We start from the raw sequence: 144179 nt of genomic DNA, 5'->3' as shown, positions 1-144179 counted from the left end.
AGATCTGACTCAGCTTCATGCAACAGAGCAAGGAATTGAATGGGATATATATTCCTCTTAATATGGAACAAAATCCATCTACAAAACATTTTATTCCTCAACTGCTTGGTTAGAATGTTATAAGTAAGATGTATTTTACTTTTTAATGCATGCTTTTGTTGTCCTCCTAGGTGTCTAATGGGAAGAAACTTAGGAAACATGATTAGGTTTTAATGTATATTCTTATTTAAAACACATTCAACTAATTAGTAAGACCTGGACCATCAATGGTCCTTGGTGACTAGTTTGAAGCTGTTGGCTTCCCTACCCATGAAAAAGCAACACACATTATAACAGATTTGTGTATTTCTTCAAGTCAAAAAACATTCTTTCCAATTCAATTATATTGTGAAGAGGTGGAATTAAGACGCGCACACTTGCTGAACACAACGTGGAAAACGCAGAAGACACCCTTTCTTTGATACTTTGTTGCAAACTAACGTAACAATTTATAAACAGCGCTGACATTCTAGTGCACAGAAAGTACGGGAATATTTCAAAGTTTAGGGGGAAAAAAACGATTTTCTGTAAGACTTGCATTTCTATTCTCTGTAAGACTTGCATGTCCTTCCAGGAGTTTAGTACTATGAAGTAGGGCAGAAATAAATGCTATTTTAACATCAGTCTATAAAGATGTTTAAATATTTTTTTTATTATTAATTTTTTTATAATTTTGATTATCTTTTTTTTTTATAATACTGCTGCAGTAATATAATAAAATAAGAAAAATTATAAAATAAATTATTAAAATAATTTCTGAAAAATAAACTGCTGTATTTTTCACAGCGTTCTTTTTATGCTAAATACATCTCTCAAAATCAACATTTTTCCAAATGTGGCAATGAAAAAACTTTTTTTACATAGCCCCCAATAGTTCAGAGTTATAATTCTTCTTATTATTTTTGTAGATATGCTCATGTGCCAATTAGCAGAAAAAGAAACAATTGTGAACTTAAGGCAGTAATATTATGGTATAAAGTGACAAAATACATACCAACAGTTGAGGTACTGGCAACGGTTTTCCCTCTTTGCTTAAAGATACGTAGGTGAAGAACGCACTGACAGCTCGGTATTTTTCCTGAATGTCCCCGACTAAACAATCAGCATCCACAAACACCTCAATCTCCATGGACTTATTGCTGGTGAACGTCATTCGGCCAGATATGGTGATAATACATCCTAGAAAATATAGGAGAAAATATTATTCCAGTATAAACTACCAAACACTAAAAATCGGTTGCCGCGTCTGCTTATTAATTTCTGTAATTGGATTGCTGAGCCAAAAAAAAAGATGATAAAAGTCATTATATGTGGAGTTATATTACTCTTGATAAATAAGCAATTGTAAAAATAGTTTAAAATTCCAATGTTATACCAAACGAGTCTTCATTAGCAATTTTTGTTCATTTTTCATTCACTCTTTACGGCCAAAAATCCCCCAAAATATTAAACAGCACATTAGGGCTCTCTATAGCTGGCAATTTTCTGCCCACCGGGCAAGCCTGGCCAGGTGGCTCGGTCATATAATTGCCCACAGAACATTTGGCCCACATACAATGTATACTATCTATATATTTATCTATAAGAACTGCACGGAAAGACCATCAAAGAACCACAGAAAGCTGGTAGTTCCAGGTAGATGGCAGCCGATCAATGACTGCTCAATGGGCTGGTTTAGGAGATCATACATATCTCTAGTAACTGCCCCATATACATTATAGAGAACTGTGCCTAGTCCTTAAAATGCAGAGTTCGGGATAGAGAACAGGTAAGCTGTGGAGGTAAGTAGTGTCGGGGCTGCCCTGGGTCGGACCTACGGCAACACCCAGTCAAAAGACACCAGTGGATCCAGTCACGATGTAAGCGCTGCCTGTAATTACCCCAGACATCCCAGCAACATATACATAACCAACCCTTCTCTTGCTTCATTGGCACTCAGAGAGATTAATTAATCTCCTTATTTTTGGTTTAAAGTATGATGTGCCAGCAACAATATTTACCACTAACCTATAGATCTATAGGAATGCGCTGATAAAAAGTTTTCATGTAAATTATGAAACAAAGTTTGGAACTGAGGAATAAAGGTAGCCTTTTCACAAAATGTGCAGGCTCTGGGGTATTCAGATGCTTTTTTCTTCCTAACACAAATTTTAAAACACATTTGCCTTTTTAAAAAAAAACAACAAAAAAACGTAATGTTCTGGGCTGAATTTGTATTTCTCCGTTCACTTCCAGATGCTCTTTTTGGTACATTGTTAGCCATGTGAAAAGCTTCTGTTCGCTGGCAGCTTGAAGTAGAGTATTAAAGATTTAAGCAGGAACCCTGTCTTCTTTGAAATGTCCTATATAGGTCCTTAAAATAACAACAAGTATACGTTAGACCTCCATAATTAAAGAGATAAGGGATTAAATGAGAAAGCCGAGGCATGTAAGGCACTAAAAACCTTACATTAAATTTTAAATGCATTAAGAGCTTCCCTGAATGCTCTACTGGAATTTTGTACTTGGATAGTTGAGTAGCACAGATGGCCTAAAATGTAATGGTGGGAGAACACAAGGAAATGATTAGATAAGATGTACTGACTTAAAGAGAGTTTTCTTTTAGCTGCCAGGAATCTCCAGGAATGGTTTCTGAAAGGTTTGTTTGGGGCTGAACACCAACCACCGTTTCCCTCATCCTGATGACAACCTTTAAAGTATCCTGCGGACCAAGTTTTAAGTATCACTGCTCTACACAAAGTCATTCTTCTTGGATGGAAGCCTACAATGAGCCAACAAAGAATTGTTGGATATCCAGGCCGTGTGGCAAACAATAGAATGGCTTAGTTCTAATCACTCAGCTGGACTTCATTAGCATTGCCATAAAGAATCAACTCCGTGTGGTGTTTGAGCCGGGAAAGTCAACCAAAAGAACACATCTGACAATAATGGTGGCATCCAGGCATTTAATGGCCAGACTATATATACCACATGCTGTTCTAGTATACAAAGAAATAGGGATTAACAATCATAGTTAGAAATTTGTTAAAATAATCTGGCTATTAGCTGTCTGAGAAAGCTTTAAAACCATGAAAGATGTAGGACAAAAGGAAATATATATATATATAAAATGGTTCACCATGGGACTTGTGGCCAATATAGAGGCGGAAGCCCCCAAAGTCCAAGGCTGGCAGTAAAAATGTGTGGGGCCAACTTTTAGCCATTTTAGCTAGAAAGTTATTTAGGATGACCCTTTAAAGTACTAAGTGATGTTCAAACGTTAAACCAACCTGCAAACTCCTATTGTTTTTTAAAAATGTATTAAGAAATAACATATTTCGTATCTCTACTGTAAAAATCTATAATGTGCCTTTTCTTGAAACTCACCAGCTTTTTCTAAATGATACTTTTCTAAACTGAGCACTTGGCTATCACAAGGCAATTTTAAAGTTCTTCCAGTTAGCAACTAAAGAAAGGAATACGAGTCATTTACTGCGCTTTAATAAAAAAGTTGTATTGCGTCACTAAATGGATTTTCCAGCAACTTCTCTAAAGCTGCTTTGGGATAATTACCAGTTGGAAGACGACTTGCGTATCTTAGCTCATCAGTGTGCCCACAGAGAACCCTCACGCAGTAAACAGGAGTAACCATATGCTGCATCCATTTTTCCATCTCGGAATTGTACTGGAAAATGTGCGTTCCGTTTATCAGTGGATTTCTTAGAGCGTGAGCGAGCCAAAAACGCAAGGAATGCACCAAAATATATAAATCGCTTAAGCAGATAGGATGCATTCCTATGGGAACAGCTGAACATGGAAAATATGAACATAAATAGAAGCAAACATTAGGACAAAAAATGAAACCCAACATATGTTACAAATACATTGCTGATTATAAAGTCACATGTGTATGCAGTATATAAACACGTCCTTGGAGAGAAACTCCGACCAATATAAAAATATTGCGCCGTTTTCTTTCTTAATATCATGTTTTAGCAGAGTTCTCGCTCTGTTATCTGAGCCCAATCTACTAGACAAACACCCCAACTCCTTTTCATACAGCCTGTGGGAAACAACAGAATGGTTCGGTCTTAATCACTAAGTAAAGTCTATAGAAGACAGGTCTTTGAGAATCAGGACTTCATTAGCATTGCCATAAAGCATCAGCTCAGTGTGGTGTTTAAGCAGGAAATGTCATCTAAAATATCACATGACTGACAACAATGGCCGCCTCCAGGTCTGCAGATAAAGGGAGTTTATTGGAACAAAATGAGAGAAAACCAGGTTTTGGTCAATGCCAACCGATGTCTACAATGTCCACAGCACCGGGTTTATTTCTTTCTGTAGGACTTACCCTTTAACCTTTTGACTGCCAGGGGGTATAAAGCAGCCAATTTCTTATTTCACGACAACAATAAAATTCCGCAAAAAGAATTCTACTTGATCCGTTTTTAGAGTATTGTATCCTCAACCAACCCTTTCTCAACAGAGGAAACAGAACTGTGGAAAATCGACTTAGCTATCATTGCATCCAAGACAAGGCAACAGAGTCATGTTTATTTTTAGACCGCACACTAATGGATAGTCTAAAAAAACAGATCCATTCACTTTGTGTTTGAAAAAGTTGTGTTTTTCAGGAAGAAGACATCCCAAAGTATTCGTGACGGCAACATTTCTGTCGCCTCTGTCCACGGACACTATGAAATGAGATGTTAGCAGTCAACATTTACTTTACTATGTAAATCATAAGCAGCCCACTTTTTTTTTTTTAGATATTTTTTTTGTGGATGTATTTTTTTTCGCTTTTAGTGGTTTTCTGCATAGCTAGAGGTTGTGTATAGTGATACAAAGTGCTAAAAGGTGTATAATTGGTACAAACATTCCATTGGTCACCGTGGTTACTGCATCAATTGTATTAATACCAACAGAATTGCTCTTTATATACAGTATCTATCACTACTGCAGAAAACATCAACTCTTTGTTTAAATTACTTTAAAATAATATTCAGCAGTTTGTCTTAAAAACCCCTTTTTTTATATAAATTATACATAAATATCATATCAAAAATTCAAAAGAAATGATATATATATATAAAAAATATAATTTATACAAATATCCTGCCGACTGCAGTTTAAATACCATATTTTTTTTTAAAGCGCACATTAGGTCTTAATATAATGATGCGCCAGGTTCATCTTTTCCTGTAACTTTTTAATTACAGGAGGAAAATAAATGTTATCCCTGCTTTGATTGCTAAATTAATCGCTACAACAAGTTTGCTTATTATCGTGATGCTCCTTCAATTACAGGGTTCTTTAAAAACACAATCATATTAATAACAAAATGTTCCATTACACAGTGGGAAGCAATTTTAGAACATTTCCATGAAGACCTATCGCCATGCATTACAGGGTAATATTTTACCTCTTTGAGCAGCTTCCAGGCTCTCTAATTACAGAGGATATTACGATCATTCTCCATTAAACTGGTGTGCGATAACGCGATGCTCGGAGTAGTAAATTACCTCGTTATTGCTTACACATACAACGCTACTGATTACATTCTAGGAAACATAAACCTCATGGGCGTAAGCAAATTTCCAAATATTCATATGCCTTACACTCACCTCTCAGGAGGGCCGGACTGGCACTTTAAGGCCAGTGGCCGCCTGATGACATAAGCATGGCCGTCGGCTGTATATGTGTGTTTTCATGCTCATATAGCATGGCGGTCAGGCATATACAAGCGCCGATACTATACTAGATCTGGTGAGAGCGTGGCTCTATCGACCAGCGGCCCACCAGTCCTATGCCCAGGGTGCCTAATGGCCATTCCGAGCCTGTCTCTCGGCACTGTACACTGACTTCATAAACCTTCTCCCATTATCATGCTATATTAAAGGTGCTGTTCCATTTTCTCTGCTGATTTTAATACTTTTAGAACTAAATACAACATTGGAAACACCGTCCTGCGTACTGCCGTATGCCCAACCCTTCTAGAAACAAATCATTCGTCTTCTAAGTATTTTGCCTCGTTCATGATTTTTCAGGCAGTGCTCAATTATCATGTGACACAAAGGTAGATGTTGACAGGCTGTTGCCATAGAATGGCAGATCTGCTACGATGTACTTGCTGTAAATGCTAGCGAGCTCAGTCCGTGAGTTCTCTAACTGGAAAGACCCCTTTAACTATACAACAATGATCATTAGAAATACTGGCTTCGTCCGATGTGTTGTATTTGTTGCCCATCTACATTGTGAAATAATTTGCTGATCTAGAAAACATTCCAAATAGCATTCCTTGGATTAACATTACATTTGCTCAACGTAGTTGTTTTACCCATCTATGACCGATGTGACCGCGGTGCCCAGGTAACCGGATGCATGTGTTTGTTTTAAAATGTCAGATTTCCGCTAATAAAACTCCAGAGGCGGCTTCCTCCTACGCCTTGGAGAAAGACTGTGAATATAAGAGTCTACGGCTTCATTAATATGTCACAGAAATACTGCGAATGCTGCTCCATTGGCCTTTATCGATGCTTGCTGCTAACCCGGTGAATGCCGAGGGATCACATCTCCGCGCTCCGCCAACGCGTTACTGTCACTGGCGTCAGTTTTACAGCAGCCATAAGAGACAAGTCGTTGCAACATGTGTCGTTTATGCCACTCTTTCTCCAAAACTTAATCAACTGCAGTGTCTTGGCGATACAGCGGCTAGTGAAGGGTTAAGACTTCACCATATACACTACCAATCAAAGGTTTGGGGTCTTTACTGTTTTCATGGAAACTAAAGACATTTCTAGCTGCAACATAATTGCAAAAGGGTTTTCTAACAATCAATTAGGCATTCAAACGTAAACAACATAGTATTGTCCAAAATGTCTTGGTATACTGAAGAGGACATTTTGGACAATGCTCTGCTTCCAACCTTGTGGGAACAGTTTGGGGGAGACGATTTTCTATTCCAGCATGACCCCCAGTGCACAAAGCAAGCTCCATAAAGACAAAGTTGGATGAACTTGACCGGCCGCACAAAGCCCTGGCCTCAACCCCATTGAACACCTTTGGGATGAACTGAAAGGAAGATTGTTAGGCAGGCCTTCTCATCTAACACCAGTGCCTGACCTCACAAACGCTCTACTGGATGAATGGGCAAAAATTCCCACAGAAACTCTCCAAAATCCTGTGGAAAGCCTTCCCAGAAGGGTGGAAGCCGTTATAGCTGCAAAGGGGGACCAACTTCATATTAATGTCTATGTATTTAGAATGTGATGCCATCAAGGTCCCCGTTGGTGTAACAGACAGGTGTCCCAATACTTTTGTCCATATGGTGTATTTTAATGGACAACATTTGCTTTTCTTTCAAAAACCAGGGCATTTCTAAGTGACCCCAAACTTTTGAATGGTAGTTTAAAACGTAGTTATATGTGTAGCAGGAAGCTAGGCACGAAAGACAAATCAAGTGTGAAATCACAAAGACAAAGGCATGACCCGAAGACACGAGCAGTGAGTGACAGGCGACACAAACATACAACTTGAAACACATACACAGATGTCAGTGTCAATGTAGCAATGTCTTAATAAAATTAAAGATTTAGACACAAAGTGTTCTTATTATCATAGTGACCATTGGAATGCCCCTTCTAATTGCACAATTCCATTGCTTGGCCTGGTGGTAACACCACCACCACCACAATCATGGCTTATCCATAAATCCTATTAATTTGCGCCTTTAATACCATTTGGCTCCCATTTACTGCAAATATTCCTTAACTAAATATAAAAGCAGCATCAAACCTTTCTGGATCTTGCGATGGAAGTTGATTGCGTCCACAGAAGCCGTAACAACGTTGGTCTTACAGTGGCGCACTGCCACGATGCCAGCCACCTCATCCATCAACTTCATGGTAACACCTGAAAGAGCAGAATGATGTTCCTGTTACATGTCCGATATAACGGCTATACCTTCCAACAAAGGAGGTCTAGTACTAGAGTGCTTCATAAAAGCTTCCTTCTGTTATAAGGAGTATAACCCGTGAGACGTCACACAGAAAGATCACAAATAACACACCATCAATCAATTAACTTTACAATATCAAGTAGAATACATTGTTTCCTATTTTAATGGAGTCTTCAGTTGAAGGTGATACCTTTGGGCAGACATAGAAAAAGATCTAACATTACAGATGCTTTCAATACCCCAGGGATCTCTTCTTCTCCATCTGAAGAAGAGACCCGGGATGTCCAGATATAAGTTAGCTTGCTGTATTGCTGTCGACTAAAGATGGCAGATGAGACCCATTCAGCCCCATCTAGTCTGCCCATGATGTTGAGACTCAAACCTCAAAGAGCCTTTGGTTTTGTCTTAGAGTAGAAGGATAGAATTTGACGGCAGATAAGAACCTTTCAGCTTCTTTGGCATTCTGGAAATTGTTCATGCAAAATCATCAATACAATGCTTCAATAGCACTTTTGCTCATTTTCCCCCTGTTTTTGTGTCTGCGATACCTTGGTGGATCCCCCTTGGTATTTATTATATCCAAGCGCAAGGCTCCTTGGGTCCGTATCGCTGTCTGCAAGCAGACGACACCAATGGCTCAGAGGAAGCTACTGTCTCAAGATGATAAGAGTATTTTAACAGCAACTTTGGATTTATTAAATGAAAATGTTGTTAATCTTTAAAAAGTTGCTCTTTGACCCAGCTGCGTACATTTCATATTTTTTATGTGGATAAAGATTTTTATGATAGAATAAAATCAAGAAGATAAAATTTCACAGCTGACACGAAATTGTCTTTCACAGTTGGACCTTAAGTTCAGTTTGTGTTAAGATGATAAAACCAGATGGAAAAAAGCCATAGAAACCTAATAATATCTACTTTATACAGATGGTACTTTTTTTTTTATGAAATCCCAAAAAATCTTTCCTCTGGGAAACAAGAAATACAATTTCTCCAAGCCGCTCGAATATTCTATCTGTTCATATTACAATATATTGTTTTATAACGACACTTATCCTCATAGCACAAGATTTACAGGATAATATTGACTCATTTCACAATATTCCAATATTCCAACTGCAACGTTTACCCATTCTCTAATATACGTTACATCTGTTACTCATGTGTTCTCAATTCATCATATTCTACTTATATTCCAATATTCTGTAGTCATAAGATAGCCAGTAATATACAATACTATTTTAACCCATACAGTATCTCCTCGTTTTACAATATATGTGTATGCATTTTCTTTTTCTAGGTTTGGGTGGAATTTCATGGAAATAAGGAAAAACATGCCGAGCGCCGGAATATGAGCCGCTGCACCTGGTGGAAATGTACTAAACAGTCCACCATAGTGTTAATGGGCCGGTTGGGGACATCGGTGACCGCCACTTTAACCGGACCTTGGAGAAGTGGCCACCACCTGGACCTGAGGCCCTTGGCCCGTACCTGGAAACCTCCAAGCTATGGCTACCCAAAGCCCTTCCTGCTCGGGACACTTGGCCTTGTGTGGGGTGGGGTTAGTTCCATGAGGGGGCAGGGCTAACCATGTATATTGGCGGGAATAGCCCCAAGCAAATCACCTTTGTAGGGGGCGAGTGGGAGGGGAAATGGGGCGGAGTCTGGAGAGCCGAAACCCCGCTCCCATGACCCGGAGATTTACCGCAGCGATCCGGAGAAGCGGTGAAAAAACCTGGAGAGCTCCCCGGTATGCCTAAGGCTAGTCTGGGTTAACATATAACAAGTGATTCTAGTGCAAAGTATGAAAAGTGGTCTCATCCCCATAGCAACCAATAAAATGGTCCAGCAAGAACATTCTGTAGGTTGCTATGGTGATAAGATCGCATTTTTAAACTCTTCACCAAAATATCTTTTTGCCATAGATAAACCCCATGAAACTATTTATTATTCCTGTTAAATCTTCATTATTTTCAATAATGTGTGCATATTAGGAAAAAAATAAAGTGTAATTTTTTTTTTTGCAACAAATATGTACAAAGACATCCGCGTTGCTCTCGTGACACGGTCAGTGACACCGCGCTCGGGGATTGTTTAATGTGACAAGCACAACCTGTCCGGACACGCTCGGGAGCTGTTGGAGCTGGGTGGCTGGAGACATCACTGCCATGGTAATATAATTCTACATCCAAGGCTGTCATCTTCATTTATATACTACTGTCCAAATGTTCGAGGTCACACAGAAATATATATATATATTATATATTTCAATACATAGATTATAAACATTTCAAAGTAAAAGTCCCAAGTTAAGGCCAGTCATTGATTTCCATGATGCCTCTGAGGGGCAAACTAGTTTTACATTCTCCCATCCACCACAGCAGCCTCTCTATCACACCCACTATAGAAGAAAGTGGTTACTTATTATTAAACGATTTAGGGCACAGCTTCACATCCATCCTAATGTTGCGCCATTCGTAAGTGTTAAACTTTTTCTACACCTTTTACGATGGCCTAGGTCTATAAATATTTGCCCGGCGAGCGCGGCGTGCTGTGTAAACTGAAGCCGGCCACACAGGATAATGAGCGGGTCCTGAGAGTAGAGACGGGTCCGGCGTGATTATAGGGTGTAGCTCTTGGAACCGAATGTCATGCGAGTAACGAAGAGTCTGTAATCTGGGAGTAAACAGATACAGATGGAGAACATCTGCCCAACACTGAGGTTCAGAAACAGGTTTTTATTATCGGAAAAAGTACCGATTACACATCCAGACGTCCAACGGCGCTCTCCACACAAACCTTTTCCCGGGAATCCTAAAGAGCCATAGTCCTTTTTTTTATCTATTAATGTGAAAAAAACAAACATTCCCTTACTATAGATGCTGTAAATAAAAATGACCTCACACGTGGTGTCTATGTCTACTGTATAAATATACATATATTAACTAAGATGCAAGAGATTAAATCAAATATGATTGTATATAATATTTCACGATGTCTCAAAATATTTGGAGTCAGATGGTTCTCATAGGACCGGTCAGAAATCATTTACATTAAGGAGGGAGACGTATGCGAAGAATAACGACTGATCCTGCTCTAGGGTTACTAAAAGGGCAGACAGAATGCTGAGAAAACATGTAATTCAGAATAGCGGCTTTTCTCCCTACTCTCCGAACAGAGACGGTGGGGGGGGGGGGTTGCATTCATTGATTTGTGAGAAGGGGAACGTTGCCTTCCTATTTTACCCGATCCGAGCAAAATAAAAAGAGGTATTTTTGTACAATCCAAACAAGCATCCCGTACAAAAGCTCCAACTCATCAGGCGATTAGAAAACGGCAGCTATTTACTGAATGTGTTGGTTTAGAATGATTCAATCTCACAAGTTTTTAGGGTTCCCCTGCTTGAAATCAGGTGACTCGTTTAGGGGTATATTTACGTTGAAGTTTTTATTTTTCTGTGACTGCTTTGAGATTCTATGTGAAGCACTGAGGATAGAAGTTATAAATATCTGTGATGAATCCCACCACCTGGGGTTAAGGGACTGGTGGTGGAGCGCGTCCTCAGTGCTCGTACAAACATGCGCAGTGATATGGACCTTCTTGCTGGGTTCATTTACTAAACCTGTGATGTTACATGGCTGTAAATCATGAAAATGTTGCTCAGATCCCGTAAAAACTCCAACCACTATGTTTATGAACTCCTTGTTTAAAACACATTTTAATATGATCCCGTGTCATTGTCTCATGTAGATCCTCCAACCAAAAGCTGTGTTCCTGGTTGTCTATAAATACATACAGATATAATATCTATATAGTTTAGCCTTATATGGACACATTGTTACCAAGTACACAAGCCATGTTAAGCCATAGTATTCAGCTCCCAAAGGATGCAGATAAAGCATCTGCCGTTCCCATGACATAAGAATCCGTGGACCACTGGAGAAGACATCAGTGGACTCCTGGTGTGGCCAGGAACATTGCGATTCCTGACTTCCAGAAAAATCAACAGACGAACATTTCCGAGCTTGTTATAGTCAAAGAAGTTTGTGAAGGATCCCAATTCCCTCAAGCCAACAGACATCAATATTACATGACATGATCTCCGGCATTTCCAGCGAAGAGTCTAATAATTCAATAAAGACTCAACTAACTGGAGGGCGAGAAATACATCGCCTGGCAATGTCCACAACAGCTATTTCAGTTTTTATTTAACAGCCAATTAAACTCAATCAAAAAAAGAAGAAGAAGAAGTTTGCATATGCAAGGGAATGTTTTTGCTGTTTAATTGGCATACGATGATTGATCTCCTATGTCTATGTTACATCGTTTTCTTAATGTATCTTAGTATGGACATCAGAATCCAGAGGTATCTTCATCTTTGACCGCAGGGTAATGGAATATCTTCATAGGCGTACAGAGGCCCTTTATCACTCCCATCACTCCTGTGTTCCAATGGCCCTTTATCACTCCCATCACTCCTGTGTTCCAATGGCCCTTTATCACTCCCATCACTCCTGTGTCACAATGGCCCTTTACCACTCCCATCACTCCTGTGTCCCAATGGCCCTTTACCACTCCCATCACTCCTGTGTCACAATGGCACGTTGTGTTTGCTGATCCAAGTTTAAATTTAAAAGGCTAATTGATGGTTAGAAAACCCTTTTGTTACTATGTTACAGCCAGAAATGTCCTTGTTTTCCAAGAAAACAGCTCAGTGACCCCAAAATTTGAACGATATTGTATTATATATATATATATATCTATACATATATATATGTTAACCGTTTGAGTACCTTATAGATGACCTACAGACAGGTTATATTGACATATAGACTGACCTGAAACTTGACAGTTCTCTAAAAATTAGATCCCTTGGGGGGATCATCCTGCTTAGGCAACATGGGTCAAGCTTCTGAAAGTCGCTTAAGTTCCCTTCGAGCGAACTTGGAAAAATATAAAGTGCCGCAGACGATGTTGATGCCGTATAAATACATCCATCACAGAGCAGTAATGGGTTCCTTGGAACCCACATAAAGTCAAATAATGATTTGGCTCTGGCATGCTGATAAAAAAGCCCAAGTCTGATAATTGGAAAAGTATGCCACAAGAGGACTGTAGCGGCCATGTAATTACTAACACATGCTTTAATGGGGCCCTCTCCGCCGTAGCAGGGGCCGGGTTCAAACGGAGCCGAAACTCCTGCAGCCCTTCGAAATGTTACAGAATGTATCCACAGCCAGGGACCTCTGGATTGTCTCTCCGCTAACGACATTTACATGTGCCAAGAGTAATTAATAATCATTTTAAGACTACGGTTAGCGGCGTCTCTCGTGGTCCCGTTTTCTGTGCCAATTAGCTTGTGAAGTCTGATGCTGGAACAAACTGGTTTAAGCAAAACCTCTACGCACATAATGCGATCAAATGATTTACATGGTATGAAAACACACACATTTTATTTTAAAGGTACAACTCTTTCTAGGCCAACATTTTAAAGCCGACGTGCGTATGATCATTTTAGTTTTTCTTATACTTTGCTGAGAGGATGGTGGATACGTGGATCAGCATCTCAGCAGAGGAAGGGATAGGCACATGACTATCCTGAATCTAAGATGAAACCGACGACTGATTAAGATCTGAGTCTTTACAGCAGGAAAGACAGCCAGATGATATGGGGCTGAAGGGGTCTGCTCTGGCGTCAACTTGGGCCCTGAAGAACGTTCAGTGTAGAAGGTTCTCCAGGTTCTTGTGTCCATCAGAGGACCATGGTGCTGGCATTGCATATAACAGCTTCTGTACTCAGTATTAACAATGTAGATGATGTGCATTAACATACTGCGGGTTTAGGTTTATTAAGTGCAATATAGGCAAATACTAGCCCTTTTTGTAACAAATGGCCATATTTCTAATCATCATAGAAGTTAACAAAACATTTTTACTGATTGCACAACACCAGGCACCAGAAAAGTTTTTTTGTTATAGAAACGGAGAATGCGTGTTTTGTTGATGTACTTAGGGGGTGGCAGAGGGGCAACATGGCTTTCTGGGGTCAATAAGAAAATCCACGACAATTCCACAACCAGATCAGAAACCTAAATTGCCCCAAATAAGGGTCTCATGACCAATACAAGCTGCCGTCATTTCTCATTACATCTAGATACAATGTATCAGCAACCCCCCTCCCCCAAAATTTCGAATGACTAGAGAGGGGAACGTTTGTTTAAGAGGACATGGTTAGGTACAAGACGTTTTATACGATTTTGTGACTTAATGATAGCTATTTATGTAACAGTGTAGGGGCATGTAGAAGAAGAAGCATTTTGTATTTAATCTCCAAGGTTTCATTTACAAAAATGTGGATTCAATGATGGAGATAAATCTATCTCAAGAAACTGAATAGCACTCATCCTCTAGATTGCAATAGAAAAAAACCCAGATATCGCCCATATGTAATCCAGATCTGTTTTAATGGACATAATTGGGGCTTCTAGGGCTGTGGAACCTCATGAGAACCTAATATCCAACGAGAGGGACACCAGATAATGAGAGGCTGGTTTCTAAACATGGACACTTGGAGCATACAAAAACAATAAAAGGTGGTTCATAGATATTGATTTCACATAATCATTTTATCCACATGATACTGTAATTCTCCAGAAGTCCAGAGAAATCAACAGCTGCCTCCGTCCCAAGTCTCTTCATTGACGTCATCAATTTCTATATTGTGTTCTTGGCAACTTCTTTAAAAAAAATAAATGTAAAAAAGTGATGGATGCTGCATGATGTCAAATGTGGCGGAAAGCATTCCACTGCAGCAGATGTATCTCATATGGTTTTGGTAATGGGACGCTGATTTTTTTTTTTTTTTTTTTTTTTAAGGTCAAATTTTGGCCAGCAATGGAAAATGTGATTCTTCTGATTAGTTAAACAGACTGTTATATTAATGCCAGCTCTCTCTTCTTAGCCAGCGCTAAAGTTATACAGATAACCTCAAAATATAGTATGTGTGAAGGCATTAGTTGTTAAGAAATGTGGAAAAAACCCTTTTCTCACTTAGATTAGTACAAAGTTTGTCCCCCTCTCTGAAGCCTCAGTACTTCCAGCTGTTATGGATATGCCTGGCTCTGGGCCTTTGGAGGAGAACTGAAATGACATATGAGATAAGAGCATACATGACTTCAGCACCGGAAATCGCCTGAGTATTTTTATCCAATGTTCCTGAGACACGTATAGATTCAGAGAGGAAACAGTTAACTCATTCTATGTTAGCCGCAGTCAGGGACTTATCCCCTAAATTAGAAATATATACGGCCAGGGGGTATAAAAGGCAGTTACGTCTGTAGAAAAGGTAGATGGACCTCAAGAAGAGAGCTGCAGGAAGAGCTCTGGAGGGGCAGATGCATTTCTCTGTTGGATGCATTTGCCCCCCAACAGCCCAGGTGTAATACTTTAAAGGTGAGGTTTGGGTGGGTTGGATGGGGAATGGCAAACAAGGTGGCAGAAACTAGTAGACCTAGTCTTCTGCCTCTTCGTTGCTTTATCGTAAATAACCAACCTGTACCGAAACCCCAAAAAATGCCACCCATCCCACCAAAACCCCACCGATATATTAAGCAGCAACACCGGATTCCAGGATATACATGTCATTGTTTAAGCCAGAATGATGCGTTTACCTCCATTTACCTCCAGGCTCCCTGTTTTCTGAAAAATATATACAGAGAACTAACTGTCAACACAGTTTTCTCCTCGATCGAGTAACAGTAGCTCAGCAGTGACAGTGTTCACAAACGACTTAATATTTCGCTAACATATCTTCTTTAGTATGTACTGGGTTTGTGCTCCCTGTATTTGCCCATAGTTTATGCCCAAATCAAAACTAATATATAGTATATTATATGGTATCTATTTTCTTATATGTAATATGTAAAAAAAAGGATATATAACTCTCAATTTCTAACTCTTATAACAATTGTTAATTGTTAGCCTTATTTGCATGTGCCTACCCAGAATCCCTTGTGGATGTGGCAGCACCATGAGATTTCTGAGGGAAAAACAGGCCTTCTGGTTTGTCTGGTGTCTGTAGATGAGTGTTTAATAATGCTTCTACTACCCCTAAATTTTAGTGGAAGGGTTTTCCATCACCTTTACCCACCATAACTTATGTAATGGTATAACTCTAATAACTAAAGAATACCTTGAGCCGCACAGTTAGTCACTGACTGACCTTCCATAACCTTTCCTGAACTCGTTTTTACCCTGGACTGTCTACATTAACTCAGAATTTTACTTTTCTTGTTGTTTTGGTGAACTTTTTGACCCGGCTAGTCTTGACCCTGCTCTCTGTTCCGATTCGACTTCGCGTTACCTCTCTGCGATTAACCCGGCTACGTATTGACCTCGCTTGCTGTTAGTGTTTTGGATTCAGTTGCTGATCCCGGTTCCTGACCTCCTTCGGGACACTTATAGAACAACGGGTACTGCTGGCACGGGCAGGCACTGAACCCCCTATCAAGGCCCGTGTAAACCAGGTGCCGTGATGTTGCTTCAGTATTAAATAGTAATAGTAATAACAAGCCAAAAATGGAAAAAAAAACACATTTTGAAAATGTACTATATTTAAACTCGTAAATCTATTCCGTTTTGAAAAGCGCCTTTTTTTAAAAAAAAAAATACTGTCTGGAGCTGTGTAATTAATGCGGAGGAACTGCCTGATAATGAAGGGTTACTATGGTAACCAGTTTTATTTGTGCTGCAGAGAGCGCACGGACTCCTCTGTTGTAGGTGCTCATGTAAAAAATAAAATGATGTCATTAATTCGGTTTCAATCCTATCGTTCGCTGTAGCTTAAAGAGCCGTATGTTTTTCGAGTAACATCATTCATGTTACATACCTACATTTAATAGTTTTTTAATATAATTACGACCTTCTTAAGTGTTTTTTTTTTAACATTATAATTTTATAAAATATTCAATTTGTTTAGGCTCTTCCTACTGTCTAATTTTGCCTTAGCATATTATATATATATATATATATATATATTTATTTATTTATTTATATATTATATTTTATTTATTTATTTTTTAAATTTGCCTGCATTTAAATATATTAAATATGCATTTTTAATATAGGTGACATTTTAAGAAGGTAACAAAGCCTGCTCAGTTTTCTATATAAAGAGCCTTGTACCTAGTTCCATCCAAAACCGGTGTATAAAGATATCTATATAATTTGGAACCCGAAGGTATAGAAGAACTTGGAAATTCTCCAACAGTAAATGATATGCCATAAGCTTACCATACCATCAGCCCGTTCAAGCAGAGAATGTCGTTCTGGTTTGACACCGCTAGCTTTATGTTAAAGGTCCCCCTATACACAGCTGCAAAGTGAGCTGGTTCTTTATAATAAACTATAAATAATCTATATTAAGTTACTCTATCAGGTCGAAAGGGAATTGAGTTTGTCCTATGGCAGTATCAGCGTCTAGCTTGTTGAGTCCCTCTGTGCATTGGCACATATTAAATAATTCAGTAAGTTATATCATATTAAGCCGACGACATAAAAAGAAGGGAGCGGACTAGAAGGTGGTGCAGATACAAAATAACACAAGAGCCCTTCGCTTTCAACACGGGTTGTCCGTATCTGGAATTTTTCCTTCAATTAGAGGAGGAGAGGGAAGCAGGAGAAAGCATGGAGAGAAGGGGATGCAACAGAGGAGTGGAAGAGATCACATGGGGTAGTGAAAAATGGACAATGAAACAAGAAGAATCAGACGGCTGTAAGATAGACTTATGTAACAATAAACCCAAAATACAGTGGAGAAATTAGCAAAAATCACCATTTTAGTTGGGAGGACAAAAAAAGCCGGTTTCACTCCAGTTATTAATAAGGAAAATAGAGGCTTTAATTTGTACACCGGCTTATCTCCACTTGTTAGCAGAAGAATACTAGAATGCCAATTCTATATCCGTTTTAGTAAACACCATAAAGAATTAGCTAAGCTTCCTTTCCTCATTAAAAAAAAAACACAAAGGTGTGAAAAATGTATTGTATTTTTTTCGATCGGTTGAAATAGTTCAGCAAGGTCTTGCAGATGGGTCACAATTTCTCAACCCTCCATTTCACCTTCATTTATTGAAAGATAATAGTTTTTATACAGAAATGAAACACTCTTTACATAAAAATATATATATATTTTTTTAACGTTCTCAGCCTTTCTTGGCCTTTTTGGGCATATTTGGCTCACAGATATTATTGTCAGGATCTTCCCAAGAATGGGTTGTTTTTCCCAATACATGGGATCGGCATACGGCTTCTGAATCTAAGACGAGGCCAACGACTGATTAAAGTTCGAGTCCTTACAGCAGGAGAAATGGGCGACTAGACGGGGGCCGAATAGGGCCGATCTGCCATCAATACAAAAAAAAGTAAACCAATATTTGATGGGGTAGGATGACCACAACCAGAAAGAATGAGGATTCATTTATACAACTTCTTCTTTGTCATCAAAGTCGAGAGGCTTATTAAAGTTGACCTTTTTCCAAGTCCAAATATTTCTACTTTTTCATTTAATGTTTAAATATTTCTTTATTTTTGAGAGTTGTTTCACCAGAAAATATCCGACTCCTTGCCATAGAACTCATGGCTCAAATAATATATTTTTTTTTGTTCTGCAAATCCATGTCAATATTTTGTCAACCATCCTGCTTTGAGGGTACAATGGACGCCATGTTACATTGAGAAATGGGCAATTACTTACCCCCGTGAACGTAGCCATGTAGGGTACAGTCCGACGGACCCACTAAATGAATCAGACTGGACTGGCTGTATCCAACGGTGTACTGTTCTGGAAGAAAAAAACAAATAAATAAATAGGCACATAATTACATTTTTATATCACAATTGCCTTGTGAGTCTGTTAATATTATATAAGCGAAATGTTTTATGTGTCAGCCCTTGTGTTTCTAAAATATTTCAATAAAAAAGGCAAGGTGAGACAACGTTTCTACATTTGTAACAACTTTAATATTAAAATCTAAGAGCAGTGTTTCACTGTGGCCACCTGTAGCCGCTATCCGGGTCATGAGCAGCCACCAGCGTGGGCAGTATATATTTCCGTCACCACAAGAAGAGGACCGTGACTGACCGCGTTGACGGCCACAGAAATAATCCTTCCAAAACAACTAATCTTCCAGTTAGTGGAAAAAGGCATGTCTGCTAGTATTTATAGGTGTGGACTAAAGTTGTCTAAGTTGGTAATGGAGGAACGTACATTAAACATGTTCCACAGTTAATCCACTCAACCAGTCTTTAGTTCAATGAGATAACTTTTGTTGGGCCAACAAGAGAAGTAACATTCCATGCTTGGCTGGACTACAGACTCCTTTTAAAATCAGACTTTACATTACATTGTTTCAGAAGCATCATCTTAGATCCTAGAACCAACAAAAACACAACGTGCAAGTGCTTTATATTTAATTTATATAACAGCCCCATCCAACGTTCGTATGGGGTGGCCCAGAAACTAATTACAAAGCCATCCACTGCTATTCGTGGCCTCGGACTTCCATCTGGACAGCTGTGACCGCGATGGGAAAAACAAGACGAAGGTTATACGTCTAAAAATAAATTGCGTGTAGGTCAGCAAAGGCCTATAAATAGCTGGGTTTTTAGGAGGAACGCAAAAGCATATCATTATGAAGGCTCAGTCCCAAAAGATTCATAATTGGATGGGAGAGGATATGCCACGATAAAGAGCGGGCTCAACTAATAAAAGTGTTTGTTTTCATTTGCTTCGTGCCAGGGATTTAGAAGCAATCTGCGTTATTCAATAACACAATTCCGAGATTGTTCCGAGCTATAAATAGACATTTCTCCTCCATCCGCCGGAACCCTCTGCCAGTACGTTCCCCTATATTTTAATTGTCTGCTTTGCATGATAAAGTCCTGTATCGGTGGGGTAAATAATAATTCTTCGGTGTAGAATAATTCAAGCTGCTACCCAGACAGCATCATCATGTTCTGTAAGCTTAACCTGAGTCGATTTCTGATGCACAGAGTGAACAATTTCTAAGATAATGAGAATGCAAAAAAACAGAATGTTGCAGAATCTAGAAATACCTTTTTTATTGGACTAACAGTATTTAAAATAATAGACGAGCTTTCGGGAGTCCTCCCTTTATCAAGTCAAAAGCATTTCTGACCAAGCAAGTGAAAAACACAGTTTAAAACTGACCAGTACATGTTCTGATACAGGGTTAAAACAGGGGTTAAAACAACACGGTAGAGAATTTGCAGACAAAAAACTAAGAGGGTCGTAAATAGTAAATAGTGGCATATACTGCACAGATAAGGCTAGGGGGGGAGCAGGGGTGAGCGTGTAGGAGAGAGAGAAGAAGAGAAAGGAAAAAAAACCCAAAAACACAGGTTATAGGAAGTGTTGATAGTGTGCTAAGAAGCTCAAATCCACATTAAGTCCTCTGTTTTTACAATCATAAAAATATATCATTTTTGAGCAAATTCGCAACATGAAACAGCTTTTTCTAAGAATACGATAAAACTCAAGTATTCCAGGCAGCATTCCTATTAATGCTCGGAATATGAAGCCTGTAGTATTCAGGGGTGATGTGCGTCTAAATGTAAAGAAAAGAAAAGTTGTGCTCAAAGGGCAAAGACCTCATCTGTCCTACAGTCTTGAAGAACTTGGGGCTTCTTGGCATCTCGTCATGACAGACTGCGGTCTGTTGATGGTAGGAGAAGCAGTATTTGGCTGGGGGGTAAATGGGGAATGTTTAAAAAAGGGATAAGTCTATCTAAAAATGAAGTGATTGTGGGTGGTCCAGATATCTCCACCTTTCTGTGGTCTCGCGACAGTTTCATGACGCTAGGACAAAGAATGGCGAGCCAGATGTTTCCCCAAAAATACTTTTGGGGGAGGAAGCAGAATTCCCATTGAGAAAGGCCTAGGGATTATGCGCTCAGCATTATACAGCATGACATATGTCCTATGTTTAGGGGACCCCAGGGAAGTATTTTGATTCAAGTGTTTTTGTCTACCTTGTGTGTCTAGGAAAACCTGCTAGAGAACGTATGCGTTCCCCGCTCGTTAAGACGCTCCCGCTCACTGATTGCAAACCTGGACTTAATTCCCATCATTCTCAACATGTCAAAACAGGGCTGAGGATGACTGATCCCAAGGCCAGCAGAAGTTAGACGAATACAGTCTCCTAGCCTAAAAACCGGTATATTCTTTATTACGTCATATGTTTTACCATATCATGTTCACCCTCTATGAAAGTGATGAAAAATGTACACAAGGCAAGAAGCCAGTATTAAAATCTCAAATTAATGATGATCCTTAGTGATTTTGTCCTTAATTTATTCATTATGGTTGATACCAGGTAAAGACAATCTGCAATAGTATGGTACTAAATTCACTAGATCCCCAGTTTACGCAACATAGATATCTAAAACGCAAGGGAAGAACGCTACATTAGACCTAGCGTTGAACTCAACGAGGTCTTATCTGGATGGCAAAACACTTCAAGTCCTGCCATGACTGGGTTCAATTTATTCTTGGATCTTCAACATGCAATTATATGTTGGCATTAAAATAAATGGTTTCAAGAATTTAGCACCACCAAGAAACCACATTAACTGATGCCAAAATACACTAATTTCTATCTACCTCGAAAGCATCGATACCAGGCACGTCAAGGTAAAGCGGGATTGTGCATGTTCAATTAAAAGCTAAACACTGCATTGAAGACTGTTGACTTAATTTAATTTTAAAAATAAAATAAAAAACGGTGTGAGTAGGTTTAAAAAGTGATTTATTTAATAACTACAGGATTTGGAGCCAACATGTAAACCGCATTGTTCAAAAAAAGTCCTGAAACATTTCATATTTGCCAGACCCCCCATCTCCTCTAAAAAAACATCTCACAGAATGGAACAAAAATCATCATAAAACTATAATTTAAAAATGGCAAAAAATGATAAATATTTAAATGTAATTTAAACACTAATAATTACTTACCTTTAGTTTGTCTGTCTGAAGCAATTATGGTATAAACAAGAAAGACAGAAATAATGAATTACTTTAACTTTCCAGGTTCAGTTTTATATTATATGGGGGGCAACGCTAAAATGTGGAATGAGAAATAAATAAATAATGCTATTTTCTAATGTAAGAAGGCTTTTTGGGGTTAAAGCTGAACCTTTAATTGAGAAATAAAGAACATTCTAAACAATGAAAGCATCAGAATTACAGTTTCATATTTTTCTCAGTCAAAGTAAGGGTTATTTCAGTTCTAAGAATTCAAAAATAAAGATATGGTTTCTGTATTTCCCAGTAGGGAAGTCCACGATGATGTCACAGACATCTGCGTATTGTCATGGGCTTAATTGTATTACAACTGCTCTCATGTATGTAATCATTCATTCATGAGGACAATCCTGCTCCTTCTGAAACTGCAGACAAAATAGAACTTAGAATGTCCAAAAGATTTGATATATTCAATATTTTTTAATCTTTTCACCAATAACATGAACTTGTCAGGTAAAGCAACGACCAAAATAACATAAGTTTTACATAAGTTCAAGTGGTACTTTTTTCTGTTGTGTTTACAATCTTAAAAGTATTTTGGCGGCTGTAGCTTTGACCTCCAGCCTGTGTCCTCGACCTTGAACCTTAGCCACCAGTCCTGACCTCTGCTACCACTTGACAACGTCTTTTTGCCCCTTCTCCTTGTACTACGCCTTTGGATTTATTGCCCCTGTGCACCCATCTATTGTTGTTTCCATCTCCAACTACTTGTAACAATGTGTTTGTTTTCACGCATGTGTGGCTACCTCTCCTGCTTCTGGACTCAATCACTTGCAATAAGAGACTCCGCCATTAAAGATAGAGGCTAATAATACGGCCCCTGAATCTAAGACGAGACCAACGACTGATTAAGGTTTGAGTCTTTATAGCAGGAGAAGGGGGCCGCGACTAAAAGGGGGCCGCGAACCAGGGTTTCTATATAACACTTGTTGGGAGGTCAGGGAGAAAGGATGAGTCTACATTGAAACCATTCCTACCTGTCCACCAGTTCGCCATTTAACCTAAAAAAAAACACCACTTAAAAAATGGATGGACGTAAACGTTGAGTAAGGTGGTTTGAGGAGCTTCAAGCTTTTGGCTTAGAGAGGATGGAGTAGAGAATCGCTTATCCGGCTGGGACACAAAGGAGTAAAACACTTGCGCTAAATGTTGCGTCACACAATTGTTGTATTATAACACTATTTTTTTTTTACAGTTGTTCTGTTATCAGGCATGGCCAGTAATTTATCATCCATTGAAGTAAACGTCCCTCCTGTACTATGTGGCAGACGCTGGCTGAGGGTGATAGAGTGCCTGTTTCTACATAAAGCCATTCCCGCGCTGTGTTTTCCTTTTTTCTGTGCTTTATTTTCACCCACACACACAGGCTGAAGCCCCACTTAGCTACCGTTGGGTTATAAATAGCTAGATTACAAGAGGTTTTAGCCAAGATGTCAAATGATTTGTTTAACGGGGGGGAGCGATTTGTCCGGAGGGAAATCAGAGAGCATCCTCTTTATGAAATGCGTCTTGTATGCAACCTAATAAGGGAGAATTTCTGTTTAACGCAAATCCCCATTATTAATTTTTTTTAAATAAGATGCTGATGAGGCTTGCAAAGAACCCCCCCCGGTAAACATATTGCAATCTCAATAGCTAAAAAATGTGTTGCCGTGGGTAACTACTATACTATAAAATTAATAATAGCATAAATAGGGTAAAAAAAAGAGATAGCTATAGTACCGCCGTCTCAGTAAAGTAAAACATCTGTAGTGGTTTAGAAAGTAAGGGTTCTGCACCACACTATAATGGGTTAAGTAAGTGGCAGTTTTCCAGTGCCAGAAAAACATGCTTTTTTACCCAAAAATATATGTGTGAAAGTTGGGTCCTTACATTTAAGACTATAGCAAATGTGTAATGGGTGTTGCTGTTATTTTACTGATTTAGAACACTTACGTATCTTAGTTGACTGAGGAAAAATGACAAAAAACACTAAAAATAATAAAACAATCACCACTACCAATAACAATAAGAATAAAGCCTGCTCTAGTTAAATGGAATCATTTAGAGCCCCCCCCCAAATACGCAACTATATTTTTGTTGCTGTCGAAAACAATAAATATAGCATGGAATGTTGAAAAATACATTAAATAATCCAAAATATGGGCAAAGAAAAAACAAAAAAACAATAATGCTATTGTGTGGTACCGTGCATCGCTTTTCTGCAAGAAAATATTTTAATGATGCATGGTTTAACACTATCAATGCCGGTCTGGTCCATTCCCGTCTCAGTACTTGCAAGGATGCGGTAGGAGCTTTCATATGACGGCGAGGAGACCAAAGGCGGCCGGCTTGCCCCTTGCGAAGTGTTGCTAGGCAACTACCGTATCCCTGGAACTCTGCTCCGCTCTCAAAGTTTAAAGCTAACTAAAATTAACAAGGGGGAAACAGGCGTCTCTTAAAATGAGAGCTTTCATTCAAAAGCCCTATCTTCATCCAGCCTCAAAAAAAACCGATTTCTTCCATTCTTAACCGCTTGCGTCGCTTGAGTCGGATGCGGTTATGTAACGGCTTCAGATAATACAGGAATGTACTGGCTTTGGGGGACTGAAAATCACAAAGAGGCGTCTGTGGGTTTTGGCCAAACACGACTCTCCAATTACAACTCAATTTATCCCCGCTCCATTCACAAATTCATCTTGGACATACCTTCAATTGCTTCCTATAGCTTGTCAACAACATATATATATATATATATATATATATATTCATATTAAAATAATTTAACAAATATTGAAAATATACTTTTCCATGTGTCTACTACACAATAAAAGAATACATATTAGTCTTCTTCCAAAAAGTAAAACAACGTAACTATTCTTTTACTTTTTGGGTACAGAAATCACAAGCATCAAAATAGAACAAATTCAATAATTCTGAACAACTTTGGGGCATTGTTACCAGGTCTGTTCTCATTCACAGCGGTTTAAGATAGAGTATGTATTTATAGATAGAAAATAACATTTATATATAATACAAATTTCTGGCTGTAACATAATTGCAAAAGGGTTTTCTGACAATCAATTAGCCATTTAAACTTAAACTTGGATCAGCGAACACAACGTGCCATTGTAAACCAGGAGTGATGGGAGTGATAAAAGGGCCATTGGAACACAGGAGTGATGGGAGTGATAAAGGGCCATTGGAACACAGGAGTGATGTGAATGATAAAGGGCCATTGGAACACAGGAGTGATGGGAGTGATAAAGGGCCATTGGAACACAAGAGTGATGGGAGTGATAAAGGGCCATTGGAACACAGGAGTGATGGGAGTGATAAAGGGCCATTGGAACACAGGAGTGATGGGAGTGATAAAGGGCCATTGGAACACAGGAGTGATGGGAGTGATAAATCAGGTCTCTATCAGCTGTATTTTTTTTTTATGTTTTTTATGTATTCAGATTAAAACCGACCTCCAATAAGGGCATAGCCTGGCCATTTACATTATTCTTACGATTCCATACCAGACTGTGGATCAAAAGAGGCCCTGGTACTTTTTTTGGTAATTTAATAGCTTACCTGGATTAATAACGGGTAGAATAACGTCTCCATTTCTTTGCTTAGTTTCAAAACGCTCTAGTTTTTGATTTTCGTATCTCTTCCTTCCTTCTTCTTCTAGTTCCTTCCTTTCATACTAAAAACGAATTGGAATGGAACATTTAAAAAAAAACACAATTAAAAATACAAGTACAATTAGGATGTAGTATGTGATCAATCCACTATTCTACCCCATAAAGGTTTATATATTTATATCACAGCAGATATAAAACTGGGGGTAATATTCTTGTGTGATGTCATAACCTCCTAACATACTGGGTGTTGACATATTGACACATCATACACTAGCGTCATTGCATGGCGGTGCCAATTCACACCGCAACAATACTGCCCAAAGCGGGTCGGCTGAACGTAAAGATGGGGCAGGGGCCAAGTAAACATTCTAGAACGAGAAACATCTCTTCATACGGTATATCCTTCACTCATCCCCGTACCAAACACATCAACAACAAAAAAAGGCAAGAAAATCCTAACGCTGACCAAGTTAAAGTTTTTAATTAATCCTTTAACGCCACGTTGCCTTGAGGAAATTGAAAGTTAATTTAGCGATAGTGGAAAGCAATATACAGATTTCCAGATTTATCGCAGGAAGCAAACATGGTGATAATTGACGCTAACTAACTGTACGCTCGAAAATGTATATTGTAATTTATAGAAATCCCCGGTGTTTAAGGCAGTGGAAACGCTTAATGCAATTTTCCACCGAAGCATATTTTACTGCTAAGCTAACAGGAGGACGTTGAACTGGAAATTAAAATTCAATCAGCCAGAAAAGAAGAAAAAAGGGGGGGTGGAAATGAATCTAAAATTTCTAGTATGAATTTTTTGCTTTGTTTGTTAGTTGTAAAGATTTCCTCCTAAAAACAGAGGTTTAACTTGTGTACCAAGCCTTAAGGTCAGTAACAGAAGCTAAATTTAACCCCTTAAGGGCAATGGCCGGTCCCTAAACCCATTGAAAACAATGCATTTTGAGCCCGTGCATGTACGGGCTTTGTCATTAAGGAGTTAATATTTCGCCTCAATTTCTAACACAACGTATTAGATTTGTATAATATTTAATATAGTCCATTTTGGTTTTTTTGTGTGTGTATTTTTTAACTATTTTCTGATTACTTGTTTTCCAGGAAAAAAATAAAAAAATACTGTTCATTTTATATGGCATTAAGGCTAAACATGTTAAGTAAAAAAAAAGGTATATTAGGAGTTTTATATAATCCACTAGTGGAGCAGTTGGCATAGCAACCAATGGAATGTTCCTCTTCTTTGCTTCATTTTTATCACTTAGCATCAGAATTGCTCTTTATACATAACCTGCCCTGTAGTGCCATTAGTGGTTTTTTTTCCTTCAAGTTTTTTATGAATCTGAAATAAAACCCTAAGTCTGCAAATTAAAAAAAAACAACAACATTTTGATTTGTATAAGTGAAATTAATGAATTCATTGTAATTTGTTTCTACTTGCACCCATATGTAACATAAAGAAAAACTGTCAATGCAATATCCGAGCCAATGGCTTGTCTAGGGGTGCGAGGGGGGCATATTAAATAATTCTATTTATCATTTTATTATACGATACGCCGCAAGCTCGTATCTGGCATCGCGTTTTCCGTCCCAAATCTCTCCATGAGGAAAGCCCGAAATCTATTCACCAAGTTAAGTTACAGGGTATTTCCATTGTCATTGAAGCTCATTCACATACAGTTACTCAAGGATTGATTGCAAAATGCATTAGTCGTATTAATAGGTAGGACTTCTACCAGCGGCAAAGCAACCATTGGATTGTCGTAGGGTCCACCATTTTTTTTTCTGGCCAGACCTGCTCTTCTAGTCACTCTCTGTGACCGCCCTGCAAGGAAACCTGATCTGGATCTTCAGAAAACTTGTGGGCCTTTTCCACGTAAGGTGACCTCTTGGTGGGATCAGTAATGAATGTAACCAAATGAAATGCCACAAGCTCAGTTATATTGACGCTACGCTCGTTACATTTTATCTGTCAGACTGAGAAGATTAGATTTAGCCCCAGGTAACAGATGTGAATCTGGGCTTTTATAATATATATAGCATTGAAGGTCAACCTACCTCAATAGGAGGGACTTCAGTGACTTTATCCACATTGGTCAGCGATAGCGGCACATACCATAAAGTTGCCCGGTTAGTCAATCTCTTCGCGCCTAAAAAAACACAAAATAAAAGCCACTGAAATTAAACCATAATTATTTTTTGACCCAAGGAGAGATCTGACTGCCATTCTGGGGTCAAGAAGGATTTTTTTTCCCTAGTTTGTGCAAAATTGGAAAGAGCCATAACAGGGTTTTTTTTTGCCTTCTTTTGGATCAACAGCAAGAAATAAACAGATATAGGAAAGGCTGAACTTGATGGACGCATGTCTTTTTTAAGCCTATCTAACTATGTAACTATTTTCAGTTAAACGAGTAGTTTTCTCTGATTTAATTGGCTATATTTTGCTGTATTAAGCAAGGTTAATATTAAATAAAATAATATTCTGCCATAGAATTCCCCTTTTTTCACAAACCAGTAAAACACAAATTAAGACTCGTATGTAGCGTTCTATTTTGCATGACGAGACATTTGTACGGCTAGATTATGCACGATCAGACGCACACAGACATTGGATGTATTATACAGAATCTGGGTCAGACGTTGTTTACGGTCAATGTTCACATTCGACATGAAACCGTCAAATCAAGGTTCTCAAGAGAATGTAGAAGTATCTCTTCTGCTTTGTAGTGGTTCTTCTAGGCTCATACAAGTTCCGACTCTGGACTCCCCACCAAAAGTCTGTTATTCAACTCTTATACTGTCACGAACCAATGAGCCACGGGTTCGGAACACATCAAATAAAGGCATTAAGTGTGATGAATAAAATCAAACGGTATTATTTTTGGTCTAAACCTGGATTCCTCAGAAGATCTACACAGCGTTAATGTCTTCCTGGTGAAATGTATTAACGTACAGGATCGGGATAAGAGGAATGAGAAAGATCACACACTCTGAAACAATATCAGTGGTCCATATGCATCCTCTGGATGTTCTACTAACCCAGGGGCGTCCAACCTGCGGCCCTCCAGCTGCTGCAGGACTACATCTCCCATAATGCTCTTTCAGCTAAGGGGCTGGCTGATGAGTATGGGAGATGTAGTCCTGCAGCAGCTGGAGGGCCGCAGGTTGGACGCCCCTGTACTAACCCTTAAAATGTAAGGCTTTCCATCTAATTGACCCCCCAATGATTACAGATTTGAGTGTCCTCGAAAGTTGATTAAAGCTTGGTAAAGTCTTGATTAAAATTTTAATTAAGACCCAATGATACCTTTTGAATAAAAAAAAAGTATCCCTAGACGCTTTAACAGAAGGATCTGGTTATCTCTTCTTCTTCAAAGAATAACTTGTTGTTACAGCTGTCACGCGTCTTCTACACAAAGAACGGATAGAAAACCATAGAAGGTTGGTGACAAAAACGAAAAATTAAGCTGTTGGATGATACGTTTCTCGCCTTTGTTGGATCTGAACCTAACAGAAAAAAAAAGGATTATGCTATTAGCATAATAAAACAAAATAAGGTTTTTTCAATTTATACAACGACGAGCCACAGAGAATACAAAAAAAAAACTATTGCTAAGCCATCTTTATGCGAGCTTGACATTGTTTATGAAATAAAACGCGATTTGGGTGATACAGTGTGAAAGGAGAATGCCAAAGGGGAGCCTGTCTCCTATTTCTCAACTTGATAAAGAGCCACTGTCATGATTTCTATGCATTAAATTAAGCCCTTATAACTTATTGCCAGAGGTACAATTACTAATAGAAAATAATGATACCACGGAGCGGCACGATTCTGACCCGGGGCCAAAAAAGCTAAATAATGAATGGATAATCTTTGCTGACTGCAGGATGCATTAAAGCCCTCTGGAAATTAATGAGTTAAAGCAGCAAGCCCAGAAGAATAGTATAAAAGTGAATTGTATGTTGTGCCCTTTTTGGCATTCCAGGCTAATTTTCTAGCAGAAAATGAAACATTTCAGAGAAGAAGCAAAAAAAAAATTGGCTACTTGAAGTGTATCAGCTTTGACAAACAAGCGATTAGAGGCTGAGAACGGACCTTAGAAATATATTAGCTTAACTGTTTCTGGAAAGCTTCTGGATTTGCCTCTGGGGCTCCGGGGTTAAGAGGTCCCTGGGGCAACCCTTTTGATCTCCAGGTAGGGTAAGATCCACTCACTTGGTGAACAGATCCCCCAACATTTATAGCCACCACTCATGGCTAGCTAAGCCTTCATGACCCAGTCCAGACTTTCCAGCTTCCACGGAGGGAGAGAAGGGGATATATTTTGGAGACAAAAAGTCCACACATATGTTCTTAATATAGAAACATAGAATTTTGGTCCATCTGGCCTGTTGTTTTTTCTGATCTTATATTGAGGTAGACATAAGAGTATCCCATGCGATTTTAATTCCAACACTGTATTAACATCTACCACTTCTGCTGGATGAACCCCTTGCCCCAACATTCCCTTCTAACAGTATCCTTACCTCTTTAAAGGTAAACCGAGATAGAAACTAGTCTCATTGAAGCGGAGTTGCCCACCCCGGCACATAACAGAAAAGTATCTTCTCCTGAACAATGCAGATACATCTCAGGACAACTCATGGAAGCTCATGAATGTTGAGTTTCCTAAGGACCACACCTAATGGCATCTAATACTCATACTACATTGATATTTTAGTTATAAGACCCCTAAAGAACTCTGGTAACCAAATCGTTCCAGTAGAAGACTTTAAAGCCAACTGTCAGGACTTCAAGATCCTTGAGTCAGCTTATATCAGAGAGGAGTATAATACTATAACCTCCAAGCAAGTGAGAGGCTGGGATAAAACATTTACACAAGGATTAGCAGGAGTCTCATCTATATATTAATATAAATATATTATTATTATTATTATTTATTATTATTACTATTATTGATTATATTTAGAATGCAGTATCTTTTTATTTTACATTGTAATAAATATTTTGTATCAGTATTTACGCTGATTTGCACAAGATGAGACACAATCCGTTTTAAACGGTTTTAATAGTTTCTATGGTTTTACGGGCACGCAGACAATAACCGGATAATAATGGAAATAACCGTCTGCTAACGGAATTCCTTTTGACGGCTTTTGCCAATCTAATGAAGTCTGTCCAAATAAAGCGATTTCTCTGCATTACGCTCCTGTCAGCGGCAGAACGGTTGCATTTAAATGGAATTACACATTATGTGAAGACAACAAGCAAATAATATGGAAAATATTTCTTCTCCCATTTGACTAAAAGTGAATCTGACAACACGCTTTTGGGAAAGAGAATTACCATCGGACCTAAATAAAACTATCCTGACATGTCGGTTACTGTAGCAACTGCGAGCGACATTCTCTGCCTTAGGCCAAGCTTACATTACGTCAAAAATGGCCCCTCCATTATTTAACGCGTAGAAACAGGTTGAAAAAAATACCTTTAATGCTGTATATATAAAAGAAATGTTGTATGTAAATATACAGAACGAAATGTATAAAATGATCCGGGTGGATCAGTATTATGAAATATAATGTATTTTTAAAAACAAATATTTTTTTTTTATAAATGTTAAAAATATATATATTGGTTCCAGATTCTACCAGAAAATACGAAGAAAAAAACAATTTCATCAAAACGATGACTAGGAGCACCCCATAAAAACACAATAAAAAAATAGAATAAATACATATTTTAAAAAGGTCTTTTTACAATATTATAAAAAAAAGCCCATTTGCCGTAACCCTACCAACGTTCCAGGTTTGTTGGCCATTGAAAAAGAAGCACCTTAACTTACATTTAAAAAAAAAAAATTACTTATATAAAATATATGCAATTTATGTAAAGAAAATATATCTTTTCATTTCTTCTCTGCCTGTTTTCCAGTCGTTTCTCTGCCATCAGGAAGTTATTTGATATGAAGTTTCATTTCCTTGCTATTATTTCATTTTAATAATTCAATCTCATTAGCAGTAATATCCTCCGACTAACTGAAACAAAGGCCGGGCGCTTGCCATCTGCTTCATGCTTTGAGTTCTCGCAAGGGAACATTGGAGGTCATCTTCTCAAAGTTCAAAGGATATGGAACACAGATTAGCAGTGGGTTCTGGATATTCATAACATGAGCTCTGTAAATAAGACGGAAGCGGTTCTTTAGTCCCCTTCCCTCTGGAATATGTGACAGCGAAGAGACATATAATCCAGGGAGAATTTAAGGAATATCCCACCACATTTTTATTCTTCGTTCAGGACAACCGGTGAAGCACAAACTCGTGATTTATATTCAGGATACGCTGTTCTAGCTGTTTAATCTATGCCTATATCTACTAGACAAACACCTAGACAAACTAGACAAACCTAGACAAACTAGACAAACACTCTGACTCTTTATTGTACTGCCTGTGGAAAACAATAGAATAGCTCGGCCTGAATAAACCACTCAGACATTCTGACCAATGAGAGTCTATGGAGGAACGGACTTAATTATCATTGCCGTAAAGCATCAGCTCAGTGTGGTGTTTGAGCCGGGCAAGTCATATAAAGTATCACATGACCGACAGCAATGGCGGCCTCCAGGTCTGCATATAAAGGGAATTTCTTGGTAACAAAATGAGATAAAACCAGGTTTCTGTTAATGCCGACCGACATTAATGTATACAGCGCTGGGGGTTATGCTCAACCCTAATAGGTCATTTTACTAGAAATATACGCTACTGTTCAAAAATTTGGGGTCACTTAGAAATGTCTTTGGTTTTGTAAAAAAAAAAAAAAGGAAATTTTGACTATTAAAATAACATGAAATGGAACAGAAATCCAGCGCTAATGTTGTAAATGACTATTGTAACTGGAAAAAGCTGATTTTTAATATATACTTCATAGGCGTAGAGAGGCCCTTTATCACTCCCATCACTCCTGTGTTCCAATGGCCCTCTATCACTCCCATCACTCCTGGGTTCCAATGGCCCTTTATCACTCCCATCACTCCTGGGTTCCAATGGCCCTTTATCACTCCAATCACTCCTGTGTTCCAATGGCCCTTTATCACTCCCATCACTCCTGGGTTCCAATGGCCCTCTATCACTCCCATCACTCCTGGGTTCCAATGGCCCTTTATCACTCCCATCACTCCTGTGTTCCAATGGCCCTTTATCACTCCCATCACTCCTGGGTTCCAATGGCCCTTTATCACTCCCATCACTCCTGGGTTCCAATGGCCCTTTATCACTCCAATCACTCCTGTGTTCCAATGGCCCTTTATCACTCCCATCACTCCTGGGTTCCAATGGCCCTTTATCACTCCCATCACTCCTGGGTTCCAATGGCCCTTTATCACTCCCATCACTCCTGGGTTCCAATGGCCCTTTATCACTCCCATCACTCCTGGGTTCCAATGGCCCTCTATCACTCCCATCACTCCTGGGTTCCAATGCCCTTTATCACTCCCATCACTCCTGTGTTCCAATGGCACGTTGTGTTCGCTGATCGAAGTTTAAGTTTAAAAGGCTAATTGATGGTTAGAAAACCCTTCTGCAATTATGTTACAGATAGAAATTTCCTTGTTTTTAATGAAAATGTATGATTTAGAACACAGACATGCACTCACACCTACTGATGAATAGAGGACTTTTGGGGGCTTTTTTTCACCCTTTTTTCCCAAAATTAAACGTGAAAAAATAAATTTGTGGCAACTTTTACACATCAGCACTCAGAAATTGAATGTAATAATTCTGAGTTTCAGTTCGCCGCGGTAGCATTGAAGAGGCGATCAGCACAAAGATATCCTGTTACATTTTTCTGCCAAAAGGTGTCAAAACATGAAACGAGAAAAAAGAAGAGTATGTATTATGACAGAGGCAAGACAGAAATGGAATAAACAAAACCGACAAAAACAAATGTTTTAAGTAAAACCCATCCAAGCCACGTTCCATACAACATACGCTAAGTAGAGCTGAAATCATGTGTTTATGCGTTTTTTTTTCTTTCGTTTTTTTAATAGAAGAATCTGTGTAAGAGCGGAACTGAGTGACATTAATAAAAACAGTCAGATTATTAATAATGTCTGCTCATAATTTTTAACAAAGAAATGAAAAGCAGGAAAGGAAAGGAAAAAAGAAGAAGAAAAAAAAAAATTACCATTATAGGGTGGCACCTGCTTATGCAGTGGTATTAGCGATCATTATTCATATTAAAACGGAATACATGCCATCATTGATTATTAATAAATACAAAGCAAGTCTGCATGTGGCCACAATAACAGGGCTTGATTATAGACACTCAAGTACTTAGGAAGGACCTTAAACGAGCCAGTGGTTTTCTAAAATTCTGGTAAATAATATAAGGTGTGGATTATTTTTATGTATTATGCGTTACCATGTCCTACTTATATATTTATGTATTTATAAATGTATTTATGTATTTATATGTTTATATTAAAAAAAAAAAAAAAAAGGAATAGTCAACCTATTTATTTTCTTCAGAAACACCAGAATTAATAAAATGTGTGATTCTTTTTGGCATTTTCCGTTTCTCTTTTTTCTTAATGGAAGAATTGAGGACTCCATATACAATTTCCGGCATTTAATCAGCGGAATCCCGATCTTTTCATCTCACCAGCTCGCCTTTCATACCAAATATGCTGATTAAAACATCCCAATAACAACTAAGTGGACAAAAAAAACAGAAAAAGAAATGGATCTCAACAAGTTTATATTTACATGTACAAAGTATTCATAAGTTTTAGTTGCCATGGAAACTGTACTTTTAATTATTAAAAAAGTTCGGTTGAATAATTTGCATGAAGCGTTCCGGAGACCTATTGCTTAAAAACTCTTTATGGAAGAGCTACTGGGTTTTGCTACACGTTAAAAAAAAAAGTATTTTTATTGAAAAAAAAATAAAAACAATCAGAAAGAAGTAGAAAACACCTGGGGATTTACTATTTAGATAAAATGCTGTCTAAAGAAGGAGGTTCTTTATTGAAACGTATTGGCCGGGAGTCTTCGAGGTTACCTATTTTGGATCGGAGGTCATAGGTAGAAGCGATAAATAAAATTATTCTAAATACCTTAGAAATATCTATAAGTCCCCAAAATCTTGGCAAAGCCCCATCACCACCTGGGAAAACCCCATCTAAGCCAACAGTGCCCCCCCCCCCATCGGCCACTTGACATGATGGGAAGTATGGTGTCCACCGCGTCTGCCTACAATGGATTTAGTCTTGGCTTACAAGTTTAATGTTTGTCCAACACTATAAACATAACAACATATCCAAACCGACACACGAATCTTAATACATATCCCAACATACATGTAATTAAAGGCACAGCTTACACAAAATCCATATGGAGGAGGAAACAGATGAGTCGGCTCTCCTGCTAGATTGTTTCAGTTGGTGGCGTATTGATAACGAATGTAAATTATTCCTGGTCAGCGTACAATCGAGACCTGTCCATCACCATCACGAACAAAGCGCTGATCATCAAAACTCATCAATCAACAGCCCAGATTCCAATCAGAAATATGTCAATGTATGTACGGATTTGGAACAGATTCCAACCTGCGACAGTCAACGTATGTTATAGATCAGGTGTGTTTCTGTTGTTTATAATAACTATCACAAAATAAGTAAATAATAAAAAAGGATGAAAAAAATAAAAAAAGAGCAGAATGTTCTCTTTGCCGACACTTCAAGGACTCCATGAATAGCTCGTCTTTGGGAAGACCCCGCGCGGAGCGATTGTCACGTTTGCTGTGAATATCAAGTTTCTAATCTTCACCTTCGCTGCAGATTCACAGTTTTAAAGTTACTTTTAAACATGTTATTTTCTTACCTAATTGATTTGTGTTAATAAGGTGCGAATGAAATGAAGAACCCTTTGAAGGTAAAGTATTCACAGCAACGTCGGTTTTACACAAGAAAAATGACTTTGATCAGCAGAGCAGAAAAGATGGATTCTACAAATTATTTTAATATTCACAACATGCTCATCTAGTTAGCGTTTGTATTTTTAATGCCTTTGACATACAGAACGAGACATTACCCAGCATGCAACTGGTGCGAACATCAATAAGGATAATATGTCTAAAATGCCATTACTATATTAAGAACCAGAGCAGGTAGGTGGCAGATTTTATCGGGTATGATATCCCAAAACTGATGGTCAAAAAAATTCAAAAAGTATTAATAGTGGGCCATCCCAGGGTAGAAATAGACCCCCTGAGATCAGGATACTGGACAGATCAAGCTAATCAAAGACATTCATTCACTTGCCATTTGACAAGCAGCACTTCTTTAGTTCTGCCAAAAAGCAATCGGCTCAGTGTGGTGCTTGAGCAGGGAACGTCCTCTAAAAATCACATGACTGCCAACAATGGCGGCCTCCAACTTTGCATATAAGAAATTTATTGGGGGGAAAAAAATGAAATAAACTGTACTCTTCATCAGCGCGAGACTATATTACTGCTTATAATACTGTATATAATGCTCAAATGATGATGGTATAATTATGAATGATGGACCTCACATGTACCTTGGAAAAAAGAGACTGAGGCTGTCCCCATAAAGTTTAGAGCTAGGTAATCCTGTATTCCTAGAAATAATCTTGAAAAAATACTATCCCTTTAAAGGAAGAGGCAGAAAAAAAGGACATATACGCCTGAAAAATGATTACTATTTTGCTTCTCTAACACGGGGCACAGAACATATTATTTACAATTTCGTTCAAAAGTTTGGGGTCACTCGGCTGTTTTCATGAAAAACAAGGAATTTTCTGGCTGTAATATAATGGCAAAAGGGTTTTCTAACCATCAATTAGCCTTTAAACTTGGATCAGCAAACACAACGTGCCATTGGAACCCAGGAGTGATGGGAGTGATAAAGGGCCATTGGAACCCAGGAGTGATGGGGGTGATAAAGGGCCATTGGAACCCAGGAGTGATGGGAGTGATAAAGGGCCATTGGAACACAGGAGTGATGGGAGTGATAAAGGGCCATTGGAACACAGGAGTGATGGGAGTGATAAAGGGCCATTGGAACCCAGGAGTAATGGGAGTGATAAAGGGCCATTGGAACACAGGAGTGATGGGAGTGATAAAGGGCCATTGGAAGCCAGGAGTGATGGGAGCGATAAAGGGCCTCTGTATGGCTATGAACAAAAACAAGTACATTTCTAAACGACCCCAAACTATTTAATAGTAGCAAACAAAATACAAATTTTTGTAAAGCCTCCTCCAGTGTAAGAGCTGCGCTCCAATTATTTTATTTTACTTACAGGGAAAAATAAAATATAAAAAAATCTCCAAATAAAATATGCCATATGGTGGTAGATAATACCCCGCGTGTTACACCCACACCAAGATGTGTAAAAAAATGTATCTAATTTGAGCAGCTCTTTCAATAATATATGTTTTGTCTCTCGAGTGACATCCAAGTTAGTGTGAAACGTTCCACACCGAAACCTCAAAGTAAACTTTATTTTAGCCAGATTTTTTTTTTTATGTATATTTTCCTTCTGTGGAAAATTTTAGCCCATCTGGGAGAGGTCAAACAAGGGATTTGGAGACAAAAAGGAGATGGGAAGCCAGAGCTATAAAAGAAAAAACTTTTCTCGGCGTTTGAGTAATCATTACACATCCAGTCGCAGTTCCCATGTGTGAAAACCCGTTGCTATGACAACCGCTGCTTAGCGAGAGATTTTCTCTTTTTTAAAGATAAATCAACAGAGGGTACATTGATAAGTGCTCGACAGAACCCAAAAACGGCCTTCCCGCGGCGCGTTATGAAAGAGCCTCACTCCATATATCAACATATAGATTAATTGGGTAATATTTTATATGTGGACCTATATCCCCCCCCGCCATACCTTTCTCCTTATCACAATAGACAATAATGGCACCATCGTCTTCTGTTTTACCGAGATGGTGGTGGATAAGTGGAACGGTCACCCAGCAGAAGTGGTGAACGCTAAAATTAAAGCTGCATGGGCCGAGACGAGACCAACTACTGATTAAGGTCTTTACAGCGGGAAAAACAGGCGACTAGACGGGCCGAGTGGGTCTGATCTGCCGTCATTTTCTATGTTTCTATATCATTTACCGTTAAGGAATGACCACAGATGGATTTTGGAATTCATCGCTCTACCTGCTCGCCCTTGAAGGGTTAACAGTAAAAAAAAACAACAACCTGGACAATTGATATTATAATATCATAATTTAACCGTTTATAGGGCAAAATTAAAACTTTCATTCCATTAAATACCCAAACCCTTCCTACAAACCTCGTCATATTTGGCCTGATGTAATTTTTCTGGGACTGCATATCATATGACGCCAGCACATGCACTGGTTGGTTGTTGCCATAGAAACAGCTTCTTAAAAAAAATAAAATCTGTGATTTTTTTAACATAATTAAATCTCGTAAGGATTAAAAAGAAAAAGCCAGAACTGCTAAAGTATATATATATATATATATATATACCGTATTGGCTCGGATATAGGCCGCCCCCGTATATAGGTCGCACCCTTAAATTTTGGTGCTTTTTAAAAGAAAAAGTTTTTTTAATAGACTGCTGGCACTCTCCACCCCCCCCCGAGATATGCTGCCACTCTCCACCCCCCCCGAGATATGCTGCCACTGTCCCCCCCCGAGATATGCTGTCACTGTCCCCCCCCCGAGATATGCTGCCACTGTCCCCCCCGAGATATGCTGTCACTGTCCCCCCCCGAGATATGCTGTCACTGTCCCCCCCCGAGATATGCTGTCACTGTCCCCCCCCCGAGATATGCTGCCACTGTCCCCCCCCCAAGATATGCTGCCACTGTCCTCCTCCTCCTCCTCCCCCCCCGAGATATGCTGCCACTCTGCCCCCCCCCCCCCGACTTACCAGAGCAGACTCCCGCTTGTCTTGCGGGGCCGGCGGGGGACATCTACACAATACGCGTACACAACTTCCGGTGCCGGCACTCAGCGGATGTGCCGGCACCGGAAGTTGTATACGCGTATTGCGTAGATGTCCCCCGCCGGCCCCGCAAGACACCCGGGAGTCTGCTCTGGTAAGTCTTGGGGGCAGAGGTAAAACGCATCGTGCGGACGGTCACCGGCTGCGGCGATGCGGGTAAACAACCTCAGCTGCCGGCACGTCTGCACAATGTGCTTTAACAATCTCCCGTGCCGGCACCCCCCCCCCCCCGTGGAAAGTGCTGGCAGGGGAGGCTGTCTGAGCGTATCGGGGAGTAGGATGCAGGTCCCTTGCACCGCTGCGGGGGATCTGTATCCTAACCCCGCTGCCTGCCCGGTGCCCGGAACTGCATGTCCCGGGCGTCGGGCGCTAGACCCCGAATATAGGCCGCACCCCCACTTTAAAGACTTAAAGTGGGGGGAAAAAGTGCGGCCTATATTCGAGCCAATACGGGATTTGCTTACCATGCTAGGGAGCGGAATTCATATTTTGTCTAAGTGGAACAGCATCTTTAAAGTTAAGGATTTTGAAGATAAATACAAATAAATCAATCTCATATTTCACTGCGTTTGTCACTGGAGTGGGACGGGGGGGGGGCTTCTTATTAATTGTGGTAAGGTCAAAACAAGGTCAAAACACACCATGCGATCCTTGGGACAAAAGCTAAACCCTGAAATATACGGTACTACCGCCGGTATCTGTTTTTTCTCCCCAATTATGCCCATAGAAGCCTCAGCATGGTGCAAAAGATACAATGTATGTTTAACGCTTTCAGTAGGAGAACACGTGGAGCAAAAACCTCTGCAGGGATTAAATATTTTTTAATTTTCCTTTTTTATGCACAGATTATACTTATTTATACACTCATTGATTATATTTACCCCACCAGCTGCTTTAGGATTTAATGTATTTGTAAACGTGCAGCGAAGCATTGAGGAACGCATTAAAGTAATCAAAGAATTATCCAATTTCATGGCGTTTTGCCCAAAATGATAACACAGTAACAAAATATAGAAAAAGATGCAGTCACATGACAATTAAATGTAGCGTACAATTGTATACAGACACACACATATATATATATAATATCGATGTAAAACAAGCACAAATGTTGTGAATTTAGTGCAAATGATGAGAAAATGTTAATTTTGGTGACAATTAAATAATTTAACATTACAAATGAGTTTTAAGATAAAAGAGATTCATGGCATTTTGTTTGCCTCACCCTAAGATATTTATGATTAAACTATTAAAGAGGACCGACACAGTTGCAAACAACCTAGCGATTGAAGCTCATGCGCGGTCTCCTGCCCTGGCAGCTGTAATTTTGTTTATAGTCTTTTGTGTGGATTCTTTTTTGGAGTGAGATCCAGAACTTTGGGTGGGAGAGGTGTTTGAACCTGGGATCCCATCTCTTTGAAGACCTCGGTGGTCACTTTCTTAGCACTGTTTGAGGGGGGACCATGAAGATCCAGCCCTCCTGCAGGCTTCGGCAAAGAGTGAAGGAAAGGGGCTGCGTATCTCTTTAGGGAGTGCAAGTACTGCAGCTCCTCATGGAGCACAAACAGAAGTTCTCAACTTTTCACTTGGATATAGAAGCAAAAGCCCATTGAGTTTCAATAAAAAGAAAAGCAGGCAGAGTCGAGGTAGAGCCTAGGAAGTTTATTATGAGTACATGCGAGAGGAAAAACACTGATCCTCTTAAGCCTGAAGGCACATCGAAGCCCAATGAGCCCCTAAATGATGGTCCAACTAGGTGATCATATTTGGTGGGGAAAGTGTGACGGCTTTTTGGCTACCACTTCTTCTTGAAGACCTCACTGGTTGCCCTCTTTGGTAAGAGTCCAAGAAGATCCGGCCACAAAGAGAAGGAAGGGGGCTAACATATTGGTTTATGGAGTGTGGCTCCAGAAGATGAGGAGATGTGGCCTTGAGCACCCACACCTTCTTCATTGATGATGGTAAAGCAGGATACCTCGGGCTTCAGGCTAAACCAACGCATTAGGAATAAGGATATTTGTATGAAAAGGTCTGGTTGGCCTATGGTGGATTCAGTTAGGGTTTTATCATCACATTTCCCTTTTAGGAGATAAAACTAAGAAGAAGAAGAAAAAATAAAAGGTACAAAAGTAGATAGAGACGGAGAAGAAGTGTTTGTTCAATGAGAAAGAAATATCATAGGGATAAAAATAGGACACTAAACATAAAAGACTGAAAAGAATGGTAATCAATGGCAATTTTGTTCTTTACTTTACAGATGAAATGCGATGCACTTGCCAGCAGAATGCTTGAAACGGTGGAATATTTTTTTGTGGTGAATATCATATAAAATATAACTCCTCAAACACAATAGCAGTGTCCAACACAATGCAAATAAGCATCTCCATCTGACATGCAAGCGGTAACGCTGTTGACCTACGCACTTGATCCTTCAATGGTCCTCTGTCTCCAGTTTGCAGCTGCAATGCTGGTACTGCAGCAGGGGAGGACTAACAACGTAGCTCTCCAGCTCTTAACCCCCCCTCCCCCCCAACTTTAGCTATTCTTTTGTTTGATGAGAATTATGGAATTTTTAACACAAAAGCCTAAAGCTGCACAAGGTGGGCTCAAGCCCAACATCTTGTGACAAGTAGAGTGCTGCGATCCAGAGACGAGCCAGCTCAAACTCCGCATCCGCTGTAGTGTTTTGGTCCTCAGAGGCGCTCATACCGGTACATCTAAGGACTTTGCTTACATGGTTAGCATGCCATGGTCAGCTCTCGTGTGGTTTGACAGGCTCAGCCTGGGGTCTCCATTCTGCCTCGACCGGCGCCACCTGCTGGAAATCTCCTTGCTGGCTTTTAATGAGACTTTGTATCAAGCAATCTAGTGCAATGGAGCTCGCCAATAAATGTATCACCTTTACCAAACGACCAATGCCTCACATCGTTATAATGCTTCTCTTTTAATGTTTACAGGGAGAAGCAACAATATTGTTCCTTACACACAGTGTCTAAAAACACAGCAAACATAAATATTAAAAATATTGACATATTTGCTATCAGGAAGATAAAACATTAAGAAAATGATGACAAAATTGCTCCAGAACATAGAGGTTTTCATCAACAGTCATATAACAACATGGTTAGATAAAGTGCGTCAAGCTAGGGACTGATGATTGCCTAGTGAAACACACACTAACATAAACTCTAGACTAGCTCTTGGAACAGCCTTCCAGCGGAAATGGTAGAGGTTAATTACAGTGAGGGGGTATAAGCATGTATGGATTAAGGATTGTGTCCATACTGATCAATGAAACAAGAAGGTTGGTACCAGCAGCAGCGTTTTTGGAAACATGGCAGATACACATAATGAACGTCGGGGTTGGCGGGACTTACTTGTCAGGATGTTTTCTGCCATGACGTTGACTTGCACCTCCACCGAGTGCTTTGAGGTGTACGTAATTTCAGCGCTTACATGACCCACTTCTCCAATGCACATCGGGGACAGGAAATCTGTGCGTTCCACTCGAGCGAGCGCCGCCACGCACTTCTCCTAGGGAGAGACATATCAAACATCAAACACCGAGTGATCCGGAGCCGCTTCTCATTAGATGATTAGATGTCGGCACGGCTAAAGATACATCATTTAGATGATGATGATATGTATGTTCACAGGACCATCATATGCTTCAAACAATGAGGGATATATATAAAGAAAACGTGCCTTATCGCCATAGTAACCAAGTGACTGGTCCAAACAGCAGGAACATTCCAATGGTTGCTATAGTGATAGGACCACTTTAAAGCCCTCCACCAGCATCACTTCTTTCATGTAAGGTTATAGTCTTCACTCTGCATTAGACCTTTAAAATTAACCAAGACCCCCACCTAGTGGTCAACAGGAGTAACAGCATCCACAATGGTAATACAGCAAAGAATATCAAAAACACACAACCGTTACTAGATTAACCCCATGCAAATGGCCAGGACATATTAACTTCACCATACTTATGGATGAGTGTGCTGGGAGCTGGAGTCCACAAAAATCCATCAGTCAAATTTTATACTGGATGGGCTCTGTGCCTCCCATACGGTTATTCTATTACATGTTAATCCACTGAGCACTGGGATCAAAAGGGTTAAGCAGGCAATCCAACAAAGTGGCGGAACAAAGAAAGCAGGGTGCTGGGTTGTATAGCTAGTCACGGTCTATGTTTCTATGTTAACCCCAGAAAGGTTTGAACATCCCTCCCCCAGTTTAAAAAAACACCTAAATTAAAGGTTTTATTGCAAAATGTTATTGGCGGGTCAAGATGAAAATTGCCTTTAAGATATTTCCCAACTGTGTCTACAGTGCAAATCACTGATGTTTTAAAATACTAATAAAGGGCATTTTTGGGGGTTTTGCACTATTCCATTTTCCCTGACTTTATATCTTAATTGTGTATGTATTTTTTTTTTTTTTGAAACATAGAATCTGACAGCAGATCAGACATATTTATCCCATTTGTTGTTAATTCTAATAACTCTTAGTGGGTCAGGGGTCTTACCCCGGTTTGGCTGTTACAATGTCGTGTACTTATAATGGCTCCAGCTTCTTCAATCATCTTTAGTATGGTTCCACCATGGACGTTTCCAGCTATGTTGGCATCATCAGGACGCATGATCCTATAATAAGAGAAAAGACATTTCAAGACATTCAAACTACATTTAAAAACACTAAATAGGTTATATTTCTAACCTAAATAGGTTTTATATATATATATATATATATATATATATATATTACCATTCAAAGGTTTGGGGCCACTTACAAATGTCCTTGTTTTTAGAAGAAAGGCACATTTTGTCCATTACAGAAAAGGATAATATACAGTTAGTAAACTCTTTTGCAATTATGTTACAGCTAGAAATTTACTTGTTTTCCATGTAAACAGCTCACTGACCCCAAACTTTTGAATGGTAGCGTGTGTGTGTCCAGAGACCACAAAGAGCAGAGTGTACATAGTCAGCCAAAAGTAACAGGGCCTGGTTAGGGGTCTGCCCTTTGCAGGGGGATAAAATAACTTTTCTCTGCTACCTACAGAGACAGGCAGCTAAAACTGAGCACAGCGGAGGTACAACAAAGTTGAAATGAGTAGATAAAACTTAAATTATCTCCTCCCTCCAGGTTGGGTTGAGCTCTCATGTTATTAGCATGATACATACATGGTGACCTGAGCGCTCTGTTCATTAATGAAGGTTACTAAATACATATCTTAGAGCGTTAATCGATAATCTTCATAAAGTTTCCCAATGAAAGATTGCCTGTCCTAACAATACTTCTATCCAAAATGAGGGACGCGTTCCATACGCTCGACGGTTAATACAGACACCGAGCGACGTTTCAGACTATTTTACCTTAATTGCGGAACCACTCAATGTTTTTGCACAAGTGCATTATCTAAACCAAGAATACTAAGTAAACCTAAAGAATCAGAAGACAAAATGCAAGCAGACCACGCAGGGTGTATGGCGTACAATACCTTCTGGTGATATGATCCATGTAGGCAGAGTTCTGATGAAAGAACCATGAATCAGAGGGACTGCATTCACAATATGCAAAGCGCTATGATGTCATGAGTGATGCAAGTGGTGTGTGCCTTAACCACATGTGTCAGAATAATATTACTGACTTTTTATTCTGCCCAATCGTGGAAAGGAGTTGAGTTTACAGCCAACAGGAGTCTTTTTTTTTGTTGTCACGGCAACTCAGCTGCTAAATTATCAGAAGAACAGATGGAAACCGCTTCCTGCTTTTATGTTCCATTCAGACACAAATTACAGGAATTGCGTGACTATCTCATAAAACATCCTTTTTCTGCATTGAATTCAAGCAACGCTTGCATCATCGGAAGTGTCATCGAGAAGCGTAGATGAGTTAAAATATCAGCCACTTACAAGAGGGCATATGATTTTTTTTTATGCCAAAAACAAGTCACCCAGCAACATTTAAGCTCACAGACCTCATTGTGTATTATTAACCTTTGAGTTTCCCCCTGCATGGACTTATGCGGAAGGGGGCACTTGCAAATATTATAAGCATTAGGTATTTTTTCCTCCCCATTTTATAGTATCCAAGGGTTGCCATGGTATTTCTTTTGCCCGCAAGACCATTCCTGAATCGAAACACAATACAAAGAAGAAAAAAAACCCAACAACCTCAGATTATTTTCTCAGCCCAAAGTGCTGGTACTTCTGCTGTGAAGAAGTGGGGGGTGATCCGGTGGAGAAACCGGACCCCAAAATCTTCTTAGGCGCCACTTTCTTCCCCCCCTTAACCTGGGTCTGCAGAAGGGCTGGATCGTTCTGGTCCCCTTCATAAGTGCCGAAGGCATCAAGAAGAGATGGGAGCCATAAGGCATTGCCACCTCGCCCACCCAAAAAAGCCCAAATCTCCTGGGAACCGGCTACACTGTGGAATGTTTAGTCACATAGTTTAAGAAACACCACACAAAAACTCAAAAAAACATATACAATGATGTAATCTAGCACACATGAACAAAAGAAAAAGTACATTCATGGGGGAAATGTGCAAAAAAAATGTACCCTTAGTATGCCAAAGCGCTTCGGCTGGTATAATAAAAATGTCTCTTCATCACCAGCCAAGAAGAGCAGGAGAAGGTGAGAATAAAATAAAAAACAAGGACCGGTCCAACGTGCTCTAATGCAGTTACCGGTACCCAAACCCAGTACAAGCCGTGAGGGAGCCCATGGACATCTCGGGGGATTCTATAAGCACCTCGTGTTTCCGACCACACGAGGACCAAGCTTTCCCTCTCTCACAAGTACTCACTCAACCTGAACCAAACGACTGAGAAACCATGACTCAGATGACTGTTTTGACATCCACAGGCCTTGCCAGCATGTTGCCCTCGATATCCCTCTAGGCACAAGGGAGTAAGGAAGTCTACGTATGAACCATTAAACTTGGGAAGAACCTCAAAAGAGAAGAAATCAAAGATAAATGTCCTCTGTGCCAGAGACAACCTCAGGCCTTTCTGGCCTTGACACCAACACCGTGTGGCACGTTTTGCGAATGCATGGGGGGATTTCTGAAGAATCCCCCAAATTGTATTTAACCCTTTCCTCCAACGCTGGCTTTTGTCTCCCAAAAATCTTCACACAGAGCTTACCTTTTTTGCTTTGCGCCGATTCGTCTTATGACTCCTTCCTTCCGGACAAGGAAAGTTCTTAAGAACGACAGCATTCTGTGACCACCGAGCAGAGGTGAACGAATGAAACGGATACAATAAGCACACCAGCGAACGGCGGCAACGCCACTGCAAGTTCTGTATCCAGTTGATCAGGACTCCGCAAACCAAACACTGGCGGAGACTGCTTTTGTGTTACCGTGTTTGACATTATCTGTGCGGAGCGTGGTAACCCTAGAACAGGAATTTGTATTTTCAACACATACCTGACGTGAACCAAAAGCCTTTCCCAAAACCGTCTAAGATACGTTGTCCGCATCTCTAAGGTGATCGCAACCGTCCAGTAGGAAGATTTGGTTTTTTGGGGAATACCTTATGACCTAGACGAGATGTAACAATTGTTAAGGGTAACTGCGTCACCTTTGGACTGGTGCATAACAGTAAGCAGGGGCAGTTAGTGATTTAGTAATTGGCAGCCTCGGCCCCAGCTGCAGGTAACTTTACACGCATGTAACACGGGACGAGCTCGTTCAAAGCGGTGGGGCCAAGCATCACCCCCCCAAAAAACCCAGAAAGTAACAGTCATGGTAAACAAAGCACATAAATAAAACACTGACATGGCTTTTGTTAAAGTATTAGGGTGTTAGGACGGACACGGAATATTGTGTGTCATAGGTTTTTAATTATTTTAAAGTTTGCACATGTATGCAAGATCCATGCAATGCTTGGCACCAGCTTCATGATGGGACCTGCACGTATAAGTTCTTAGGATGGTATATGGACTCTGCATGGCCTCCAATATGCATTTAACATGAAAACAGGAATAATCCTTTAATGAGGGGCAAAAGGGGCAGCTGTCCGTGGCTCCTACACATTGTGAAGTCCCAAGTCCCTAAGTGCTGCAGGAAGAGCCTGGCTGGCCACGTATAATGTATAGTTAAATCAATGAGATTTCTCCATCTGCTTCATCTGTGGACTGAGTTAAAAACCAAGGCTGTCGTTTTATTGAATAGATCCCTATAAGATAGCTCTCGCTGTCTCCGAAGCGTAAACCTCCAAGGAAACAATATTAAAAATAATTTTCTGTTCTCGGGGGGATGCTGGATGAAGACAACGGAGTTTAAACCTCTTGGGAACATCATCATCATCATTAATTGATTATGAGATTTCACAGGAGGCGACTGGTAAAACCGGTGCCAACGGCTTCCCTTCCCATACTGCATTGCAGCGGGTTTATCACGCATTATACGGCACAGACAATAAAGAATTCTTGTTAAATAACAGAACACCTGAATGAAAGGCCAAATGGTAACATAGAACGTGACGGCAGATCAAACCCATTCGGCCCCATCTAGTCTGCCCGTTCCTCCTGCTGTGAAGACTCCAACCTTAACCAGTCGTTGGTCTCGTCTTAGATTCAGGAGCCGTATGTCTATCCCATGCATGTTTATTACCTTCACTGTATTACCCTCTACCACTTCTGCTGGGAGGCTGTTCCACTTATCTGCCACCCTCTCCGAAGTAAACCTTCTTTATACTGGTCTGAAGACCTGCTCTTAACTCATATATCCCTTTGCAATCCTTCTAGGTGTTAAAAGCAGCTGTCTATTCAATAAACTGAGGCTCTGGATGGGTTGATGTGGACATAAAATCCTATTGTTATTGCATACATAGTATCAAGTTTTGTCTCAAAGTATCCGCGTTGGGTATTTCCAAAACATGGACATTTGAGGGCGATTTAAGTGCAGTCAGATATATATATATTGTATCCGCTGTGGTTTTATGCTGGATCGCCAGTACGTGATGCTCGGAAACACTTGTGGTCAAAAAGGTTGAATTATGGTGGTTATAGAGGCGCCCTAGGCCTGATCCATGGTGCAGTCCTCACTGCAGAGCTCTGGGATATGATGTCATATTTAGGCGCTCCAGGTGTGCAGCACCAATAAAATCAGTCTGTGGAGGCTGAGACGGCTCTTGGGCGACCAAGCTCCCCGGTGTCCCACCAAACAATGGGAGATCTTATTTTTATGCCAGCTCAGCACATCCTCCATAGACTTCATTATAACAGAGATTAAAATATGGCGTGCCAAGATATGATGTCATAGGCCAGCTCTCCGTTTCTTAAAGGTGCACAGCACCTTTTAGTGTACTGAAGATCCAACCACAGAGGCCATTGGGGTGGCCCCAAAAGCAAATATACCTCTGCCCCTAAGATCTGCCGCCCTAGGCCGGAATATGGCACTGCTTGGTTAGAAAACCTAATACTAATTAAAGTGGCAAACGTCACAGCTGAGCGGACTAGGAAGCGGTTAGCTGTGACCTCTGAAATCTTACAAATGTTATCTATTTAAGATGCTTCCTGGTTCAGATCCTCAGATCTACATAGATTTATCCAGCTCTGTGACAAGACACATTAACAGGACTCATCGACAACAGACGCAATCCATTCCGCAGACCCACACAACCAAGGGCAAACGCTATTCAAGCAGATCTACGGCAGGACTATTCGGGCGACCCCGGGGTCAGAAGCCATTCAGCAAGGTGACCCAAAAATGAAAACCTTGAGGAAGCCTGAAGATGTCTTTCAACTGCCAGCTTTTTAGGGGATGTTTGGGGGATTTCATGGCTTTATCGAGGCTATTTATGTGCTACATCACCTAATAATGGCTGTTTATAAGGAATTTCTAAGAGGGATTTGTGCAGAATGTAATATATTAACACAATCTGTGGCTTTGAGTCCAAAAGAGCAACTGTCCCTCCTGAAGAAGGTCACTGGTGCAAAGTTTGGAAAGTGGCCTTATTACCATAGCAACTAATGGAATGTTCCTGATGATTAGATCATTCTATCACATCAACACTCTGTTTTTACATCCCAAAGGGTTAAAAGCGTTATTTTTAGGGTCATTTTCCTAATGAAAGGGGCACTGATAAGGTCTTCGAATTCCAGGAGAAATCCCAGTATCTTGTTATTTAAAGGGTTAAATCCCCATCCCCTTCATACTGAAGCATTCTATACATCATATTTATATAGGAATTTATCAAAACCCACCCTGAACTCGGCCAATATAATTCCGCAGTGGACGTTCCACGCCTCCCTTGGGTAGAAATCTTACCCACAGTCAGGAAGAAACATTTATTGCTGCCTTGGGTGACCCTGCTTAGTAACTCAAGGACTCCCAGCTCTAGTTCATTTGCATGCAGGGGCGATTGAGCAAACCATACATACAGATTGCAACAGTCACTGAAACCATCTTAAAAGAGACAGAGATTAGTGGGTTAAAACCTTTCACCCACGTGTGGACTGTGTCCTCCCACTGTAAGGGAATGTGGAGAAGCTTCCCCCCCACGCCATGCCCTTTAGCTTATGCAATGAATGAATGAATGAATGGATGGATGGATGGATGGGGTATTTAGGGGTGCAGGGGGGCTTCTCACCTGCTGATCTGGATAGTGGAGGAGGAGGAGTCGTTGTGGAGAGACATTGCCTTGTAGGAGTGGAGGCTGTGCAGCTGCTGCAGGGCTGGGGGAGCCGGCTTGTTCCTGGCTGCAGAGACTGGAAAGGGGCGGGGCCTGAGTGACATTAAACTGGGACCTTCCTCCAGCTCAGACGTCACCGGGGATAGGCAGGGACACTGCCTTAACCCTTCGTGTGCTTCTGCTGTGGCCCTAACACTATTAGTGTGTCTGCAAACCCTGCAGTGTCCACACTGTGTAGAGTCGTGTATGTAGTGTGTGTTTGTGAACAATATGTGTATTGTTTATGCATTTTGCAGCATTCTAGGCAGCGATTGATAATTTAAATGAGCAGCAGGTGGCGCTATTTCCGTACCACATACAAGAATAACAGTGCAGGACTAATCAGATTTTGTCACACACACCTCTGACATTTATGCTTTTTATAAAACATCTAGGTTTTTGGGTGCCGGGTCTGCAATGTGAAATAAATTACTGGATAACCCTAACTTTTCAAATAATATAATTGTATATATCTTTAGTTTATAATACAACTTGCTGCATTGGATTTGAATGTTTGCTGGGTGATAGTGTATTTATTTGATATTTACAAACATTCTGGATCAGCTAATATGAGTTTGTGGAATGGTTGAACTCGATGAACTTTATGTCTTTTTCAACCTTATTATCTAAACACACACATTAATATTGAGTAATCGCTGTCTCCGATTACGCTCTCCATCTAATGTTTTTTTCCAATGTTTTCATGGACCTTTTCTCACCCTATAAATGGAGCCATGGCTTGTGGACATGGCTTAAAAATGCTGGTCATGCTCAGCCTATTCACAACTTTAGATCAGGCTCATGTACCTTAGATCAGGGCTAGACTAGAACTAAAACTAGGCTCAGACATCCATTGACCTTCATGTTAAGCTAGAACATGCTACTTGTAAATATAGAAGTATTGCCACCAGGGCCCTTGCCCCATTGGTCTCCATTCCTACCTCTTATAAGCCAAGATGGACCAAGGTGGTGGCGTAAAGGATGAACAGGTCTTTATCCAGCGTTCTCAGGTGACATCATATATTCTGCTTATAACTATTTACTATTGAGGAAGACTTTTCGAAAACAAGCTCAAAATGTTTTCCTTTGGTTGCAACCAAAAACTGTTTCTAGAACTTTGTTTTCATTACATTTCTTTGGGAAGTTATTCAATTTCTAAATGTTTCCCAATCCCATGGCATAAAATCTCTGCGGGACAGAACATTGGTAGCAGAGGTGACAATCGCCATTGTGTTTTCTTCTGTTACTCTTGTAGCCCTTTGATCAATGCCTTAAGAGAAGCTTCTTTTATCTAGTCTGATGATCAGAGATAAGATCATCCAAGAACAAAGGTGAATGGACACCAACCTGCTCTTCAGTATCCTCTTTCTTCATAGTGACAACAAGCTCTGTCTATACCAGTAAAGGTAACACGTTGTTATCATTGAAAAGTTACACTCATGGGATCATCGTTGACCATGTAACCTTTGAACCTACACGATTCCTTCAATATAATTAATAGATACCTAGAATCGCCTAATGAGCTACTTTTAAGGGAAATTACATGGTCACAAACAAACCTTCCTTTGATGGTAATTATGTCACGTGGCTGATTCCAAACTAATGAAAAATGACTGTGGTCTAAACAAAATAAAGGAAAAACTATGAATAATCCTCGCCATTGGTTAATAAATAAAAGTTTTAGCTTTGTTCCACTAAAGAAAGTGGACTTTAATCGGTCGATAAGTTCTAATTGGGAAGTCTATAATATTTTGATTTTGTCTTTAAATGGGGAGATGTAATATCTGTTCTCTAAGACCAATTGGAAGGTCACGTTGACTTCAACCAGCCCTGGATTTCTGTTGCCCAAGGCAATTACCCTTACACCATTGCTACACATCAACCGATTTCTTATTACCCTTTCATCATTCTACCTTTGCTCAAGTAGGACGTGGCTTGCGCCTCTGTGGTTTTATGGCTAAATAAATTCAAGCCATTATATTCCACACATAAGGGTTCGGTTTACTAAAAAAATGTGTGATTGGAAGCAAATATTGGAGTTTCTTTTAGCTAACGTTAGGTATATTAATGTAGACGCATTTTACCAAAAAATGTATTAAATAGTGAAAAATGTAATAAGTGCGTCATGTGTAAAACAAGGAAAAAAATACATTTCCTACTTTTATTTATGTATTTTTATACGATACAAATATTTTTCAAATAAATTGGAGGGTGTCCAGCTTTAAAAAAAAATAAAAAATCAGATTTTTCAAGTTTGCAGCAACAATAAAAAATGATATATATATATTGTAGCTGTTTTCAAGACCTGTGACAGCTAATGTTTGGAGAAATAATTTAAAGATAGCGTGAGAATTTTTTCAGGCAAGCACCATACCTGTAAATATTTTCTCACACGCTGGCTGCACGCTGCTAGCAATCGCTGCCGCATATAGTATGCGCACCCAACAAGTTTAAACCTATAGATATGATGTTTTTTGGGGTTTTTTTTTAAAAAAGTGCAGTTTCACTGCTTTATAGTCTCACGAATTCTCTATCTGAGAAAACTGGCAGAAAAAAAAGCCTAAGGCTCCCCATACTTCATCTGACACTCTAATAAAAAAAAAACAAAAAAAACAACAAGCCATTGGAAATGCTGGCTTCTCGTTACAGGCTGGAGATTATGTTAAGCGTGCGTAATATCTGATTCATATTTTCCCATGAATAGGTTCGCATTAAAAGAAGAGCAGAAGTGTTTTTGTAATTTATCCTTAGGGCTCTACGGCATGTGTTTCATACACAAGTGCTTTTGTAAACTCACCTAGGGCTAGAATGTTATCAAGTTTTTGCGTGTGTTTTTTACTCTGTTGCACTCAATGGGTTAAATGAATGCGTTTTGAGATCAAGAGTCACAGAGAAGGCAGGGGTGTCCCACGGCAGGCTGCGTGGCTTTTTTTAAGTGATGCCAGAAGGGAGTTTATGTAAATAGGTCTTACCCCAATCAACTCTGGCACAAATTCCGAAAGTATTAAATCCAGCGCTGTGTACAGTTATGTAGTTTGGCACTAAAGAAAACCTGGTTTTATCTCATGTTATCCCAATAAACACCCTTTTTTTCCAGACCTGGCGGCCGCCATTGTTGACAGTCATGTGATATTTAGGGTGACTTTCTCAGCCCATACACCACACTGAGCTGATGCTTTATGGCAATGCTAATGAAGTCATTGGTGGACCAGGGGGAGAGCAATAGGGCTACTCCTCACCTGTTGTCTCTGTAAGTCAAATTGTTATCTTACATGCTACTTGTTATGTCCTGTCCACCCATTGTACAGCGCTACAGAATATGATGGCGCTATAAAAAACAATACAGTGTTGTGTAAGAAAAATAAGCCTAGCAGCAGCATTTTGGATCGTTTGCAACATAGAGTCGAGACAGACGGTTGGTAAGAGTGTTGCAATAGTCAAGGCGGGAAATGAACCAGGGTTTTGGTGGCTTCTTGGGTGAGGAATAGGCGCAGGAGTAAGGATAAAGAGGTAAGTCTAACAACCCTCTTTAGCTCCCTAATTTCCAAGAGGAGGCGAGGTTGAACTGGGTCAGTTAAAGTTGCACTATGTGACCCCACATGAGAAGTGGGTGTATTAGTGTGTGTCTGGGTATGTTTGTGTGTCTGATTATGTTAGTGTGTGAGCATGTCAGTGTATGAACATGTGTCTTTGGGTATATTTGTGTGTGTGGGTATATTGGTGTGCCTTTGTCCTTTTTTTTGTGTGTGTGGGTATGTTTGTGTCAGTGTTAGTGTGTGTGTGTGTGTGTTAGTGTTGAGTGTCCGTGTGTGCAAGTGTGTCTGGTTATGAAAATGTGAGTGTCTGGATGTGTGTTATTGTTGAATGTCTAGTTGTGTTAGTGTGAGTGCTAGTGTTGAGTGTCTCTGTGCATGTCAGTTAGCATGTGTGACTGGATGTGTGTGTGTCTGGATGTGTGTTAATGTGAGTGCCCCTCCTTAGGTCAGGCTCTGGATTCACCCCTGAAGTCCAGGCCCAGATACATGGTGGGCTGCTGCCCAACAGCACCACACACTCAGCGGCAGATTAGGTGCTGCAGCGTGCACCCTCCGGCTGGATATACCTGGCTGAGCACATCCAGCTGTCGGCTGTACTTATGTCATCCGACGGCCGCCTGTCATCGCCAGCCTGGCCCTTATGAAGTCTGTTTCTCCATAGACCTTTATTAGTCAGAGTGTCATACTGGGTGACTGAGACTGAGCCATTTTATTGTTTACCACAGGCAGACTGGTAAGGAATCACAGAATTTGTCTATTCATCACAATATTTTTGTACGTCAGCATTGCCCATACAGAGCCATGGGACACGCGTGTTCGCGTGATCACAATAACTTCTCTTAAAACCATAAGATAACAGGGATAGATGCACAACCTGCTTATTATTTGTTGCTAAAGGACAAATTAGCGATAACATCGTGGCGTGCCGCAAACGCCTAAGCCAACATCCGCGCATGCCTATAAACTCGTGTCTCGTGCAGCTTCCAAGGGTGGTGGTTGAACTCGCTTTTTTGACACACGTGTGGGGTGATCCTTTGCTCTCAAGCCTGATGTTTTCTCACGCATCTAAAGTAATTATTCCAAATCCCTCAGCTGTCTGCAGCCTCGCCTGGGAAACGCCGAGTGAAACTGCTTACTCAGTGAGACTGGGTGGAAGGGCCCGACTTTACTTGAATTATTGCAAGTCCGGGCAGCTCACCCAACGTCTTTCAATATGCAGGGCACGGAACATAGAAAAATCAGCCACTAACGTAATTATTACCCTTCCTCTCAGACGTGTGTCTAGAGATTGTGCACAGAGTTTCACCAGACAAACCGGCGAATGTGTCATGGACCGGTGTCGACACAGAAAGTGAAAACTGTAATGGCTTTTTTATAGGGAAGCCATTCTTAGTTTACCCCAATTTTACAGGCATTTTAACTTAAAACCATTGTTTATCCTGACTGGTCTTTAAAATGAAATCTTAGGACTTCTTCTTTTTTTTAGAAAGATATACGCGTAAACATTTCTAATCACCGATGCTATTTTTAAGGGTCAAAGCCAGATCCTAGCCTTGGATGTCTGAGCCACAAGAAATCCAAGCTGGAACCTGCTAGACGCAGAAATTCCTTTTTTGCTGCTTCCCCGTGAACCAAATCCAAACTTGGGCTCTTCTTCTGTTGAACCTGGGTTGGTATCGCAGTCTGCAATATTTTTTCTTCTGATGAAACCAAAGTGTGGCGAAATGCGTTGAGGACATGATTCTGCAATCTTGCATGTTATCCTTTCCCTTCGTTGTTTTTCCCCTACTAAGAAAGTTGGGAACCCTTCCTGGCTTAATTAAAACCCTCCTTAGTTTCCCAAGTTGCATATATCCAACCGGCAGTTGCCCACTGAAGGGCCCAATCTTCTGTTGGAGCAGTAGTAAAGGTAAGTGTGCGGTGCCATCGGCCACCAGCCCACCCATTTGCCTGGTTTGCCGGATGGCTAGTCTTGGGCTGATCACTGCTGTTGTAGTTAAACCACATATTGAAAGATGCAGGTATCTTTCCCTGGGCAATTGATGGGAATGAATAATAGTAGCTGAAGTGCTGCCGGTATGAGGCATTCATTCATGGGAGGACACATGCTGATGTCTGCTGCTGGTATTTGACAAAGGACCCACCAAAGGATTAATGATAGGAAACACACCCCATTACACCCGTGCCAACCTCCCATTAGATGCTACTGTTTGTACTGAATGTGGTCATTGGATTTGCATACATTGTTCTCTGTGTAAAAGAGTATTGATTAATCTATGATCTTGACATCTCCCATCCAGGAACACTGGAAAACTTCCAAACAAGTCCAGACACAGGCAGAGGATCATTGAATCACAAGCTACACGGTGTGTCTTCTGATGGGCCAATAAATATGGCTCGGACACAGGTCTTTTGGCCAGGGAGGGATGGAATAGGTCGTAAAAAGTGCTGCCCCAGAAGATGAAGATTGGGGGGGTCTGGCGGCCCACTGTGGCTCTTAGGAGCTCTTTTAGTTCACTTGGAAAAGAAGTACTGCACCTTGGGCTTCAGTAAAAAAAATGAGTGGCCATTTCTGCTGCTTATTATATAATATGAAATAGCCATGCAAATCAATTAATAATAATAATAATAATAATAATAAGAAGAAGAAGAAGAAGAAGAAGAGACACTCTCAGCATCCTTCCTCTCTTGGTCTCCTTAACTTCTTGTCCTCTCCCTTTCAAAGGGGGTGCAAAAGCAGACTACTAATCCTCACCCAGGGGGCTCACAAAGCCACCATTTGTTAATATTTTGCCTTTTTTAAGTCTTAATTCATGTGCATTTTCTTAAATGTTTTGAAACTCATTTTGATGCTTATATGTCCTAATGTATCATATAATTCACAGTCAGATTGATCTTGTATTAAGTGATAAAACAAAAATAACCAATTAAACAACATTTTATTAAATTTAAGGTGACTTTTCTTGGTAATTTAAGAAATTTGGTAAAGAAATGAAGATATTTGGAAGCACAGCCTCTGGGCAGTAGTCAGCAACTTTAATGGGATTCAGAGTTCATTAGTTTTTTATTTCTATTTTTTTTACAGACTGTATGTTAATATTATTATTATTGGACTAGTTATGTAAATCTAACGTATTGTGAATACTTTATTATCTAAGCTGTGACTACAAAGGATCTTCTTACTGAATATAGCATATTTCAGAGTGTACAGTTTTTACTTGCACATCTAGAATAATTCCATATCACCCATTATCATTAGAAAGCACATATATCATTAGATTTTTTTTATTAAAGAGAAAATTAGGACAAAGAGAACAATTTTGGTCTTATTTGATGATATATGATTGTTTATTTGTTCTGTTTGTGTGTAAATGAACCAGTTTGGTAGTGATACCTTTATTTTGCAAACTTGACTTCTTTATTTGCAAATTTGTATAAGGATTCATGTAAAATGTTTGTTTGTCTCGTGTATTCATAAGGCAATTTAAAAAGACAATTAATTTTAATGTTTTATTTTAACATCTTTAACATCAGGAAAGTGCCGTAAAAACATGTGTATTTACAAAAAAAATATATTGCACATGGCCCTGTCCTTTTAACCCCTTTATTACCAGGATAACTGGTCAGGTCTTTGTTCTGTTGCTGGCAACCAAGAGGTTAAAATAATTAATGCAAATCGCATACTGAATATAAACCCTTTGGGTTTAACAGGGTTTATAATTACACCCTAAATATTTTTAATCCAAAATCAGGACTAAAATGGTCCACCATCTATTGCTTGAATAAACAATTTGATATCAGGCAAGAGGTGGACATGCATAAGTTACATTGGTTTCCAAAGTCAACATCCCAGCACTGAAAGAGTTACATTTGCATGGGTTGTGGAGTGAGCTGCCCTTTAACAGTTTCAGTGCTGGAGTGCTCACCCTAGTGGAAACAACTTGAAATTCATATTTACAAAATATACTTTGTAGACAATGAGCACTGCGCAAGATAATGATTCTAGCTTAGAAGTCCATGTAGGGGTAAGAAGTCATAGGTGGCCATCACCATGGTCTCCAGATGGGGGTACTGGGCTGTGGTGGGTTGGGACGAGGTCTTTGATGTGGTGGCTGATTCCGAAGAGCGGATACTGTCTCAGATCTCCTGGGACTGATGTGTAACACAATCCTGGGACTGTTCTGCTTGGGACTGGGGGATTTGTGACAATCTTGGCAACAAGTTTCTGGAATTCGCTGGAGATGATCCAGAAGACGGTTACTGGTTTCACTGCTCATCATACTGGATTTAGTGAGAATATCACCGAGTCTCTCAATACAAGCTTTGTATCCTTCTTTGTATTTGTCTGCAGAATCTGGAGAAAGAGGGGGACATGGTTAGCTCGCACATCCAAATACCAGCAAAACCCAAGAACCCAAAGAAAACATGGTAGGGTAAAGAAATAAATCTAGACATATAGAAGAGGACACTGGATTCTGAGATAAATGTATCTCTGCTAGTTAAGCCAGCGATCTCCAGTTGCCTCAGTAGAAACAGATATCTAGAGGAAGAGATGTAACCGTGCTTCAAGTACCATTATATCGTATTGTACTTACTTTGTGCTTGGGCAGGACTGAAGTCTTTCAGGAACCTCACAGTCATCTCGAGTATATCAGCTTTCTCTAGTTTAGAATACCTGGAATTCTAGAAAATGAGGGAAAAAAGAGAAGGTTAATAAACATAGGACTTCAACTATAAACTATAAACTATTTGTCAATATATGATATATTCTTAAAGGGAAATCCATCACCACTGGCTCAGTGCAATAGAAATTAGAACAAATTATATAATGTATTTTTTTTTTAGTTTCGATTATATATCAGGAATATAAGGATATTGGTGTTTCATTTATCAATATAATTTTTGGGGGGAGCAGATCACAAAATATCCTTCTGTTTTTATGCAAACATATATATTCTAACATACTGAATGATCCATTGTCCTTATCTAAAATGTACTCTGCATGTATGTATGAGTTTTAGAATGCAGTGCATTTTAATATATATATATATATATATATATATATATATAAAACTTTAATAATATGCATTGGTTGGTTTACTGTTCTCTACCACACATATCTAATTGCTATCTCCACTAAGAAAGGAACTGTTTCATGAAAATAATACAATAATAAAATATTATTACAAATACTTACATCTTTCCCAATCAGAGGCAGAATCAATGTCTTCAGCTGGTTGAGACTTTCATTAATTCGAGCTCTCCTGCGCTTTTCCATCAGAGGTTTCAGAGTCTTAAAGAAAGAGATGAAAGATTTTGGTTAATATCTCTTATTTTGTATGTTTTGACTTTGCTTTTGTAGAGATATGGATAATGGGTCTGTCCTCACCTTTCTAAGCTCACTGGCTTCGCTGTTCTTCTTCCCAGGCTTGGGTTGGTAGGTCTGCACAGATTCAGACATTGCAAGGTTTGGAGCCATAGCAAGCATTCAGGGAACTCCTGTGATCAACAGGCAGGCAGAGGTAGTTGTGTCTGAGAGAAGAAGCGCTGCTGCTATTTATGGAGCTTCCAAGCTCCGGCTCCACCCCTTTAGCATCATTTTGGGATTCACCAAGCCCCTCAAGGGACCCCCCCTCCAGAATTCATTTCAGAAGCCATCTGCTCAGGACAGGTAACTGCTTTCCACTTGTATGCAAAATTACTGTCCCAAGCACCTCATCCCAAGACTGATGCCAATTATGCAGGCTTTGGTGTATCCAAACATCACAGAATAATCAGCTTAGTTGTTAAAATTTTTAATACAAACTCCTAAAAAAAACACACTCTAGATTGTCAAAAATAAAATTGTATAATAGAAAATGGGAGCCATGAACACCTAGAAACACAAATATATACATTGTTTCTATTTTTTCTTTCCTTTTGTTTGTATAGCTGCTGCATAAAGAACATTTTAGAATTATCATTGTCAAGTGGTTTTCTTGATTCTCAGTTTAAAGAAATCAAATAAAGTTCTATTCTTGAAACTTGTGCTTCTTAAGCATTTTTCATCAATCTAGGTCCTGTTTTTATAAGACCTCAATTTAAAAGTGTATATGTGATATATATATATATATATATATATATATATATATATATATATATATATATATATATATATATATATATTACATTGTCCATGTATAAAATATGGGTGCTTTAATTTTTTTAATCTAATCTAGAATAAAGCACTAACTGGAACTAGAAAATATTCTGATAAGAATGCTATTTTTGCTGTTAAAGTTAAAGTTTGGGTTAAGCCATTTTAGGAATATCCATACAACATATATTTTTAAAAGGTAAAATATACGTTTTAAATTAGAATTTGCCATATGGACTATACCCACAATGTACTTAAATGATAGGAATTAAAATTTGAATTTATTGTTTGAATAAATATATTGATATCCCAAGTTAAGTATCCAATCACACATGATTCTATAATCTGCTAAAGATGCAAAATAAGGATAAAGAATAAAGTGAGCAGATGTGATCTGTTTTCTTGTCATATATGCAAATGTAGGTTTACATATTGTGTAGGTAACCTGTATACAAGCTTCTATCAGCACCTGCCATGGATGGATCTATAGCTAGAGGCGTGGTCTCATCCCTGGCTTGTGATTGGACAATTCCAGGACAGGCAGATTTAAATCCCCTGCTGTCTTTTTTTCTATAGATACCACTTATTGTGTATTATATGTTCCCATTTTCAGTTGGGATTTGAATATTGGAACACATATTGGCTTGGGTCCCCCATCTGGGAACCAGCCTCACAATAACCTTTAAACACCCCATTTGGGTAACAAAGTAGCATCTGGGCTCATGTATCTTGTTGTAGGTGATGGGGACAATGACAGGGGGTGGCTTGGGTTGGGATTATGCAGAACATTTAATAAATAAACCTACCAAGCAAAAACCCAAGCTGTGTAAAACCATAATGTGAGACCCCACTATTTACTGAAATCCCCCAATGCACTACTTTTAACCAATTAATCCCCAAACAGATATAGAATGGTCTGTATCAAATAATAATCTCTGCAAACTAGGAATTTGTGTCAAGGTTTAACAGAGATAGAATTTCTAAATTGTAGGTGGTTTAAATACTTATTTCTACCAATTTCCCAGCAAATTTTAGAACTGATCGGGCTGATATGGCAAATCACGTCCATTTACAACTTCTTTTAGCTATATATATGCACTCATTTCAATGAAAAACTATTTATGTTGATAAAATCACTGATATGCCTTTGGAAACAGCATGAGGCTGATAGATTGATACACACATTATTAAAAGCCTTAAAGGGTATTTAACAGATATGGGAATCAATAATCCACATATTTATAATATACTCTAGGTGATGTATAAAATGTAATCAGTTTATAGTATAGATAATATACCAAATAACACATTGATTTGGATCTCTCTCTCTCTATGGGCAGAGGAATGTACCTATGCAGAGAGATTTGTGTATATTTTTTACTTTTCATTTTTAATATAAATTTAAGCCCCTTAAAATTATTTTATTAATGTATTGGCCCTAATGTTACAAACGATACACTCTGTAACATGAATGTGTTGTTACATTGTATCCATTTGAAGCATTAGAAGAAGCCGGTTGCACGCGTCTGGCACACTCCCCCTCTCACCCCCCCTCACTCCCAAACAGACACACTCCCAAACACCCCCTCCCCATCAGCTCCCAAACTTTATTTTAATTGTTCTTTGGATTTGAGTTATTTAAATAAAACATTTTTGGCGTGGGTACCCCATCTGCTTAACCAGACAAAGAAGATCTTTGTAGCTTTAGATGTGGTATGATTATGAGGTGGGGGGAGTGTAAAATAATTAGGGTGGGGGAGGGGTGATCAGAAAGACAGTGTACATTCTGCTTAAACTAAATGTGTCTCCCATGGTACAGACCCTCATTCCATGTCCTCATCCATGATTCTCTGACTGTTTTATATGTTTTAGGTGTCCAGATATCCCAGAAAATAGCCCCACAGTGATGCCTCCACCACCCTCCGGACCCAGGAGATATTGATGCTCGCATGGATCAAAGTCCCAAAGTAAGTCCAACAGCTTATATAAACTGTATGCAGTGTATTTGTTAAACCCAGCTGCATGTTCTGTATAAGTCCATGATATGCACACTTTAATAGATCCCTTTAAAATGCTTGTACAGACTCTCCAGAAGCAGAGATCCCCAGTCTGTGGTAATATGCGATCTGTATGTCATTGTTAGGATTGAGTAATTCAATATTTAAGATCTAACTGTGATCAGTTTGTTTGTGCAAAATGATAAAAGTGGAGCATTCGCCGTAACAACCAATGAAATGGGATGCTTCCTGCTACACTGTTTGCACCAAAATAACTATTTTTTTGATAATTTTATATAATGCATCATTTTATTTTTCTTTGCATGTTTTTATAATTAAGGCTGACTTGCAGTAAGTACCCCTGTCATGCTGTATCTGCCCCTGCAGACTGTATATACCCCGGGCCCCAGCACTCCGCATTGCTTTGCATGTTTAATCCGCAGCAGAGGGAGGCTGGGAGGCACGAGCCGGAGCGGCACGCGCTGCAAATTAGAGGCTGCAGAGGCTTCTCATTAACAAAGGGAGCAGCCCCTCCGCACAGCCTCCCTCCACCGATCCTCCCTCCACTGCTCCCACTGCCTCTGGAGCTCACAGAGCATCTCTGAGTCAGGGCAGGGCAGACACCCAGCACCTGAGTATGCAGAAAAAATCATAAACCGCCACCTTAATAGCAACTGAGAGGGCACCTTGGTTTCCCCTTAGAGGGCGCCTTGATTACACCTGAGGGGGCACCTTGAGCAGCACGATCTTCAGGTGAGAGGCTCTGTCTTTTTCAAGAACAGGTACTACCAGATTGTGATAAAATCTACTGTATTCTGTAGAATATAAATACACCCTGTCTATAGGTTTCTCTTCTCATCAACCGGTCATCTTTCCATAAATATGTTGTTACAAGTATGCGTCTCCACTACCACCCCCTACTCCTCCATCTTCATCTTTTGCCTCCAGCTTTGGTCCTGTTTTTACCTGTGCCTGATTCCTAATCCCCATAATGTTCTCATTTGTGGTCAGTCTGGACCTTTCTATACTCTCTTCTCTGCCCGATTCTTCCCGTCCCCCCCATCACCTTGTCACTCCATGCTACATACAACCTCCACCTTCCTGTCCCCTGACCTCAGCCACACTCAGGTCATTACCTATACTCAACATATACCCCATGGCAGGCTTTACAAATCTCCAACAATTTACCTTCACCTTCCCTTTCTCAGTGCCCATGATGTTCTCACTTCTACTCAGACAGAACAAGCTTCTTGTTCTCTGCTTTCCACCTCTTTTCTGTTATAATTCGAAATATATTCTTTATGTTTTAGTTTGTGATGTATATAATGTTATTTTGGGGGATTTGTGTTAATGTCTTGAGTTAGTAAAATGCTACAGAAAAGAATGTTGGAAGACAGGGATAAATAGTAATTAACACCATCATGGGACTTCATCAGTGAGTAAAATAAAGTTATCAGGGGTCATGTAATTCCAGAAATGTTACAAAACATATATAAAATGGAATCTAGACAAATAGATACATTTGACATATACCAACTAGATTTAATCCACTTTGCTTGATACCCCATCAAACCTCTTTGCCACTTAGGAGTTAAAGATAGAGGCTTTTGTTTCCAAGCTTTTCTGCATAAGACAATATAAAAGTTGGTGGTAGCCTCTCCATATTTTACATAACTCACCAAAATTTATCTTGCAGAATTATATCTTGGGATCCTTGACTAATGCTGATTTAGTAAGTTCCATACTGTTCTTTACTGAAGCTTTTCTAGAGGTCTGATTATAGTTACAGAGACTCATCTCTGCTGTTATAATGATATTATTTATAGGAATTAAGGCTGGGTTTGAAATATGAGAATTATTTTTAAATTAGATGTTCTATGGGGTGGGATGTGAGCTAAGAAAGAACATGTTTTTATTAAGGATTATTGTTTGGGACTGGTGCTGCTTATGGTATTAATTTTAAACAGGTGTATGCAACATACAACCTTATGCTAATGTAAATGAAATGTACACATATGTCATGTGTGTGCTAAAGACAGTATCTGATGACAATACCAGTTTATATTTAACTGGAAAACTGGCCTTTTTAATGAGAAGTCATTTCAGAAAGTGGGTTGAAATTGTGGATATTGTCACAGCTTTAGAATATAGAATAGGGAGCCTTTAGGTATTTATGTGATGCATATAGTGCTCCCTAAATGATAAGGGAATCATAGGATGGGCATCTGGAGAGCTAGTTTTAGAACTTGAGATTCTTGGTCAACATGGTCCTCTCCCCAGCAGGCACAATATATATATTTAAATAACTTGCTCAATAGTGAAGCCTTACTTGAGAGAGCCTCAGATTGTTGCTTATTTTATCTTCAAAAGAAGAAATAATAAAAGTTCTTTAACACGCCAAATTAGAGCAATATCAGTCTGATGTGATAGGCAAGTTTCTACTATGTGCCATCCATCCCTAACCTCATAATAAGGTTCCTATATGGGGTTCTTCTAAACACCCTTAGCATTGAGAACCACCTTTGCACTCTCTTTTACACTTGGAGAGATCCCCAGGAAGATCCCAAAGGGAGAAAATATGTTTAAAAAATACATGGTACTAATTAAGCTGAGGATAGACAGCAATGGTAAATCCTTGTTCAAAAGTCAAATATTTTTGCTCATTGTAGCAATTACAATAGAAAATATCCCTCATTATATCAGACTAGTCACAACCACTGGATGTATGCATTGTCTCCCTTTGTTGGGGTTCTCCACAAGTGTATAGGTGAATGTAGACATGGACCCCCTTGATCACTGCACCTACAAGAATGTGCATGAAGGTGCTGTGGAGGTCAATGGAAAGAAATAATATCATAATAAATAGTAATTATGGATAGAGGTTGTTGGTGGTAGATACGTAAATTGAGATTTTTCTGTTAAATGTGAGGCAGAATCTGAGGCTCATCTGAAGTGGTAGATTGGCATAGTTCAGGTTCTTTAGCTACTCTTTGTTCTTGGCTGAGCTCCATTCACACTTTTCCCAGACGCAATGTTCCCTGAAAGGATGCACTGTATAAAGTATATGGAAGAAAGACCAAAATATATTTGATAGTTTGTATCTTAGAATTTCATTGCGCAATCTGTGTTAATGTATCATTTGATCTTTGGGGAAAATTGGATTTTCTTTGGATTGCAAATTGTTAGATACAATTACTGCTTATAATATATACACTGTATATATTTCTATATGTGTGTGTGTGTTCGAAAGTCTCATATTTTTAGTCTAGCATACTTTTCCTGGGGGCTAGGTGGACAAGAGGAGCCTCAACAGTTTATTTGAGGACTTGTGATGATCATGACAAGACCCCACATCTGTAATAGAAATGCATGTTTTATCAAAGTACTGTAAATGTAATATTATGCCAATAGTTTGATTTCATTAAAGACAATAGTGAACTGTGTCTAAAATTGTTAGGAACCAAACATTTCCAAATATATAAATTACTGAGTGAGGCTTTTGGAACCTGAGACATCACAAGGTGTAGATCAAGAACATCTATGGGAACAGTAAAATGAGATTAGGGCTGAATAATGGGGTCACTGCTTCTTCCCCCATCTACAGCCCACCAGCCCTCAACCCCCCCCCATTGTCAGATCAACATTTTGTTTCTAGTTTAAAAATGTTGATCACCCAGCTTGAAATGCAGGGGTTAATCATGGTTAGCGTGCCCTCCCCATCTGTGCATTATATTATACAGCAGGTCTTTGTTGGGATACATTGTGGGAGTCTGATTTTTAGCTGGTTCTCAGAGAAGGAATGGGGGGGGGGGTAGTTATAGTTTCTGGATGTTGTGTTGTTTAAAACCATCTATACCCCTCAATAATACTGATTTATCTCAGAGTTCTTAAGTAAAACCAGTCACTATGGATGACTCCACAGTTTAGTAAATACGATCTCACGTTCTAACAGGTTTAACCAATGATATTCCAACCTACCATTGACCTGGATATATGTAAGAGACTGGAGTCTGCCTGTACCTTTAAATAACAACTGAATTGTGATTTAAATCATTAATTCTATGAAAAACGTTAGATATTAAATTATCATTTACAATTTTTATTGTCATCTTTGATTGAAATCGCAGGTTTCATTATAGATATTTTTCACACCTGTGGGGCAATAAGGTGTTCTAGATTGCCTCCCTCCCTTTACTGATACACATCCCAAAGAGAGGTGTTTTATATTAAACAAATATTGTGGATCATTTAATAATACCTGTCGAGTGGGAGATCACTGCAACCCCCCACATATAACATCATATGCCCTGCGTGTTGGTATATATGCCCCATTAAGGGGGATTAAAGCTCTATGACAAATACATATGTGGAAAAAAGGATAGTCTTGGTATTCTATTGAATAATGGTGACCATTACTGAAAATATAATTATTCTATAACAGAATGTTTGCTGTTTACTGGGCTATGGGCGTAAGCAGCTTCATACAATCCTTATATTAGACGATGTGTAATTATTATTAGCGGCACTCTTCAGCCAGGGCTCTGTGGTAAACAGATTGGAGGTGACGGTTCGGCCTCCGCTCAGCTGTCTCGCATCGGGAATCTGGAGGCACAAGAGCGGCACGCGCCAGTGTCAGGGATCTAACAAATGAGAAGCAAGCCCCCCCGCCCCAGTGTACACTCAGGGGGCTTATCTCACCCCCATGTCCTCTCCAGATCGGTCCTAGGCCTCCAGCTTCTCTCTAAATCGGTTGCTACTTCAACCCTACTCCCTGCAATTATTCCTAATTTCCAATTTTTTGTGTAATTTCAACAAAATGTTACCAGGACTCTTTTCTGCTCTTTTTTACATGTTTCTCCAGGATTCCAGATTTCCAGATTTATACGATTTTCATATACAAACAGAACTAAATTGGTTTAAAAAAATAATTGTTTAAGGTAAAAGTCTGGGTACAATCCCTTTTAATGAATGACCGATTGATGTATCCAGGAATCTATATGATATAAGGTGCACTTTAACACTGCATTTGCCCCCCACCCCCCAAGCCATACAGCTCCTACTGATGCCTCAGTCCAAGCCTCTGAGCTGCACGCGTCGGGGTAAATCGGACAGATGGGGCAAATCACAGCATTGTCCTTCGCTGTCCAGTTATCCCATTCATCTGGGTGGTGCTGAAATGTTCATTCTAATCGCCAGCGAAACCTCACTGATCTTCATCCCTGGCTCACCGGTTTCTATCAAATAACATTGGGATGATACTTTAGTAAATTCCACCCCATGTCATCATCATCATCATTTACTAGAGGTAAGGATTTGCTGTATAACTCAGGATTTCACTCATCCCACATAATTACTCAATTGTTGGTATTTAATAGAGCTCTGGTAGTCATCCTCTGTACTACATTGTTACTCACAGGCACTTCCAGTCTGCTCAGCTTTAAGATTTACCCCTTAGGTGTTTATTTTCTTAGCATTCATACCTCCAGCTGTCTTCCTTATTACTTTAAAATTACACCCCTTCTATTTAACATAGAAACATGGACCCATTCAGCCCATCATGTCTGCACACTTTCCTGCTGTAAAGACCCAGACCTTAATCAGTCCTTAGTTTCTCTTGGATTCATAAGACTATCGCATTCTTGTTTGAACTCCCTCGCTGTATTAGCCTCTACCACTTCTGCTGGGAGGCTCTTTCACCCTCTCTCCTATTTGTCTTTCTGTTTCTCTTCTATTTGTCTTTCTCTTCTATTTGTCTTTGTCTTTCTCTTCTAAAAACAGAAATCCCCTTTTCTATTTTAAAATACCTTGAACATCTATTTATCCCCCAGCAATACTCTTCATAACATTTTCGATAATGGAGAGATGGGCAATGTAAGCCTTGGAGGGCAGCTGCAGGAGTTTGCCCTGTTTGGATCATGGCAGAATGATGCCAGGAACATAATGAGAATAATATGATTAAACAGCTTGGTCAGTGTCATCTTTAACCAACAGATTATAAACGGTTGGGGATGAAGCTGCTCTTATTATCTTGGCACAATGGCAGTTATTTCCCCCCCCCAGCTCTGTTTTGCCCCCGGGGCATCTAAATTGCTGGAGGGCATGGATCATTGTCCCCTGTTATCTGCACGCGTCATGACTCACCCCCCAACCCCATAGGGGTTACGTTACCAACCCCCCCCCCGCCCATGGACACCTAATTCCTTCTTAAATTAATTGCTGGCAGTAACATAATTCAAAAACCTAAGCCTCTTTTGGGTCAGATTGAGTGCAAAAAAATGCCCCTTTGTCTTTTAGAGTCTGTAACTTTCCTAGAAGAGTCTTTGAAACGATTTTTAAAAAAATATTCCAAATATTTTCCTTTTTTCTATTTATTTATATATCAATAAAGGAATAAAACTATACCAACAAACCACTTTTTTAAACACACAGCCCATATCACCAATACATTCTTCTATATTTCAATATATCGCTACGAGTACAGGGTTCTGATGATGCTTTCAGCTATCCATATTTTGGTGCAGAAACTGTTTTATTTCAGTTTATTATCGATTCTTAAACATGTAACACATCTCAATATTTAATAATTTTCTTCCAAAACCTTCAAAGCAATGCCAAAGCAAAGTTCTCTGCTTTTATTTTTCATTGCTGTGTATTTTTGTAATGGATTTTATGTGCAGATAATCATAAGGTTATGCATTTGTTAATGTTTCTTTTATATACTAAAAACACGCATTTTGTGCAGTTTTATACCAATCGTCTTTTTTGTTACCTCCTTGGCGTGATCTAGATAATTACCCTCAGTCCTCCTCTTTCAAATGATAACACACCCTCTCTTAGTCTCCGTTCTGGGTGAAGACTAAGTAGTGAGAAGACCTTCCCATTAACCCTATAGATCCAGCATGGACACTGTGGTGAGTAGAAAAACTCAACATTTGACCAACATCTGCTGATTTTCTTAATATTGTGTTATTTCTTGCATTTTAATTTTCCTTCTACCATCTCATGCCGATTTCATGTATTATATATAGAAATGAGTTGGTTAATATTAACACATGATCACCTGTAAAATAATTGTTGGATTACTTAGAATAAGAGACATAACCTTCGTATTAACCATTTCAGTATAAAACACCCATTGTACTCTGTTCTGGAATATGTTGCATACATTTTAACAGTATTATCAAGAATATTGTTTTATCTTTATTGGGTGGTCTAGAAATAATTAAACCCGTAAACACAATCAAGAACAATTTGAGTTGGTTTAACCATTTGAGCCCCAGGCTGCTTAATAATAATCTCAAATTTTATTTTGTACTTAATAAAAGTCTGCTCTTCATGCTTAATGACTCACAACATGTAGTTAGAGGGTATTTTTTTTAACAGTTACATATAGCCAAAGGGGAATGCAACCCCTATAAAGCACAGCTTGTCAGAAATTACAGTTTGGGCTATACTGGGTTATTGAAATCATATTTATATTATTTCAGGTCACAAAACAGAGAATTTTATCTTACTATGCTAAGATGCTTACGATGCTAGTTTAAAATAATAGCTCAAACAACATTTGGCAGACATGGTCAGTGGGCTCTATTCAGGCCTTCCATTCACACACTCACCAAAAGGGCCCTCATAAAAAAAGAACATAGAAGGAGCACACAATGGATCTATTCTTGGGTAAATCCTTGTAAGCTAGATACCCTGGTGGTTATATGTGAAATTGCAAGAGAAGCTTCAGCCAGTGGTCCAAAGTCAGAGAAGACCAGGGGGTAAATCTTCCTTACCCCTTTGTCAACCTTCCCCTTACAGGAGACAAGTGGCTAGAAAGTTGCATGGGGCATTCAGATGTCATTGTGTGTCACCAGACTGAGCATCCTGGGCACAGTCAGATCATTTTATCCCTCTTTCATATTTTAAGCATGACCAGCAGCCTTCTTTAACCCCACTTGGTGTGAGGGATCTGTGAAATATAATGAAGCATAGCATTTTGCATCATTTGCATCTCAATTAGATTGTATGTTGCCTACAGATGCAGGAGCAATGGTCAACAGACATACAATGAGTGACACATTTCCAGCACGCGTCCGATCCCTTCCCCCACCATGAAGCTGACCCCTCAACTCCAGCCTCACCCCCCTATCTCTTTCCCCCAAAACTCCTGGGACCCCTCTACATCCCCTCCTCCCCCATGAAGTGTGGCCCTGGCACCCAAATTCATTGAATATGGCGATCCTGAAGATGCTTCAACTCATTTTGTATCAACAGTTTAATGATTCCTTTGTTTTTTTCTTACAGACCCCTCAGTCTGAAGACCATCTGTGTGGCAGTTTGCATAATAAGGAAATATTTTCTCATGCTTTGAACAATGGGGGAAGGGTGGGAAATAGCCCCACCAGTATAAGGGGCTAACAGGCGGTTTTATTGACTGGCCCTTGTACAATGTATGATGTATCTATGCATGCATACATATCTGGAAAGGTTTAAATATACACTGCACAGGTAAAGACATCAGAATGATGTTAACTGCTGTGTATTTCTTAGTCGTCTAGGAATGTTCTGTTTAAGACACCATAAAGGGATACAATTAAACGCATTAATTCTATATAGGTCGATCTATCACTTCACTATCACGTTTATTTCCGAGGAGAACTGTAAGAACAAGAGGCCATGATTTAAAACAGGAGGGTAAGACGTTTAGATGTAATGTAAGGAAGTTTTATTTTACTGATTGGGTAGTAGATAAATGGAACAGCCTCCCAGCAGAAGTGGTAGTTGCTAATACAGTCAGAGGATTTAAACACGCATGGGAAAGGCATATGGCTCCTGAATCTAAGACGAGACCAACGACTGATTAAGGAGTCTTTACAGCAGGAAAAACAGCAACTAGACGGGCCGAATGGTGTCAGATTTGGGAGCAAATTCTGTGTTTCTATGTTTCTAATGCCAGTAATGCATATACATAATTTTCAAACTGAACTCCATGTTTGATCTGCAATTAACATTTTATTTGTGATACAGATCCCAGGCTGTCAAGATTTATACAAACTGGTCCCTTTTTTCATGGTGCAGCTAACAAAACCTTTAAATATAAGTTTACTTCTTTTAAAATATCCAGTTTGAATAAAGTTTGTAGTTTGGTTATAATATATTCATGTAAACCAGACGAACCCTGAACTCCGGTCCTTATCGCTTCAGTTGAGGGACCTGACGTCTGGTTCCATGTAACCGCTGGTGTTAAGGGTTTCATTAGTCTATTGTACGCAGACAATGCGGTATTTAAAGTCCTTGTGGCGTGTCCCAGGGTGATCCTCCGGCAGGGAGCTGCACGCGTCAGTAATAAGCCAGGCAGATGGGACCATGTGCTGTCTATAGCCATTCGCTGTCCGCTCGCCCCATTAATCTCCTTGGTGCTGAAATTGCAGAGAATCCAATGGTCTCTCTTAGCGGGATCTGTTCTACAAAGGGAGAGCTGGTGGGAGAGTTTGCAGGAGAGTTGTGTTTCTTGATTTCACTATAAATTTTAAAGAGCTAATCCCAGTGATATGGGAAGAGCTTGGCTGGCCCAGGATAATGTATAGTGAAATAAGTGAGATCTCTCCAAAGTCTCCTCGCATATTGAATTATACATTATACAGGGCCATCTCAGTCATTTCTACTGGAGAAACTTGACCCTATTATATTTAATAATGAAATGAGGGACTGAAAACCAAAGCTCTCCAGCAGGCTCTCCTTCCAACGCTCCTTTTAGTGAATAGACCCCATCAATCACAAGTATCGCAATGTAGCAAGAAGAAAACTGCAGTAAGACAAGGTATTCAATGTATCAAACGTATTAAGATATATATACATAGTTAAAATATGGTAACAAATGGGTATCTGGACCACAAAAAAGATAGTGAATGTTTTTTAACAAAGTTGTGATAAAATGGTGATTGTTTGCAAAGGAATCCCTGGGGAAGTGCTCTACAAGACACTTGTTGGGTCCAAGAACGTGCTCCTGTATGATGTCACTGAGAAAAATCTGCCATTTTTGGATTGTGTAAAGAAAATAAATATGGTCACATTTAGGAAAGTAACAGCCAACCATCACACACACGTTGGGCAATGTTCCATCTAATTTTTCTTAGTTGGCGTGCGCAGAAAATTTCTCTTGTGCTCATATTTTTAGAGAGCAAAAATTTTGTGCGCACAATATCGGCGCCACCTAAAGTTTCCCCCAAATTTATTTTTTTCCTTTTTTTGGGAAAAATTGTTGTGCGCACAATTTTTGGATGTGTGCGCTCTCTAAAAAAGCTATGTGCGCGCGCACAAGCGCACAGCTTAGAGGGAACACTGGCGTTGGGTACAAGAAAATATGAGAAATCAGAACTTCACCAGATCATAGCCCATTTAAACCCAAAACAGGCTAACAACCCATCTCAAACACCACTAAGAAAAGATTTTTTTTTAAAAATCATGGTGTTTCGACATGTTCAACCATCTGGAACAGAGAGGGTTTAAAAATCTCTATGGCTTTACAGATAGGAGTGGGGTGTCAGGTGGGTGAACTGAATACATTGCTTATGGGTTGGATCAGATCAAGTGTTGGAAGACCTATAATGCCATATTCTGTATATATATATATATATATATATATATATATATATATATATATATATATATATATATATAACCACGCATTAAGCCACTCCATGCATGGAGCACAGTTTTATGGTGATCATAAAAGATCAAAGGCCCCTTATTTGGAGTTTTTGAAACAATTGCCATGAGGATTACTTTTCATTAATTAATTAGGATTAATTTCGTACTTCATTATGCCGATTCTCTCTTTGGGCACCAAACGAGGTATTGCTGTGTTAATGAATGAATTTCGAGTGATGATACTCATGTAGGGTCACAATTTAAATCTATGAAACAGAAGCCACTGGAAATGCATGAAGATATTCTACAGACCAACACAGCTCCCTGCCTGTAAAATAAAGTGTTCTATGCCGTGGCCCATACATGTGTATCTTTACCACATTTCCTAGTATTGTGCATTTATTTCCTCTGCATGAAATATATTTTATACGTTTCTCTCTCATCTCATATTCTGCGCACCTTTGTCTACAGTATTAATGTCAAGAGATATAATATACATATAATACACCTCTTTTGTATGTTATTACAAGTAATATTTACCCATGTGCCGTACACTGTATATGATATATGGTTATTTTACACGCAGTAGATCTTGGATATTTATTCTTCTATGTGTTACAAATAAGCAGAGCTAGATTTCTACTCCAGGCAACCCCTGGCACGAAGACGCCTCTACTTGTTAAAACAAGGATTGGTAATATGGGCATATATGTTATATAGGTAGAGTACGGAAATGAAACTGAGAAAAAATGAGAGGAAATGGCTAGGAGTTTAGGGGGGATTGGTTAATGGGAGTTGGGTCATGGGTGGAAGTGGGCAATGCTACAGAAACAGCCCTTTGGTGCGCAGCTGCTGGCTGAAAAAGTGTAAGGGTGAAGCGTTCATCAGTATGTATCCAGCAGGTGGCTACACATCATGATATTGTTAGGTTGCTGGCCTTAAAGTTCCAGGTCTCATTTTCAATGGAACATCATTTCAGGTACATGTTTTGATGGAACATGATTAGAACGGGCAGGATGAGTCCTTTCCCTATAGGGCTGTGTCCAATCTAAAAACATATTTCTTAGGGGACTCAGCGACGTATAATACATTCACTACACATCACTCAGTTCATAGACCCGTATCTGCGCCATTGTAGACTGCACCATGCTTATTATTTTTGCCTCCATCTGAGATCATGTTTGACCTTAAAGGAACACTAAAGCCTCATAGATTCAGCTAATGCCCTTATATTGGGAATCTTCAAGCACAGTGTGCCTATAAGAAAATAATCAAACAGCAGATATCTGTAACATTTCTCACTGCTTTCAGTCGGTGACCAGTCTGGGCAGGATTAGGTGAAATAGGCAGCTGCCTAGGCCATTAAAAAAAGAGGGCATCATGACGGGTTATTCCCTATGTTAGCCCTTGAATGACCAGAACCTTTAGCTTACATTTTTATATATAACATTGTAAAAACTAAAATAATAAACGTCTGTATGAAGACGTACTGAGTGTACATGCTAGAAGCATGATCCCCACACGCATGTGCCTTTGACACTTTCCTGCGTAGTGATTTGCTGGAGCAAGCTGCCCAAAGTTGGGCAATACTGTAATGCGGAGGGGTCATTCAAGAGGAGCTGCAAAGTTAAATGCTTTAATTGTAAAATAAAGGAAGAAATAAAACATGCGAATGAATGTACTTTCAATTTGCTTTAATGTTTATTAAAATTTAGATGAAATTCCCACCGCTGCAGACTATATATATATTTTTCACACATAAATATTTATATGATGATGCTATATAAAAAAATAAATAATAATAATAATAATAAAATATATAATATCCTCTGTATCATTCACCGTTTAAATTATTCATAGCACGCGCCCATCTTTCTGAGAGACATCTGTCCATTGATGCAAACAATAGCATGGAGTCATCTGAAAGAATGTGTACTGACGCTGCGGAGATTAATGCACATTTAGGACCAACACGGAGGTTAACAATATGTTTTGAATGATCGCTGATCTGTTTACAAGATACAGAACAATGGCAATTAGTACAAAAAGGTCACTTGTTGGTGTTAGAAAGCAGATTAACCCGGACCGGATCATTGTAATGACGAACTGGATAGTTTACCAATCTGATTTGCATAAATATAACATTCTACATATATTTCTTAAATTTGGAATAGAAAAAAGTAATATATTTTAAACACATTTACATTTTATTCTACTAATATGTCAATAGCATTAACAGCAGGTGTATGGATTAACATACGCAAGTTCTTCTAATTGTCATATTTATTCAATATTTATTCCGCAGGTGGCCACATGTATGTCATTTATCGGACACTGGCCTTAAAGTGCCGGCGTCTATTTAAATCCCAGCCTTTCTATATTTTGCATTGACATCCATAAAATAAGCAACAGTACAAATTAAAATCAGAATATATACATTTTAAAACTCAGTTTTATGTTCATTCCATGGGCGCAGCCATCCGAACTTCCTATTGGCTATATTTTCTTTTTATTCCTCCTAAGTTATTTTTTGCTCTTTTGATCAATTGATAAATTATCGGGGAAAACTTCAGGACAGTATACATAAGTTATGCTTCATGGGGCCACAAGCCATCTCGGTGCGAGTCTGGTTGCCATTTTATTTTATACTGGATACCAGTTGCTATATTGCACACAAGATGCTGGCGGGAGAGCCAGAGCATCTCAGTGTATTTGAATGAATCAGAATGCTAATCCCTTTAAATACACAGGGGGGCTTTAATAAAAATAGATCAGATCCTGATTAACTTGTCACTGTTGTTGTAATTAACAAGGATCCATCGGAAAAGCGTTAGACACAACGGCTTCCCTATGTTCCGTCAAGCACAACAAAAGATGTCAAGGTGGCCGCGACGAGCCTCCAGCTGCCATTTAGAGAGGTTGTGGCTCAATGATGGGAGATTGTACGCTGATCTTAATGGAAATGTTTTGTTTCTTGAATACCGAATTGCAGTAACGTTTAACATGTATGTGCCAAATGTAATCAAATAAAAAATACGAAATCCATAAAATGCAATAATGAGAATAATTGTTTTTTTCTTTAACCTTTTCTGGCCCACCTTTATGACATCGCAGATCTTTGTCCTATTCACAGTATCTGTTCTGTCCTAATACATACAAATCTCTCTTTTCTCTTTGCGATGCATAGTTATTCAGGAATAAATTACTCAAGTACTTTTATTTTATAGCGATTGTATTCGTTTTTCCTTTTAGAAAAGGTTTTGAAAGCTGTTTGAGTTGAATCAACGTCATCCAGATTTACAACATGCTACAATATCCCTGCTTCCTTACACCCAGCAACCAAAACAAGGGTTTCAGGACTCAAGAGACACGGGCTCCAGGCTCTTGCTTTTAATTGTTGCTTTCAGTAATTGCTTACTAACGCTTCTTAAATTGTGCAACTTGATTGCCCCCAAGTGGTGAAATTGAGTTACTACAGGAACAGTGTGAGTGTCCAAATGAACCTTTAGAACGTTTAGGTGTCAAGCTCCAGGTCTCAAGGGCCACAGCCCAGCCAGCAATTTAGTTTATCAATGGGTGTTAGTGTAATTATATAAGTTAGTGTGAGTATGTTAGCATTAGGTGTATGTTTGCATAAGCGTGAGTGTGTGTGTAAATATGTTTGCAAGCGAGTTTGTTAGTTACATGAACTGAATACAATCAGAATACTAGAATACATAATCTGGGGATTGAAGGTAAAAGTTGATCTTGTAGTTTTTAAGCTGCACGGATTTGAGCCACGCAGGTTGGGTTGCTAAGTGATAAATCAGATTGCACAGAACTGATTCGTTATGCATGACCTCTTAAAGGGAGAATACTCTCCATTATTACAGGGAAAAAGGGAAGAAATAACCGATTATTTTCTCAAGAAAAAAGCAAAGGTATTTAATTTTTTTTTATAGAAGACAAGTTTTTGACCATGCGATACAAGGACAGTCCTTGAAGAACTCAACACAGTTTAGCATTGATTCCATGGAGTGGTTGCTGGTGGTGGGGATCTCTTTAAACATTTTAAATGCCAAATGACTTTCTACATGCATTTGGCTGCGATAGATGCCTTTAGACTCTTAAAGCAGTCATTCAGAGTCTGCTTGAGAGAAACGTCCGTTTGATGTGATGGGCAACAAATTGAATCTCATATTGATTGTTTCTGGAGCGTTCACTATGGCGAGCACAATTGCGGCCCTTTGGACAGACTGCTGGCAGGTAAGCACACTGTGTATCTTGTTCAATTCTCTCATCAGATGAATGTTAACGTACCCCTCTCCTTAGGTCTTCCGGCGAAATATACCGTATTTGCTCGATTATAAGACGACCCTGATTATAAGACGACCCCCCAAAATCTGAATATTAACTTAGGAAAAAAGAAAAAGCCTGAATATAAGACGACCCTAAAGGAAAAAAGTTTTACCAGTAAATGTTAATTCATGTAAACTATTTTTTTTAATAAAAGCTATGATTGAGAAAAATATTTTTTTTGTTTTTATTTCTTGTATTTTCCAGCCTGTCCCCCAGTTACGCACATCTGCCCCCAGGCTTGCCACACCAATATGGCACTGTGGCCCATGATATGCCTTTTAACCCTCTATATGCCACTGTGCCCCATGGTATGCCTTTTGACCCCCTATATGCCACTCTGCCTCCAGAAATGCCTTATACCCCTATATCCCATTCTGGCATTTAGGGGGTTAAAATGCATATTATGGGGCAGAGTGGCATATAGGGAGGTATAAGGCATTTCAGGAGGCAGAGTGGCATTAAGGGAGTTAAAAGGCATTGTATAGAGCACTCTGCCTCCAGAAATGCCTTATACCCCTATATGCCACTCTGGCATTTAGGGGGTTAAAAGGCATATTATGGGGCAGAGTGGCATATAGGGAGGTATAAGGCATTTCAGGAGGCAGAGTGCTCTATTAAATGCCCCCTTAACGCCACTCCAGAAATGCCCTATGCCCCCATTTAACTAACACACACACACACACACACTCTCTCCCCCCCCTCCCCTCCCCTCTCCTCTCCTCTCTCCTCTCTCCCCTCTCAGCCCTCTCTTACCGGTGCTTCCAGCCGGGGCAGCGGGTTGACGTCGCCTTCTGCTGCAGCCGGAAGGAGGTGGAGTTGGCAGCGGGGGTTTGTATCCGTCCGTCGCGTATACTTTCCCCGGCTGTCAGAGATCAGAGATCTCTGACAGTCGGGGAAGGTCTACGCGACGGACGCAGACAACCCCCGCTGCTAGCCACACCTCCTTCCGGCTGCAGCGGACGTTGTCTACGCGGATCGCGTAGACGTCAACCCGCTGCCCCGGCAATACAGCAGGAAGCACCGGTAAGTGTGTATGATGGGGGGGGGGGTGAGACAGGAGGATCCAGGTCCCCTGCAGCGGTGCGGGGGATCTGGATCTTAGTCTCCTAATCAGACTCTATTTGAGGTCTGATTAGAAGACGACCCCGATTAGAAGACGAGGGGTATTTTTCAGAGCATTTGCTCTGAAAAAAACCTCGTCTTATAATCGAGCAAATACGGTATTTTTTTAGGCTATATCTATTTTCAACAATGGCTTGTAAGACATGAATGTAAATTAATGGTATTCCTCGTCATTGGTTGGCTCTTGATTTGGGTTTTATACATTAAGAGATTAAAATACTTTAAACTGGATCAATTTCTACAGATCAACAGCAAAGGATCAGTAATGCTGAGCATTCGATGCAAAGGCCTTTGGAAAGAATGTGTCTGGGACAGGTTTGTGAAGATCTGGACGTGCGATGGATTCAGCTCCTATTTGAATCCCCATCCAGGTGAGACAGACGATCGGGTGCCCTGTGGGTAACGACGTAAATGTTTTGTGACGTGATCAGCTTTATAGCAATGTGTGCTTTGAGGGGGCCAGATGGGCCGCTGCCCTACATGGCTCATCACGCACTCCATCGGCAGTACACTGTGTGAGCATAAAAATGTCAGGTGCCGGCTGTCCTATCCAGCCGTCGACTGCACTTCATTAGGGCCCATTGGCCTTAAAGTGTCAGGGTTGCCTCGTTATCCTCAGTCCCTGTCCCTGGCTTTGACATACTTGGGAATGAATTCCATGTCCATTGGCATGATGTGAAATAGAGGGGTATATTCACTAAACCATGGCCGACTTAGGTCTTCTTGCAGGAGAAGCTCCCAGGGGTTGACCTTTCCTGGTGCATAGTGAAATGTTCAACTCATCTACAAAATCACACTTTAGTGAATGCACCCCTCGGTGTGTTAATTCCTTGTTGTTCTTTCTTAGCTGCTATCGTCCTCGCCAGAGCCTTAATAATCACTTCAAGCCTCACAAGTGTTATGGCGTTCTTCTTCCTGGTTTTTGGATCCAAAAACTTCAACTTCTGTCAAGACATGTCTGCAAAACTGCAGTGCTTGCGACTTTCATCTGGACTCTATTTCCTTGTTGGTATGTAATTGTCTTGACTATAGCTAAAGGATTTCCATCAGTCATTAGCGTGATCTAAGACATAGCAAAAACAAACAATTACCAACAGGGGAACAGAATTTATCGTTTACTATCACAAGATCCCCGACATGGGCCGTTGCATTTAACGGAATGTGTGTTTTTGGTCTGTAGAACATTTCTAAAACGCTTCAGTAAAGACTCTACAAGAATGTTACAAGGAACGTTTTATAAACAGAAGAGATTGGTTCTATTTGGTTTAATCGCCAATCTACGCCCAGTAAAATAAAAAAAAAACCCTCCAATTTTGAAAAGAAGAAAAGAGAAAGCTTTTCTAATTACAACTGAATTCCAGATAAGATGTCCCTACCATTCATGCTAAAAGTATGGTGCCATAAATGTTACGCCTAATTCAAATTTGGTGCCTGTTTATGAAAGATAAGTCCAGAGCTTTAAATCCGCGTGTCATAAACCAAGGTCGGCTTATCAGAGATCCATCCCTCTTGTGTGAAAAGCGGTATTCACACTGTGGGACACTGATCAATAACTCAATCTTCTCCATTTTCTTTCAGGGATATTGTCCTCAGCTGGTGTTATAAGATACTGTGTATATGTCTACTTTATTCACCAATATGAGGTATGTTGTCTTCTAATATAAAAAGTCAACTTTCCTTTTTTTTTTTAACAAAAAAATATATATGAGCTGGAACATGTGTCATGAAAGTAAAATCATTTTACGGGGAACAAAGTTCCAAGTCACTCTGTCACATACTTTATGCAGACCCACGAAGCCGAGACCACTGTGAAAACCTTCATCCCCTTCCCACTTATTTTCTGCCTATGCTTACGCAAAAAAATGTATTTTGTTTTTTTAGATTTTTTTTCTAAAATGCAGGGGTCTTGGTTCTTACGGCGAATCGTGTCCTGTTTGCAAATACCAAAGTATATTTGGATGTGAAGCACTTGCGTTACACAATGTATTGTTATGTCTCGTAGGACCTAAAACTTAAAAATGTATTCGGTCACTAATTCCTCTTTTTGTTCTTTTTCATTCCTAGGTGTCACTGAAAATCCCAGGATTCCCTAGTTTTGAGTACGGTTATTCATTGTGGATGGCTGCAGGGGGTGGTCTAGGCGCCATTGCTACAGCCATAGCCACCTGTTGTCTGACGCTCTACAAAAAAAAGCCGCTTGCGGACATAAAGGGAAAGGCGTGTTCTGATGGTCTGGAAGTTACAAAAACATATGTTTAACAAGTTTGGCTTTAAGGTCAACCTGTCACCTATCATATGTTTTGTCAATCAAAAAACATTAAATACTGTTTCAATTTCTTCAGGGAATTATCATCCTGCGTGTTATACCATGTAGTTAGAAAAAACAAGGGACTGGCCTGGAATGAGACAGATTATATTCAACGTAAATAAATCCAATGTTATGCATTTAGGGAAAATAAATGTAACAGAGGCACATCAAAAGAAATTGATAAAAAAAGGTTTAAAGGAAAAATGTGCCTACAAAAGACTCTGCAATGTGGATGAATGCAAATAATCAATTTCAAGGGCCAGCATAGTAGCATGTATAGATGGAAGAAAGTATACTTTTGGCTCATACTGTGAAAATGTAGAGCCGTTCTGGACACCTGCTTCCTAGCATGGCCAAAAGCGTCATATGACAGACTGGACAATGGCCAAAATTTTAAGAATGGCCTAGAAAGCAAACTTCAATTACCATATCAGGGTCAATTTTCCTTTTACTGTCTATTATTGCTGGAATATAACAGGTTACAGAAGAGATGCTACTTAGGGTTCTATTATTATGTGGCAGAACCTATATAATGCATGTACACTATCTAATTTAGTGTATTTTTTACTATATTTTATTCCTAAATGTGTCTTTAATTTAATTTGTGAATTAATTTTAAAATGACCACCAAAAATCTTATCACTAAATATGATTTGCACCCACACATATGCACACAAAAATCATGTAATCCATATTAAACTTATTTTAGAAATGCGAGATAGGGAATGAGAGTATGGTATATATAGTTATTTAATATCTAACAAGGGATGTCTAAATTAACTATTAGGTAAAGCCCAGATAGATAATTAAATTCTTTTAATTTCCTCAAATGTATTTATGTTTATTTAATAAAAATGATGTGCAAAGGGTAATGTGTATACTTTATATAAATATATATCATTTATTTAATTCTGGGTATCTGGGGAAAATACATAAAAATAGTCCAAACTATCAATTTTACAGTGATCTAATACTTCTGAAATTATAACATTGTTACTCTGAAGCAGATACATAGTAATTCATTGTTTTGAGATTCTATACATTTCTAAGTGAAATATATATAATGAGATAATTTATTTGCTTGTCTTTAGTTCTTCTGTATGGCCTGTCTTATAGATTTAGTGGGAACCAGCTATCTTAAACTGATCTTGATGGGAAACTGTCTGACAGCAACAGCAGGTGGATAAGAATTCTTGTAGGATGGATTAGGGAAGCTAAACCAATCTAGCCAGCCTTCTCCTGTTCAGCCACAAAGAAAGTAGGAGGAGTGTTAGGAGCCTGGAGACCAGCAGAAACACCACATATAACCAAGGGGTTCATGTTCTGCAAAGGATATTTGGGGTCTGGAAGAAAGGATAATCCCACCCAGGACAGGAAGTAAAGTGCCAAAATAACAATGATATCCCTACACCTTTTGGAGGAACTGGTCTAACTTTGTCAGCTGGTTTTTTTGAGACTCAAGGGCAGAGGACAAGCTGGAGAAACCTAACCCCTCATCAGAAGACCTCCTCTTCACACTTGCTTCTTTACAGTACTCTGAACTATGCTGTAAAACAATTCAAGATCAGTTATGTATTAGTTTTTTTAAGATAAATCCATCTGTCATTTTGAAGGAACTCATTTGTAGGATTCCCAGCGCGTTTGTGTGACTCCTGAGGCATTGTTGTACCAGCTGGACTGAAGCTTCCTGAGATGTGGTGGGTGCCCAGGGCAGGGTGGCCAGGAGTCCTCTCATGATAGTGAGGAGAAGAAGAAGAAAAAAGGACAGTGGACCTTGTGGATCCATGGCCTGGGCTGCCTGTTGACAGGTTACCTCTTGGTTAGAAGTTCTTCATCCACAATGACCCTGGACAGGATCCTGCAGGCTGCCAGGCAAGGGGATCTGGACACCCTGAGAAGCCTGCGCACAGAGGATCTGCTGGATCCCGGCTTGAGGGATCCGATGGGCGCCTCTGCGGTCCACCATGCGGCGCGGTCAGGCAAACTCAGCTGTATGCGCTATTTAGTGGATGAAGCGCTATTAGAAGGCAATTGTCGCGCTAGAAATGGAGCTACCCCGGCCCATGACGCCGCAGCCACCGGTAACCTAGCCTGCCTGCAGTGGCTCCTGACCCAGGGAGGCTGCGACTTCGAGGTTAGTACTGACCTGGGAGCCTGGGCACATAAGGGTTAACTGGTGTCTGGATCCAGCTCAGTGTGGTTATAATCTAACAGGGCAAAACTACCATTGTGAACCCGTCGGAATTTCTGCTATTGATATCTCTATGTCTTCTGGCAATGTCGTGGTTAATAAGAACAGCTTTCTGCCTATAGCATTAGTCTTGTAGCCTGTGTACCTTCTGGCAGTTTTGGTGTTAAAAGGAACTCTTATTTTTACTTATATATTTTGGCAGTACAGGAGTTAAACTTGATTGAAACTAGTTGTGTCTGCATACTGATCGAAGGTATGCAGACAGTATTTGAATTGTCATACTGGCAGTGTAAGGGTTAAGCATGATCTTTTGGAGCACTGAGGTCTTAATGTTGAATGGCAATGCACGGGTTAACCAATCTCTTAAAGTACTAGGTTGGTTCTTTGCGCCATTATTACTGTGGTCTATATGTACACTGGCAATGCATGGGTTAACTTTTTTATTACATCATTAACACTTTAGTCTCTATGCACTGAAGGAAGTAAAGGAGTCATACCACTATGACTGCTGTGTGTATGTGCCCTGGTATTGCGGGGGTTAATGTTTGCATCATTAATACGAGACCCTGGGTACTTCCTGGCATTGCATGTGTTAATCAGATTTTTGTTAGTGGTGTAAATATTGTCAGTGTGTATGTTAGCTCCGTTTCTGTAACTTTTACAGATCAATACGGGATTTAACTCTTTCTGTAAAATTGCACTGAGCAATGGATTGCTGATGTGTACAGGATTGTATATTTTATCTTTACTGTCGATAATAAAGTATATTTCCTGATGTTAATTTCTGACCACCTTGCCGTATAATATACATTTTTGTGGAAAAAAAGCAAATTTACTTACCTTTTTTGTCATTATCAGCATTAACCTTTTCAATAACATACTGTATTTGCCTACATGTTCAAAGGAAGGTAACATGGTTAGGCACCACTTTAAATCACCTACCTTTAACCCTTTAAGTGCCACTTCTGGCCCAGAAAGTTTAAAGATCTGTGTTAAGCGTGCATTGAAGGCAACTTCCAACATTCCAAGTTAGATCATGGTTAATGGGTAAATCTTGCCACAACTTCAAATAATATTCTACAAAAACATTGGCTTGCATAATAAGAACTAGATTAATATAGGAATACCTGGTAAATTACACACAGGGACACCAACACAGGTTCTTTCTCTTCAAGAGAAGACGTTGGTGGAAACAGAATATGGAGCCCTGGAACTGTCTCTATAATGAATTAATTAACGTCCCCTCTAGGTCGTTAGTAAGGTGCATGTTTGTTTCTGCAGCTAGATGTGGATGTCACTGTGAAATGGGATATTTTGCTTGTGTTAAACTATAGGACTGAAACAACAACATACTCTGGATGACTTTGGACCTCTGGAGCTTTCAGCGATAAAGAGGTTAATTCCTAGAAAATCTCTTAGGCAGGTTGATGTGCTATCCGGACTCCCCTTTAGTCGCCTTGTGGGTAGTGCTTGTGGAGCACAAAACATTTCCACCCATCATTGCCTGGAAGGCTAGTGAGAGGCTTTGATCTTCCCTGGCACACCACAGCTTTACTGGCCTTCCTCTAGGGGTGAACAAGCCCAGAACCAATGGGGCGTTGTGATGGCCTGAAAGTCCTAACACACCACCCTCATCTGTGAGCTAAAAAGCTTGGAACAAATTTGGCATCTCAGTGTGCATTTTTTGTTAACTTCCCTAGAAGCCCAAGGTACTGCTTCTCCTTATACCCAAGAAAAGTATCTGGCCCCTTCATTACCCTCCCATGCCGAAGCCTAAGGAGGGTTGAATCTTCTAGGGTCCCCTCAAATAGAGGACCCACTGAAGTCTTCAAGGAGTGGTGGTGGTCGAATAGGTACAGCCCAGCCCAGAAACCCAGCTCAACTGTGGCGTTTCCAGTGAAATAACAAAAAGTGGCCGTATATCAAAAATGCTAACACATGAACAAAACAACCAAAAAAGTGTGCAAAGTGACATGTGACAAAGTATTGTACTAGCCCCAGTTCATGGAAGGTGCTATCGATACTTGGAGGTCTTGGAGCCCAAGTAAGTCTAAGAACCCCACAGTCTGATCCATCAGAGCATATTGTACAGAGGCTCTATTAACCTCACATGCTTAAATTGATAAGAAAACTAATAGCACTCAGGGCCCTTCTAATCTAATAAGCAAACTGAAAGTTGAAGCACATAAAACATGAATTAACAAATATGGTTTAGGTCAAAATCTCAATGCCACCAACCGAAAGATGAATTACACTTACAGAGTGCAGCCAACAAAATAAAATATAATTATGTCAATATGGAGATATTGATAATCCTGGTCTGAATTGAAAATGTGCATTGCTTCTAGTGAACGTTAAGAATGTTAGGTGGACATGAGATAATAGTATAAGATATAAGGTATGTTATGTTTTGACTCCTAACGCAATGTTACAGGAGTTATATACAGTATGTACTTTGTACATCACCTTGAGCTCAGCACAGGGCAGGCAGATTTACCTACATGTGTCATGAATGTCCTTTCTCTCAACGAAGAAAATGTATGTACGTGAAACACTCTGACCAACAGAAGGTTATTAACCAAAGAATCACAAATCTGGTGTCCTTATTTACATGTCTCTTGAACTCTCAAGGCTTGCTTTGCTCTTGTAGAATTTGCTCTCGTATCTAGTAGTTGATATAGCGCTGATTACTAGAGAACAAAATATTCCTTCCTGCATGGTAAGGTGGGAGTGCGATCTCTATGATGTGTGACCTTTGGTTGTCAATGATGGTTAAAACCTTCACTCTTTATAGAACATTGTGGAAATGGAGAGGAAGAACCCAAATGGATAATGCTCCCATTCCTCACCACGCAATGTTATCTTCACTGATGTGTAAATTACTCTGTCTGCCCTTCTCTTTGCTGGTTGTAGATACAGGTTGCAAAATACAGCATGTGCTACCTTTACTTCATTCTGAAACATGGTAGCCCAGGATATGGGACAACTCAGTTGATTTAGGGACCATCCAAGGCATGTAGACATCCTAATCTGTGTTCTTAACAGGGTACCTCTCTAAAAACAAATGTAAAACGTGCGCAGATTGGACCTTCTTTGTTGGCTGTGAAGCCTTAAGGCCACTATTATATTTACTCAGAAATACCAGACTATATCACCTTTTTGTAAAGTGTAATTTAGCTATAATATGATGGGACGGCATATAAAGCGCAGACAATCCCGCAACGCCAAACGACATTCAGACAGAACAATTAATGCAAACGATGAGTTAAGCAGCTTCCACAATAAATGGAAGGTGAAAGCATGTGATGCTCTTATGGCTTAGAAAGTATTACAGGTGATTTGTTGGACACAAAATGGTGAGGGAGACAGACGAGGGATTAGCGGGACAGGACAGCTTGGCACAATTAGGGTCGTTCTGCTGGAAGAGCACAAACTTATGACTTGTGAAGGTAACACAGCGTGTGCCATTTATATGCGATCTAAAGGGAAACTGGAGTACGACCATAACTGAATGCGGCTTTGACGATTAAGCTTAAAGATCTATCTGTTGTAGATTTAATGTTTTATGTTTAATTTACTCAGATTTATATTCATATAAATATTCATATTCATATTCATGGCATATAATGCATCGATATGATCCATCAGTGAAGATCACAATTAAATCCAACAAGCCCAAGTAGACGGTTGTAATCCATGCATAGATTCTGTCATCAGTGGTACCAGGGTTGTAACTTTTGTAACTTTGTGACGGCTTGAATTTTGGTGAATGAACAAACAACAAAAGAGAGAAAGCTAATCAATAATTACGCCATATTTTAAGTAAATTTGGGTAAGGTAGTCTTTTCCATTGGCAACAAGTAATTATATTCTTATAGTCGATTTTTCTTTTTTATGTTGAGTTATGAAACCCTGCAGTTAAGCGATGTTTTATTAAAGAATTTGCTTTCATTTATCCCTCTTTTCTTCCCATTTGTTTTACAGGACAAAGACAATTCGGGTGCCACTATTCTGCATTTAGCAGCCAGGTTTGGCCACCATGAAATAATTGGTTGGTTATTGCGTTTTGGAACCAACGATGCTATGGTAGCTACAGATACGGGAGCACTGCCTGTGCACTACGCCGCGGCCAAAGGAGATCTCACTGCTTTGCAGCATCTCTTAGAGTACTGTCCAAAGTAAGAATATGTTTCTATTGAATGTGCTGGCTTTCGTTCATAGTTTATGATGTTGCATGTCTCAAATTATCATGCTGCATGTCTCAATATGCTCTGGTAAAGGTGGCATGTAGCCACCTGGTTTTGGCTACCCCACAATCAGTGCAGGGACAATTAATACAAATTTGTTAAAGATTATACCACTATTGGATAACTGAACTCACCTAAGATCAGGAATAAGGCAGAATCCATCAGGTAGAGAAGAGATGTTTACCATATAAACCAGATTTAAAATGTATTCACCGAAGATGGACAGCCGGTTAATAGCCACCCCCGATCAGGAGCGTCTCAAATATTAGCTCTTTTGTGCTATCTCCATCAGATCCTGTGAAAAGTGCAATCCAGAACTGAAATCCAAGGCTAATTCCCTCTGCACAAGGGAACCCGCAACCCCAAATGTACACTTCAGCCTTATTTTACCCTCATCAATTGGGCCCACCATTCAACTTGGAGTGGGCCCTAAGAGATCCCCAAAGGGCGAAATACTGTAATAAGATTTGAGATTAACTCACCGAGTGCAGACAGTAGCTTAATAGCCTGTCCTTTGGTGTATCCCCTTTTGAGGGCATCTTAGCTCTCTTGCACCATTACAGAGGAAAAACCTCTATGAGTCTGATGAGTCTTCTCCAGCCAGAACGCTAGAGAGCAAAGCTTGCAATGTATCTGTGGAGTGAGGAACATCTGTATCTGTGTCTATCACTACATATTGTGAACTTTACCATCTTCCACGAGAAGCTCACTGGAGTTGGCCCGTCATTACACGAGGGTTGTAAGTCCATCTCATCTTTGAAGGCTTCTAAGTTAAATAAAGCCCTTGTCAGCCTTATTTTATAGAGGTGGCAGTTCCATTTAAATGTCTGACCGTGTTTATGGATATCAAAAGGTTGGGATGTGCATCTCTGCTTTGAGGGCTTCCAGATTAAATAAAGCCTTTGTCAGCCTTATTTTAGAGGTGGCAGTTCCACTTGTCCGACAATGTTTATGGCATACAATAGGAGTAACCAACCTCAGTGTTGACCTTCTAAAAGTTCTCTGTGATTTAAAAATGCATTGTACAGGGACAATCAAATGCTTCTTGAATGTGGCACTCACTGGGAGAAACTGCAACTCTCCTGCAAACTTACCTGGAAACGTCCACTTTAGTAAATAAACCAAACTACTAAACCAAAACCTATTTTACATTTCAGTATAACACACAAGTTTATTTCTTATCCGTAGTTCTGCTGCATTTTTGTGTTTAATTTAAAATGAAGCTTTTTTTTTTCTTAACAAAATTTACATATTCAGGACTCGAGGAGTACAAAATGTTTTCTTGTTCACATCCGTCTCCTGCGCACCCCTGTGTCGGTTGGGCATTCAGGTGTCTGTTTCCCTGTGCTTTGCACCAGTCATCTGCCCTTTTAGTTAAGGAATCGCATGAATTATTCAGCCGCGGGTGAGATCTCACTCTTCACAATGCTTTCGGAGGCTGTTGATAGTTTCTATTACAAACTCTTGAAATTCCATCTTCATTAGATGTCACCTACAATTAAGAACTCAATAGGCCAATGTATCATTTTATTTTATGTTGATATGCGTGTGAATTACCAGCTATGTATTTTTGGCTCAAATAATTTCTAATTATACCTGCGTTTTTCCATTTCTTTTTCCTCTCTCCTGGGTTACGGTATCATCGTGTCCTTTTCCCTTCCATTAGGCTACAAAAAGCAAGGTTAAAAAATATATTTTTTAAAATATGTATATTTTTAGATTATAAATATCTTCTATTTATTACTTAGTGAGTTAGCAAATAACCCTTATCAGATCTATCATTGTATTCTTCCCTCTAAAAAGTTAATCACACATTCACAAGGCTTTTTTTCAGTTTCTCTGGCAATGACCTATCAGTACCTGCCTTTGAATCACCTGCCATGGAAGTATTCCCAAAAGAAAATGATGAAAGACTCAATATTTTACTTTCTGAATCAATTATTTCTGGGAAGGGTTGGCGCAGTCCAATGACCCATCTAGGATGGCTCCCAGGTTTAATGAAGCTGTCATTTTCTCAATGAAGAGATCACTGTAGAGTATAAAGTTATATGTTACCCTACGTGGGAGCCCACAGATCAAAATCTTTTATTTCTTACTAATAGGATGATAAAAAGGAAAGACATTTGTAAGACATGACCTCACAGCTTTTGCGGTAAGCTGGCTTGATGTCATTTCCGAGGCATTTCTTCAATGTCTTTTATAAGATTTAGATCCATGAGGTTCGTTTGATTTATTCAGTTTCTTTAACAAAAAAAGGTCCAAAGCAGACTTGTTCACAATATATTAATTGAAGCAAACCACTTGGCCCTTAAATGTTGGTGAGTTGTGATTGCCCGGTAAACAAGATCAGATGTCGTATAATAAGTAGAGGAAACTGTATCAGATTTGTTGGCTTATTTGGCTTTATTGAGTTTTGGGTGGCCGGTTCCTTGAAAGGCAGCTTCTCATAGAGGTGAAATCCCGAGACCGTAATGTTTATCGGTAGAAGCTGTGTCTTGATACATCTCTCCTGACGTAGTTTTTAAATCGAAGGCACCGGGCGCCGCTAGCACTGAATGTTTAATTTTGTTGTAATGAGGCGTACCTACGATGTCATTTATCTCAATTGAGCCTTATGTCTTTGTCACCATATGGCAGTAAATGCACGTTAAACTTGATAGCTTCCATACTGTATGTTCAGTCTGCATAGTCGGCAGGCTTTTCTTGTTAATTCTTAATCAGCTTAGGTAGTGACAGTCAATGGTAACACACGGTTGTTTTCCAGACGGCATTGTTTGTAGTCTCCATGGTAACACACGGAGGCTGACCTGTAGTAAATTAATACGAAGAAACCAATACACATGAATGAAGCGCTGGCATTTCTGCTGTGTGTGTCCCAGTTTCCTCCTTTGGATGACAGGAGGGACACCACGGGTCAAGCAGAAGCTAGAGGCACAATACTATGGCCTCCAGAAACCCTTGGCTAACTTTAGCAAGGGTAACATTGCACAAAATTGATTAAAGGGATCCAAGAAAGGATAAAGTTAGGGTGATAAAGCCAGTATTTCTCTCAACATGCTAGTGGCTATATGTGTAACTGCAAATAAAACACATAGAAAAGGCACCTGGCAGTGGCCCAAAGTCAAAGCAAAGCAGGGAGATATTGGCCCCCATGGCAGCCCTACGCTGATGCTTTGGCACTACATTTTATCAGAAAACAGAATTATCCTATGCTGAGGCCATATCTCCCAAGTGTCTCTCTTCGGGGCCCAAAGAATATGCCTCTTATCTCCCCGATGGTGATTGTTTCAAGGAGTTCAGATTGTTTGCTGGGTCTCGTCCTCCAACAGCAGAAAAATATGTTGTATTGAAGTAAAAATAATGAAAAACACCAAAATTGGGGTCCCCTGTAAATTACTCCTCTCATGCTTTATGCAGTGGGTGGTGGTGTAATAAATAATAGCTGTGAGGAGTTGCCAAGTTGGATGTTGGGGTCAAAATCCCACAATCCCTTTAGACAGTTGCAGGGCTCCTTTTGTCACCTGTCCTTTGGGATGAAGGGAGTAAAATATAAAAAAAAATAGGCAGAAAATATTTCTTAAAAGTATTTCTGGCATCCAGTGTGCTCAAGCAAATTCAATTTCATCCCAACGATCCTCATTTTCAACTGATAAAACCAGACTTGCATGACCTCATCTGCAGCTCGCAATATTTAAAGCCTCATTCATTCACACGAAGCTGCAAGCAACGTGCATATAGGGGTTGGCCGTGTTTACAAAAACAGCAACATTGTTACAAAAATATAGGCTTCCTAAAAAAGAAACATGCCTTTAAAATAATACTGGTTGTAAATCAGTCTGCACCACTTCCAATTTTCTATGTCAATTAACCCTTAAGCCCCCAGGCTATTTTACACTATAGGGCCAGAGCATAAAGTAATTGTTTGATGTGGGAGAAAGTCTGTTCCATCCCTCTCTCTCTGATTTACCTGTCTGTGATCAAGAAGCAGGGTACTGCAGCCCAGCTTGTCTGATCACAGAGACCTCTGAAGAGTCTGTACAGATCTAGTCTTGGGCCATGAAAACATTACAAAAAAAGGTTACTGAGCTTTAAAGCAAGCTGCCAAGGAAGAAGAAGGTCAAGTGCATTATGGAATACATCGTATTTTTGGGAGAGATCGTAAATATTTGCATTTTTAAAAACAATATAGGCTATTTTGAACGCTCTGCTGATTAATGTGAAGCTGACAGGTTTGCGTTAATTAGAAATGTTATCTGCATCAACTCCTGGTATGGGGAATATGTCAGGTAATTTGATTGCAAATGATTAACGCGGAACTGAATGTTTGCTCATTTGTATGAAAAAAGCAGGAATGGTACAATTTGTCATCAAGAGAAGAAAAGCTGGAATTTGTGTGCCAGCCATTCATCTGGATTTTTATGGCATCTGTCTGGAAGATATACAGCCCTACTAATCACAGCCTGCTCAATCAACAATAAATCTGTTTGGTGGCTCTTATTAGTGTGTCTCAGTAATGTGAAAACATTAGATATAGTTTATCTTGAACAAGAACCTCCACCATGATAATTAACGCTTACAATTTGATTAGCGGAATCAGCGCATTGTATTTAGGCAATATTTTATACGGCTAGGAAATAAAAAGAGGTGTTTAAAAACAATTCCTTTGTAAGATGGCTCTCTTGTATGTTTTTCTGGTAACAATTAAAACCAAATTTTTAAAAGTGCAATTTCAGAATTCAATAAAAAATATATCTAGCAAATGTAACTTTTAGGTGGCTGACCCTTCACAAACGTCATAGGGGTTTCACGACATGTCCTCTCCAGCACTCAAAGGGGTTCATTCTTGAAACGGAAAGTGCGTGGAAGATAAAGTCCTCTAAGGGATTGGAACGCAGAGGTTGTATCTAGCCATGCATTTACTGTAATTATAGGTATGTCTTTAAACATAAAGGTGCCTGGGGCAAGCTACCCCGATGCCCGTCCATCCCAATAGTATGTAAGTGTAGTTGGATGATTTTCCAACTACCAGGAGAGACATATCAACTAACTCCTCCGCGGTCTGTTGAAGGTGAAGAAAGCACTAGGCCGTGTTGCATTTATCTTTGCTTCTGCCCTAGGCCTGACCTAAAGCAGTGGCCCCAGCCACCCTCTCCGCAGCTGCCACCTTCGCTACAGGGCGCCGGGATGTGACGTCATATCCCAGCGCTCTGCCTTTTAAAGACAAGCAGCTCCTTTTCATGAAGTCTATGGAGGCTCCCTTGTAACTGGCCCTTTGAACAGTAACACGCTGGCAGGGCGGCCACCTCCTGGACCCGTCCTAGTCTTGGTCAGCCTAGGCCTAGGCCACAGGGGCAAGCCTGGGCCTGGGGCAGCTCCCTTTTTGCCCCATGTTAAAGCTGGCCCTGTATATAAAATTTTTTTAATTCTATATAATTCCTGGTGCGCTCTTTTCTGATTTATGATACCTGGCCGAGGTGTGCACCTGAGTTAGGTTTAATTTTGTGGGAGATTTTTGGGTTGCGTACAAAGTTGCTGTATTTGTTTACTTATTTTTAATAAAGCATTGAGATGTCCAGCATTCTGAACGTAGAAAAACAAACAGAGGAAGTTAATTGAGTTGAACACTCATTACAGAAAGAACATTCTAGCCCCTATCGAGCTAAATTAACCGGCTAAACTGATTGCATAATTGGTTTTAGCCTTTATGGGAAGCGAAGGGTTCAGTCTGAATTGTGTAACACAGCGCCATCTAATGGCAGGAATAGGCAGTGCAGTTTCTCGGCTATATTAAAGTGATGACTTTTCTCATCTGACTCATAAACATTTATTGCATTCACAGAATATTTTAATCTTTTTTCTATCTTTACACAACTCTCTAGGTTTTACATGCACTCACTTAAGTGAGTGATACGTCTATACTGCACTGGATAGGTTTGGTCAGATTTCCATGGTTGTAGTCTGTATCAGTCTGCGTGTTTAAATGAATATTATATAATAAATGTATTATACTATATAATAAATGAATATTCTGTATCCACGGGGATAATCGCTTGTTTATTCCTTCCCAGTGCTATCAATTCTCAGACGAAGAACGGTGCCACTCCCCTCTATCTAGCCTGTCAAGAGGGACATTTGGAAGTTATCCAGTATCTTGTCAAGGACTGTGGAGCTGACCCACACATAAGAGCCACTGATGGAATGACCCCTCTGCATGCGGCTGCCCAGATGGGCCACACCACAGTCATTGTTTGGTTGGTAAGTACCTACTAGAGCCAATAAAGGGTGTAATTTACTCAAGGGGAATTTTTTTTCCTGTTTTGCAGATTACTTTATCCATTTTATTTTCTATTTTTCATTTCTTCACAAAAAAATATCATTCCTAATTGTCCAGGCAAAATGCCACATTATCTCTGCATCACATAGATTTTAGGATATAATTTCAACTATATATACTTAAATATTATGAAGACACGGAAACAGGGAAGCTCTGTTGTGACAATTTTCTATGAAATAAATCTGTGATGCTGGTGTAAATATTACATATACATATATAGTCAAAGCTGTTCCACATTTAAACAGGAGGTGGCGATATACAACCCAGCAGCCATATAATATAAAAAGAACATTTGTATCTTCATCACCTAAAGATGTTATATAGTGGAGTTTTCATATTTCAAGTATTTAACATAATAGTGAAATCTTTCTTTTCTTGTGACATTCAGATGAGTTTTACAGACATCAGTCTCTCTGATCAAGATGCTGATGGAGCAACCGCCATGCATTTTGCTGCTAGCAGAGGCCATGCCAAGGTCCTGAGCTGGCTCCTTCTCCATGGGGGTGACATGAGCACTGATAACTTTGGAGGAACCCCTCTACACGATGCTGCTGAGAATGGAGAGCTAGAGGTCCTATTCATTTGTATATTTTCTTTACAGATATAAGTTTTCCCTAAAATATTGCTAGAGCAATGTGGAGGATTTAACAGCTGCATGTAAAAGAGTACACCAGAATTTAACAAGATCACCAGAGAAACCTGATGTTTCAGTCCCTGCATGGGACTTATAAACTTTTATGTTGAAATCCTAATGTGCTTTTCTATTTTTACTGAGGAGTGCATAATTGTTTCTATTTTTACCCCTCATCCCCCTAAGTAGGGCATAGTTGGTATATTTGGGCAACATTTTCCCCCAAACGTTAATTTCATTAATTATCTGCCCCACCACACATGGGGTGGGCAATTGTCAGCCCTACTGATTGATGGTGGGTCCTGTGGGCCCCTGTTTGACTTTTTTGTGTGTTGGGGAAATTCATTTTGCAAGCATCAGACTAGGGCATGTGAATAGTCATTGTAATTCCATGCCCTCGCCTGAAACTCACAAAATCTGAAGCTGAGTGCCCCTGTAAACAACTCACATATTAGTGAATATACATGTCCTTTTGCGAGTGTTAGCTTATCAAGACACGAAGCTTCAGATGAGTCTGACCAGTCACGTTAACCCATAACTACTCAAGTTATTAGTATCTTTGAATTGTAACTCCCTCACTGTATCTGTTTTACCCAAACTACCAAAACATGTATTGATTCAGCTGCACAAAAATGTAATATTCTATATATAACCTAAATTCCAAGTAAATTTGAGCCTTTAAATAGGCACAATGAACCAAAGGAATCACAATGCATAATATCTAAAAAGTGGAAGACACGGATGTCCTTCCCTAATGTATTCAATTAAATGCATGAGGATAATTATTGTGGAATAAGGGAGAGAAGACACAAAATAATTAATTAATTGATTTGTTCATACTCTAAACAAGGCACGTTTGTCTGTATTTTGTCTTTATATTTACAGTGCTGCCAGATTCTTGTGGTTAACGGGGTTAAACTTGGAATCAGAGACCTTGATGGGTACACAGCTGCGGACCTTGCAGAATATAATGGACACGTCCATTGTGCTAAATATCTCAGGACCGTGGAAAATATGGTAATGATTTTGTGATTGTTATCCCACTCTTTTGTATTAAATAATGTACACATAGACCTTTGTACTAAATGTACAGGTTAACTCATTCTTGCCTGGATTGGCCAAACTCTCAAAGCAAGGCATGCTGTTAAAGTTACATAAGACTATTGGATAAAAAGTGCAGGAAATTATACCAAAAACACATTTCAAAGCACAAAAAGCAAAATATATTCAAGAAGCAGACTGTAAAGCATATATTTTAGCATATAGAATGTAACGTGCTGCAGACTAATCGTTCCTCTGATTAGAATTCAGATTGATTTAGTATTAGTTTCTCAGAGAGACAAGGTGGGGCTGTGGCAAGTGGGCAACTATGAGTCTGGAGACAGGCTGGGTTGTAGGGGACGATAAATCAGTTCCACTGGATGAGAACAAATATAATATTTATAAATTCAGACAGTAGTTAGAAATGACTTCACCAAGATCTTCATTGTGTAAATAAGAACAGGAACAGGAATAATGCTGGTCCTGCCACAAGCTGCCACCAGTCTCACCTTTCATTAATTGAACTTTTAAAAACTAAAAATGTCCCAAAAGAATTATTCTAACAAAAAGTACAAGCCGTAGGTTCATCTTTATTTAAACAAACTTTATTGTGACAGCAACAGTCCCCTTTTCACATAATCAAGTTTGATTTAATTATTTACTCAATAGAACCCTTAGTGGTACAGTTACTATCTCACTTCATTTCTTGTATGTAAAGGTAAGCAGGGTGCCCTCATCACCATGCAAATAAATTGAAACATCCAATTACCCCCTCATTAAACTGAAAGGATAAATATTATGGGTTGATGGCAAGTATCAGTGGTAATGTTCATCACTAAGAGTTTTGATCTTTTCAGGTATTTTTACAATTGAAATCCCTGTGCTGGATTTTGCCACGTGGTGGATTTAAATACTAAAACCAAGAGTATTTTTCTCTATCTTGGATGCATAGTATTGTATCTATATATAATGCGTACATTGAGTTGCCTTGTCTTTTATTAAGGCTTATGGGCCAGCCAGTTCATACTTTTAGTGTTTTACTTGCAATTCCACTTATAGCCACCAGGGTGTCTACCATAACATGGATTTTAGGCAGCATTTTCTTCACGCCTTGATCATTTCTCTGTTCATTTTATTGGCATTCTATTAATTCTCTTGTGTAAATGTGTTTTGGGCCGGGCTTAACAGTGCACATTAAGGTGCTTCTATCTGCTAACCTAATTAAATTATCCGAAATGTGTCACAGGCATTAAATAGCATTACCAAACATTTACCAATGCCAGTGTTTTCCAGCCCCATTTTCTCGATGCAGTTGACAATGACGCCTGAGTGATGAATAAATCATAAGTCAGAAGTGTAGGCACATTTCAGAGATGAACTAAATTAATCTGCTTGTCTTAGTAACAAGCTGTTTCTGGGGCACCGTCTGAATGACTATTTCTGATTCTCTTTGGAGTTGACCTGGATAACGTTTCACATCTTTTACTGATTAATGAAGAATTATTATTTTGGAATAATAATTCACTGGGTGCGTTGCAGCAGCCAGACCTCAGACCATACTTGCCATGCTCGACCCTCCACTTTTCTAACCCCAGCGGGAACTCGTTTTCATCTTTCACCCGGCTCTAACATCCATACCTTTCAGATTTCCCCTTAAATATGGCAGCCGACTGCCGCGCTTCCATGGTACTCTTTTGATCTCAGAGCCGCCAGTTGCTCACTGCTTCTTCCACGCCTTCTCCTAACTCCACAAAGAGGGAAGCTCCAAACTATATGAATAACCTGGAATCTCCCAATTTTAGAGACGTGGCTGTTACTATTATTTTGTTTTCGAAGCCCAAAATGAAAAAAGTGTTTTTTTAGGATTTTTTCCCAGGGTGTCATACTACAACCTTATTCTGATTGAGTATGAGACCCAATCTAGACCGAGCTGTCATATGCCCTTGTTTTGGAACGCACATAGGTTAAAATCACTGTGTTACTTTATAATATATTTTTATGAAAACTATAGCCCCATGTCTATGCCATAGCCACTCCGCGTCTTAGCACAAATGGGCTAAAATACACAAAAATATGTCCATCTGTCAGCCGTAGCTTTTATGCTACTGTATAACGTTAGAATCTTCGATATACATTTATTACTAAATCACTTTGCCAACCAGATGGCAATGCCCTGGCGTTAACATTAACAGCAAAAGTAATTATTACAATTGGAACTCTCTGAAGACGTGAGACAGTTTCTGTATCCCTGGGGGACATCTGTGCTTCAGCTTCTGTCTTCTATATTTTTCCTGTAAGAGACAGTAGAAGGTTTCTCCTAACGGTCACAGTTACCGAACACTTGAAGGAGGCTTAAGAATAATAAAGATTCCGGCGCTGGCTGTAGCTATGGGCAATGTAAGTACTTTAAGCTTGGAGTAAGATGGAGAGTCATCTGTGTGCTAATAAACATGTACTTACATGTAGCATGTTTTAACGAGGATTCCGCATATTAACACGGAGCACGCAATGTAAGGGTTTCGGCAAATCAGCTGTGAGTTTTTTATATCAAAACTGATTTTCAACAAATAATTTCTTCCATTATGTTTGCTAACTTGGTATGTTTTCAAAAGAAGCTTTTCATGTTTTTTACGTTTCTTGTGTAACCGACTAATGCACTATTGTATTTTTTTTTATTGTAATTTTGATATTTTGCCAAATAATCTTCTATTTCCATGCATTGTTTTTTTATCAAAAAAGATGCTAGTTTTCCTTGTAATAAGTTATTAAGTTATTGATTTTCTTGACATTATCGAAAAAAATACTAAAAGAAATACCCTGCAAAATGAAACATGTACCAACACTCTCTCTTACATTAACCCCGTGGTGACCAATGATCACCTTACACTAGATATTTTTAATGCATTAATGTTGTATGAGGTTGTCGGACAGATGCGTACTCTATGTTTTTCCTAATGTTGCTCGGTAAACAGGTAAAACCTGCGGCCTTACATAACAGCTGGTAGCTGGAGTATCCAAGGAAAAACTCAATACATAGATAGAGATGTTTCCGAAGCGCTGACAGCCAGATAGTAACCTATATATTGTTATTTTACGGAACCTCGGAATAAAGCTGTCTCCATAGCATAACATTGATTTTACTGATTTTACTTACTGTTATGGTGCCAAAGGTCTGACTGCTCATGAATAAGAAAATATTTATTTGAAAGATACTTTATATATTCCTATATTACCCATCCTGAGCATCAAAGAGTGCAACAGGTAGACAATCAGTTGGAAAAAGTAAGCTAGTTACATTATTAAATTATTTTTTTGTTTGTTATTTCTTAATTGATCATTTTGGAACTTTTATGTTCCAGAGTGTAGAACATCGAGTTCTTTCTCGTGACCCTTCTGCAGATTTGGAATTAAAGCAGCCTGATTCTGGTATGTCTTCTCCAAACAATACAATGTCAACTCAACCAGCTCATTTCGACATTGGTTCTCCATCCAGCACGTTGTCAAACTATGACTCATGTAATTCAAGCCAATCTAGTGTCGGAGACAAGAAACTGAACCAACACACAGGTCTTGGACCAAGTAAGTATTGTGGAAAAATAGAGTTTGAAGTCTTAGCAGAACACTAGTTATAATGTAACCATTTTAATGTATGGTTGGAGCCACCATTAATGTTGGGCAAACATGCATGGCCAAAGTCATTTAGCCGGCTGTATATCATTAAAACGAGTTAAGTGAATATAGTGTCCCATCATTTTTACCTCTAAACTTGAGTTTCTGTAGTCACTGAAAGTAACAAAGTTCACTACTTTAGACAATGAGAAGAAGACCCATCGAACATAATTTCCAGTTAGGTTACCAACAATGAAGATAAAACCTCTAGATCATATCATACCTTCTGTAGAGTAAAAAATCTAAATCGTAGCCACCAAAATAATCAAAAAATAGCCACACCTTCAATTCCTTTTGTTACTAGAAATATCCCTGTATCCTAACGCAGGCTTGAAATCTGATGAAGATATTTTTAGTGGACTTCAAAACATCACAGAGAGGGTACAGGAAACTCTCGCTGGGGCAGAAAAAAAAAAGCATATTTAATTTAACAGTGGCTTTACTTGTTTTCAAGTATACAATAGTCCTCTGTGGTCTGCTAAATATATTCGGGCAAAACAGATCAGATTATTGAACTAAATGTGAATCTGCAATCCTAGTCATCTTTCCTTCTTAAAAAACATAAATGAGCAAAAAAAAAATAAAAAAATATTGTATGGTTTATGTTTTAATCTCAAAATAGGTGAATCATATATTCTCAGCCCACAAGGGGGTGACCTTACAATAAAATGAAAGCTATCGGTATCATTTTAAATGAGAAAGTTATTTTGTTCTTCTATGTAGAATTAACCCCTTCCATGACTGGCTGTTATTTACTAATCATCGATTAACCTTTCACCCTTTAAATTTTACTTGCAAATTGCTTTGTGTTTTGCACGCTTTGAAAATCAGACAATGGGAAACCTTTGCCATTATCTCCTCTGGTACTTAAAAGGTTAATAATACGCTCATATTCTTATTTCATTATAATGAATTTTTTGTTTGTTTCTCCTTCCCATCCGTGTTGTTTAGAATTGTCATTTTGTAATCTATTTAATGATGGAAGATTGGGAATTACTTTGCAGTGCCATACAAACTGGTGCTTACAGTGTTAATTGTTGCAAGCATGGCAGTAGATCATTCAACAAATGATGTACTAACGTGTATTAATTTGGAACAATGAGAAAAAGAAAGCTCTTTAGCTTAGAATACTACTAAGTTTTGCAACTCATGATGTGTTTGTTACATGATTACGAGACACGGCTGCATTCAAATCCTTGAAAACACAAAAACGCCCACACTACACCACGCCGAGAACAAAATATATCTCGGTTACACAGCTATTATTTTTAACGCAGAAAGCTCCTGTATTTTTTTCTCTCCGGAATCTGTTTTTTTTTGTTTTGTTTTCTGTCATCGAGTATAAAAGACTTTTTATAACTTGTTTTTTTTTTTTTTGTGCTGCATCATGAGTTCATAGGTCTTTATTCTATTTATAGTACAAGACAATGTTATATTTATGCAAATGGTCTTCTTATCAGTGATCTTAGAACTTCTTTTTTTTTCTTCTTCCGTACATGTGGACAATGGAGAACGCACTTATACCGATGGCTTCTTTTTTCTTAATCGTGGTCCAATTTTAATTTTTAGGACCCCCTGAAACGGCAATTGGCGACATGCAGACTTACATGGACATGCTAAATCCAGAAGTGGGACCGAATAGCGCTAAGAAGGGTGACGGTCCGCTCGCTCCTCCTCCGCCTCCGGCATTTCCACCACCTCCACCTCCTATTGCGGATTCTAAACCCCCTCCGCCTCCATGCTATCCTGCACCAAGCCCCCCGGAGGGGCAGCATACATCGGAAATGTACGTCCAAGCAAAGAACAACCTCCGACATGTCGACAATGAGATGTTGAACGAAGAGGTAAGTCAATGCAAATGAATGTTTACCTGCGAACTCTTGTCTAAGTTGAGCAGTTAAGCCATTTCAATAAATATAATTGGTTAATCTTACCTGTATTTTGTAATTAGAACTTTTTTATCCTATAATTGTTACCAGCATACGGCCATAGCATCCTGTCCTGAGCTGTCGGGACGGAATAAGGGAGGAGCTGTGGCATGAACTCACAGTAACCTCACATTGCATGGTGGTATTATGACATCATGGCATGTTCTACCCAGATCAAAATACCCTGCCTTGGTGCAGAATTTCTTTTTATTCTGTAGCCCATCCAGTTCTGATTACAGCCACAACAATCTGACCACCCTAGGACTCTTTGTCCCTTTCCATCAAACCCATTGCCGGCTCTGTACTGTCTTTTTTATTCTGATTTTGAGGTTGGGGATCTATGACAAGAAGGGTTCAAGAAGACATGGGTTCTTTTAGGACACTAGATATCCGATAACCAGATAAGAACTTTGGTGTTAAACTACATTAAGGGTTGGGAGATTGGAAGATAGAAGACGAGGAAGAGTTGATTTCTACTTACTTTCTCAGGTTATATACAACAAGAGCAATAGATTGTGATATTATGAGTAGCATAATATGTCAGAACACCAAGATACGCTCGGCCAATTCAGTGAGTTTATCTATATGTTTAGATAGGAAAGGGAAACCATAACAGTCAGCATGGATACTATGGATTTACAATAAGAAATAAGGCTAATAAATGACAAGGCTACATAGGGTTTAATATTCCACGGATGTCATAAAATGGTCATAGCTCTATGGGTAAAGGTGTAGAACTGCCCCTTAGCCCATATCAATATTAATCGATTGACACAGAATCCATCTTACTTTTACTATCTGGTTCTTAGCTTAATGCCGCCGTGATGGGTCTCTGGAAAATTCAGCCGGGGTCAAACGCAGGACACCCGTTTAAACATTAAGCCGTTTAAAGACGATACCAAAGGGAATCTATCAGCATGCGCTACGTTAATCAATCTAACAGTCATGTTAGTACCCTTTAGCTGTATACTCAACCACATTTAAAGTCCTATTATGTCTCTACCCCTCCTCCTATAACTGATTATAAAAATTGGAAATATGGAACAATTCCTTTGTCATGCCTCCTAAAATTGAAGAAGAGACGATTCTGGGTGTCTAGTCGGAAGAATGGCCTAAATGGCTTTTCCCAATACTTTTTATGAGTCTTTGCAACCAACACGTATTTATTTATGTAACCGGACAAGGCATTAGGGCAAACGTTAATGTATTTTATTAATGTACTTGATGTTATTTATGCTCTTTTACGGCTGTAGAACTCTGTGATACCCTCATACCCAACAAACATTCTGAGCTCCTAGAAAAGGGGGCTGTAGGGATGTAGGTACCAAAGTGGCAGTGTCACATATTTGTATATATGGGAAAGATCAAATATTCATCACTAACCCACACTGGGCTGGGGATAACAAGGCGGCCACCGACCCTAATGACATAAGCGCTGCCAATGGCTGGATATGATAGACCGTGCCTTACTTTTTTTATGCTCAAACAGACTGCGTCCAGCCATATCCAGCCAGTGGCCGCGCTCTACAGCACAAAAACTGCAACTGGAGTGGTAGGTCAGGTTAGGGGTGTGTGGAGTAATGGCGGGCAGTGGCTCGCCACCCATTGGCACAGTGCGCCAGATGGCAAGTCTGGGTCTACCATCATAAACTCTTAAGTCTTCTGCAATCACATCAACAGACAGAGAACTTTCCAAAGATTGACAAGTGACTCTGAATGACCCAAGCCCCCAGATAGTAAAGGGCAGGGTGGGAGAAAGTGCTTCTGCAAAGACCTCTTTGGGGAACCTCATCCTAAACTTTTTCAGCTGTTTTGGTGTGTGGAATTGAGGTGAGCAGAAGTTTAGGACCAAAACGGAATAATGCAGTAGGACAAAAAGTGTATGTGGGCCTGGGAATGGAGAATCCTCCTCCAGTATTAACATTAAGCCCAATCAGTAATCATTATGGCGTTCTTGTCTTGGTTTTAAGTCGACTTGGTCACATGCTGGATTCATTGAGACTTTTGAGTTCCTTTTAGCCATAATAGGGAGCGGCTAAAACGAATGAACCAGATGATCATTTATTTGTATGAAGTTCTATTAAGAAATTCTAAACTCAACGAGTTCCAAACTTGCATAACTCGCCCGTAGACTTCTGGTAGAGCGGCACCTGTTTACAGAACCAGTAGCTCCTCGTATTTTTAAACATTTATTTTAAAGGTATAGAATATTGAGATTAGTAATGGACATTTTAAAAAACAGTTCGGTCCTTTAATTATTTTGCTGTTGTATTGTCTCCATCAAACAAAGCTTTTCTTGCTGAGATAAATGGTACCCAGCGTGTCTTTTCATTACTCTAGCTGGTGGGTAAACATCAGAACAATAGATTCAATACATCTTTTATATCCTCTTGGCAGAAGTGCCTCTTACAAAGTCTGTGGGCTGGAAAAGTGATGGCTGAGTTTTTAATCTCTTTAATTGGGCTACCCCAGGGAGAGCCAAGTATTAAGCTCCATATTCCAACCGAGTAGGCGGGGGGGGGGGGTAACATATTGAATTTTAGTTGAAACAATTAATTTGTACATTTGTCAAAAAGGGGGGTTGCTTTCAGATGAAATGCTTGTTCGTTTGTTTACAGGAAGAAATAAGAGAACGTAAAACTCTTTAAATTATTTAAGATAGTCCCTTGATCCGCAAAGTATTTTGTATAAGAAGAAGACCTGAAATATAGACAATGGCCTATCACGCGCTATCGATTCATGTAAAATTGTGTTAATATGTATACTTGTGAAATGTTTCACGTTGCTTTTAAATTGTTTACAGTAATATTAAACATTGTGTCCTTTCAATGGTCTATACGCAGGACACGTTAAGTTATAGGCTACAGATGGAAAAGAATACACAAGAGTCCAGTTTCCCTGAAATGTGAGACTTTGTCAGTTTAACTTAGGAAGACATGAGCGGATATTAATTTCCAGCTGAAAAGTCAGCAATATTTTTGTAAGGCTCGCCAACATAGATAACATATTTCACGTCACATTCTAGATTATCTTGAATCCTAATTCTTACACCTAATCATGCTTTACTTTTTACTCAACGATTAATGAACAAATTCTCCTCTATTGTGTTTTACTCCCAGCCTCTCAAAGGATCGTGGGAAATGAAAGAAATTTACATAAATATAGCAGGAATATGATTATAAATATGAATAACTTAAGGACAGAACATTACATAAAGATAACAAGAACTCAAGCGATGAATTATCTTCTATCATGTATGAATAAGGAAAGGCTACCCTACCTTCTGGGTCCATACTCATTATTACACAGGCTGACGTGCGCACATACATGTTTTAAATGTGGCTTAAGACAGAGAAAGCTACCCGCAGAGGTGTTTTATACTTGTCAGCTCTAATCAATATAGTATCATAATTTTTGGGTAATCCATATAAATCTGTTGAATGGTAGCTGGATGTCACAGATTAAAAGGCTTATTGTAAAAAAGAATTGTAAGATGATACAGAGAAGCAAGTTAACCAATTGTTCCATGGGCTCTCTTGTATGCAACATGCATAGCTTTTGATCTATGGAACCGTCCATGTCCTACAATGATAAGTGAAATGTAGAAGACCGAAAACCAAATGCTGTGCGCCGGGCAAATAATGTATTTCTAAAACTGGAGTACTGCACCATGGGCTACATAAAACCCAAAACTTTCAGTGGTTAACGTTTTGTGTTTGCTACCGTCGCCCGATGGTCTTTGTGGCTCCTCTGTCTTGCAGGAACCTTGAACGATAGAACGCCTTTGCCAGTCTTTGTTCCCGGAGCGAAGAGGAACGTTGGGTTTCTTGGCTCCTCTTGATTGCAAAGTATAAAAACTGTTTTTTAAGACCATTCCCTCTATAATAATAATATAATGAAGAAGAGAGATGCATGGAAAGGGAGTAATATATAGACCATATATAGTGTTTTCAGACTGATTTAGCAGGGTTTTGCGTGTACATTTATTTGTATTTTTATTTCCACATCCGTTGTGCCGGGACCTTATTTTCTTTTGTGTGTGTTTTTCTGTAAAGGTCTCTATCATGGAAAAAAACAGTAACGACGTTCCTACATTAGACAAAGACGAATAACATAGGTTTATTGATGCTGTTGGCAGTTGTACCGTCCTGCTGGTTTCTGAGTGCCGGTGGAGTCCCTTGTGCCAAGTATTACAATAATCATTAGTTAGCAGCCAGTGCCAGGAATCCCTAACGCCTGATGGTAAAATGCCAACGTTTCATGATATGCCACATTATCACCCAACGTCAGCGAATGCGTTTCACGCTATACTTAGCACTTGGTCATAGGATAGTTAATTTACCCTTTTGGACATTAATAAAATATAATCATGTGAAACCTCGATGCTTTTGGATATTACTAGTATGAGCCGGTCCAATCATGCGCTGTCCCTTTTGCGTGTCAAGTTCGACATCCAACCCGTCCAAAGCAGTGGATTGTCTCATTGATTTTGGCACAATGACCCACAGTCCTGGAATGTTGTACAAAAGGTAACAAGAACAGTTATTTGCCCAATTGCCACATGAACCTACTCGAGTTCCTTTTCTGATACAATCTGTCCGCTCTCAAGCACCTACTCTAGGAAAGAAACTGGAATTTGGTTTAGTGGCCTAAGTGGTCATCAATGATGGATACAACATCTCCAAATGATCTCTTCAGAATGACTGGTGCCATTGAAGCACTGATCTGCTGCTCATACCCCCTACATACCAGGGCAGGGGTTACAGAGTGACTGGGCATCCTTGGAACTCAACTCTGTATGCCTGAGACCCCTATAGTCAGATGAGGGGTTCAGTGACAAGGAGGCTACAACATTCTCCTGACATTGTCTCCGCCACTGCCTAGTTACACGTCACTACTTGAATCACCACGATGAGTATGATTGGAAACCCATTATCTGAATCCTTGGAGTGGATAGCAGTTTGAAAAATCCCTAAAAAAAATAACATTCATACAGATAAAGTAAACTATATATTTTGATCTCATCCGTTCCTCTCCTGATATTTTGAATTCGGTGTCTTATTTTGTTTTTTTTAGCCTTTATATTTCGTCTAAGGATCAGACAAAAAACAAAAGTTTCCTCTTTTTGTATTTGTAAAGAGATGAACATTAATGTTTTCTTGCTAAAGAGGAAGTATGCTGTTTAATACCAATTTGTATATTAGTCCCCAGCTGAGTAAATTGAGGCTCTGTGTTCGCTGGTCGGACCTGCGCTCTTTGTATTGTTACATTGTAACCCGATCGGCCGCTCTACTCTCCATGGATCCTCGTGTATAGCCAACCTCTGGGAGCGAGAGAAGGCTTCCTATCCCGGCTGAACGATGTGCTTTATGAGAGCTGTCACATGATATTTATATCATCCATGTAGTGGGATTATATTAGGATCTGTCTTTTTGCTCCCCCCCGAATTATATGTTTTTTTTAAATTATATTATTATTATATATATATATAAAACTCCTCCTATATATACTGGTCATCTTAACTTTCTTTCTCAGGATCTGCATGATTTTTCCTGCCCATTAAGTTAATTCTCCCCAATTACCGTTTTTAAATAGATTAGGCAGCTTTTAGGTCTCTACTTTAGGCGTATTATATAGGTATGACATGGGTATAATATGCCCGAAGAAGAGACCTAGATCGTCTCAAAAGCTTGCAATCCATTAGACAGTACGTCAGACAATAAAGGTATCATCTTTACCGCGTATAGAGACATAAAACATATGTTTATTACAGTACACATTATATTAAGGAAACACAATGCAATATTCTTATTTTAAACATAGTATATATATACATATATATATATAATTATTATTTTTATTTTTATTTTTTCTGCCCCAAGTCCTTTTTCTGCCAGGTAGATTGGAGTTGTCTCCGTAGCTTCATTGTATGTTTCTTTGCACATAGATGTGACACGTGTACAGGGCCCCATCCCCTAAATATGTTCCTTTGCTCTTGTATGTATACGTGTGTATGTTTTGTCATGATGTACAATCTCTAAGTTGTTTTCCAAGAACAAAGAATTCCTTTTTCTTCCCGTGACACATTAATCTGATATTAATTCTTCAACGTTCTCGCAAAGAATGTGGCTTTACCAGGTCACAAACGACTCATGTATAGTCATTACAGGAGCACACAACCCCTGCCAGGACTTCAACACCCATCATGATCAGCCAGCTTAGCTGTGTGCCAACGGTTCTTTATTTCCATGCCTAAACTGCACAGTTTGAAGCTGAAATACTAAACGATAATAGTTATGGCCAAAAGCTGGGGGGGGGTTATTGGCTGGTAAATTAGATTCTGGCTTGCTGAGCATGATGAGCGTTGGAGCCAACAGAGGGTGAATAATCTCACTGCGTGGTTTTAAAGGCTGGCAAATTAGCTCTTGACTGGCTGAATGTGCTGGGAGTTAAAGCCCATCACAGAAATAAAACATTGTAAAAAGCTGAAACTTTAGATCCTGGAATATTAACCATTTTTTATCCAACAGAGCTGCACGTCCGTTTCTAGTAATTGACGAGCTTATGTTCCAACAGTAGCTGATGATTACCTGAGATCCTTTTTCGCAGTAAAGCATTAGTGATGGCTGTGTCTGGGGGTAAAATCTCTCCGTTCTGATTGGCCGGGGTAATTCCTGTGACGTGATGTCACCGCGACCTGATAGGTTGAGGTTTTTGGTAATTCATTGGGGAGTTAATGTAATGTGAGAGGCTGGATTGTGTGTCACAGGTGCGCTTCAGCTAAGGTGTCAGGTATCTCTCCTGGACACAGACAGACAGGCTTTTTTTTTCGTAACTGAAAGCCAACATAGACACAGGTACGTTTTCTCAAATTATTCTCTTTTAACTAAAAATTCCATATATTAAAAGAAAACGTATTGCTGGTATCAATACCTAACATTATACGACTTAGACTCTGTTGTCACGGCTATGTAACTTTGCATGAAAGAGATCTGACTGTACATTATGATATATTCCGGGATTATTCCTAATCAGACTAAATTGTGTACCGTTAGCGCAGAACTGGTTTAATGTCTGACATATTTCTGTGTGATGTGAAATGCGCTTATCAAACAATCAGTTACAAAGATCAGCCTGGACATTTTGTATCTTCCATGTTGTGTAGAGGATAAATGAAACTTTGTGCCAAAATACTGTTCATAATACAGATTATTGTGTTTGCTTTCATAACGTTGTTATATTGACAAAACACATTTATTTTGTCATATCTGACTGATGTTTGGTAAAATTGAATAGAGATTGTCAAAGATATTACGTCACTCTCAGTGTTGATATATATATATATGTATAATGTCTGTGCGTGTGTATATATATATATATGTATATTGTGTATCACCCGTTAAAGGGTTAATTGTATCTCCTCTTTTAGTAAATTCAGATATTTCACTGATATAGTGTTTATTGCGTTACATTAACCTGCAGAAAAAGCTGCTTAAACTACTTCGTAGAATTACTCGGTATTTGATATATGGCTTTTCTCATCGTGTTACTGAATGAATAAATGGGATGTCGCTTAAGGTTCTAGATCATTCCTTTTCTAGATAGAACTATCGTCTCAATATAATGTGTCACTAATGAGATCATGAATATTTGAATGATAAGAACAAAGTGTGGTACTCACAGTATGAAATAGTATTTATTCGTTATTATACATTTTTTCTCTAGATACAAGCTTTTACTTAGCATTATAAGTGCATCTAATATGTAATTTTACACATTCTTTTATTACTCAAGCAACTAGATCTGTCTTAATTCTGTATATTTTTTGGCCTACGCCATATTATTTTTGCGGAAACATCAAATTTGACAGCAGATAGAACCTATTCGGCCCGTCTAGTCCGTCCGTTTCTCTTGGTCTCGTCTTAGGGTCAGGAGCCGTATGCCTACCCCATTCTTTTTTTTTAAATGTAGTTTTTCCAAGTTTTGTTATTTTTGCATTACATATTTTTTAACTGTGCCTTTGTGATATGAAATGTTATCTTTAATTAATATTGAAAAAAGGTGTAGTACTTTTCTTCTACCATTTTGTTACCTATTTAAGTTTTATTTTTTAAGTAAGGATTTTTAACTATTTACTTTCTTTGTTATGTATATTATCCATATGAAACATTTCATATATTTAATATGAAATATTCACTATAATGTTTTATAATATATATATATATATATATACATACAATAGATAGATCGATAGATAAATAGATCAGAAAAAATGTAGACATTTCTTGTCTATCAGACTTAGTCTATTAAGTATATTAAGTAATATATCATTTTTTGTCCAGTGAGCAAGACTTATTACTATTTTATTTTTAAATTAAAATGTAAACCTCTATCAGAGCTGTAAACATTAGTCGGGAATTTTTGCATTCACGTGGTAACATTCCTCACACGTGACACCATATAACGTCCTTCTGGAACGTTCCTTCTTCATTCATTGGTTTTACATGGTGATTATACAATTTTTTCACCAGAAATGCTTTGATAACACCCTGTTAATCTGATTATGGACAGGTTTTAACGAGTTTCTTTATAATAATGGGTAAATAAATAATTTGAGTTGAGGGATATACTTCTGGACTTGGTGCTGACTATACCAAAATTAATGATTCAAATCATCTCTATTACCAAAACGATATAATTTATGCCTTTACAGTCTGATCCCTATACTTATTTACTAATTATTTACTAATTATTTACTTAATACTATTTAGCTGCCTTTCCTGTTCTTGAACAATCCGTGTAAATCCTGTCCGAGAATCAGATGTATACCACCACGCGTGTGGACTCCCAGCTCCATACTGACTACTTCTTTCTTTTTTAGCCTTTTTTAATATTTAACATAACGTGAGGTTGTTTAGATAACTGTCTAATAAATCTCGATTTATTTTCCTGATATCTCCGATAGCCTTTAATAGAGTCTTTAGTGGAACTTGACACCTTTTATCCGGTCAATACAGAAAAATATCTAACGTTTTGTAGAATGACCAAAAACATTTCTCAAAACCATGTCAAGTAGTTCTTCGGTCCTAATTTTTCAGGTAAATCTTAATTATCATGTCATCTCCTTACACATTTTTGTCTTGTTTTGTTGTTAAACCTTTAGAGAACGGAATACACTGATATCTGTGAAGGTTTATTAGCTAAATGTGCCATTGAAATCCACTAATAGCCTGGACATAACTGGAATCCCTGGGGGTTCAATGCTCGTCCCCCCCCTATCTTCGCTATTATGTCACAGTTGTGAGCAGACATTGAGGCATCTGCTCCTCGTGTGAAATGAGGTCACTCGGTGACAGGTAGTAGGCCGCACCATGCTCTGTATGATGGTAACGCATGGAAGTAAGTCATGGTGATAAGCAAACTGGCGACCACGTGGCGGCCCCGGCGCTTTTTAAGTCCGAGGAGAAGTGTTGACAGGCGAGTGTAACTGAGAACATGGGACTCATCGAGTGGTCAGACCTTGTTTCATTGAGTCCTTTGTAGCCCCATCCGAAGCACTTTAGAGTTTCTATAGAGATGTTTTTTATTCGACGGGGAGGTAACGTTCACAAACAAAGCTTATATTATATATATATATATATATATATATATACATGACTCAGGAAACTTTTGTCAAGGTATGGTTATTGTACTAAAGTACACTGAATCCAAATCGATAAGAATTGATATATGAGTCAACGCCTGATTGCATTAGATCGATTTCCTTGCGATTGCCTCTTGGGAAATTAGTCTTTATGGTTTGTATTTTTATGACATCAGATAGTTTCGTTATTACAACAGAACCGGTAAAAGGACCACATTTCGGTGGAGTTTCTGGATATCCTCAAAGTAGGATAAGTTTTACCTCCATATTCCCCGTGTACTCATCCAACACAATGGAGAACAAGAGGGATTCACCTTCTACCACTCCCTCGACAGGTGTTTCTTTGTCTTCCCTCTTGTAAGTCTTATTATTTGGTGCAATTAATTGTTTGTATTATTTATTGAGCTACAGAGGAGGTTGTGTTCCTCTCTTTCCTTTGTGCAACGAGGCAGTCAGACGCCCATAAACCAAAATTGCTTAATATTTATTGCATTACAGCAGGATTGATCGACGACACGAAAATTATTAAAAAATGGATCATTTTTAGACGCCGGCCATTAAACCGTCAAAAGAAATATACCCGAAAAAAAGGGTTCTGGAAGGAACGTCCTTTAAATATAACGGACAGATAGGATTTACTATACATGTTAAAAATATAGGTAGTTATTTAGAAGATCTTTGGAAATTAAAATTATATAGTAAACATGAATAAAAAACACATAGAAATGGATTTTATATATATTTTAATATTTATTTTATAATATATATATATATATATATATACTATGCATTAAATGGTGATTTTAAATATGTTGTATGATTTATATTGGTTCTTCATGTGAATTTCACATCTGAGGACATGTAAACATTTTGATTTCTAATTTCCCTCGGCTCATTTTCAGATAATATTGAACAATTGAATGTTGATTTTTGTTTTTTCCTCCCCATAAAAGCGCCATCTTCCTAAACCTTATAAAGACGTCTTTGTACGTTAATCTGAAACCCTTTCAAATTCCCTGGCCTTGGGCTCCCTCATAAGCCTGCGAAATATGCAAAGAAGGAACTTTTACATGCTTGGCAGAAAGTCTCATTTACTTAACTCAACAAATGCGTTCCGCGTCGGTGTTTACCCAAAAGAATCCAATTATTTTAGCGTGCAATTGTTTTAGGGCTTACACATCATTAAACGGTTAACACTTTCCTCATCATGGCTGGGACAAAACTGGCGGGGAGGGAGATGCACTGTATAACCCAGGATAATTCTCTAAGAACATTCTCTAGGTTTCCATGGTTACTACTCCATGTTTCGCCTACGTATCCCTCTTTATAAATAAGGCCTTTTAATCTTGTGTTGGTTCCATGGATAAAACAAAGGACAGAACTCCGCCATATTGTCCTGTTGTCGACTAGGATGACCCTCATTTTATGATCAATGCTCTTTTTTGTCTTCTTCTCCTCAAACAAAAGTTCTTCCTTCATTTTTTATTAACATTCTTTGGGGTCATCATCAAGACCGGTATCATATATTTCCTATAACGTGCTCTCATCTTAAAGGGTTGTCTTGTCGACCTAAAGGATACCTTGGATTTCTATGTAGTCCTCTTCCATGAAAAGTATCTGCTCTTTGGGTGACTTTAACCAATTCCACCGTGTAAAATAAGTAAGGTTCAGGGCAACATGAGTCAAGGTTATAGACAAAATCTGCCTTATTTCCGCCATTCAAATAACCCAAGTAGCGCCAGAATTGCCCCTGATAATAAGCACATACTGCTTAAATTACTACCGTCACATTTGGAAGGTCCTTGTATTTATCAAGTTATGGTAATTAGTTACACCATTACAATACCAACATTAATCACCCACAAAGCCTATATTTGTAGAAATGGGATTATATGTAACTATATCTGTAGGAAATGTGTTTCGTTGTGTTTAAATGCTTCCATTGTCGTGTTCTAGAACGAGCTATTCTTGCAAGGTTTATGGATCGTCTTACATTTCTTCCCCACTCAAAAGGTTTAAAAGAGCAAGAATTAGAGTTATGCCGCTCCCACCGCGGGAAAACCCTTTATTTCTTATAAAGTATCGTCAACATAGCAGACGCTCCATGACCTAAATACTTCGGGAGCCCCTCTGCGCCTCGCACCCTCCGTTTACCTCCCTGTGGAAGTTGCGCGGCGGCTAATCTCTTGGTTTACTAGAAAGCAGAATACAGAATTCGCCTTTCTTCACGTCTGTGATGACCTAAGAGGATCTTAAAGAAAAAATATTATTATTGCCTAAACTACCAAAAGCCTCTGAGATGGGGGGCTGGACCCCCAAACCCATAGCCTCACTACTGATTTCATGATTTAACCGGTTTAGCTTTGTTTTGTGACATAATAATTGTGTATCTTTAACCCCTTAAGGACAGCCGGTTGTCCTTAAACCCATTCATGACAATGCATAGTGAGCCTGTACATGTATGGGCTTTGTCGTGAAGGGGTTAATACAAGATGCTTAAAGCTTTTTGTTAAGCCTCACTTACCAGTAAGCTATTCTCATCTGCATGTAACATTGTTACTGATTTAACATGATAAAATAAAATGATATCATGACACATGGATAATGTTTACAAACCAAAACTCATGTCATACAAACTTGTCCAGTTGTTACTATTTTATTATCTAGCAATGGGGTAACCTTTTACATAAGGCTACCGATGTTTTATGCGATTCAGACAGACTTACTGTAATATTTCATTTTTTCAATGACTAAGACAAGTTCATCATAACACAGATTTCGTAGAAAAAGTCTGGACGATTTTGTACCCCATAGACACCCTGAAAGTAGTCATGCTTAACTATACGTCTAACTTTTGAAAGTAACTTTATTCCAAGTCCATGTCTGCCCGTTAATTTACTTGAGCTCAACCAGAGTAATTCCTAACTAGGACATTCTTTATACAGAGCAGTCTCATTTATTTCTGTGTCTCTGCAGGATTGCACTGAAACGCGGTCACAGAACACAGGTTTCAACCAGTTAATATATAAATATATACAGGGGCGTAACTAGACGCCTCAGGGCCCGGGTGCGAGAATCACAGTCCCATCATGCCTAGGTTCCAGCACTTACACATCCATCCAGTAAATGCTGGAACCTAGGCATTATGGGACTGTGATTGCTGTTAGCAATCACACTCCTATCATGCCAAGTTCCAGCACTTACACATCCATGCTATCACACACACACACACATTTATTCATATAATCATTAATTCACAGATTCATTTCCTCAATCACACACACTCATTCCCCACCCCCTTACCTGCACTGCAGCTCCCTCGATGCCGCTCACAGACTTCAGCAGGGGGCGCGGCCTCCCTCTGCCTTCTCTGCTAAAGCACAGAGGAAGTAGGAAGTCACGTGAACTCCGCTTCCTCTGTGCTGTCCAGAAGACCCTCCCACAAGTAAGTAGCAGGGCTTGAGGTGCGGCTCGTGTAAGATCGGTTGCCCTGGCTGCCGATCTTACGCGGGCCGCGCCTCGAGGTCTCGCGGGCCGCATTTGGCCCGCGGGCCGCATGTTGGACGCCCCTGCCTTATTTAAAAAAAAAAAAAAAAAACTTAAAAAAGATTTCGGGCGGCCCCTTGGCTTGGGCCCCCCTGCCACCGGGGCCCGGTCGCAGTCGCGACCCCTGCGACCCCGGTAGATCCGCCACTGAATATATATATATATACACATACATATACATATATATATATATATATATATATATAATCTATCTGAAGAAGTCTTGTCTTTGCTAATAAATGAAACATTTCTATTTTGTGAAGACCTAAGAGTGCATTATATATATATATATATATATATATATATATATATATATATATATATATATATATATATATGTATATATATATATATATATAATATCATGGGGGTACATAGTCTGCTGATCTATCTAGAACAAGAAGTAGCAGGACCATTTATTCCTAGAAACCTGAAGCTATGGACCTTGTTAGAGACACATTGAGTAATAATAAAATATTTTTTTCCCTGCCAAGTAAACTTCTGCCCATTTTCGTATCTATGAACGTGAATGTGTCATATGGTGTGAAACAGATATTAGAAAGAAATATGTGTTGCTATTGGTCGATAATTCAGTTGCTTGTCTCCCATTGGATAAATGCTGATACATATTTTCAAGCAGATGTCACTGTTACATGATGACATATTGCATAACGGTTGTAGATTGAGTACAATGCCAAATTTTTGTCTAAAGTGCGTCTAAATTGATATTTGTAGCTGCCATCCAGTGAAAACAGTCCAGAAGGTCTACGCAGGGCGGATTCCTGTAGGAAGTCGAGAAACTTCAACAAACAGCCCAGCACTGGAGATTATTATAAATATCTCGGCCAGAACCCAACAGAACCATCAGAACATAAAAAGATGGCACACAGCGAGGAGGTGAGAATTACTGAAAAACAACCCAATTTGAATCTTCATTAACATACAGAGACTGATTTAAAGGTGCTGGTACAAAAAGTATATTCTAGTTCCACTTTAATTCATCATTTTTAATGATAAAGAGTATAAAAAAATCCAATATTCCAAACTGAATATATTGTACAAAGATATACAATGTGATTGTGCCATATAATTCAGTAAATAACAAAATGTAATTCATGTAAGGCGTAACCTTTAAGGTATTTATATCATTTTTGATAGAAAAATATCTATGGTCTATTGCTATTTGTTTTCTTTTCTTGGGAAGTCTATTGTCTATTAAACAAAGAGCTAAAAAAGATCAGAAGAATGAGGGCAGGGAGATGAATGAACAACAAACAAGTGATGGAATCAGATAAGGACTTGCTAAGAATATTGGTTTCAGTTTGCCTGAAAACATTATAATTATCTGTAGTATAGCTTTATGATATATATGCATTTATTATCGGTTTGGTTTTATCTGCTGAATCTAAACTAAAAATGTAGTAGCGGGGGTTGGTGTTTGTGGTAGGACCATTGACAGCATTGCTTTTAGTAGTTGGAAATGAGTTGCATTCATACAGAGGAAGGTGAAATACTCAACAAACAGACGCAAGGACCCCCCAAAAATGCCCTCTCTCACCCGTATTGTGTGTTCTCCTGTGTGGTCCTGTTTTGCCTATCCCTGTCTTAAGTAGTAAGAGGCATAAAAAACATATTTTTTTAACACATATTTTGTTGGTCAATACTGTGATGATGATCATTCGTGTATAATGAAGGTGCACAGCAAACTGCTTCTAAAAGCCCAAAAGTCTACTGAGTAACAAAGTTTACGTAACTTAATGTTTAGTTTTTTTGGGCAAATATACAGTTAGAAGTAGAACTGGGCAAAACTTTCACCCAAAACCCCAAAATGTTTAATTTCCTCCATTTGTGGCACATGCATTAGGACATTTGTGTTACATGAAGGACATTTATCTAACAATCCTTACGATGTTACAGCAACACAAAGCAGACGCCACCAGTCAAACGTATAGAATTTCTTGTATCAATGACCAGTTTCCAATGGCTTATGGGTGCCTCTGCGTTCCCACAAGAGTTACTGTGAAATGGGCAAAAGTTTTTTTTGGTTTTTTTTTATGGTTCCTACATTCTGAAATTTCTCCCAGCTGTGGTCAGTGGTTGTTTGGTTGCTGTCAGTGGTCCATTACCTTAGTGTGCTCAACTATCTCTCATTATTCCAGGGATCTCTTCTCTCAAATGAAACTGTACACAACGGCAATGCTTCTGACAAAAAACCTTTGGGGAATATACCACCTCCACCAATTCCTCCTCCACTCCCAGAAAACCTGTGCTATCCTCCGCCTCCACCTCCATTGCCAACCGAGGCTTCAGTCGCAAGTTCCATCCACCGTCGCTCATCCAATTCTACTGGAAGTAAGTCTTTAGTGCATGATTTTAAATTGTGATTGGTTTTCTATGGATTTTATAGTTTAAACACGAAAGACGCTTGGTTCTCAGGTTCTTTGCTTCCATATCTAACAATAAAAAGTAAATATTGTGAAATTGAGGCATGCCTACGATGCATTTGAGGAACATAATTCTTGTTCTTTTTCGAACTGAACATTAGGAACCGCTACAGATCTTGTTTTGTATAGACCGGACAGATCCGAAAATCAGAACGTGGTTTTAGGGAAACCCATTTATTATAATACATGCCTCCTCTACTAGGGTGGTGTTATAATTGTAAGTAGGAAATTAATGGGACCAGGAACAGCATGGTTGGCTTTTTACAATGTATTCATTTCCAAAAATTGGTCAACCTGCCATTTTATGAAATGTTACAGAAAAAACTTTCCCACCGTGTTATGTAGTGCGTGTAGCGATTACATCATGCGATTGCTTGTTGCATCACAGCGCATGTGACATTTTGCACTTGTCGTTGTTTCCATAGCAACTACCTTAAAAACAGTGAAAAATCTGCCTAATCCAGTAATTTCTGCCAGAAACACTTTTAATATCTTGACCAGCTCTAATGGTGGCGACCAGAGCTGTAAACCGGGGATCTTTGAGCCTTGGCCCCAAATATCCCCCACCCCAGTGCCTAGGGCAGGAAGGGATATGGTGATATGGTGCTGGGTGTGATAACTCCCGTTCTCTACGTATCAATTGTTCTTATTATATTGGTATATAAAATATGCTGGATTGGGGCTGAAAGCCTGCAGTGGGATCATTTATACATTTTTTTGTTTGTTTTACTATTCAACCACTTGTTTTCATTGTATTTTTAACATTAGGATATTTATTTTCTTTATGCATTAGTCATACCTTAATTGAATTTGTTCCTTTTATTATTCGTTGGCGGTATTCCCCTGTTTGTCAAATATCGTTTGTATCTGAAATGTACCTTTTTCATTTTTTTTAAAATGATTGTTACTGCCAGATATGGTGGTTCCAACCACCTAGAAACAGTGGACCTCCTTGTCGTCCAGTGAGTGTCAGTTCTGTGGCCTAAAGCACTTTGTTATAAGGGAAAAGCTAGACTTGTCCAAGCTGACAAATACTCAAATAACCACTTGTTACAACTTTTATGTGAACACACAATGAGTTGACCCTCAACATTAGATGGGCTACAGCGGCAGAAGACCCCCGACAATACTAGAAAACTATAACTACTGAATTGGCCACTGAATGTATATGTTGCTATTCTTAATTTGTGTACCATTTAACATTTTCTCTCAAAGGTTATTTTGCTAATAAATATGTTATAGGAAGGGAACCAATTATATTACAGAATCTAGTACAGGTTGTGAATGTTTAAAATGTTCTACATATGAAATATTATGTATTGAATTTATTAACTGTTTGTTTCATCAGCAAGGTCAATGTATTTAATATAATAATGCCAAATAAAAATAAAGATAAATTGCACCTGTTTCCCCTTAAAGATAATGTATTTTTTGGTATAATAATATTTTTCAATATAAAGAGCACCAATTACCTCGAAGCAATTATACTTTTTTAAGAATTGTAATGTTATATTTCAATGTTTAATCAACCAGAGCCGGAAGTTATTTAAAAGGTGGTTTTATCACTATACCAACCAACAGAGCGGTCCAATCAGCAAGGACATTCTATTGGTTACTATGCTGATAAGAGTATTTTTCAAAATCTACAAGATCATTTTCGTTTATCAATAGTTATTTCAATTAAAAAAAACTATTTCATGACAAAATGTTAACTGAGGCACCATTATCACTGTAGGCGTTGTGTGATCCGGGCGCTCTTTTGAGTTACTCTTCATATAATACTTTTGCCGATGACATCATAGCTCCTTCTATTTATAATAGTAGACAGCCTACATGGAGTAAGCACAGACAGCCATATATCCAGGTTCTCATAAAGCATGAATATTATCCAGAGATTAGGCAAAATTTAAGGTGTCCTGATAAGAAAACAAGTTAAGAAAGATGTATTTAATTGAGCTCAGTACCGGCAGCACTACTCTTCGTATAGCCGGTACATCCTGATTTATATCAGTTATATATAATGTATATGATATATCATCCCATGTGTTTGATACAAAAGAGATTCTCATATGCATTTATCGACAGGTACAATATACACAAAGCAGTGGTAAATAGCGAGACTCGGAATCCCCAATATTTTTACCTTTCTCAATGGCCACTACTGTTCAACCATCAGCCACACTCTTACACTAGCCACATCTAAAGGATGACTTTACTCACTTACGGAAGTATGATGTAGCCAGCACCCTCTGAAATGCATAACATGCATTTACATATTGGTACACCTTATAGGTGCGACATCAGATGTTAATTTGGGCTCATATCGTACCTAATACATCCACTTAACCTGCCCCAGTTATTTAAGAAAAAAAAAATACTTTCATAATTTAACCGAATTTTCATTTCTCTTGCCTCTTTCTTTTTGGAACACTTGCCAGCATGCACACGGCCTCCTCTTCATGATTACCTGTTAATTGTGCACCCAAAATACCTGTAGCGCTTTATTTTTATACCTTTTCTGCATGAGTATCTATCTATATTAAGTTTTGATTTTTTTTATAGTTTCAATACCAGGTAATTAAGTACATTGTATCATTCACAGACATACAATGTAGATAATAATGTTATATTATGACATATATTATTAGTACTTATACGAAAATATATAGCATTCTTAGTACATTAACTAAACCTTTTGTAGGTAAGATTAAATATATTTAAAATTTGACGAGGGAATATTTCTGCAGGTACTCATCGTCATAGAATAGCAGAGGAGTTTTTGTTTTCTTACTACCATAACACTTTTCGAAAATACCCTATACCCATCTATCGATCTCCTGCTCACACAATTATATGCAGTATATTTAATGTACCAGAGAAACACTTTTAAAACTGTAGTCACCTAATTTTTTGCCTATTTTTCAAAATTTTAGTTACATTTTTTAAATCACAATATTTTCATATTTTCTTATACTAACATGTCTTCTTCTCCTTGTTTTTTTTTTCCTAACGTTTATATGTATCATGGGTTCTCTCCCTCTCCCTCTCACTCTCTCCTCATTTGTGCATTCATGCACTTCTTTTTTTCTTTTCAAATCTTTTCAATCATGTTCCCCTTCGTCTCTTTCCTGCATGGCCCATGGCTGACCTGCATGCCAATTCTAACCACTCCATTCTTCCCTTTGTGTGCATCCTCATTCTACACCATAGAAGTGAAAGCTCTCAGACAAAGGAAGAGTAAGTACTTCCAATTTATCCTTTAACTTAACTCATTCTTTACTTGATCTGATCTTTACGTAGTTCATTCGCATAAAATCCTTACTGACACCCTGTATACACTGTTATATAATCTCATGTTTATATATAAAATGTAAACGTCTTGGACGTACATTCCTTGGTTAATTTGTCTACTTTTTTATAGCGTCTCCACTCATTACATAGCACAAACGTTCCTGGCTTTTTTTTATTTTTTTCAATATTTTTTCAATTAGCATCAAGAAGTTGCCAAGAAAAAAAACGAGTTGCTTATTCCCGTCTTATTAAAACAAAAAAGGATATTTGGTATAAAAATACACCCACAAATTCAAATTTCAATATACGATGTGAGTAACCCTAAAAATAATATTTTAGCATTGAGAAAAACACAAAAGTCGCATTAGAATGTTTGTTGATGCGTTTTAGTTGCATGCGAATGTTATGTTATTCATTCACCTTTATACTCGCATACAAATAAAAAATAAGATGAGGTTCACTATATAATTTATTGATAGGATATGTTTCCTTGGAAGTTGCAGCCACCTGTTAGGACGTTGGTGACAGTGCAGATTAAATGGCTGTTTTTTTTATAATTATTTTTTTTTGTATTGCATTATTTAACGTGGCTTTCAGGCATATTCACGATTCTTTTGACACTGAAAGATGACTCAGTTTTCAAAGCATCATCTGCTCATGGTTATACTGTTTACAGATATAATGACAAAAGCACGAGAGGGGGCTGGTAGTATCCACACACCTGCTATGCGTAGTCAGAAGGGATTGCAATGTTCAGCTTAGTAATAAGTGCCGTGTTGTACATGCAGCAAACATAGAGGTGCAGGGAGATGTAAGAGTTAAATTTCCAAGAAACAGTCATTTATATGCACTTCTTCATATGTAGAAATATACGAGTCCCCATAGTCATACCTGGTAACTTTTTAAAAGATGTGACCTTGAGACTGCTTAAATTTTAACTCTTTATAAGCCGCCATAACTTTCGTTATTGGTGTTTCTGAAGCCTATCATACACATTCTATGCAGTGAGTCGTCAAATGTGTTAACCAAATGGCCTCGTAGAAACGTTGACTTTATGTCATTATTTAAAGACACACTTAATCGAGTCACCTGCATTCAAACAGACATATTAACCAATTGAGAGCCTTGCATATGCTTACAGGGGTATAGAATAGAAAGGAGTCAATCCCAGACTGTGTGATGCAGAGAATCTGCCTCTCCACCCTGACACTGGGGCAAAAACCCTGGGAGTTCCCAGGCATGGAACCCCCCCCTCCCCTCGGGGCAGCGTGCTTTTGTGTGGTTAACCCCTTCTGCCTTCGCTGTGATAGCTAACATTCCAGTGGCACTGATGGGTGCTGGTTGGGTTCCATCCCTGGTGATAGGAGAGAACGCACAGTTTGCTTTAGTGATCCCTAATAAAACCAATAGCATTACTCGCCCCTTTCATTTTAGGTAAGATGGGAGACCCATAATGAATACTTCTGCCTCTCTGGCTTTGTAAAGATTGTAAATATGTAGTGTACTAATATTTATGTTGCTAAAATGTGTTAATTGAAGACAACAAAGCGCTAACTGCAATTTCCTCATCATAAGACTCATTTGATGTAACAAAGAGGTCATGATGTCATCACCTATCAGCTTAGCGATGTGTGAATGAACCGGCAACACTGGTCCATATGTATAAAGTACCATTATGGGATAAAATGTTAAGTAATTAGAATCCAACTGAACATGTCTACTGATTGATACAAATATTTCTTGCTCAAGGGCACAATGGCATCTTGATAAGAATTGGGTAAATAGCATTCTATATTTATTACACGCGAAGTAATAGTAAAGTATGTTTGTAAACTGCTTTATGATGTTCATTAGAACATAAATACGTTACGTTGCTTGCTGGAAAATCTTGTCGTGGTGTACCGAACACGTGTTTGTGGGAGATTTCGTAAACTGAGAAATGTTGGATATTCTCTGGGAAAAAAACCACTTGCGGAATTCATTAAAAGTTAATTAAAATTAATTACATTTTTTTTTTAAAAATTGCTTTTCCCCATCTATATGTAGTGCCAATGAAGGATAATATAAGAGGTACAAGGAGAACCTTTTTCAAAGACTTTATCCACTTTTTTGTGTAACAGAAGTAGAATCTCATACCAACCTTTTTTGGAAATGTAATTCATAATTACAAGATTCCACTGACTGTGATATGATCATAAAATATAATCAATTAATACATATTTTTTTGTGCATTTTTGGTCTAACAATACTTTTACTAGTACCACTACTTTTAATAGATTTTTTTAACCTTTCTCCTCCAATGCTTTTCCTTATGATTTCATCCCGTGATATAATATATATATATGTATATATATATATATATATATATATATATATATATATAATGTGTTTGCTACATTTATCAGCTATAGTACAAATAAACATTTTTCTTGGATTATTACATTTCAATGCACTGGAATATATATCTAGAACAACCATGGGTAAGGAAATTAGTAATCCATTGCTGATCCCTGGGTCAGGCATGATCATAGCTGAAGAGGATTTAATCTTTAAACATAAAACCACCCTAATTAACCTTGGAATGGGTACTAAAGCAGACAACATTTGTTAAATTAGTAAGCAGTCAAAATTGATAAATCATTTGCAATGCTGTAAAAATTAAACATACCTCGAAATCTTGAGCCAAAAAGTTGTGAATAGAAACAAACATGGCTGAAAAGACAGATTATAAATACATTTATTATAACTTTGTTTTAATTGTTTTTTGTTTTTTTTTTAAATATGCCGGACAGTTTTGCTACAGTAACACAATGGTAACTCTTACCTACAGGTACCAAGTCTTTCAACATGATGTCTCCAACTGGTGACAATTCTGAGCTGTTGGCAGAGATTAAGGCTGGAAAAAGTTTAAAACCAACTCCTCAAAGCAAGGGACTCACCACGATCTTCTCGGGCAGTGGTCCACAGGGAACAAATGTATGTAGTGTTCATTATAATTTTTAATTTTAGAATATAAGAGATCCCAGAAAGAGGTTTAGATGATGTACCAGTTGGGGTAGCACGCTAGACCTTCCACCCAAGGTGTATATCTAGTCATCTTAGGCCAGACTAAGCCACTTATGTCAGTCTGTTCTTCAACAGGGATGACCAAAATCTGTTTCACTTACTTTATATAGGACCTAGGGAGCTGTACCTCACTCTCTTTGAATATTAACACTTTAATAGTCTTAAAAACATTGTACTATTATTATATAAGAATTAATGGTCCCAACAAAATGACTCTAATAGCAGTCCCTTGTTCCCCTTATAGGCAGAGGTTCAGAGCCCCGTAACACCACCTCCGTCTTCTCCTGCAACCCCTCCGGCAAACGTGAGCATCTTGCCCAACAAAACCCCGACAAAGCCCATGGAACCTGTGCTGAATGGAAACACTACCCCTCCTGGGCCAGTCCAGAGCACTCAAATCGACATAGAGTCACTAATACCAACCCACGATGAGCAAGGTCGCTCTATTCCCGAGTGGAAACGCCAAGTTATGGTCAGAAAGTTGCAGCTCAAGATACAAGAAGAAGAAGAGAAAAAACGCACGGTAAGGAAAACCAAACTCTTTTTTTGGACTTGTTTTTGAGATGGTTTTCAGCATGGTTTTCAATACTTTGCAAATTTGAACTATTTCTGTGTGCTTTTTCTCACTTCTCTAAAAATATCCCATTCATATCCCATTAGTGTTCCAAGAGTTTGATTTTAAAGAGAAATAATATGCTCGTTTGGCTAGTTTCAGAGCTAGACTTGCAGTCCAGACGCAAAGACCTACGCCCTTAAACTTTTACCTCTCAAGACAAATTTTAAAGGTAAAAACCCATACGAGGATTCACCTGGCGAAATGCATTTGATAGGATTTTATTGAACTTGGAAGGTATATTGTTTATGTGTAAACATAAATCCAACCTCATTAAATTTCCGAACGTTCTTGATGACCTCTTCAGATCAGTTATTATTTTTAGTTTTGGGATTAATGAAAAAGGGTATTTCTGGTGGCCCATACAGGGTTACACCTGTTGGAAGGACAGATTTAAAGTAAGCCAGGAACCTTCCTTCAGTAGAGATTGTTTTTCTGTTTTTTTATGAGACATTCCAGAAAATATTTTTGTTTTTTTTCCAAAATTCACCAGCAAAGCACTGAAAACTTATACGACCTTGTAAATGTAACAATAAAATAATGCTTGCAAAATAGAAACAAGATTCTTTTATCATGCGATCTAAGTAGATAAAGGGTAATTTAACCCCTTAATGACAATGGGGGGTTCCTAAACCCATTGAAAACAATGCATTTTGAGCCTCTACATGTACGGGCTTTGTCATTAAGGGGATAAAGCAGATTTGTCCATCTGCCTTTTGCCCTTTTCCTTCTATCTAGATTGCTTGATACATACTGAACCGAATAGAAAATGTGTAGTTCGAAGTTACCCAAAGCAGCCAAGGGTCAGTTTCATATTATTATTCTTTATTGATTCATATAGTGCCATCATAATCCGCAGCGCTGTACAATGGGCAATCGAGAAGTAAAAAGTAGTGCATCAAGTAACAATTTGGACATTAAAGAAAAAAAGGTGAGGAAGGCCCTGCTTAAACGAGCTTAGAATCGAAGCTCACGGTAGTTCCAAATACGTCATCGCTCCCAAAGTTGCTAATGATTATTCAGAATTAATATTATTACAAAAAATAATTGCAATATCGGGATAATAATATTTATTTATTTATTTCATGTAATTTGCGTATTTAGTTTTTAAATAATTGTACGCCTCTGAAACAAAACTAACATGAAAAAATGATAATAATAGTAAGGATAATGAAAAGAGAGAAGATCACGAGAATGATGTGCCTACGTTTCTTTTTATTGGTAGAAAACGAGTTAATACACAATTGATTAGATACTATGTTTATCACACAACAGAGCTGTTCTCCAACTGAATCAATGGGAAAGCGATTTTGTGGTCTGACTTGTGGTTGGATACAAAATTTAATAAATATTCATAAATATATATTTCATTTTTGGCTAGTCCTGTCCCTTTAACACTGAAGGGTAACAAAATCAATAAGAGATACGGATATTGATTTATTAACAGCAGAAAATGTTAAGCACGAGCAGCGTTATAACGATAAGTGACTGGTACGCGGAGGGATGAAAGTCACGAGGGGTTGGAGAGAATGACCCTTCCGTTGAGTTGCAAAGTTCCGTTGGATAGCGGCCCCAAACATGATGAATAATAATTACTTCTTCCGCTGGATCCATGACACCAATAGACCGGGCAGCAGGAGAGAGACACAGAATGAAAATCATTTGTCATCAGACAGGTTTGTCTGTTAGACAGTGAGAATTAAAAGCGTTTGGTGTATGCAGATGCAAATGTCAGAACTAAGTTGCCATGTTTTTGGACATTGAATCTGTTGTCTTGTATAACACATCTTTGGGCGCTTCACTCTAGTGAGGTCGATGCAAAGTTAAGTCAAATGTTTCATATTTGCATACAGGTTGAAAGCAATATTCCTTTACATCCTAGGTAATGTGTCTTTTATACTCACTTATTTCGTAACTGGTCACCAGAAGCATAATAGAAGCGGCAGATAAGAACCAATTGGCCAATTTATAGATCATCTAGTCTTAGAGCTTAATTTTTCATTAATACGTTACATTATATAGTAATGTAAAACTTCCTTACATTACAATAATAGATCAGCCCGAAAACATTCTACTTTCATACTAAAGTTTGCTTAGAATCTTATTACGATCTAAGTTTTCATTATTCAGTATAATAATCAAAATTACCAAAAAGCTGATACCCACTAACAGTGTGAGTTTGACATTATTTTAAGTCAGTGTTGAGTCAGACCGCAGTATGACATCATTGTATTGTCTTTCATTTCAAGAGTTATACAACTGTAACAAAAACATAGTAGTAACAAATTGCCATGATAACATCGTATTAGTTTTGTTTCAGACATGTCCAGCGTAAAGATAAATACGTTAGTTTATTAAAATGAGGGCAATGTAACCTAAGCTGTGTGTTCTCATTAAGTATTTAAGTGATGTTCTCAACAAAATGTCCCCTAATGTGAGTTCAGAACAAAGCCTGCTGACAGCTAATTAACTTTTGCCTACTAAGAAGGAATCCCCGCCAACTAAATCATGATGAATGTTACGTCCTAATTCCAACAGCTCCTCTTCTTTCGAGAATCCTACAGAATCTTCTTGGTTCATAGTAAACGTATGACTTAAACAGAGCTCCGAGTACCAGACGTACCCATTATAGAAAAGACAGCAAGATGCATGCTATGGGAACACTAATAACTTCGTGTATTTGCAGTGTTTTCATCTATTTGCATGGAGTGCCATGACTATCTGCGGTTTTCCAAGATGCATTTAAATTGCAGTATTTTGTGTTTTTAATAAAAATACGTTGGGTATCATTGATACAGGTTTTTGAAATTAATACATTAATTCAGACGTTATCTATTTACATAGGAAAACTATAGACACGAATACTCTATACTGCAAGTTTAAATGCCGTACATGGTCCTTTAGTGGTGTAATGTGTGAGCTGTCTTTTTTATGATCATCATCATCACCCATCATCTTTATGAACATTAATGCCATGTTCTTTTTTTATCATAAGAAGTGAGACAATACATGATTAAGGGGGTTGTGAGCCGTATGTTTCATCTATGATGGTACATTCTTTGCTTCTGGACGTTTGGTTGGTTAACCAGTTTGTAAGCTGGAACACCACAACATGTTAAATACGATCCGATATGCCATTACACCACTAAAAACATGTAGCATTTGAAAGAGTGCAAAGGAAGGATATAAATATCCTGAGGGATAGTTTTCCCCTCTGTTTTTCTTTTTCTCTGCCATAGTTTGAGGGTGGTAGTTACTATCACCCCGAAGGCTGGAGATATTCTCATGCACACAATGCCATTTTGGGACCCTTTGGGGAGCTCATGACTGAAGAAGACATTATTCGTATAGAAAAACAAATCGAGAATCTTCAGGTCATGCACAAAGTCCAGAAAGTGGAGACTGAGCTTGAACAGCTTGAACATGAACTCCAGCAACTTCTTCCAGTCTCTGCTGCTTTGTCTCAAGAGCACTTCACTGTTAATCCAAAGCAGATGCAAGGAAGAGCTGATGACCTCCCAGCTTGGTGTAGCAAGATCTCTACCCTTTTGAAAAGTATGGCCATCCTGTTGGCAACACTTGGTGGAAAAGAAGCCGATCTTGTAGACTTTGTGAATCAAGACCAGACTGAGCAGTCACAAAGTGTACTGAAAGATGGCGGCACCAATATCGGTAGATCCCAGTCGTTCAGCTCCACTAGAGAAGAAGTAGAAAAGGAAATAAAGCAATTTGGTGTTTCTGTAAAAAATTTAAAGGCTAATTATGAATTGTACACACAGCCTCAAAGTGCTTTTGAAGCAACAAACAGAATATATAAAAGAAAAAGATCACTACCAGTAGGAGCCACTCCATACACCTATGGAAGAGAACCAATCTTGGAGGAAGACTATATAACAAGCAGTGAGCCATTTCCCATTCTAAATGAAAATGTATCTGTACAGCATGAAGAACCACCCATTATGTTATCGCATGCTCAGCTAACATACCATGATGAAGACATGTTTCCTAGGGATATAGAAACAAGTAACCAAACCACAATTATGGATGCATTGGGAGAGCCAATGTTTAGTCCAAATCAAATGACCCGAAGTCTTCCTGTGCAGACAGAACTCAGCTGTGTACAAGACTACATTGACATGAGGAAAGAAAGGATTGTCTATCTGTTTCTTGACCACTGGAAAAAGTGGACCTTCACAGAATCCATTAAGAATAACAATAGTAGAAAGAAAGCCTCAGGAACATCTCCTGAAACAGACTTCAGAATTGAGACAAGTGTTACTGACAGTGACGACGGCAGAATAAAAATGTCCAAGGGACCAAGTGATGATGACCGACTTTTATACTTTATGAAGCAGAGGCAAGTTGTGGGGAAGTTGATTGGCCATTGGAGAAGTATAATTTGTCAAGTCCCAACAAGACAAATTCGTCGTCTAAGCAGAGCAAACATGCTTTATTGGCCTGAACATTTTCTCCCACATGTTAATGGGTCTCCAGTCGAGTATTCCAGCTTGACACTAGATCTCTTTATGTTGGGCTACTTCCAGTTGTTAGAAATGAATATGTCAAGAGAAGAGCGCAAATTCCGGCACATATTGTGCTATGAAATGTTTGACCGTCTTGGGAGTCATAATTGGGAGCTGATTCGGAAATTTCACAAAGTGGTGATGGAAGAGATTGAATCTGGTAAGAGAGACTGGACTGATGGCTTTGAAGATCTCAAGCAGCAGTTTTTTGGGGACAGTGTAGAAGGAGGCTTAGTTGACATAAGAGATGTGGGGCGACTAGAGGAGACTGTGAACCAGAATAAACATCATCAAGAACATCACGTGGCCCGGGAGGTCAGAACGAAAGAAGTTGCATCGGTTCCAGAAGAACTTACGCCTCTGACCAAAAGTAGAAAAGATTCAATACAGCTCGTATCAGAACTTGGAGAATTTACTAATGATGATATATGTCGGTATATAGATCGGAGTTTTTCATTTTGGAAAGAAAAAGAAGCTGAAATGTTCGATATATGAGATTGTCTATAACCATCTACACCAAAAAAGGCTTGCTGATGGTAGAAATATTTATCATCTATGAGGCTATGAGAGCCGTTGATGCAAATGATGTGTTGCTGAAACCAATGCAGTAAGATTAATAAGACAAGAACAGGCTTAAGAGCAGGTTTGTTTAGTTGCAGAAGTAAGGGAAGGTATCAATCACCATATATGAAACCATTTCACATACATTTAACAGTAAATATTAAAAATACCTTTTTTTTTACCAGGTCAATGTTACTGAACCCACCAAAAAATAGTCAGTCTTTACAAGGTTTGACAATAACATAATAACAATAACTAATAACATTAGCAAAGATCATTTTTTGAGGATTATTAGAATGTTACTTTATTACAAAATTTGTGTGTATTTGTTAAATAAAAAAAGAAATCCATTATTCATAATACAGAACCACAAAAACTAGAGTATTTTTAGGCAAATATGAAAAAAATAAAACACAGGTTCAAACAAATGCAATATAAAATATTTAATAAAAGGATTAATGAAACTATAATTTCCCACGTGGGCCATTGTGGATCAATCAGTGGTTTAATTAGTCAGTGTCCACTGAATACAGTTTACCTTTTCATTTAAGGAATCCTAGGAGTAGCATACCGTAATGATGTAATAAATCACATTGTTTCTGCCTTTTTTCAGAATGTTTTTCTTTGGTTTAAAATTGAGTAGCACTAGAAAAATGTGTGAATTATTTAATATTTACTACCACCTATGTGACTTGTTCATGAACGGTAGCATTTAAGCGATATAACAAGGATTTAAACATTATCTCTGAAAATATTTTAATGTAGGGGCTAAGGTGCAGACTTTCCTTAGGCTTTACCCAAAATCCACACTGTCACAGCTGAGATACTAGGTTATTATCAGACACGTAGAAGAAGACATAGCTTCCAAAAGATAGACAGAAGTACTTTTTGGAGGAATTCCCATGATGGATTATTTTGTCACTCATTTCCAGACTCGGATACAGTTATAATTTATATGTGTGTCTTTCGTGCATGTGTTAAATATGCAAATGGTCTTAACAGTTACTAAAAATTAGAATACAATAGGATAATTATAAAAAAAGTGATATCCTAAGTGATGTACAATAATTAAATCCTTGAAGCTCCATGCTAACACCTCCGGGAAATTATATTTGTCAGCAAAAGGAGAAGTAGAATTGGTGGCAGGAGTGGGATCTTTATTTTCTCAAATTCTAGGAGACCGGTGATTAGCTACCAATTTATTAAAATTCAAACTAGGAATGCGTGACAAAATTATGCCTTTTATATACTTGCTGTGGTTTCAGTACAGGGCTCTTCTGTGTATCCCATAATCCACTGATTAAAACAAAAATCGTTATGTTTACTGTGCATCGCTCTAATAATATGTGATTTGCTTTTATGTTTGCTTTTTATCATGTATCCGTGTGCTGTATCTATTTACATGTTTACATAAATAAAGTAGTTTGGGTTTAGATGTTAGTTATTTTATACTATATGTTGTACTTTATTTGGTTGATTGATTGGAAGTAACTCTAAATTATTCTAACAGCAAACATACACACCACAGCTATGTACAATAATTAAAAAAGTGGGAATTAGGGTTCCATTGGCAGTCTGGTTGAATGGTATGAACTATACACACATCTCTGCCTTATGTATTAACATATTTAGAACCCCCTGTTGAATTTCCCCCTCTGCTATATCCAAAGCCTTCCAGAAAAGTGATGGGGAAGAGCGGTACGTTTAATCTGACTTCTGGTTGCCTAGTTGGAAGCTACAATGAGACATGTAACGCTGGTGGTCTACTTGTCTTCTCATTGGCTTCCTTTATTGGCTATTTGATGGAAAGATTCCAAAAAAAGTCATGGTTTGGGACCATCATAGACCAATGATAATGTTGAGATCAGAGAACCATATCTTTCAGCTAAATCCACTAGAACCAAGAGATAGGGCAGATATATTATGTAGTTGGTGTGATACCTGATTACACCTCTCTACCTTATTGCCGAGCCGTTGACACACAGTCTTCACATAAGAGTTTGCCTTTTAGCATAGATCCCATTTTAAGCCCATGTTCATAATGTATCACTCAGTTTACCTTGAGGTAGCAAAGATACAATGCATATTGTCATGGAACATATAAATTTAGCATCCCTGAAGAACAATTTTTGAAATGCTTAATCACCAGTCCATTCATCCAATGAACACAGCTGGACACTGTAATGAGAAGGTTCTTTGTTAGAACACACACTGTTCTTACACATGTTGTTTTTCTTCAATACAACTTTTCACATGCTCATAAAAAAAGTTGGTTTTCTATTTTTTGGTGAGACATTATTTTTTTTAAGTATAAAAAAATCCATAAAGCAGTGTTCTTGATTTGTTTTGTTAGCAGTGAATCTTTGGATCATAATTCTTTGGTAACCTTTTCCAAAAGTCAGTCTTTGCAGATTGATAAAAATTCTTATTTCAGTAATTCAGAATGGGAAGGAGCAAGGTCACTGAACCAGACAGAGAAAACATGGTAAAAAACAAAAGGGAATACGAATTTATATATTGTACTTGTGTGCTATTTATTTAGTATGTTTGCAGAATTATTTACTAATAGAATATTGGCAAATATTTTTTTTCTAATCCATTCAATCGACTATATATGTGTATGATACCGAATGAAGATCTGTTCATTCAATTTCTGCTACACCCAACCCTAAATTTTAGTGTTTAAAAAAATCCATCAGCCTCTGTATTGTATTGTATTGTTTTAATTTGCCCCCCCCCAAAGAATTTGCAGGTATGACAATTCATAATATGACATCATTAATATAATAATTATTCTGTCTTTCCTGCTAGTTAATCCGTATACTGTATATTTAAAATTAGTGTAATAGTATATTTAATACCGGTATATTGTGTATATATTACTTTTCTGTTATTAATATAATCCAATCTAACTCCCTCTTTTTGGAGTTTAGCCGCAACAATTGATTATTTTAAAAGCCTCTGATTAGTATAATATGGTAATAATAATTGTCTTGCTGTGTTCTGTTATAGGAGCAGGAAGAAGCAGCTCGTCTATCCAGCATGCCAGCATGGCGTAGAGAAATCATGAGGAAGAAAATGGAGGAGGAGAAGTAAGCGCTAATTAACCTAGTCAAAGGGCTGTAACTGGAATGGGGCAAGAGTAGAAGCTGCCCAAGGCACTGCAAGGACTACTTGAGCCTCCCGGCCCCTTTGCCCCAAAAGTAATGTCAACGCGCCATGCATTCTACCTCTAGTTACCCCTTTGGACACAGAACATCTAGATATAGGGGTAAAACATTCCCATCATGTGACTTTGGCTGAAATCTATATTGAATATAGTTCTTGGTAGGACTGAAGAATGAGTGTATATTTACATTTACACGTATATGTGTATAAGTGTACCTTTTTCAGAGATTTAATGTTATATCCTTCTTTTTCTCCTTTTTTTATCAACAGAGAACAAAAGCGGTGAGTTCATTTAAGTGCTGTTAACTTCTTTCTTTATTCGCTTACACGATTCCAATTGATTTTCTAACATTCCATTATCTTTATTACCATTCCATTATCATTTTTTTAATTATTGAGAGTATAGCTAGTCTCGTTTCTGGTTCGTTTTTAGGCAGCACTAAAATTGCTAACAATTCTAGTGTATTTGTAACATAATTCCAGAATTCCATGTATTTAAAAAAGTTACCGAGGAGGTCTTTCAGCAATAGCACACGTGGGGGGCTTTTGGCCCGCATTGTATAGGTATTAGGTTTTTCCGAACATAAAGTCCAAGAAGGTTCCGGGTCTTATTGAAACTTGGTACTGAATTTCTTTTGATGTACCTTACTATTTGTAAGCATTTTTAGTAGAAATATTTGGGTCATATGGAGTTTGTTCATCACTTTGTTACCATACAAACTTTCCAAAAGTTTAGCATTACACAAACCCCTTCTCTCTGGGCACTATATGGGGCGAGAAGGAGGCCAAGATGAATTTATACCCCCCCTTTGGGTTTTTGTTATTGTATTTAACCCCCATGGGCATAGATTTGGGTTTCATACTTCACCATATTCTACAAAATACTGTGATCTCTTTAAACCCTTTCTTCTCTTTATTCTTTACATTTGCTTTGCGTACCATGCGCACAATTATACGGACGTTAACGTTGTTATTTTATTTTAGGAAAGAGCAGGAGAAGGTAAAGAAAGAAGACGAAGAACGAGAAAAGCAACAATCTGAAAAGCTAAGAACTCTGGGTTATGACGAAACAAAGTTAGCACCTTGGCAGAGGCAAATTATTTTAAAGAAAGGGGACATCGCAAAACATTAGTTTCCAGAAAAAAACAAAAAAAAACCCTTCATCCTCATAAGGTAAACTCAAAACTATAGATTTCCACTGCCAGCTGGACAATATGTAAATGTCAAGCGAGCGTTGGGAATGCCGTTAAATCCTGCTCTGGCTCATAAATTTAACCCTTTGATTGCCAGAGGGGTCAGCCAAACAGCCAACCCCACGCCTAGCTGGCCTCTCTGGCAGTCGGTGTCAAACTATCATTCTTGTCCGTAGGGAATCGAGTTGAACCCTGAAAGATCATTGCGGTGCAGCACGTGTTTAGGTTGCGTTGGTCACGAATGTACACAAAAGAAACGTTGTTTTTGTCTCAATTTTAAAGAATTAAAGCAGAATACTCCCGAGAAACAGACGCAGCACGCATATTATTAATTATGAGCTCTGGCTTAGGAATCAAAGTATCAAATTTGCTACAGGTCAAGTTCTATAAAAGATCATGAACAGGATTACCTCTGTTCTGCTGGTAAATAAAAAAAAATATACATGAAAATGTATATAAAAATGTCTAGGGAGCCACTAACATAAGTTAACTTAGTGGTAGAAATGACTGCCCTGTAACATGTATATTGCATTCATCCATTCAACCTATTGATCAGCTTTCACATCGTAATTCGCGGCCAGAAGTAGAGAAATGCCCCCCGATAAATCCTCTTTAAAACTACATTGTTAAATGTTGTATGTAAATAAATCACTCAATGTTTAACTAATGTTAGATATTAGGGAATGTAAAATGCGTTGAGTGTACAATATCTTTTTTTTTTTTTTTTGCAGAATACATATTTTAAAGAAAGGATATATGGTAAAAAAAAAATATATTGACATATTTGGTTTATAAGTTATATATATATATATACACAGATGCCATACTCAATGTTATTGCCATTATAGCAACTATTTTCTATAAATTGTCATTATTTTCCTGCCTCCTTCTAGGAATCATGCTCGGCATTTATGAAAAACAAATATCTATATTGTCTAAACACGAAGAAAATAAATCTATAGTATGTTTAAACTTCTTTATATATTTTATTTTATGGTCGCACCACAGGATGGGTCTACAGACTTTACGTGTATAATGAAATAAAGTGTTTCCGTCAAGAGGTGCGCGCGTGTGTGTGTGTGATGTCTCCCATTATATGTGTTGCTTAATCTTTTGGCATGGATTTTAAAGATGATCTTTCCAGAAGTCTGGTGGAGAATACTTTATTAAGTAACCACATGCATGATATTTTAATTATTTTTTTTTACTTTGAAATTCCACATAGAGCACTTTATTATATCATATACCACGGTTTTGGTTTCCTCATTATACTATATGCTTTCTATGCTGTCTCTATATTTCCTGAGCATTTAGTTTTTAAGGGGGCCAGATGTGGAATTAGGATTGCTCCAAATTTTTGGCTAGCATTTGTTAGTTGGGTGATGATGAAGATTGGATTAACGCTTCAACGTGTATAGAGAAGTCATATGCTAATTGCTTTTGACCTAGGGCAATGCTTATGGGTTTATAGAGACAATAGGTTAGTTACACAGGCTTGTACCCAAAAACCTTCACCCGCCCTAAATGAAGACAAGAGCCATTGATGTGGGTAAGGGCATTGGAAACAGCTTTATTAACTCCCCAGAGTAACCATAAAATAATAACCTAGACCTAAACAATCTTTGAGCCCAGCAGGTGGTTCACATCCAGCAAGCCAAGAGTTCTGGTAGAGCTGGTGCCATCTGCCGCATGCTGGACCTGCCTTCCCAAGCCTATTTGGGCGCAGCCTCGAACATATCAACCATTCAACGCTGGCCAAAGGGAGAACTGACTACAAAAGATGACAAAACAGAACAGCAAACATATACATACTTATAAACATAAGTAAAAGAGGGAGGTTGGCGGGAAGATACTGTCCTTAAGAACCAGCCAGCAAAAAGGTAGCAATGTCTCCTTCTTCACCTTATAAACCTCTTAACTGCAACATTGTTACCACCCAGCCAAAAGGGAAACTACTGGCATGCCCACACTATGGTCTAGGACAGCAGTCATATTCCCCCTTCCCTAAAGGTCCAGGGGATCCTTGCTCACTTGAATATTCAAAAACCCCAAAACTGTGGCCCTGTGGCTCTTGGGAGGTTAGACGGCCCTGACATTAGGGCTCTGTCTTGTCATCAGTCCATGGTACAAGTGAACTATTTGTGATCATTGGGGAACGTATTCTAATGTAGCGTCCGATAGCTTTAGCATATGCCTATAAATAAACACGTCAAAATGTCCTTAAACTTTATAAAAGATACTCATTTTTTGAAACCAAGTCGGTTCAGGGTGTTTTGTGATTTTTTTTACATCATTAACACAATGTCATGTAGTTTTCTGACATTAAATTCAACTCATCCATTAAATTATTTTGCAGCATTAAAAACAAATATTAGCACAGAACATTGAAGCGAAGCTACCCAGGGCATCTTACAGACGCTGCAGTCAACACATCCGCAATTTATACCCTAGTCCCCAGGGGCCCCTAAGGGCTCTGGGCCCACAAGCTACTGTTTCCACAGACCTGATGTGAAGAAACAGATATATGTTAGCTTTATTCTACTACAGGGAATGCAGTCATATTCTTGAATGAATATTGAGTATTGGTATCCATACCCCAACATAATATAAAATATTATCAATTAACTTGCTGGGTAAAGGATGTAGGGGAAGTATTTTTCCTTTTGTACTCTTACATTGACCTTTAGTTCTGGTGGTGCTCCAAGAAATAGTTTTGCCCAATGTTAAGCCCCCATTTTTATTTTATATAATCTATAATTTCTAACCAAAATCTGTTCTGTGCTATGAGAATCATTATCCTAGAGTCTTCAGGGTTTGTTACTATCCTAATCAATCAATCAGCATCTGAAAGTGACTTCAATAGATTTGCTCCCATTATATGCACCTACATGGGGCAGAATTCCATACAAGATGAGCTGCTAAATTGTTGCCCCCGGTGCTGCCCTTCATGTGCCAAGTGTTACATATGTTCCTCCATAATCCTCCTACAATTCCCCACCTAAATCCTGCCCAAAATGTGTTTAAGGTAGTTATCACCTCTAGTTTTAGCACCTAAAGGTCCATCCTGAATCTGTTGAAAGCCACCAAGTGGAATTCGGTAGATATTTTCCGGAGGAGACGCCTTCAAAACAGAGATTGGCCGACATGAAGCCTTCAACAGTAGGTTTCTAATTGTAGTTTTAAAAATAACACTTATGGAAGCATTAGTATATCCATTAAAAAAAAACCCCACCAACTCTTCTTGGAACCCAAGAAGGTGCCTGGTTTACCAGGATTGTCCTTGTCCATAAGACGTAACTTTGGGTCCAAACTCAGGCATAACTTTCCAGCTTTTCTCTCAGTTCTTCCGCGCACCCTGACAGATTCATCCTTTCCAAGGCTTTGTATATGGATTCTAAAGTAGAATGTTTTAGTTGGCACCCCCTTCTGAGCATTTCATACTGCTGGTCTCGATAGTTGGAGATCTCTATCTCTACTAATTCAATTTCTTTGTCGGAAAATTCCAGGGTTCTCATGAACTCTTTCCACCTTCTGATAGGAACGCAGTCAATGATGTCATACAAGGTCCTACCTTTCTGGAGAACAGAAGTAAGTTGACCTGTTGAAGATGAAAAGTATCAGCGTGTCAGTGTTTATCTAGCTCGGTGCAGTGCCTACTTATACCACTGAATATTTCATGGATGAGCTGAATGCAAGTCTATTGTGACAACAAGGCACTCAAACAAAAGGGGGGGTTATTAATAATAGATTTTGTGTGCTGCTGCTGCAGCAAATGTTTTGTTTACAGAGGGATAAACCTTGGGATTAAGTCTAAAAGGGGAATATGATTCATGACCACCCTTAAAGGGACGCTCTGATGTCCAATGAAGTCTCACCAATGAAGAATGCAAACGTTGTACATTAATATGAATTCATTAAAACCAGGGAAAATGCAGCTTCAGGGCTGCAACACAACACCCTCTTTGTCATTCCATGTGAAGCAGCCAATCAGAGCTCCCTTTGAAATCAACTGGAACACTTTATGTCCAAGCGCAGAACATTTAGAGCTTTTGCCTTACCCCTACCTCAATCCATCCTTTATAATAAAAAAATATTTTACTAAAAAAAACATATCCAGTTAACAAATGGCTGCATAGTTTGGACAAAGTGCTAAAATGTAACTGAAATAAGTGTGATTATTACCTTGTAACAAGTTTGAAGAAACTAGGTGGTCATCAGGAGGGTCTTCTGACTTTAGACAAATACTGGACTCTGCACAATTTTCATTTAAATTTTGCAAATTCTTCTCTGGAGCCTGCTGCTGAAAATAAAATAAATGTCATTTTTTTTTCCTGATTCTGGATCATATCACCACATTTTGGATCAGTATTTTGGGAAGCTACTGTGCATTAAGGTCTGAAACATGCTGAAAATTATACCTATGATGTCATACTGTAAGTGTTTCTTTCGAGCCATTTTGACAGCTCTGATGTAACATATCAATGTGAAAATAAAAAAAAAATGTGAAGCATCTAAAGGGTCCATGGATTGGATTATTAATTCCCGATGTTTTGTCCTATTTAAAGGATTGTTCGTATACCATATGTAGACTTTGGTAAACTTTGCATAAGTTCGTGTTATCCTAGCATGATTCACGGAGAAAGCATACTCCATGAACTATTCATGGAACACATATTTAATGCATGCATACCGTCCTGAAAATTTAATTTGTCTGAAAGACAAGGTTTCCAGGCAACTCCAGCAAACAGGAAGGTAAATATACACTCTATACTAATAACACAAACCGTGCAAATCAACACGTTAACTTCAGGAAGCACAGACCCAAATGGCTCCATGTATTTGCAAAAATAAAAAAAAAATGAAAAACTTTATACAGAAAACAAAATTCCCTAAAAATTTGCAACGTCTTATATTTGAAGAATTTTTCTTTTTAATATATGTTTGCTTTTTTTAAGATGCATATTTAATAATACCCTTTCTCACCAGAAAAAAATGTCCTCCCAAGTTTATATATTATACAAATAGAAAAAAAAATATTCTTACCGGTATAAACACAGGTTTTCCTAAAGCAAAAAAAAGAATATATTAGAATGTATAAGCACAAATTCTTTGTATTTCTAGAAAGCCTATTCTTCTATATGTTCAACTTGATTATTAAAGGGCTAGGAGCCTCTAGATTGTGAAATTGTGAGCGGAGCCCTCATTACATAAGGTATCGGTTCGTCTGTCGATTCTAGTTTTGTCCGAATGTAAGAAGCTCTGCGCCAATTGTTGAGGCTAAATAAATAAAAGATAATAATAATATCCTGTATGCTAACAAATAAGGACCTGATAAACTTTACCTTAAGGTAATTTTTGCATACAATACATTACATTCCAGTTAAGATCAGCGGTGGACAGAGATCGAGAGCTAGAGTTCCAACAAATGTATTTTTGGCGGTGTAGCAGTGAAGGTGCGTCAGCATCACACCTTCCTGCCCCATCCATGTAGACCGCTTTATAATGGAATAGAGGGACAATGGTGGTATAAATGGATATGTATGCCTCTGAAAAGGTTAAGTTAGGATGAACCCCTAGTATGTCAGAGGGCAGAGGTAGACCTCTATAATAGGAGGCAAGAAGCCCTGTTTCAATGGAGAAAAAGGGGCAGGAAAAACCTGTGATGAGAAAAACCTATGTCATGGCATGCATGGGGCGGAATGTGGCAGATTTCTATGCCTGGTCCCACAAATCCGCCTAGAAAACATTGTCTAGGTGCTTCATTGTAAAGAAGGTATAGCTACCCTTTCTTCTCACCTCCACAGGTCAGCTTGCTTCCTCCCCTGTATCGCCCAAGGCTTCCTTAAAAACTATTATTACAATAAGATTTAAATACTGACTTACCCAAAGATCCCACCATCTTTTTTTTACGCCGGTAAATGAGAAGACCTCCCACCGGTGACAGAAGAAGCACCAAAGCACCTACTATAAGATACCCCACCGGGAGATCTAGAACCAACAGAAAAAAATACAAATATGACTACGTAATCATTCGTTAATAACATTTTGTGACAGCCGCACAAGCTCTTGTTTCGTTAGACGTACTCACCCACAGTTCTTGGTTTGTTCAACTTTAAGCACTCTGGGCTAGTTTCATTTCCAAGTGGATTCTGATGTGATCTGAAAATATATAAATTGTGAAAGTCAGAGCTTTGCTTAATAGTTTTTCGGTTTAATTGTATAGCTCAATCTCAATTTGTCACAACAGCGAAGAACATTGTACATATTTGCTTTTATTGATGGTATTTAAGAAGTAAGAGTTCAGTAAAGGTAAAACGGATGCAAGTATGTTTTGCTGCCTAAAAAGTAATATATATATATATATATATATATATATAATATATATATATTATATATATTATATATATCATACACTGCTATTCAAAACTTTGGGGTCACTGAGCTGTTTTCATGGAAAACAAGGCCATTTCTGGCTGTAACATAATTACAAAAGGGTTTTCTAACCATCAATTAGGCTTTCAAATTTAAGCTTGGATTAGGGAACACAACGTGCCATTGGAACGCAGGAGTTATGGGAGTGATAAAGGGCCATTGGAACACAGGAGTGATGGGAGTGATAAAGGGTCATTGGAACACAGGAGTGATGGGAGTGATAAAGGGTCATTGGAACACAGGAGTGATGGGAGTGATAAAGGGCCTCTGTACGCCTATGAAGAGATTCCATTAAAAATCAGCCGTTTCCAGCTACAATAGCCATTTACAACATGAACCCCGTCAATAAATACATATTGTACTGTGAATGGAATTGGGGACGCGGTTGCTCTATGCATGGACAATACATTGTGGCGAGCTGGTAGGAAGGCAGTTGTTTCCCTGGGAAGAGGGTTATAAGAATTGTTTGAAGGGCTGGAGACAAAAGGAGGGTCGTGTAAGATAAAATGATATTACCCTGTACAAGGCAGGCAATTGTTTTCATCGTTGTAGAATCCAGGTAAGCAATCTCCACATACGGCATCTTCATTCGCTGAGCCTTGAGAGTACAAATACGATCAACAGAGTACGTTTTAAGTATTTAGGAAATATAAGACGGTAAGAGTATTTTAAAGATCCTTTGCCCTTGGAACTTCTGCTATGTAAGAGTCATCATTCCCATCACATTTATTAAAGTTTTTGCTAATTAATGTATTTGTTGTTTCCTTAAATTAAATGTTTCCATTACTTGTTTTCACCCCAGCCCTGCTTGCTGAGATGGTAACATTTCTTTAAGACTGCATTTAACTCTAGAATATATACCGTCTCCTTTTCCAATAGGCAATAATGCAAGCAGAAGCCAGCGTGATTTTGCTGGTGTTTCTTATACATTGGTTATGAGATCGGCGGAACAGATCTGCCCCTCCATGGTGTCAAAATAGACAGGAAAAAAAGCTGAAAGAAGCTGGGGATAAAAAGTCACTAAAAATGTGTTTTACCATCCAAAGATATCAATTTTAAATGCACACTTTGCTACCTTTGTGTCTTTCAAATGGTGCCCGGTGGAATAAATGTCACGTGACACGCTACCTGTTACAATGTTAATGGTTTGGTTACTAATTATACAAGTGTTTGTGTTTGTTGTAACATTATATTATCATCTTCTAATGGTTACGTTCTTTGGGGGGGTTCTTCAGTTGCCGCCTGTGACGCCGATGCCTGTGACTAACTGGGTGATACCCACAAGATAACGCGCATGGAAACAGACCCACGCAATGACATCATCTTAATAGCAAATATGGTAATTTGCATGTTATGTCTGGGGGGATTTTTTTTGTTTTAAACCTTGTATTTTTGGTGTGTTAACCCCTGCAGTACCCATAGCTCACTTTTTGGCTGTGGGCACATTTTGTACTCTCAAGGATTGTGCTAGCATCTACTGTGTCTGCTGGGAGACTGTTCCACTTATCTACCACCCCCTCAGTAATTGCATGTACCATACCAATTGGATCCTTATTTGCAAACACCTTACCTAGGGGTCAGTGATCTACACCTACTGATCTGGTAACTAATTCAAATATTACCTAATTAGTTCATCAACGTATCAAGTATTTAACAACACCTATTTCTACTATTACTTAAATTACATCTAACCGTCTGACCTGCTAGTGTATGTAACATAGACCTTCATGGTATGATTGGGGCAGTTAAAATCATATTTAAATTTGATTTATTTATAGGTTAATATCCAAAGCATAAAAAGGCTAGTAAATCGTATAAATGACGTTAGAAGGTACATAGATATACTCAAAGGATTACGGATTATTTGTGAAATACTTTATTTTAAATGTATCAAACACACACATCAAATAGTTTGATTGCGCAAGTAGTGGACATAGGTAGAAGATAGAGATGGTGGTAGATAAGTGAAAACACAAGTGGTAGCGGTTAATACAGTTAGGGAATTTAAATATCCATGGGATAGTCATATGGCTCCTGAATGTAAGACAAGACCAACGACCATTCCAGCCCTCTCCTCTGTAGCCGTCCTTCTTGCTTATGAGGTTGGCTGTAGCCGGGGTGGTGAGAATTGTGTCTACAGTAACAGTCACTCATATATACGAGCCGCGCACCGATACATGGAATGGTCCAGTGACTACAAACGTCCCAAATCACCCATTTCTATCCCGACTTCACCTTAGTGCCGCGACGCAGAACAGGTCGGTGGTTTAATGAAATAACATTAACCATAAAACAGATTTTTAGTAATTTTTGTTTATTAGATCATTGGGGGAAACAATAACGGGAGGGGAAACACAGGAAGAATCCACAGGATAAGGAAAATCAACTTCTCTCGGGTCTTCATGGGTCTTTTACTCAATTCCACAAACGCACATGCAGACAAATGTGAATTTTCTTGGCTTGAAGACCCTCTGAAAGAAATTTGCCATTTTTTGCCGTGGTGTTAATTTCGGCATCTCGGCGCCCGCTCTCATCTCCGCTCTCATCTCCGCTCTCATCTCCGCTCTCATCTCAATTGGAGGGATTTCCAGACTGCTTTCAGAAATGCTCATCATCTCCACGTCCTCGGATGGTTGTTGAGGAGACTCGTCCTCGTCCTCATAGGAAGACAATTCCCGTCCACCAAAGAGAACATCTCTGAAATATCTCTCCAGATCTCCGGTGTAATCTTCTCCAGAGTCCTCAGCTTGGAAATCCCTTCCCATGATGTCATCCTTCTCCATGATAGATCTCCATTCAATCGTCTCACTTTCTGTATAATTTATCAAATAATCTCCACCTTCAGCCATCGCTCTTCTCCAAAATCACCACTACTGCAAGCAGCTGAGTGTCAGGTAGCGAGCCAACTGATTGTTCTGTGCCTTGTATGCACTGCCAGGTGATCTGCGCATCAGTGATGTCATAACTCCACAGAACAGACAACGATCCTCCATATCAACACACTGTATCTAAGGTAAACAAAGTGACATTTCTACAACAAAACCAAATAATAATTAGCAAACCCCCCACACCGGGTATACGATGTAATCACTTGAATGAAGTAGCGTCCAGTTTCGGTCCCTCTTACAAATAAGACAGAGACACTTCTTTATTTCAAAACTTTATTAATCGTCATATATGGAATTTATTTGTCCGCGGTGCGGACCACAAATAACTACAGCACCGCGACACTCAACCTTTATTAATGTTTTACAAAGTGTCAACCATTATTAACACAACACATTTTGACACAATATATCAATATTTATCGTCAAAATGAAAGCAAACTTATAACCAATTAATAACCAATTAATAGCCAAATTAATAACCAAATGAATAACCAAATAAGTAACCTGCTGGTATGGGCGTAACCACCTGTATCCCTGCTGGAACTGCCGGCGTCCCCCAGCGCGGCAGTCACATGACCCTACAATTCATAGGGGCGCCTGCCCCCGGAGTGTCCTGCACTTACACCTCTGTGCACCACAAGTAACCGCACCTAGAGGGTTAACTCCTGCACCGTACCAGCTTAAAAACCAGAGTACCCGGCAAACGCCAAAATTAGGGGAGGGATGGGCGGGAAAATGCACTTTAAAATAATTGCCCCTATAGTGCAAGGCCCTTCAATATATACCCCTCAGAGAGGGTAATTACCCCCTCCCATCTGGCCCTGCACATGCCACTAATTTAACAATTTCAGTGCCCAAATTTTGCTTAGTCATCCCTTAACCCCTTAACCAGGCTTGACAATGGGTACCTCGTCCGGCACTTCATTCATGGGGCCCCTCTGTCCAATTCTTTCCCTCCGGGCTGTTCTGGTTGGGGAGCCCCCATTAGCCAATCTTTTACAAATTCTACCATAAACCTCATTAATAAAAATAGATCCTTTTCAACTTCACAAAAAAGAAAATTTAACAAAACTCTTACTTAATGTCAGATAAACACTAATTTATTAAAATATACAGTTTAAAGCAAATCCTAAATCTGAGTTATATAAATATATACACACTACTGTTTGGGGTAACTTAGAAATTTCCTTGTTTTTGAAAGGGAAATTTTTTAATTCCATTTGTTCCTTTTTTATTCTTTCTCCATAAACCATCCCAGCCCCCCTCGTTCGCTCTCTGTAGCCGTCCTTCTTGCTTATGAGGTTGGCTGTAGCTGGGGTGGTGAGAATTGTGTCTACAGTAACAGTCACTCATATATACGAGCCGCGCACCGATACATGAAATGTTCCAGTGACTACAAACGTCCCAAATCACCCATTTCTATCCCGACTTCACCTTAGTGCCGCGACGCAGAACAGGTCGGTGGTTTAATGAAATAACATTAAACATAAAACAGATTTTTAGTAATTTTTGTTTATTAGATCATTGGGGGAAACAATAACGGGAGGGGAAACACAGGAAGAATCTACGGGATCGGGAAAATCAACTTCTCTCTGGTCTTCATGGGTCTTTTACTCAATTCCACAAACGCACATGCAGACAAATGTGAATTTTCTTGGCTTAAAGACCCTCCGAAAGAAATCTGCCATTTTTTGCCGTGGTGTTATTTTCGGCATCTCGGCGTCAGCGCTCATCTCCGCTCTCATCTCCGCTCTCATCTCCGCTCTCATCTCAATTGGAGGGATTTCCAGACTGCTTTCAGAAATGCTCATCATCTCCACGTCCTCGGATGGTTGTTGAGGAGACTCGTCCTCGTCCTCATAGGAAGACAATTCCCGTCCACCAAAGAGAACATCTCTGAAATATCTCTCCAGATCTCCGGTGTAATCTTCTCCAGAGTCCTCAGCTTGGAAATCCCTTCCCGTGATGTCATCCTTCTCCATGATAGATCTCCATTCAATCGTCTCACTTTCTGTATAATTTATCAAATAATCTCCACCTTCAGCCATCGCTCTTCTCCAAAATCACCACTACTGCAAGCAGCTGAGTGTCAGGTAGCGAGCCAACTGATTGTTCTGTGCCTTGTATGCACTGCCAGGTGATCTGCGCATCTGTGATGTCATAACTCCACAGAACAGACAACGATCCTCCATATCAACACACTGTATCTAAGGTAAACAAAGTGACATTTCTACAACAAAACCAAATAATAATTAGCAAACCCCCCACGCGGGGTATACGATGTAATCACTGGTTGGGGAGCCCCCATTAGCCAATCTTTTACAAATTCTACCATAAACCTCAGTAATAAAAATAGATCCTTTTCTACTTCACAAAAAAAGAAAATTTAACAAAACTCTTACTTAATGTCAGATAAACACTTATTCGTTTAAAGCAAATCCTAAATGTGAGTTATATATATATATATACAATACCGTTTGGGGTAACTTAGAAATTTCCTTGTTTGTCCGTTTTTTATTCTTTCTCTATAAACCATCCCAGCCCCCCTCGCTCGCTCTCTGTAGCCGTCCTTCATGCTTATGAGGTTGGCTGTAGCCGGGGTGGTGAGAATTGTGTCTACAGTAACAGTCACTCATATATACGAGCCGCGCACCGATACATGAAATGTTCCAGTGACTACAAACGTCCCAAATCACCCATTTCTATCCCGACTTCACCTTAGTGCCGCGACGCAGAACAGGTCGGTGGCTTAATAAAATAACATCGCAGCGACCGTTATAGATCCGTAATGATCGATAGTCAGAGAAAACTGAGAAAAATGCTACAAGATAAACAGATTTTTGATAATTTTTTTATCAGATCACGTTGGGTTGGGGGAAAGGATAACTGGGAGGGGAAACACAGGAAGAATCTACAGGATTAGGAAAATCAACTTCTCTGGGGTGTTCATGGGACTTTTGCTCAATTCCAGTTCGGGTCATACGTTTCTCAATTTCATTCCCACAACAGAATCCTAGAGACATACAATCTGACAGCAGATATGAACCATTCAGCCCGTCGGTTCATTTTTCCTCCTCTGAAGGCTCAGGTCTCGTCTTAGATTCAGGAGCCGTATGCCTGTCCCATGCATGTTTAATACCCTCACTGTATTACCCTCTACCAAATCTGTTGAGGGACTGTTCCACTTACCTACCTACCTACCTACCCTCTCAGTAAAGTAAAGTAAGTATCTAGCCGTGTCCACCACCTCTGCAGACTGCAATGTTTTAGCTATTTTCTCTTGAGTTGATGTATGTGTTGCGTA

At 38.9% G+C, this 144179-nt stretch overlaps 4 protein-coding genes across 5 annotated transcripts in view; 2 read left to right on the top strand and 2 right to left on the bottom strand.

The window, feature by feature from the left end:
• The window catches only part of LOC149286797 (cytosolic acyl coenzyme A thioester hydrolase-like), a 54721-nt gene extending 5364 nt beyond the window's left edge, over positions 1-49357 (bottom strand). The window contains exons 1-9 of the mRNA XM_089493632.1: positions 49311-49357; positions 43233-43350; positions 42079-42235; positions 27755-27846; positions 25638-25752; positions 22011-22025; positions 18732-18818; positions 7816-7932; positions 1034-1218 (exon numbers count right to left, since the gene is read on the bottom strand). Coding sequence (XP_089349758.1) covers positions 1034-1218; positions 7816-7932; positions 18732-18818; positions 22011-22025; positions 25638-25752; positions 27755-27846; positions 42079-42235; positions 43233-43350; positions 49311-49357 — 933 coding nt within the window. The remainder of the gene's footprint in view (positions 1-1033; positions 1219-7815; positions 7933-18731; positions 18819-22010; positions 22026-25637; positions 25753-27754; positions 27847-42078; positions 42236-43232; positions 43351-49310) is intronic.
• A 7616-nt stretch (positions 49358-56973) lies between these two features.
• On the bottom strand, positions 56974-58406 carry LOC149286796 (transcription factor HES-2-like). The gene is made up of 4 exons (XM_089493611.1): positions 58317-58406; positions 58125-58220; positions 57523-57610; positions 56974-57281 (listed from the first exon to the last, which is right to left on the bottom strand). Exons 1-4 carry the CDS (start codon positions 58404-58406, stop codon positions 56974-56976), a joined length of 582 nt encoding a protein of 193 aa, XP_089349737.1.
• A 22900-nt stretch (positions 58407-81306) lies between these two features.
• LOC149286794 (espin-like) lies at positions 81307-131494 on the top strand. Its single transcript, XM_089493745.1, is given in 15 exon segments — positions 81307-81600; positions 85642-85835; positions 91973-92159; positions 92627-92809; positions 93755-93886; positions 97270-97477; positions 99149-99443; positions 113443-113593; positions 114856-115048; positions 118351-118377; positions 121262-121387; positions 121746-122020; positions 130207-130286; positions 130633-130644; positions 131347-131494. Coding segments are annotated over 15 exon segments (2505 nt in total).
• On the top strand, positions 125434-127128 carry LOC149286795 (espin-like protein). Of its 2 annotated transcripts, XM_089493747.1 has the most exons (2): positions 125434-126039; positions 126088-127128. In XM_089493747.1, the coding sequence occupies exons 1-2, from the start codon at positions 125434-125436 to the stop codon at positions 127126-127128; spliced, it is 1647 nt and encodes a 548-aa protein (XP_089349873.1). The 2 variants fall into 2 exon arrangements, with proteins under 2 accessions (XP_089349873.1, XP_089349872.1); XM_089493746.1 differs by having other exon boundaries at positions 125434-127128.
• Positions 131495-144179: the final 12685 nt, after the last annotated feature.

The sequence above is a fragment of the Sceloporus occidentalis genome, unplaced genomic scaffold (genome assembly GCF_023333645.1).
Source record: "Sceloporus occidentalis isolate IW3139 unplaced genomic scaffold, rSceOcc1.0.p SCAF_66, whole genome shotgun sequence".
NCBI lineage: Eukaryota > Metazoa > Chordata > Lepidosauria > Squamata > Phrynosomatidae > Sceloporus > Sceloporus occidentalis.
Note: the sequence above shows the minus strand (reverse complement) of the source record. Positions and strands in the feature narration are given on the sequence as shown.

Excerpts from the sequence above, each read along its gene's own strand:
- LOC149286796 (XM_089493611.1), bottom strand. The coding sequence starts at position 58,406 with ATGGCTCCAAACCTTGCAATGTCTGAATCTGTGCAGACCTACCAACCC. Across the intron at positions 57,611-58,124 it reads TGCCTCTGATTGGGAAAGAT|AATTCCAGGTATTCTAAACT; the intron begins GTAAGTATTTGT and ends CTCATTTTCTAG. Across the intron at positions 57,282-57,522 it reads CAGTCCTGCCCAAGCACAAA|ATTCTGCAGACAAATACAAA; the intron begins GTAAGTACAATA and ends CTCTTTCTCCAG.
- LOC149286795 (XM_089493746.1), top strand. The coding sequence starts at position 125,434 with ATGACTGAAGAAGACATTATTCGTATAGAAAAACAAATCGAGAATCTT.